We start from the raw sequence: 121,896 nt of genomic DNA on the forward strand, positions 1-121,896 counted from the left end.
AAAGTAGGTAGACCCAAATCCTGAGTTGCATGCAATCAAAGTACTTACACCTACCCAAACTACATAAAGACTTCATAGTAAGTAGGCAAATGTTTCAGTTAAAAAATAAGTGAAAGGGGCTGGGGATTTAGCTCAGCGGCATAAGCGCCTGCCTTGCAAGCAGGCAGTCGTGAGTTTGATCCCTGGTACCGATAAAAAGGAAAAAGAAAAAAGAAGAGAAAAAAATAAGTGAAGGCTGGGGATTTAGCTCAGTGCAAAAGCACCTGCCTGGCAAGCTCGAGGTGATGAGTTCTATCCCTGGTACAAAAAAAAAAAACCGCCTGTAGATTTGTCTAAAAATCATTAAGGTAATAGAAAGTTAATATTTGTTAGAAGCCAGGGATTTAGCTCAGCGGCATAAGCACCTGCCTGGCAAGCTCAAGGTCGTGAGGTCAATCCCTGGTACCAAAAAAAAAGTAAAAGATTTGAATAATCATTACTCCTGAGAAGGTATGACTAATAAGCACATGGAAAAATACAGAGATTCAATCAGGGTTTTTTTTTCTTTTCTTTCTTTTAGTACGGAGTTCTTATATGAATATTGATGATGGTAATGCAAAATGCTAAACCTCTTAGTAATGTCTTAGAGATTTTATGCTTAGCATGTAACCCAGCATTTCCACTTATATGTATTTACTCAGAAAAGTGAGAACTTACGTTCATATAAGACCTATAAACAAAAGTTTATAGTAGTATTACTCTTAAATTACCCCAAATTAAACAATTAAAATGTCCATCATATAGCGAACAAATAAATAAAATGTGTTTTAATCATGTGGTAATCAGAAGATCACGAATTTACTGATGCATAAAACGACAGGACTGAATCTCAGAAATGTGCCAAAGAAAAGGCAGACATAAAAAAAAGATGACAATGTCTAATTTCACTTCTGTGAAAAAACTTGTTCTGGGGTTCTGAGATTTGAAATCAGCCTTGCGAATGCTGATCAGGTGCTTTGATACTGAGCTGCATCTCTAGGTCCAGTTAGGAAATTTGTGAAGTGGGAAAACCAGTAAGACAAAGTAGAGCACAGATTATAAACTGGTACAGAATAGTCCCTGGAGTTGTTACAGAGTATGTGAACTGGACTGTGGTTGGGCAGCTAAATCTGCTGAAAACTGCTCAACTTTCCAGTCACAGTGGGTGGTTTAGACCTAAATAAAGCTCTCTCTCTTTTAATGTTTTTGGTGGTGCTGGAGATGGAACCCAGTTGTTGGCACATGTTAGGCAGTCTACCACTGAGCTGTACCTCCAGCCCTAAGATTGTTTTTAAAAAGAAAATTTGAATTCCAGTACTCACAAGGCCGAGGTAGGAGGATCGCTGCTACTGAAGACCAGCCTGGGCTATAGAGGGAGACCTGTCTCCAGGAAAAAAAAAAACCCTGAAGAATGAATGAATGAATGAATACATAAATAAAACATGCAGATCTGATTGGGGTTATAGCTTAGTGGTATAGAGCACTTCTCTAGCATTGATGAAACTAGGTTTGATTCACAGCACCACTACAGTAAAGAAAAAAAAAAAAGATCAAGTGTATGATTATTGTTTCTCTCTATGTATCTATATCTAGATATATATGTATATGTATATTCCCTTTCTTTTAACCAAGCAAGTATAAAAAATAATACTGCATGAGAGTTAGGAGGTGGTGTGGCAGGACCCACACTCCAGGGGAAAAAAAATACTGGAGCACAAACATAAGTGTACTTGGTGGACTGCAAACTAAGTGAAGTTTGTAAAAACCTGGAAAAAGCAAATCGAAGAAGCAATCCAAAGGCCACACCATGAGCATAAATTTCAGGCTTGACAGTGTCAGATGCCAGGAAGACCTTTGCATTCCTTCCCGCTGTTAGGCAAGAGAGCAGGTTTGCCCAGAGAGAGGAGTGAATGTGGGCACAGAAATGTGCACGAATCTTAGGAAGATGAATATGGATATCGTACACTTAAAAACAAAGTAAACCCAGTAGAATTGATTGAATGGCAGAATAAGTACTGATGGAGATAGGTGTGCTGAAAGAGTTAGTGGATTTCTCCCAAAATGAAGCACGAAAGGATAAATGGCACAGATGGGAAGCAGGAAGAAAAGTTTCGACACGTTGGGGAATTGTAGGATCCGGTATTTTTCTATTTATTTCAGGAGAGAGAATAGGGGGGAAGAACTATTTTTAGAGCAACAGTTTAGCTAAGGAAATTTTTCAGAATTGGAGAAAAATGTGTCCTTAATGGGGCAATTGTGTTTAAATTTAAAAACCCCCACCTAGACACAAAGATAAAGTCCTGGAGGTGTCTAACCTGATAATAGTATGAATTTAATAGGTCTTGTAATTCAGTATCTGGCAGAGTCAGTCCCATGCCACCTTTCAGAAATCTCCCTTCCCTCAAGTAGTACCTTACAGAAAGCACTAACTTTGGTCTGAGGTCTTAATATGGGCATGCCCAGCTTCCTCAGGACCTCAGAGGTAGGCAGCCACAGTATTTTTCACTCCCTTGCATTGTTCTGTTCAAGCAGTTACTTTCCCCACAAAGATCCTTGTCCTGAACCTCACATTTAATTACATGTGAAAGGACAATGTGACACGTAAGAGAGGACAGTGTGAGGGGAAAGAGGTTACCACTTTTCAACAGTGGTTAAGACAGCCCTCGTTGATTTTGACGTTTAAGCAAAGACCTGAAGGAGGTGAGAAAGAAAATTAAGGTGATTGTGAAAATGGACTAACTTGTGTAATAGCCTTGAAAAGAGGAATGCTTGTGTTTGGTTCTGGGAATAAAATGAGGAAGAAAGCACTAGAAGTCAGATGATAGAGGTGTTTCTATCTGTTACAGAAATCTTTGGGGACAGTTGCAGGGTCTTGATTAGATTCAACTAGAGGGATGGCATAATCTGGACTTGGTTATCTTTGTCCACAGTTGTTTATAAGCCGTGGGTACTTGCCAGTAATGCAGTACTTTCAGGAAGTCTTAAGTACTACAATTAAGTAAATTCCAAGTTTCATTTCTCTGAGGCTCTGTTGTGTCTTTTAAAAATTATTTTTAGTTATTGTTTGTTGTCTCTTTCTATACCAGTGTTTCTATTGGTGAGATTTCTTTAGTTGCCAGCAGAAGTCAGACTGGGTAACTTAAGCAAAAATGAAATTGATTGAAAACACATTAAATAACCAACATCCAGAAGTTTGAGAATCTAGGTAGCCCTGAGTTAACAAAAACTGACATTACAGTGTTCTCATATCTACCATTAGGTCATTCATTTGAAAAGCTGTATTTTTGGTAGCTTGTATGTAGTTAGCATCCTTTTCCTTAGCCTTGGGGCCGGGGAAAGGTGCAAAACAATGTTAGAATTTGTGCTGCCATTGTGGAGAATTTACCTGCACTTCTATGAATACTGCCTGTGTGGTGACACGTGGGCAGGGGTTGGGTATAGCAGACTTGTTTACAGTATTTTAATTGAAGTAAGATTTATCTAGATAATGGATACAGAACATTTATATTTATTTAGATTTTCTTTTTGTACTAAGGATCGAGAACTCATGACCTTGGCTTGCATGTGTTTATGCCATTGGCTAAATCCCCGCTATATTTAGATTTTTTATAAATGTATGGATTAGTTACTATTTAAAAGACTGCTGTGCCCTTCCCTTATCCAGTCTTTTTTAAAATATCTTTTTGTATGTGCTTGTTAAATTTTTCTTTTTTCTTTTTTTAAAATTTTTTTCTTTTTTTTTTTTCTCTTTTATACTTCTCTCTATCTCTCTCTATGTATCTCTCTCTTTGTCTCTGGGTTGGTCTATCTGTCTCTGTCTCTCAGCAGAGTCTTGCTATAGTTCAGGCTGACCTTGAACTCAATGTGGCCCAGACACTGTCTTAAATGTACAGTAATGCTCTAGCCTCAGTCTCCCTAATGCTGAAACTACAGGTGTGTGCTACCATCCCCACTTTCTTCTTTTTTTTTAATCAGTACCGGGGATAAAACTCACGACTGCCTGCTTGCGAGGCAAGTGCTTATGCCGCTGAGCTAAATCCCCAGCCCTCCCACTTGTTTTTGTTTTCGAGAGAATCTTACTGTGCAGTTCAGCCTGGCCTCAAGTTTACTGTGATCCTTTTGCCTGAGCCTCCTGAGTGCTGTCATTATAGGTGTGCACCATACACCTGGTTGTGCTTGTTAAATTTTGAGATATAAGTAAGAATTGTTTATTAATAGCTGTTACCACATATCCTTATACTAAGATTAGTTAGCTGACACCAGCATACATTCTATTATAGTACCATATTCTCTGTATATGGGAAGTAACCAGATGCTTAGCAGTGAGTGGTGTGCATCCTGTAATCCCAGCACTGGGAAGGCTGACATGAAAGGATTGCTGTGAGTTTAAGACCAGCTTGTGCTACATGGTTAGTCTAAGGTCACTGTGTGATGAGACTGTTGTCCCAGAAAACCAAAAACCAAGCCAAAACAAAACAAAAGAACTCAAATGCTTAAGTAAAGTGATTGTATCATTCTGCTACAAAACGAGTTCTAAATATTAGGTAATTGGTTTTTTTCTCTCTGTAGCTCAACAGAGCATTCCAAGAGGAGGACTCTCCAGCTACTTTTTATTGCATCAGCATGCAGTGGTTTAGAGAATGGGAGAGTTTTGTGAAGGGTAAAGATGGAGGTAAGTGGTTAACTGAAAAGTGAAGGTCTTTGCAAATTTTTTGTTTATTCATTTGATAAATATTTTTTGAGTATCTCTGTGTACTTAGGATTATACCAGTAAACAAGGAAAAAGATCTCTGATCTAAGATTCTAGTCTACTTTATATTCTTATAGTGTAGTTATATTCTAATATTTTTAATTTTTTGTAAACTGTTTCATAAATTATAGCATATTCGGGGGCTGGGGATTTAGCTCAGCGGCATAAGCATCTGCCTTGCAAGCAGGTGGTCGTGAGTTCGATCCCCGGTACCAATAAAATAGAAAAAGACAAAAAAAAAAATTATAGCATTTTCATAGTGGGAATAAAGGAACTGAATAAAATTAGTCTGTGATGAAACTACTGAAAAATTTAAAATACAAACAGCAGTAGGAGGATGATTAAATTAGGTTTATCCAGTATGATGGAATACTTTGTGGACTTTTAAAATATTTTACATGTTGCAAGCAGGCAGTTGTGAGTTCAATCCCCGGTACTGATTAAAAAAAAAAATCAAAAAAAATATTTTATATGATAATACTTAATATGAAAATTAGATGTACTGATATATAAAAGAAAGTTGCAGTGCCATGTGTATAATTTAAACCTTTGATTTTTAAAAAAGCAAATGTTCTGCAAAAAGAAAACTACTATATAGATATGCACATATCATTCCATAATGGATCACAGATCCTTTGTGCCTGTTTTGAACATTTGACAGGGTGAACAGGCACTGTACTTTTGTATTCAAGGGCAAAACAAAGCCTTTTTAAATTTAATATTTCATAATTCCTCACTTTTTTAAACGTACTTTAATGAAAATCTGAAATTAAAAACTACATAATTTTTTGACTAACAGATTATTCTTTTATAGCATTAAAGGTGCATATTAATTTGTAGTTCCTAAATATATAACTGAGAAAATAAGTTTTATTACATTTGGAATGAGACTCAGGGAGTCTCTAACCTCTGTTCCTGACTCTGTTTTGGGACAGATTATACCCAAAAAGGGAGACATGATGGAGAAGACATTAAGAATACATTAGAGCAGTGATGGCAAACATAGGGCACGAAGGCTGTAGTGGACTGTTTGTTATCACTGAAAGCTCCGGAAGGTTCGCATCCCTGCAGTCTAGGGCTGGGGGTGTAGCTCAGTATTGAGTGCCTGCCTACCATGTACAAGGACATGGGTTTGATCTGTAGCACTGTAAAGAAAAGAAAAGAAGAGGAGAGGAGAGAAGAAAAAAAACAATAGGCTATAATAATTTGGTTGATAACCTGGTTATTTGGTTATAGCTCTCAATTATTTCAGGCCCAAAATTACGTAGTTCTTTGGTACATTTACTTAAACAGTGCATTTTGTTAATTTGGCTTTCTTTTTAAACTCAGATCCTCCAGGTCCTATTGACAACACTAAAATTGCAGTCACTAAATGTGGCAACGTGCTACTCAGGCAAGGTAAGGTTGTCTAATATTAAAACTTCTGCTCACTAGTGATTTCTCACCATTAGGAACATACAACCACCAGCCATCTCAATACTTTCTTATCTAGCTCAAGAGTGTAATTTGGGCTGGGATGTAGCTCAGTAGTAGAGTGTTTGTCTAGCATGTGCAATACCCTAGGTCTGGTCCTCAGCAGTAGGAAAGAAGGAAAGACAGAAAGGAAGGGAGGGAGAAGTTCATGCTCACCTTATGTCAAATAGTGGAACACAGCTAGTGTGTAATTTTTCAGTCTGAGGAAAAGTTTTAAGGTTGTTGATAGGAGCTAGGGAAAAAAAATGTCAGCTTTTTAAGTATGAAGCAGGAGGATCACCGTGGGTTCCAGGCTACCCTGGGCTACACAGGGAGTTCAAGGCCAACCAGGACTACACAGTGATACTTTGTCCCAAAAAATAAAACCAAACTTTTTAAGAAAGACCATTCCTGGGCTGGGGTTTTAGCTGAGTGGCATAAGTGCCTGCCTGGCAAGCACAAGGTCATGAATTCGATCCCCGGTACAAAAAAAAAAAAAAAAAAAAAGACTATTCCTGGCAGCTTATAATGCTACCAACTGGTAATCTACAGTGTTTCAGAAGGTCTCAGCCACCCGTGGAGAACTCATGCTGATAGGTTCATTATGAAGCTTCTGCACTTTGAATATGTAGGCTTATAAACATTGTTTTTTGTACATACGCATAATTTTAGGAGCAGATTCTGGTCAAATTTCTGAAGAAACATGGAATTTCCTACAGTCTATATATGGTGGAGGGCCTGAAGTTATCCTGCGACCTCCGGTTGTTCATGTTGATCCTGATACTCTACAAGGAGAAGAAAAAATTGAAGTAGAAACTCGATCTTTATAATTTTGAGGCTGTAGAGAGTATTAAAGAGAAATCATTTTCACTTCTTTTGACAAATATCCATGCAACAACATTCCTTAAAGCATGTTTATTTTCTTGACTTTTCATCTTTTACCACATTTATTACTTCTTACTGGGCATTATGGAAGAATATGTTAAAATATGTAATATACTAAAAGTTGGTATATTTAATGCTAAATAGCTTATCATAAAGTCTTTTTTGGTGTAATATTTTTTGAAAGAGAAGGGACAGTTGTGATCAATTGGTAAATCAGTAGGTTATCTTTGATCTTTGTACTACATGCAGATCCGTAATATCCTTTGTAGTCTTGTACATACTTTCACTTTCAAAAAACTTTTTCATTACCCTAACATACATAACTAATCAATCTTTTCAGTTCTCCAGAAATCTAATTTAATTGTATAGTTTTGACATGGCTTAGTATAACAAGGAGCCTATTTTAAATTTAGCATAGTAGTTAGAGAATTGTTAATTTCCTAAAGCTCAGGAAATATTAGTGTGTCACTTTTTTTGCACTGCAGCATATAAAATAGCATATTAAAATATACAAAATTTCTTTTGAATGTATCATGGATGTATTTAGATTGAGTGAAATTTGTTAGCAAATATTAGTAACTTATTGCCACTTATATTGTAAAATGTTAAACTTCAATTCCTATACCCCTGAATAGTATTCATTAATGTCAGTAAATAAAAAAGACTTAAAGTTAGTTTTAGGCCACTTTTCATTTTGAAAGCATGAAGTGTGGAATCTGTCAATGAGATTGTTGATAAAGCTGAAGCCACTTGCAAAATGATTTTTTAATGAGAAATGCATAAAGTCTTTTTGAATAATACAGTATGCACCACTATTTGCTTGATTATGTAATGTCAAAAATTTATATTCCAAGTACAAAAACATACTGGATTACATTAAGGATGTTGAATAACATTCTTGATGGCTTTGTTTCAGTTTGGGGCAGCTGCTATCATCTAAAGTGATATTAAAAATAGTTCAATAAAATGGTTTTAAAACGTATAACTTGAATGTTGAATTTATTTGACACCGTGAGGGTGGAAAGCAGTTTGTTAATATTATTATTGTTTCTTGCTAAATATGCAAATAAGTCTTTCATAAAGTTTTGATGTTTAATAAAATAAGTTTTTAATTGGCCCTTAAGATCTAGTTGATGTAGTTTTTAGAGCCAGACATCGTGGCACACACATTCCAGCACTAGGAAGCTGAGGCAGGAGGATTGGTGTGAGTTTGAGAATTGCCTCAGCTTCATAGTGAGTTCAAGGCCAGCCTGAACTATATAGAAAGATCCTGTGTCAAACAAAAAAATCAGTGTTGGGTCAGGAATTTAGCTTAAGTGGCTCAAGCACTTAACTGGTTAAGTGCGAGGTCTTAAGTTTGATTCTTGGTACAAAAAAAAAATTAGCGTTTAGTTTTTTTTTTTTTTTTTAGTTTAACTCTCCTAAAGGATCGAATGATTAATGTTTTAACTGATAAAACAATTATACATATCAATAAGATACTGGGTAATATTCAGTACATGTATACATTGTGTGTAATGTTAAATCAGAGATATTTTTGATCTTTGAATCACCAGAATTTACTGTAATGCTTGCCACTTAATGAAAAAAAACAAAAAAGGTTTTCTTTTTTAAAAATAGCATATAAAGGCCTGGCGTGGTAGCACACTCCTGTAATCCCAGCACTCAGGAGGCTGAGGTAGGAAGATTGTTTGTGATCAGCCTGAGCTACAAAGGAAGCCCAAGGCCAGCCTGAATCACATAGCAAGACGTTGTTTCAAAAAGACAAAAAAAAAAAAAAAGTGCATAGCATTTATTGAATACCTACTCTGTTTTAGTCCCTGTACTGCTGTGTTTTCCTCACATTTAATCTTCATGACAGTCTTGTGACTTCCAGCCCAGAGCAAAGAGCTGGCCACTGTGGGACCCTAGTTTAAATCAGTGAGACTCCATACTCAGGCTCTTACTCAGTGTGATACATTGTTTCCCAGTGAATTCCCTTGAAACTGGTCATGCTAGCCACATGCATTGAGTGACAGGTTAATACACATAATAAGGAATACTAGACCCTGAGAACTTAGGTAACTTGTATAATGATATGAAAATATGCTTACATAAAATATGATTGTTGGCAGGGTAGGATGGTGTATGCCTGTAATCCCAGCACATGGGAGACCAAGGCAGGAGAATTGCCACAAATTCAAGGCAGCCTGGGTACACAGTGAGTTCAAGGCCAGCCTAGACTGCATAGGTAGACACTGTCTAAAAACAAACGAAAAATGTAATTGTCAAAGTACATGTGGTAAGTGGAAGGGTATAGGCCAATAGACCTGTCAGTAAGAGATGACTTGTATGTTTGTTGACACGTTCGTGGGGTAAAGTAAGTGGTTTTTCTAAGAATGCTTTTCTTAAGAGATTTTTAGGCTGAGAAATAGGAAATCTAGTCAAAGGATATGCCAAAGGGTGCTCTGTTTTATGCAGGTATGGTAGAGCATGCCTGTAATGTGAGCTACTTGAGAGGCTGAGGTAGGATGATCAAGGTCAGCCTGGGCAATTTATCAAGACCCTGTCTCAAACCAGACCAAACCAAACCCACCAAGGACATAGCTCAGTAAAAAGCTCTGGATTCCAGTCTTTGGTACTATAGGTGGGGTGGGGGTGGGGAGTAAGGGGAGAAGCACAGTGAATTTTAAATTTTGTGAGTAAATATTTGCAGTACATAATTACTGCATTCACTATAGGGGATATGGGTATATGTACATACCTCAATTGCCTTCTTTAAGGCTCTCTCTACCCCCTTTTATTTTTCTAGCATCAGATTTATTTAGAAGACCTTATAAAGTTGGTTATCATATGGACGATTGAAAGCCAGACTATTCAGCCAAAGAACATATAAAATATGTAGGACAGTTGTACTAATTCAAGATACACTTTTAGGCACCCTGTCTACACTGGATTACAATACCTTTTTTTTCACTTTTTCTTTTTTCCCATTATCTGTCTTTTATTTATTTTATTCATGTGTATATATTTTATTCTTCATGTAAGAGAAACCATGTGATATTTAAGCTTGTGTGTCTGAGTTACTTTTAACATTCAGACTCAAGGTGCATCCATTTTCCTACAGATTACTTATTTAGAACCGAGGATTTAACTCAGCGGCATAAGCACCTGGCAAGTGTGAGGTCGTGAGTTTGATCCCCTGTACCGCAAAAAAAAAAAAAAAAAGTTAAATACAGATTACTTATTTATCCTTGTTTATGGCAGAGGAGTACTCCACTGTGTGTAAATATCACATTTTTAATCCATTCATCTTTTGAAGGCTGTTTACAAGATTTAGCTATTATGAATTACATTGCTTTAAACATGCATATACATTCATCACTGTGCTATGATGTCTAACTTTTTGGGGAAGATACCTAGAGGGTGAATTCTGGGTCAAATGGAATTTCTGCTTTTGGTTTTTTTTAGGAATTTACATTCTGATTTCTATAGTGGTTGTATCAGCTTACACTTCCATCAACAGTGGAGACGTTTCCTTTTCCCCACAGCCTCACCAGTACTTGCTATTGGTTTGTTTTCTCTTTCTTTTCTTTCTCTCTCTCTCGCTCTCTCTCTCTTTCCTTCCTTCCTTCTTTCCTGTTTTTTTGAGATAGGGTTTCACTATGTAGTTCTGGCTGGCTGGCCTTGAGTTCACTTTGTAGTCTAGGCTGGCCTTGAATTCCCAGGGATCCTGCTGTCTCAGCCTCCATAGTGGTGGAATTATAGGCATGTGCCACCACAGCCGGTTTGATTTCTTCTAATTTTTTTTGCTACTGGAAATTGAACTCATGACCTTGCGCTTGCTGGGTAGATGCTGTGCTACTGAGCTAAAGCCCCAGACCCCAGCTTAATTTATGGATGAGTGTGAGAACAGTGTTAATTTGCATTTCTTGAATATTTAGCAGTGTTGAGCATTTTTTTTCCATGTATTTTTTGGCTGTTTGTATTTCTTCAACTGAGAAGTATCTTTATTTCAGATGTCCATTTTTCAATTAAGTCTTGAAATTTGAGATGTCTTTTTTTTTTTTGCTCTTCATATATGCTAGATGTTAGTCTTTTGTCTGAGGAGTAGCTGGCAAAAATATTTTCCCATCCTGTAGGTTACCTCTTTACTGTTACTAGTGTCCTTTGCTGAAAAACACATGGATTTATAATATGCAAGTGATTAGTTTTTGTTTGTTTTTTACTGGGAATCAAACCCAGGCCCTTGCACTCGCCAGGCAGGTGCTGTGCTTCTGAACTATGTCTCTGGCTAAAAGCGATCAATTTTTAAAGTCACTTTTGTCTTAAAATCCTAGTGGTAGCCAGCCATGGTGGCACACATCTGTAACTTCAGCACTCCAGGACAGAGGCAGGAGGATTACTACATAATGAGTTCAAGGCCAGCCTAAGCTACGTAGTGAGACACTCTCAGAATAAAAATGGCCAGGAATTTAGCTCAGTGGCACAAGTGCTTGTCTGGCAAGTGCAAGGTCATGAGTTCAATCCCCGGTACCAAAAAATAGTAATAAAAATAAAAACAAAAGAGCTGTGTCACCTTCCAGCTTTGATTTTGAGCAATATTTGTAATCCTTTCATCTTTAGCTGTCTTTATGTTAAATGAGAATGCGGCAGGTTGGGCTTTCCAGGAAATAGATACTGAGACATTAGAAATGCATTTGATTTGTTGTCATGTAGCAGTGACAGGGAATGCGGTGTCTTACTGGGTAGCTCAGTGTAAAAGCATTCATGCAAGCTTAGCATGCCTGAGGCCCTGGTCCAGTATTTAACACCTGTGAATGAATGAATGAATGAATGAATGAGATTTAAAACTAATGAAAGGAAGATGGAATGAGCAGGAAGGAGTTAGCAGAATGATGACTAGTAGTCTCTGCCTCCCTGCTAGGACATCCAGAGCGAAGAATGCCCAGTGGAATAGTCCTACATTGGCCAAAATGGCCAAGAATCTGTACTGTCACTAAGCCTTGTTTTGCCATTGACTGGAAAGAGAGCCAGCTCAGCTGGACCCTGGAGGAGCTAACAACTAGTTAACAGCCCTCAGCCAGCCACATCCTCAGCTGGAGGCTAGTATGGGGACAGAACTGAAAAACAGTTAAGGGTTTAAAAGATGCATTGTCTCGAGTCCCCCTCAGGATGTTCCCCTTGCTTTGAACATATTTATCCCATTTTTGTTGTGTGTGTGTGTTTGTGTGTTTGCCACTTTTCTTCAGACAGTAGGCTTCCCTTGAACTCGCAGTGATCCGCCTGCCTCAGTCTCCCAAGTGCTGGGATTACAGGTATGCATTGCTATGAGTTTTTGCCACTTTTTGAAGCAGTTATGAAAGTCCTCTTTCATGAGTGTCTTTGGTTTTGTGTTGTGGCTGCCTCACTGTCCTGAATCAATTCAAAATATTTACCTTTCAGTGTCATTTTAATTTTGGAGATGAGCCGGAAGTTACATGGTGCCAGACCCCATGAACAAGGTGGATGAAGACACACTGTCATGTTCTGACAAGGCTGCTTTTCTGCAGGACAGCAGCAGTTACCATCCTTTTGATCACAGCTAGTAAAGATAGAGGACTTCCAGAAAATGGCAACAGAAAATGGCAACAATAATGAGATAGGTGTTTTCAAAGCCAGGGGGAATAAACTAAAGGGAATTAATTGCAATCTTTGTTTTACTGTAACATTTTAAAAAATATGTAAACATTGACTGTAAATTTTGAACTTTCCCGAAGGGACATGTGAATGGCAAAGCTTCAGGTCTGTTACATGCCTTCCTGGAATAATAGTTATTTTTTACATATAATAAAGCTAACATGTTTAGTATTCAGTGGTAATTGTTTTTCTGCTTTTGAAAACATATAACTCCTAAGGACACAATATTATCTATGTAAGAGTCTTGCCAAAAAGTATGAATCAAATCTTTTTTTTTTTTGAGACAGGGTCTCACTATGCAGTTCAGGCTGGCCTTGAGCTCACTTTGTAGCCTGGCTGGTTTCGATTTGCAATAATCTCATGCCTCAGCCTCTGAGTGCTGGGATTACAGGTGTGAGCCACAATGCTTGGTTTGAGTCAAATCTTGGGAAAATCAAGATAATGTTTTTCAAGTACACACTGTAAACACCTGCCCTGAATTCTTAAAAGTGGGCCAGGAATTTAAATGTATCTCAATGACATAAGCGCCTGCCTGGTGAGCGTGAGGTCATGAGTTCGATCCCTAGTACCAAAAAAAAGAAAACTGTTAGGAGCCAAGCATGTAACCCCAGCACTCTGGGAGGCTGCACCAAGATCACTGAAAGTTTGGTGAGACCCCATTTGAAAGAATAAAGGGCTGGGGATGCAGCTCAGTACGGGTATCCCGGATTCATTCCCTAGTGCCAAAGGCTGACGCCCCAGATGAGAACATGACAGCCAAGTGCAGTGGCTGAGCCTTGACTGGGTCTTGCATTGTGAAGAATAATTTATAAGGAACAGCTGGGGGAATCTGAGCTTGGACTATGTATTAGGTAATAGTGTGTCAGGTTTCTTGAATGTGAAAAGCCATACAGGAGAAAGATCTTGTCAAGAAATGGTGAAATAATGATTACATGGTAACTGTAACATTTAGGAGGTAGGAAGACATTTAAAAATTCTTGTGTCCTTACATGGTAATCACTTAATACACAGTCTTTCATTCACTTTAGCACTCAATGCTTCGAGGCACCTTTTGAATTCCTCTGTCAGCTCTCTGGGCTGGCGTATCACACCAGCTCTCACAAGTCACGTGCCCTTTGGGTTCATCAGATGCCTTTGCTCCCCTGTTTTGTTTTCCTCTCCTTACTTCTTAATATTTGACATCTTGTCTTCCTAGATTAAAGGTTTTATTAACGGGGCTGGGGATTTAGCTCAGCGGCATAAGCGCCTGCTTTGCAAGCAGGCAGTCATGAGTTTGATCCTCGGTACTGATAAAAAAGGAAAAAGACCAAAAACAACAAAAAAAGGTTTTATTAACATATAACTGAAAAATTAAAAGGTACCTTTCTCTTTTTCTCATCTTCCCACCCTATTTAGTCATTTTTTTTCATCTGGAGTATCACTGGGCAGATCAGGCTGGCCTTAACCTTACCCTAATCCTCCTGCCTCAGCCTCCCCAGTGTTAAGATTACAGGTATGTGCCACCACGACTGATTTAATTTGGAGCACTTTGATGCCTTGTACTTTCCTGTATATTAAAAAGAAAAATCAGGTGTTCATGCTTCATGCCATAGAGCTAAAACTTTCCCTCCTCACAGTGCCTTCCCCAGCCTTCCACTTCCACTTGCAAAATTCTCCCTTTCCAGGAGGGAGAAAACAAGGAAATGATATTCTCTAAACAGTCTGCCACCCATTTCTTTACTGTATGTGTGGATTTCCAGATCTACCTGCATTTTTTTATTTTTTTAAGGTTTCTTTTGTTTTTTTTTTTTTTTTTTCTTTTTTATTGGTACTGGGGATCGAACTCATGATCACACGCTTGCAAGACAGGCGCTTATGCCGCTGAGCTAAATCCCCAGGCTGCCTACCTGCATTTTTCACTTCATTTTCACTTTAGTGTTCACCCCCTTTTCACATTTACTGTCTCCTATTGTTACATTGCTCAAATTTATTTTTTTCTCCTCACACATGACATTAGCAGTCTCTCTTTTGGTTATTTGAGACAGTGTCTCGCTATGTCCTTCAGGCTGTCCTTAAACTCACTCTGGAGCCCAGGCTGGATTTGAGCCTCCTGAACACTGGGATTACAGGTGTGCATCATCATGCCATGGATCAGCAATCACTGTTTTCATAACAAACTTTAAAAATATTGTGTAGTTACTTGTTATCGAGAAAGAGGCAATTTCCTTGTGTTTTGACATGACTGCTATGCCTCTCAAAGGCAAGTGGTGATTTAGTTTGAAAATACTTGTATTTTGAAGAATAGAAGTGGAGGAGGGGCTGGGGATTTAGCTCAGCGGCATAAGCACCTGCCTTGCAAGCAGGCAGTCGTGAGTTTGATCCCCGGTACCGATAAAAAGAAAAAAAAAGTGTAAAGAAGTGGAGGGGGTAGGTAAGAAACTAGTTCTCTAGGGGAAAAAAGTGGGCTATCATTGGAAACCATTATAACACCACCATAAATACTCTTAACTATTAATGTACCCAAGAACTCCAAAATCTACGATTTTTTTCAGAAGTCACAAGTAGGAAATCTCATAATCTCATGACAGCTTTAGTCTAAAGTTTTCACGAGGCCTACTCCCATGTCTTACTCCAGCTTTTTATTCTGGCTTTCAATGCTAAGTCTGACTTTCTACATTCATGTTAGCATCATTAATAGAGCTCATTCACTACACTGGTTCCAACTAGCTCTTCTTTTAAGATGATTCTCAACTGCTTCACTAGATGTCCTGTCCCTTCCAAATAGAAGTCCAGTTTTCTAACTCTGCTGGATATGTCTGTTCACATGTCAGTCCTGTCACTGAAGATGTGCCTACAGCGAGGTGTGAACAATTAATGCACTCTGCTGCAGTGAGGTTGCTTGTACTTGAATACCAGCACCACTGCGTAAAACTCAACGAGTTGAATAGAAATATGAAGTCATTAGAGTACAGGCTACAGATCCAGCTTATCAGCTACTTTTTGCTAAACTCAGAGATACTATCTTTCTCCTTGCTGAGATGAAAAAATCCAACAGCCTTCAAGGAAAGGTTTGGCTCACAGTTTGTAGAGGTTCCAGTCCATTGGTGGCTTGGCCACAAGGCAGGATGGAACAGTGAAGACACAGTTCTTGGCAGGCAGAAGGTAGCAAGGCAGTTAACAAGCCACAGGTGACAAGAGACAAACCTCTTTCTGGCCCTTATATTTTACCGGGGCTATTTAGGGCAGGTAGCACTTATACCCTTCATTCCCAGCACACTTAACTGAACCATTGCAACATGACTCAATCCCAGAGTTACATACCCTAGATCCGCCACCTCTGAAAGCCCCACCTATGAGCACGTGAGGTTTTAGGGGGACATCTAGACACAAATCTTAACACATGTCCAAGAATGTTAATCTGTTTTCTAAATCCATGGTGTCAGCTAGTCAGGTCTTGGCTGAGCTCAGGTGAGCTCACAGGGCATCTACTGACCCTCTTTGGGCTTCTCTGTCTTGGGTTTGGCTGATCTGGTGTGACTTCTGCTGAGATGGGGGTAGCTCCTCAGCAGCCAAGCCAGGCATGTTTTTTTTTTTTTTGTCCCTGGAAAGGAGTAAATCATTTTCCAGTCAATATGTGTATCACACCTAACATTTCACTGCCAAAGCAAGCCACATGGTTGAACTTAGATTCAAGGGAGGGACAGATTCTGCTTTCAGTAAGTGGAATAGCAAAGCTGTATCCTAAAAGATGTGCTTGCAGACATCACTCACGTAGTCAGCCTACTACAGTGGACTGCTTGAACTTGGACACTAGCTCTGCCACTTAACTCTCTGGGTGGCCTGGATGAGTTCCTTTTCTGCAAAATGGCTATCTACCTGCTTGAGTTGTTGTGAAACTTTGTGTTAGACATGAGGTATAGTATCCTCCGTACTGCGTGATGGGACTAACATGCCCTGCCAGTTGCTTAGTCTTACAGTGCTTTTCCTTAGTTGCTGGTGGCATCAAGTCCATGATTCCCATCTAGGTGCCGATGAGTTCACGTCAGAAGTATGGGGGTCTGGCAGTATGATGGAGGCATCGTACTTTACGATAGCAGCTACTCAGGTACAGATGTATCAGCTAAGACCTTCAAATTCGTTCAGTTCTTCATCTCTCAACCACAAAAGTCCTGCCACTGACTGTTGTGCACAAGTGTGAGGCTGTCCGTGACTATGGCAGCAGAGGTAGTTCTCCAATGGTAAAGTCACGAGACTACTCAGGTTCAAGGATAGCATAGCCCAGCAGAGCGTCTCAAAATTGAGCTGGCATGGTGGCTGCCCTCGCCCTGTAGTGTGCTGCTTTTCCCACTTTTACTTGGCCCAAACTCACTCTGGGTCGTGTTGGCTGGGTGACACATCTGACTGTGCTCAGCTGCAGCAGAGGCAGTGCTGGATGGTGATGAAGGGGACATCTCATGACGGGGCCTTGGTACTGACCATTGGTCAAGGTGCCACATTTACTTTTCCTAAGGCCTGTCTCTCACGATCTGAACTGCTCTATGTGGCTGCTGTCTCTTGAACACAATGGCCTGCCCTTCGGCAGCTGGATTCCAAGCAGGTAAACGCTGTAGCTTTCTAAAGGGTTTGAACCCAGGCCTCGAATATGCTAGGCAAGCATTCTACCACTGAGTCACATTCTTGTTACTTTGAGAGTGTTGTGCTGCACTGCCCACTCTGTCCTTCAATTTGTGAGCTTCCAGCCTCAGCCTCCTGGGTAGCTGGGATTACAGGTGTGTGGGTAGTGCTGTGTCCTACATTCACTAGCCATTACTAGGGTAACATGCATGCCACAATCTAACCAGCCTGGTACAGTGAGGGGTATGGGTGGAAGGCCACACAATATCTGATTGTCTTTTTTTTTTTTTTTAATTTTCCCAGTACTGGGGATTGAACCCAGTATATTCTATCACTGAGGGTACAACCGTATTCCTTTTTTATGAGACTATATTTTCTTACTTTGAGACTTTTTTGAGACTTAAAGTGCCTTTTAAGCATTTCTTTGGTATTCCTATGGTATGTTCTGCAGTTCCAATATGGGCAGTAATGGAACCTGTTTTCTCAACACAAAAATGTATGTAGGATCAACAGCTTTCTGCAGCTCACAGGGTTAAGTGGTCTATCATCCTCGAAAAAAAGCACTGATCTCCACTATTAGATGCTAGGCTTTTCAGACTGGCCTTGAGCTCACTGTGTAGCCCAGGTTGTCCTTGAACTCCCAGTGATCCTCTTGCCTCAGCCTCGGGAGTGCTGGGATTATAGGTGCATGCCACCATACCTAGTGCTAATGCATGTTTTTGAGGCTATTGAGAACTGTTTTGTACCACAGGCAGTCCTGGATATACAGCAATGAGCAAAAGTTACTAAGTTCTCTTTTTTTCAACTATTGTAAATTTTTCTTTTTAAAAAATTATTCTTGAGGATGTAATTCAGCGGTAGAGTGCTAACCCACTATGTCCGAGGCCCTTCTTTCAATCTTAAGCATTGTTAAAAAAAAATTAGTGGTTGAGGGCATCTAGGAATAATGTCTCAACATGGTAACTGTTCTGAAGAAAGCGAGTAAAAGCAGATAACTGTTCTTTTACATAAGTGGTCTGGGAGACGGGATCCGAAATATGTATGGAACATCAAATTACGAGAAATCTGGGGGAAGGTTTCCTACTCTTTCTTTTTTTTCAGAGGTAAGTGCTCCCTTTGTAACCCGGGTTAGCCTCGAAATCGCGGCGATCCTCCTGCCTCTGCTCGTGCGCTAGGATGCTGTGGGTGCGTGCGTGCGTGCGTGGCGGGGCGGGGCCCCGGGGCTCACTGAGCCTCGCGCGCGCCAGCGTGAGGCGGGCGCTGCACCGGCCGCGGCCACCAGCAGGCGGTGCAGTGAGCGCGCCCGCGCGGCGCGGCCCGGCGGGGAAGGAGGGGACCGGAAGCCGCCCCGGTGCTGCGGGAAGTGGCGGGAGCGGGAGGCGGGGACCACCTGGAAGCGCTGCGGCGCCGCTGTGGAGCTTCTTGCGGCGGCGGCCCCCGGAGCGAGTGCCGCGGCGGGGGTAACGGCGACAGCGGCGGCTCCTCCCCGAGCGGGCCGTGGCGTGCGGCCCCGCGAGGAAGGTGAGGGGGCGCTCGGGGCACGTGGCGGGGCCGGACACCCCGCGGGGGAGAAAGCGAGGCCGTGGGGTATGGCCGGCTCCCGACGGGGTTTTGAGCTGCGCGCCAGGAGGGGGTGGCCTGGAGGCGGCGGCGACGGTGCCGGCGACGGCGGCGGCGGAGCCCCCACGTGGGGCGGCGGTGCGCGCGCACGTGCGCGCGGGCGAAGGGGGGGCGGGGAGGGCTCCGGGGGAGGGCAGCGGGCACGCGCTCGCTCCGCCGCGGCCCACGTGACCCACACGCCGGCCAGAGGCTCCCACGTGACCGGCAGGGCTGCTAAGGGAGCTGGAGGGAGGCGCTATGTGTAATGGTTGTGCCTGCTGCAAGTTTTCGGGACATTTGCTGCTGCTGTTCTCCACCCAGAGAAGAGGAGGCGCTCTAGAGGGCATAAAGCACTTCGTATTCTTTTTGAGTTTTACACGTTCTCAACTCCGTTAGGGAAGCACTTTGTAAAGTTCCTAAGTACTGACTTTTCCCTGCCTCCATGTTGCTTCCAGAGGAAGCTCGCGAGAGGCGCTGGGCTTTGTATCGCGAGATTTCCGATTCTCGCGGGACCTCTTTGGCAGAGCAGTTGTCCTGGATGGCGGAGCCTTGGGTTCCGGGCGCCTGGGACCCGCAGCTCTTTGGACCAGGCAAGTTGTTAGGGAGGGGCCGGGGGACGTGCTGTGTCAGCGTCCCCCAATCTCCAAGGGAGTACAGTGACCCCATTGAGGCGACGCGGAATCCCCGCCCTGCGGGCCACCTGACGAAGCGTGTTCTCCCCTCGGCCGGGCGCGCCCCGAGACCGTCCCTCCCCGCCCCGCGCCCCAAGTCCGCCGCGGGCCGGCGCAGCCAAGGGAGCCCGGGACGCTGTTTCTCTGACTTCCAAACATTACTATCAATTCTCGCTGCCTTGGCCATTTTCCAAAGTAGCCCAGACCTGTTAAACGTTTTGTCGCCCCTTCTCCTGCGGTACCTTTCTCCAATCGCCTAGAACGAGACGTGGTCCATCTCTTGCCTCGGGGTAGCGTTTCCTCCCATTATTTGGCCGTTGCTAACGTCCCTGTCATCTGGACTTTGCTTTTACACTAACTCACGGCAGTATTTAGAGGGACCGCTGGTAGCTCCGATCTGACAATACCGGAGGTCAGAATGAATCGTGCTTTTAATCATGTACGTGCCCATGAACTCAGTTATCAGCGGGGTTCTGATGACTGCTGTTACTGAGGTTGCCATCTTTGATGTTTAGGGATGGATGTTCTAGGTTGAATATTGACATTAACAGGGGATCATTTTATGGGAAATTTTAAATTAAAAGTATATCTCAAATTTTGCTATCAAAGTTTAGGATTTTTTTTCATAAATGAATTTGAAGTCAAATTAATTTTTCTCCAGTTTTCGAATATATTCACAAATGAATTTACCATATACCTTCGTGTTTTCATGTCTTTTGTCAGTGTTTGAATTTTATTCTTTGGAATGGGGAGTTACATTGCACAAGTGATAAGATAGCTAGGTACTTCATTCACCGTTTTTAAGTATATAGTAGTATTGTTTACCTTTACACTTACTACAGAGAGATACACAGAGTAAAACATTCCTTGTTACATGCTACATCAAGTTGCTTTCAGTTTTAAATCTCTGCCCGATAGGCAGCCCATTCTTTGCAGATAGTTTACATATTTTAGGTGTTTTGTTTTAGGGACAAAGCGGAGGGTTGTTGTATGTGCGTACCATAGCATGCACAATTGGCAGGTTTTCCACTCAAATTTTTACTTAGTGCTACACTCCTGTTGCCAAAACGCATGAATGCTTCTTGCTTGGATTTGTTTGTACAGATTTTTTTGTGGAATACTTAAATGAAAAATATTTTTAGTGATGGTGCTGTTATTTTTGCAGTGGAAATGATTTAGTGCCTTTGGTAGCTTTGCACAAAAACAAAGTTCATGTAAAACAGATTTAAAGAAATTCATGTTTGGAGCTGGGGATTTAGCTTAGCGGCATAAGCGCCTGCCTTACAAGCAGGCAGTCCTGAGTTCGATCCCTGGTACCAATAAAAACGAAAAAGACAAAAAAAAAAAAAAAAAAAAAGAAATTCATGTTTTATGGCTTGAACTTACTAATTTATTTTTGCAGCACTGAGGCTTGAACCAGGTCCTTGCACTTAGCTACATCCCCACCCCTTATTGAGTCTCTTTGAGTTGTGCAAATGGGACTTGAACTTCTGGTCCTCCGGCCCCAGTCTTCTTAGAGTGCTAGGATTACAGGTGTGCCAGCATGCTAGGCTGAAATTTACAGTATATTGTGGTTTGTATTTGCTTTTATACCTTATATTCTTACAGTCTCTCTCTCTCTCTCTCTTTTTATTTTAAATGCAAGGTCTCACTATGTAGTCCATGCTGATTTAGCTCAGGCCAGCCTTGAGCTCACTGCACTCTTCCTGCCTCAGCCAGAAGGACTTAGAAAAGTGCTGTGATTACAGACATTACCATGCATGGCTTATTACTTACATTCTAAAGTAACTCAGTATGTATCTAGGGAGTTGGAGGCCAGCATAGGCTACATAGTAAATTCAAGGCCAGCCTGGACATTGCTAGGCCCTGTCTCAAGAAAAGCCTGTTTCCAATTATCAGCTCAGTTTAAGTAATAGTTTGATCCTGTAATTTAATGAACTCAACTAGACAAAGGTCATTATACTGGCATTTAATACAAACAGGCATACATCTATTTCAATGAAAAGTTGCTAAGTAGGTATCATTTTTAAAAAATTATAATTGCAAATTTATGACTTTTTTTTCCTTCCGGAAACATACATACATACGTGTGTGTGTGTGTGTGTGTGTGTGTGTGTATATATATATATATATATATATATGAGTTTACTCTTTGGGAACTGTTTATTGTAATAGTGAAGTGTGATAGTCCTCAAGAAAATTGAGAGATGTGATGTGGGAAAGAGGGAAAGAAAACATGGGAACAGGTTGGTGGCTCAATGTAATTGTAGAAACTGCTGAGAAAAGAGGATTGTAGGTAGACAGGCAGGCTTCTAATGGTTGCAGGGAAATTTGGCCAGCATTTGGAAAGACTATCAGGCAAGTTTTTCCTGAAGTAAATTTTTTAGCTAATTCTACAGGCTGTCTCCCAAATTACTTCATAGCACCAGTAATAAACGTCAGAAATTGAAATTTGTATCATTGAAACTGTGAATTATTTATTTAGGTGGGGCCATTCTATTAAATGACATTAAGTACATTTTTAATGGAAAGTGTGAAAATGGCAATGAATTTGAAGGTCATACTTACACCATAGCCTTTGCAAAAGTAGGGTTGCGTAAGGTTAGTATGGTATTTAGGCCTTTGGTCATCCATGGAATAGTGTTCCTTACTCTTTGAGCTTGTGTGTGTGTGTGTGTGTGTGTTTTGAGGGGGGCACACTGGTAATTGAATCCAGAGCCTTTGCACTGAGCCACAGTCCTTTTTAAAATTTTTTGACATAGGATTCATTCAGTAAAGTTCCCTAGGCTGGGCTTGAACCTTTGATACTTTTGCCTCAGCTTCCTAGAGTGTTGGGTTTACAGGTGGGTGCTGTCACTCCCAACTCAAGTTTTTCTTTTAGAAGTATTTTTGGTAGTGTGTCTTGGAAGTTACCAGTCTCACAGACACTAATTTGAGGTTCTGGGTAGAAATATGTTGAGAAAGGAGACAGAGAAAAGTATTTTGTAAGGTCTGAGTTTCCCTGAATAAAACTTAACAAAAAAAAATCGTTTTATTTTTCTCAACTGTCATAGAAGTAATACTGATTTATTCTCACTTGAATTTTCTCCCTAAAAACCTAAAATTATTGCTTACAGAGCTTTTGACTTCGTAAGCTTTGTAGTACCATAACTATGTTCCTTATTAATTACATCAAGAATATAAAATTTATTGGTTACTTTCTGAATCAGTATCCAAAAAGAGTACAGTAAATTACTTGGCTAGAAATATCCATGAAAGTACACTATACAGGCCTTTAATTTTTTTCTTGGGAGGGTGGGGTGTGGTGGCATACATCTCAGGAGGCTGAGGCAGGAGGAGGATCGCTATCAATTCAAGACCAGCCTGAACTACAAGGTGAAAATACCCCAAAATTCAGTTGAAATTGGTTTTTTTTTTGGTACCAGGGATCGCACTCAAGACTGCGCGCTTGCAAGGCAGGGGCTTATGCTGCTGAGCTAAATCCCTAGCCCTTTCAGTTGAAATTGTTGATAAGGAGTAAGTGCTGGAAAACTGGATTCTGTAGTAGTGTTGGGTATGGGTATGCTATGTCCTGGTGGGGAGGGCTGTTTTCTGTAGTTGGTACTCTGAGAAGCACTCCAAACTATAAGTATTTCCTGGAGTCCTCTAAATCTTCTTAATCCTTGGATAAATGGCCTTGGCTCTTCTGTTCCTTTTGTTTGAACCTGCCCTTCTCAGCCGCCTTTTTTTTTTATTTCTTTTCAGATGTTGTGTCTCACTTATGTGGGTAATTTTTGTTTTGTCAGACAAGTGAGTTCAGTAACTTTGGGGGGGTGATATCCCTGCATGATTAATCAAACTGCACCATTGTTACTACTGGTTTTTTTTTTGGAAGTTAAGTCTTAATAAATAAATTGAGTCATCAGTTTATCTGACACTGGGTGAGGTGACACACACTTGTAATCCCAGCACTTGGAAAGCTGAGTGAGGCCCTAGGATCCCCACAAGTTCAGGGCCAGCCTGGGCTACATAGTAAGTTCAAGGGCAGCCTAAATTACAGAGGGAGACCCTGCCTCAAAGGGTCTCTGATCCAAATAGTTACACATCACTGAGTGAGAGGCATGCATTCTGAGAAATGCATTTGTCAGATTTCATTGGGCACTGTGGAGTTGACTTACACAAATGAAGATGGTGTAACATCTGTAGATGATAAAATCTTTAAAAATTTTTCTTGAGAAAGGGTCTTGCTGTATAGGTCAGGCTGGTCTTAAACTCACTATATAGCCTAGGCTGGTCTTGGACTTGTGATGATCCTTCTGCCTTACCCTCCCTAGTGCTGGGATTACATGATATAGCCTTATGGGAGCATCTTTATATTATGTGGTCAGTTGAACAGTGAAAAGTGTTACATATCTGTGGCCTTCACTCATAAACTAGTAATTGAAATTAGATTAATTTCATTAGATGAAAACCATTAATTCCCAGGGAAATCAACAATATCATAATTTTGTGGTAGCTGTAACATAGTGATAGCCTCGATTGTAAGTCAACATTTAGTCTAGGTTTATGTGTTTAAGGAAGAATGAAATTGATGTCTTCCTTTCCTTTTTTTTTTTTTGGTGCCAGGGATTGAACTCTTGATCTCGAGCTTGCTAAGCAAATGCTTGTGCCACTCAGCTAAACCCCTGGCTGGTGTCTTTTGAGATTATAAAGTAGACAATAAGCTTTGTTATTACAGTAAGTTCAATTTTCTGGAAAATTTGACTTACAGAGCTCCTTTATTTGATGATACCAAATAAAAGTGGTGCTACTGTAGATGGAATGTATATTTTACTGCGCGTATCCCTTTAATATTACAAAGGATTACCTCCCATACCAGGGTGTTATATTTTGCTGTCAGTTGTATTTTACCAGTTGCCTAAACAGTAGCACATTTGTTTATGAAGGAATTAGTACAAATTAGTAATTAATTTGAATTAGGAAGTGACTTGTAGTTAATTCTGTGGTTTTGAACCCTGATACTAAGTCTTATATCCTTTCCTTAGATAGATATATCCTTATCTTAGCTAGATTTCTGGAGGTGAGGAATGTTTCAGTTTATATAGTGAGTTTTTTTTGTTGCTTTGCTGGCCTTCTGTTTTGATTTATGTTCCTTTCATGGGTGGCGGGATGAAAGCTGTACTTGACCCAGGCATAAAGTGTTTATCTATTTCAGTGATCTTAAAGGCCAACTTGATGCTTTTAAGTTACAGGGAATTAATACAATCTTTATTAGCGTTTTGATACATTTCTTTTTTCTTTTTTGGGGAGGAATGTACTGGGAATTAAACTCACAACCTTGTGCTGGCCAGGTGGGCTCTGTTTTTCTTCCTTCTCTCTCTCTCTCTCTCTCTCTCTCTCTCTCTCTCTCTCTCTCTCTCTCTCTTGTCCTGGGAATTGACCTTAGGACCTTGTGCCTGCCAGGCATTTCATGCGCCACTGAGTTAATATCCCTGTGACCCAGCATTTTGATAGAATTTCTTCCACTATTTTAAAAAACATTTATTACATACTTACGGGTAAAACATTTAATGTTCTACTTTTTTTTTTTTTTTTTTTTGTCTTTTTCCTTTTTATCAGTACCGGGGATCGAACTCATGACTGCCTGCTTGCAAGGCAGGCGTTTATGCCGCTGAGCTAAATCCCCAGCCCCTAATGTTCTACTTTTTAACAGTGTCAAATAACAATTTCCTATTCTCATGAGGCTTAATAACTGTTATTATATAAATTGGGCATGGTGGCGCACCCCTATGGCTGGAGGATTGCTGAGAGATTGAGGCCAGCCTGCGCTACATAGTGAGTTCAAACCAACTTGAACTGTGGTGAGATACTGTCCTAAATAACCAAAAAGAAAGTGTATGATGTTTCATGCAGATGTATCCTGTTGTTCTGTTGTAGTGTGTGAATAACGGAGAGACCATCCATATAAGTGCCCAATATATGAGCTCCTTCTTTTAATATTGTTAGAAATGATTTAGGTTTATTTTAAAGTCTGTTAAACATATTGCCACGGTATTTGAGTTATGTTTATTCTCCTGTTGGATTTGGTAGTTGCTTTATGTCTTGTCAGTATTGATTAGGAGTTTGAAAACAAAGGACATGTATTTTACTTCTTTAACTGTTGCTAAAGTGAAACATTTTATGCTTAATAGATGTATTTGTGAATTTTTAAAGGCAATTAAAAACCAATGTGATCAAATATTTTTAACATACTTTTGCTGTGCTGATTTAACACTGTCTTTTTCTAAGTTACACTTAGATTTTTTTACCTCATGTGCATTGGTACAAAGGGAGAATCTGAATGTTTTCCTCCAAGTTGGTCATTGTTTCAACGCTATTAATGCTTCATTTTCCCATTGTTTTGTTAATGCTACATTTTTACATGTTAAATGTTTACATTTAATGTTGTTTATTTTTATTCTAAACTTTACAAAAATACTTGATTCTTATGACATGTTTAATACCTATTTGCTTTGGCTTTTTATTGTGATGGATTTTTTTTTTACTGAATTTTAAGAGAGCTTATAAATCAAGGAAATAAAGCTCATTCTTTACAAATCGATGTTTATAATTTCTTTTCTTACAAACCAAACTTAAAATATTCTTGACTGAGGGGTGTGTATGACTTAAGTGTTGGAGTGTGTGTTCAGCATGTGCAAGGCCCTGAGTTCAGTCCTCTGCTACAAAACGAGAAATGTTCTATTCCGGTATGTCAGTATTTAGTAGTGATTTATTCTTTCTTGAATAGGTACAAAAATATAAACCATCTCAGTGTACAGCACTAGAGGCTGCAGTAAGAATGACTTCAGAGGATTTTGGAGAACTAGTATTGAGTCCTAAAATCAGTTTGACATAGGTGTCCAGAAAAACTGTGGTTTAGGAATTGTAGGACTCAGACTCCTAATACTTTTTTCCACTGTGATTTAAGAAGGAGAGTGTAGTCTGGAGTGGCACATACCTGTAGTTGCAGCACTCATGAGATAGAGGCAGAGGTATTGAGGCCGCCTAGGCTATATAGCAAGACCCTGTTTCAACCAAGAAAGTTATGTTGTATTTGAATAATAAATGAGAAATTTTAGGTGAATATTAGAGCATTTATGCTAACAGAGCAGTTTTAATGTTTAAAGTGCTTAATTATGTTTTTTGTTTATGAAATATTGTTTTAAAATAATTGATAAAAAGGGATGCTAACATTATAAAAACTGATGGTTTCAGAGCTATTAGTTTACTAAATAGTGACTAACATTTTCTGCTTTATAAATTGTTGTGATTACATTAATACTAATAAGAAAGGCCAGATTTAAGTAACTGTGAGTGTGAAATAATAACAAATATGGAAAAAACGTGGCCACCTAAAGAGAACTGCAGATGGAAAACTTGATATGATGAAATTTCCTTGTAACTTGGCTTAGGATGATATTTAAAGGAATATTTGAGAACCCAGTTTGTACCTTATATTTCTACTAAAATCCTGCTACCCCATAGGGATAAGTTGCTTGTGAGAAATGTCACCTAAATGGTTCAAGAAATGCAAGTTAGTGCTTTACCCTCATTGCTAGGTATTATTTTTTTAATTGGCCAGAAGTTCAAGGAAGATAGATTCTGGTATTTTTGCATACTTTCCAATTAGAAAGCAGGTTTATGTGTTTCATAAATAACGTGAAAGATTGATTTTAGTTGCCCTGGTTATGTTATAGAGTTACCAAGATTATTTCTCCTGAAAAAAGATGTTGCAAGATTGTATCTGCAGCAGCTCTTGAAGAACTGTGTATGACTTTTCTATGTGGTCTTCACTCTGTCTCCCAAACCTGTAATCTTTAACTTTCCCCATTAAACAAACTTTAATGTTTTTGTGGCAGTTTTTCTTTCGTTGGGGAGAAATTTTCTTGTTTTTCTATCTTGTTCTTTTTTAAAAAATATGATGGAAGTGTAATGTTTACATAAAGTTTTGAAAATTTTACAGCTCAGAGAATTTTCACAATGTTACATACTAGTAGAATAATCATCAGGAAGCAGCTTTATCAAAATTGTAGAATCTATCACTTTCTTCTTTTCCCCCAACCCTGTCTTGAGAAGCACTATTTTGATGTCTAGGACTATAGAATAATTTTACTTGCTTTTGAACCTAGAATCATTTAGAGTACTCCTTTGTGTCCTGTCCTTTTTGCTCAGTATGTTTGCGAGATTTAACTGCTTTTCTTCTGTTTTTTCTCTTGTAACCTGAGAAGTCCTAGAAGTCAGTCTGATTTGTACACAGAGATCTCTACACTTTGATTTAGACATTTTTCGCATGGCATTAATAGTTTTCCAAGGAGAGGATATCAGAGAAAAGCCTTAGTTTGTTTCGGTGATGGCTTATAACCATACTTCAACTGCATATTTTTTCTCACTTAAAATTTTTGTTTCAAAAACTTTAGTGTAATATTCCTGCAAGATTAATGCCTCCTTGGACTTTGATTTTATGACTTGGTAGCTTTTAATTTTTTGAATAGCTTAAGCAACAGTTTCTCTCTTTTTTTTTTAAATAATTTTTATAATATTCAGCAGCAGTCTCATTTATTTTGTAGAATGTTGAGATCTACCCATTTAAGACAAACCCCCGTTTAAGTTTAAGCCAGTCTGCTTTCAAGGCTTATTTATTTATTTATTGACTCTTTTGAGACAGGGTCTCACTGTGTAGTGCAGACTGGCCTTGAAGTTGCTTATATAGCCCAGGCTGGCCTCAAACTCACTGCAGTCCTCTTGCCTCAGTCTCCAGATGGCTGGGACTGCAGGAGTGTGCCACCATACCCAGCAAGGCATTTGTATTTATGCATAGTAACACACTGCACTGTACAGATTTAAAATAGACTGCCACAAAATAGAGAATCACCTAAGAACCTTACCTAATTAGGATCCCTTTCAAGTTGGCTTTTTAAGTATAGTACAACTTCCTTATCAGAAATTCTCATTTTTTAAAATTTTTCTCTTAATTTTATAGTTAAATTGTGAAAGTTTTATTACTGTATTTCTGCGTAGAATTCTTCATGCACATAAATCTTGATTTTTTGTGGTAGCCCCCCCTTCTTCATTTTGAGACTTAGCAAAGGAAAATCACTAAGTTGTCTAGGCTAGTCTCACTGACTGGAACTTCAAGAGTCCCAGGATTGTGTTGAGTCCCACACCCAACTTCTTCACATAATGTTAGGGTTAGTGTGGATGTTGCAGTTAATTTGCTTTATAAGTGGATTTGGATTACTTTCAGTTAGTAGTTGTTAGGGCCAGAATATTGTAAATGGTCTATAGCTATGGAAATTAGTTATTTTGTTCTAGAATAATTTGAGTAATATATATACTTCAGAGTTCTGTAATTCTTTTTTTTTTTTTTTAATCAGTACCGAGGATCAAACTCACGACTCTCTGCTTGCAAGGCGGGTACTTATGCCGCTGAGCTAAATCCCCGGCCCTGAGTCCTGTACTTCTAAACTCAAGTTTTATTCGCTGAGGTTACATGGAAATTAAATGATACCCATAGGTTAGCCTAATAACTTGCTTTTTGTGTAGAGATTTAAAAAGTCTGAATTGGTGGAACATTTTATTTATGGTAATATGATCTCATGAAGGGTGGAGGAGAGAACAATTACCTTTTCAAATGGTTAGAGTTACTTATCAATTTGAATGAATACTATTCATACCTGTTGAACTGGTTAGTGCATTTTTTAGTTTGACCTTTGCCACATACATAGGTTAGAACTTTTCTTTTTGTAGTTAGATGTTGACCAAGGAAATTTTCATTCATTGGTAACTAGCAAGTAGTTGCTCTCAAAGTTTAGTGTGCTTCATAACCACACAGTGGTGGCAAACCTATGGCATGCATGCCATGTATTGTATCTGGGCTGTTTGTTAGCATTGGAAGCTCTGAAAGGTTTGCCATCATTGACTTAGGAAGATTCTTTTAAATATGTACCTGGATTCCTTTTCTGTGGTTTCAGTAGGGTAGAGCCCAGAAACCTGATTTATTTTCTAGGTTAGAAGATTGCACTTTAAGAACTGTTACTTAGGTACAGTTAGGGACCTGTGTGAAAATACAAGCACCACCGTGATTTGGATATGTGTACAGCCTAACAGAACTTTTAAGTATTTTTCTGTACTTGTTTTGGACATAGCAGCATAGTGTCACTTGGGAACTTACTACGCCACAGGCAAGTTCTGAAGATGAAATCCAAATAAAATTTGCTGAAGATTTACCTTGTGCTAGATAAACATACTAAATAGCACTTTTCTTCACTCCAAGCTTGAAACGATATTATTGCCCTTATTCTGCAAATTAGCAAATTGAAGCAGTGGTTAGTGTCTTTCTCAGCAGCATTACACAGGCATGCAGGCTTTGGGATTTGAACCTACATATTAATATTCTGTTTTTGGAGTCTGAGGTGCTGTTTTCAGCACCATGCTATCACAGTTTTCTAATTAGCACATTTCTTGTATCATAATTTACAGTGATGTTTGAATTTTCTTCTAGCTCTTATATTCTCTGGGATCATTAGAACTGGAAGTAGTTGTGCTTTGAATGCCTAGCCCCCCCCCCTCCTCTCTTTTTGGTGTGTGATACTGATATTAAGCCCAGAACCTTACAGATGCTAGGCAAGTACTCTACCTTTGAGTTACAATGGCAGCCCTTTGTGTTTTTGAGACTGGATCTCCTTGAATTTCCCAGTCTATGATTTTAACTTTGGATGCTTCTGTTGCAGTCTCCTGAGTAGCTGGAATTACAGTCATGCCCCACCACACTGGCTAAGACTTAGGTCTTTATTTTTAAATTTTTACTTATTTTTAATTAAAGAATTAATTTATGCTTTTAGACAGCGTCTCACTATGCAGTTCAGGCTGGCCTTAAACTCTTTAGGTAGCTAGGCAGACCTTGAACTCAGTGATCTTCCTACTTAGGTCTTTAAAAATAGAAATCTCTTAAAATTTGTTTTGAGACAGGGTCTAGATCCTTGAACTCACTTTACCACTCAACTGTATCTCAGCCCTTTTTATTTTTTAAGATAGGGTCTTGCTGAGTTTCTTAGGCTGGCTTTGAACTTGTAATTGATCTACTACATCAGCCTGCTGAGTAGTTAGTATTGCAAGTGTGTCTCCTTGTGCCTGACTGAACTTATTTTATTCTATTAATCTAAAAAATTTAGAACTTTTCTTTTTGTAGTTAGATGTTGACCACTTTTTCTGAGTGAGGATGCCTTGATTAATAGCCTCATGGTTCTAGTTGAATAGATTAAATTGCCCTTAAAATATCCTGTGTAAGTTAAGTGGCCTTTGGACTTTTTTTTCCGTGGAGTACTCTGCTCAGATATTTGCGTGGTTTCCTTGCTCACTTCTCAGGTTCCAGTGTTACTTCATATAGGAGAGCTTTTCTAAGGGGTGTTATTTACACTTTCACCTGAGCTGTGCACTAGCTGTGACCTTCCTTAAGCTACCTGAGAGAATGCCTTCCTTCACTTTCCCTGGATTGCTTTTCTTACTGGTACTTACCGGACCAGCTATTTGTTTCCTGTCATTAGAAGATGAGCCCCACAGAGGCTGGGGTTGTTTCCTTCGTCACTGTAGTTCTTTGAGTCTGCATCAGTGCCTGTTGTGTGCTCAGGGATGTCCAGTGAGTGAGTGTCGTATGCATGAGTTCTTATGGTAAAGCCTTTTGGAACAAAGGGTTGAGCACTGGGAGACTACTAGTCCTACTCCTAGAGCTTGTTTAAGTACCCTCCCCCCACCCCCCACCCCGCGCCCTCAACATGTAGCTGTTTATTATGCTGCTTTACTTTTAGGGACATTATTTGTATTGTGGAAATGTATTGTATTGTGCAAATGTAAAATGTCAACAAACAAAATTTCCCCAACAACTTAAAATTGTTTTTTCCTTTGCCCTGCCTTTATTGGCTTAAAATAGACAAATCTTAACAATTTTAAATTTTGTTAATGTGGGCCAGGGATTTGGCTCAGGCAAATGCCTGGCAAATGCAAGGTCCTTGAGCTTGATTTCTGGCACACACCCCCAAATTAATTAATGAAACTTGTGCATATAGCAAGTCACAAATCTTAAACATTTTGGTAGTGTTAAGAAAATCAAATACTCATACATTTCACAAGTCTGAAGTGAGTTTCTAAGAGTCACAAAGCTAAACTGTTAAAATTCCCTTAAACTTTGAACTTAACATGTCAACATTAGTATTATTGGTGATTGTGGGTCTGATATGCTTTGGTTTTTTTTTTTTTTTTTTTTTTTGTCTTTTTTCCTTTTTATCGGTACCAGGGATCAAACTCACGACTGCCTGCTTGCAAGGCAGGCGCTTATGCCGCTGAGCTAAATCCCCAGCCCCTATGCTTTGGTATTTAACACTATCAGATAGTTCTGGGATTGGACCAGACCTAAGGAACAGTTCTATTGAGATCTCCTCTGACAGTGTAGGAACAGCTGGACTTTGGCTTTGGAAGCAGCTTTTGTCCCCATGATTTTTTTCTTCTAAGAAGACAATAGCTTTTGTTTCTTTAGAAATTGAACCCAGGGTCTTGCAGCTCCAACCCTTTGTGTTTGTGTGTTTGCAGTTATTTACTGGGGATTAAAACCAGGGCTTTCATGCTGACATACCTGCTTAGCCCATGTTTTGTTTTGAAACAAGGTCTCACTAAATTGCCCTAGGGGGCTCAAACTTGGGACCCTCCTGATTCAGCAGCCTTGCAAGAGGGTTAGGACTATGTGTGTGTGCCACCATGCCTGCCTAGGGTTCTTTTTTGAGTTCAAGTTTAAGGTCTCTCATAACAATTTTTTTTTTTTTTAAGCTCCATTGCCTCGTCAAGTGCTAAAAGCCTTGTCCAGGTTATTTCACCACTTCCTTAGATTTAAAGAATTAATTTTCTACCTATCTGGCCAGTGTCACGGATTTTGTATTTTAATGACAAGAACTATGAGATATTAGTAACTTTTACTAATCTATGTATGACAAGTTTGGAGACAGAGAAGTCATTTCTATAAGAGAAAAGAATAGTTTTGGAGATCATTTTCTTAGTTACATTCTAAGAAGTGAGGTAGAGAAATACAGTTGAGATCACTAATGTTAAGAACATTATGTTAACAAGTGTACAGTAACTTTTTTTTTTTTTGGTTTTGTTCTTTTTATGCTGCTTGGGATTAGACCCAGGGCTGGGTATATGTGAAGCACCTGCTCTGCCATTGAGCTGTAACCTCATCCCCTCATAACTTTTCCTAAGTAGTGTTAAGAGTCAGTGTCAGACTGTGAGAGAAGTATTTACACAGTTTGTTTTGCTCATTTTAATTTTTCATTAATGGTTTGCTTATGAAATTCTAAACAGCTCAGTTGATAAGGACGAAACAACTTTCAGTGTGCTGGTGGGAACCTGTAGTGTGAATTGCATGAAATGTGACTTTTTTAAAGTATGGAGTTCTGATAGAAAAAGTTATATGAGCCAAATTTTGTTCAATAAGAAATGAAGGAGCTTATAATCAAGTAATGAATGTTGACACATCAAACCATATGATGCTTTTGTAGAAGAAATTAGCATTATAGGAGTACAGGAAAGAACAGTTAATTTTGATGGATTGTTGAACTGAGTTTTGGGGAGTAAGGATTTTCCAGGAATTAAAGAGGAAAAAGTCATTGCTTCTTTTTTCTTTTTTTTTGTCTTTTTGGTTTTTATCGGTACCAGGGATCGAACTCACGACTGCCTGCTTGCAAGGCAGGCGCTTATGCCGCTGAGCTAAATCCCCAGCCCCTAAGTCATTGTTTCCAATTCTGTCTCGTGTGTGTGTGTGTGTGTGTGTGTGTGTGTGTGTGTGTGTAATGTTCCTTTGAAAAAGAAATCAGTCAGGCTTGTGTTCACCAAGACAGATACACTTGAGCAGATGAAGAATATTGTAGAAGGGGCTGGGGATTTAGCTCAGCAGCATAAGCACCTGCCTTGCAAGCAGGTGGTCGTGAGTTCGATCCCTGGTATCGATAAAAATGAAAAAGACAAATGAAAAAGACAAAAAAAAAAAAAAAAAGAATATTGTAGATGGGAATAGGGGACTAATTAGGGCTGTTACACTTGTTTAAATGGGAAGAAAAAGGACTGTTCTTTCCAGAGTCTTTTGGGAGTAAGCAGAATTTTGTTGAATGTATTGTTAGAAAAAGAAAAGAGTTTAAATACCTCTTTTTTTAAGTTTCCAAGTTTGGGTGAGTAGGTATTTGTCACTGAGATTGGTAGAATGGAGATAACTTTGGAAAGAGCAGGACAGAAGGGACTAGAGATTTCTAGCTGTTGAGTACAAGGTAATTTGGGGACAGGTAAGTTAAGAGCTTTGGGGTGAAGATTGGGGCTAGAGTGAGCGTTGGAAAAGAAAATGTGCATTTTAACCCAGAAGTAGAAGAAAGTGGAAGTGGTCAGAGGTGGGAATTTGAAGGCAAGGAAGGAATGATGATGTTAAAGGCTTTGTTCAATAAGAAATGAAGGAGCTCTATGGGAGAGATGAGAAGAGAGAAATTTATATTTTGGAAAAAAAATATCTGGACAGACTTTCAGGAGTTTGATTTTATGTAATCTCAGACACCTAACAGTATGAGTTGCTGAAAAATGTAAAAACATACCGAGCTGCACTAAGGATTCTTGCCCATGATGAGGATATGGTATGGGTTCCCTGTGAGTTAAAACATCCGTGATGTTGGTCTTGCTTCTGGAGGCCACACTTAAAAAAGGAAACTGGATGTGTCCAGAGCACAGTAACTAGAACAAGCAAGTGTGTCTGAAAACCATGGAAGGAACTGAGGGCTCTTGTTGTGGAGAAGGTAGGACTTGGTGGGTAGGCTGCAAGGAGGGGAGGGGCAGCTGTTTTCAGGTAATGAAAAATGTTCTCAGTTATTGTATAGAACGGAAGTTAATCCAAGGATTGCTGGACTGTTTTCCCTAAGAAACAGTGTGTTTCTTAACTACAGTTACCATTCAAAATCAGGAAATAGGAATATGATACTGTTACCTTTACAGTCTATAATTAGATTTTGTCATTTATCCTAATAATTACTTCTACAGCTTTTTAAAATCAAGGACCATGCATTGCTTTTCGCTTAAGGAAGTGGGCTTGCTATGTTGCCAGTGGTGGCATGGAACTCAAGATCCTCCTGCTTCAGCCTTCTTAGAAGCTGGAATTCCAGGCATGTTCCACTATGCCCAGCTCATACATTACATTTAAAATGAACATGTCTCTCTAGTCTTCTTTACTCTGGAACAGCTCCTCACATTTCTGAATCTTGATGTTTCAAATGAGTTTAGCCTGGTCATGTTATTGAATGTCTCATGTTTCTGTGAGGTTATTATATATTGTGAGACTTTAAATTCCAATCACTGCAGTGTATATTCAAATTTTCTACCTTTCTATCTGGTTTTTTTTTGTCCTTAAAAATATCTTAATGTAAACTGTGCTCAAAACATGGAAAGCAGAGTGCCTTATGATTTAAGAAATTTTTCTTAAGTTGGAAAAAGGAAACTAATGTTGAGTACCTATTTATGCTAGATATTTTATAATCACCTCATTTTATTCATATGGTGCTGATTCAAGATTGGTACCCTTGTCTCTTTTTATAGAAAGTAATGTGTCCTCAGAGAGGTTTTTTTAGTTTTTGTAAGCTGATACAGAGGGACAGTGCCCTCTTCATTTCTGTCTTACAGGGCAATTTGAGTGTCTGGAAGCTAGGGAGGGCCACACTCTTGTTGCTTTTACTGTCTCCTGCCACCATGAGCAGTTGCCCTTCTGCCATGCCAACCTGCCTTGGAGCCAGCTGATTATGGGCAGAAACTTCTGCAAACTGTAAGCTAAACAGACCTTTCCTCCTTTAACTTTGGGTGTCAGGTATTTTGTCTCAGTAAGGAGAGTGAAGAAACTAAGACAGCTAGTAAGAAAAACATTTTATGCTTCCACTTATATGAAGTATTTTGAATAGTCAAGATCACAGAGACAGAAAGTAAGAATGGTGGTCGTTAGGGGATAAGAGAAGAGGAGATAAGGTTATTTAATGGGTCCAGAATTTCAGTTTTATAAGATGATAAGAATTCTGCTCAATGATGGCCTTAGTTACCCTGCATTATGAATGTACTGAATTCAGCTAAACTGTACACTTAAAAATGTTTAAGATAGTAGCCATGTGTGGTATACATGTCTGTAATCCCAGCACTCTGAGGCTGATGTGGGAGGATTACAAGTTCAAGCCCAGTCTGGGCATTGTAGTGATTTAGGAGACATTGTCTCAAAAACAAAACATAAAAAGGGTTGGGGATGTAACTCAGTGTGAAGGCTATGGGTTCTTTCCCTATTACCCCCCCCCCAAAAAAAAATAAAAGATAAAGCATTTGGGGCAGGAGAGATGGAATAAGTCATTTTGGCTTCTGTCACTTAAGAAGCATGCCATTTATCTGCTAGAAATTGGCAAGTGTCTGTTAGTCCTGTTGATCTCTTATGATATACCTGTATCTCTACCATAAATTTAGTTTGCTGGCTTCTCATTTATAGAACCATTCATTACGTGACCGTTTATACCACAGAGGATTTTCATAAACTAAAACAAATAAGCAGCAACTAGATGAAGAAAGAGAACACTAGCAGTATCTCCTACCACTCTTTTCTAGCATCCTCAACTCAATCTTTTTGGTGTTTTGTTTGGTACTGGGGATCGAACTCATGACCTCGTGCTTGCCAGGCAGGTGCTTATGCTGCTGAGCTAAATCCCTGGCCCCTCTACTCAGTCTTTGTCTTGGGTACTTTAGTTTTGTTCTCTTTTATTTTGAACTTTGTAAGTGGCATCATATAGTACTAATTTAGGATATATATTAAACTTCCTTTTACTACTTTCATGAAAATACATAATCCTTGAGTTACAGAATCATAATCTTTTCCTTTCGAGAAAAGATTATCTTTGTATTGAATGATTAGATTAAAATGTGAATCTAGTTGGGTGTGATGGTACAAGCCTGTAATCTCAGCCTTTTGTGCCATGGAATCTGGGATCTGCCATCTCTTTAGAGATTCATTGCAAGGAATTGACCAAGACAAGTGAAAGGACCCGCAGTTTTAAAGGTAGGAGAAGAAGTATGCCATATGGAGCCAGTTCTGGGAAGGAGCAAGGGTCATGGCCACAACGTTCCTGGCTGCCATCTTTTGAGCCTCCTATCAAAAACCTCTTGCACCAGCACTGAAGATAGTACTTTCTGATTGGTCTGGGGTGCAGTGCCTGGGGGCTATTTTTTCTGCACATGTCTTGGATCTTTCATTCCCACTTGACCACCTGGCCAAGTACTAATAGCCTGCCTGCCTCCCCCCAAAAAACAAACTAAAAAACGAGTCTGTGTTGTTCTACCAATTGATAGGAATTTTCATGGCTTTTTTTTTTTTTTTTTTTTTTGAGTCAGAGTCTCACTATGCAATTCAGACTGGCATTGAACTCAACAGCAGTCCTGCCTCAGCATCCTAAGTAGCTGGGATTATAGACATGCATCACCATGCCTGATTCTGTAGGTTTTATGCTGTCACCAGGTCGGGTCCTAGGAAGTTCTTATACATACTCTACTGGTAGTATTTTAAGTTTCAAGTTTGCTGACTCCTATTGTGAAAAAGCTTTCAGGGTATCTCAGTAAGAAGCGTAAAAGGATTTACTAAGGCAGAAAGTACACACTGAAACATAGAAAGGGGCTCCTTGGGAGAAGTGTCTTTATGAGCTGGAGCTGGGTATATTTATGGGGATGGAGCTGTCTTCCGATGGCTGATGGATGGAGTAGGATGTGTGTTCCTGATGTCAGGGCGCCTGTACAGAGTCTCCCTCAGAATGAAACCAGTTCCATGTCTTTGAGGCTGAGATCTGCGGCTGCTCAGTGCTGCTTTCCCTGAGGGTGGAGTCTGGGAGGAAGTGCCAGTTGCAGGTAGAAAGCACAGGCCTTGTGCCCCAGGTACAGCTCAGGGTTATATGTTTGCTGGAAGGGGAAAGGGCTTGAATAATTTTTGTGTCAAGAACCTGGTTTTTCTTTAAAGTTCAATTTTAAAATCTTGATTTTTTTCCTTGTCCTCTTTGTATTTTTATTTCTTCAGTCTTAACCTCGTTGTCTTTGATGTACATACTGATAAAAAAGGACACTGCTATAGAAATATACATAAAGCACTTAAGCAGTGGGTTTGATACTAGGCTACACATTGCACTGTGGTCAGTCTGTCTCTCCTTTTTTTTGGGTGAGTATCAGGAATGGAACTCAGGACCTTGTGCTTGCCAGCCCCGGGGCTGTGTTAATAGCATAAAACTTCTACAAGGTATCCAGAAGACAATTAGCAAAGATGTTTTGTTAGTGGAGTTTTTAGGGCAAAGTCCCTGGCTCTGAGACTTCAACAGACTAGGCTTGGATACATTCATTCCAGCTCAGGACTCCAGCAGGCAGGAAAAGAGCTAGGAGCTTCGAGGCCTCACTGAGAGGATGGATAAGAGGCTTGGAGCCATCTTTGAAGGTCTGACAGAAGCATTGAGGTTTTACAGAAAGGGGAACAAAGGCAAGGATTGGGGGTTTGCACGGCCGGTTTGGTCAAACTGTAGATTGCTTATTAGCTCAGGACTGGTTCTGTGAGAGTCCAGGAGAGCCATCACTTATTCTATTTTTTTTTAGTATCAGGGATTGAACTCACTACCTTGCACTTGCCAGGCAGGCGCTTATGCCGCTGAGCTAAATCCCTGGCCCTGAGCCATTACTTCTTGAGGGGACAGTTTACCCCTTGTAGTGAGAAGAGGCTTCTGCGGAAGGTGGCAGTCTTGGCTTTGTTTCTGGGGTTCATGCTGTCACCTGGCGGGTGTTCGTGATAGAAGAGTGAGCCTCCTTATGGAGGTCTGCAGAGCTCTCTGTTTTTCCTGGAATCTGAGGGGCCTTATGGTTTAGGGAAGGTCATTGTAAAAGCTGGCAGTTGGGTGTTCCTGCAAACCCTGAAAAGCACTTCGGTGGCTTTTATCTTGGTGCCCTCTGTCTGGAGGAGAATGAGAGAAGCCAGGCAAATTTAGAGCTGACAAACCTTGTGTAATAGTTCTTAGATGAACGCTTCAACTCCCAAGTTTTAAGGCTACTTATAGCCAGGTGTAAATTGCAAGCCAAGGTGCTAAGCTTGTTCTGCTTTACATTACTCATCAGCATCTACCGGCCCAGTGTCGAGGTCTAAGGTAAATAATTGTTTATACTTTCTTAACTGAGCAATCGAGCCATGCCCGCAAGCAATGGAACAAAGTGGGGTGGTAGGTTTTCCTGCAGGATGAATTAGGTATTTGGCATCTGGCACCTATGTGGTACCTCACTGTCAAGATGCTCTGGTTTTTCAGATAAAATTTTTTTTGCATATAAATTAAGATTCTTCAAAATGAACATTTGTAACTGTCCTGTAGCCTTTAGTATCACTAACAAAATATGTCTTTAGTTTCTGAGCAATATCTTTTTATGATTTCTGCTCCATGGCCTACCATCTCCAGGTGTGAGTTTTTCCCACAGCAAACCATTTTTATTGCCTGTTTAACAGACAAAAAAAGAGACTTGAATTGGTGGGACTGAATTACTAAACAGCATAAATCATGCTGTGCCAGGATACCTGTAATGGTTGATAACATTGTGTTAACTTGAGAAGGTTGGAAGCTTACTAAGTAACTCAGCTATTCTAAGTCCTAGGGAGTAGAGGACATGCCCTAGGGCAGCTGTGTGCTGCCTAGGGTGTTGTAATGGTTGATTCATTGTGTCAGCTTGAAAAGTTAAAGTTCAAGCTTCTGAGCCTTTGCAAGAGTGGGGCACAGAGATGGTGTAAGTGCTATACCCACTCTATAGCAGGTATCCTGCTTAAAATGAAAGGGAGGAAAAGAGGCTTTCCTCCTCCCCTGCTTTGCCCTTGTTTTTGCTGTCTTCAGTTGCATGGACTGCTGCCCCTCTGCCATGCCATCCTGTTTTGGAGCCAGCTGATTATGAACTGAATCCTCCACAAACTGTAAGCTAAGTGAGTCTTTCCTTCTTTAATTTTGGGTGTTGGGTATTTTGTCTCAGCAAGGAGAGAAAAAAGACAGTACCTGAAGATACTTCAAAAGACAGTGTTTCTGGATGTTTCTGCTCCTGTGTTCAGGTATAACCTTTAAGATCTGCAGGAAACCCTCTCTGTCCCCTATATTTCTAGCCATGGAAAGGAAAGCTTTTTCTTTTTCAATCTAAGTATCAGATTGAACATTTTAAATTTAAGAACTAACTAGGTTTACTAGAAAAAATTTCTGGAGAATATGAATTAATTAAATTTAAAATTGGTTTTTATTGGGCTGGGGATTTCGCTCAGTAGTGTTGGCACCAGACTGGCAAGCACTAGAGCATGAGTTCGATCCCCAGTACAAAAAAAAAAAAATTGGTTTTTATTTTTATTATTTTTATTTATTTATTTTTAAAAATATTTTTGATACCAGGGATTGAACTCATGACCTCGTTTTTGCAAGGCAGGCACTTAACACCGCTGAGCTAAATCCCCGGCCTGAAAATTAGTTTTTATTGATAACGTTGAAACACTGAAAGTTGCTTTGATTGTTATAGGAAAATGTATTATAATCTTCCAAAACATGCACAGTGTGTGCAATAGACATCGTTTAGTGAAGTTTTTGCATAATCTTTTAAAAGTAAATTAAAGTTTTTGTTAATAGGTGCTAATTCCCTTTGTGTATTCAGTGCTGACAGTCAAGCCAGGAGCTTTGTGCTTGCTATTAGATGAGCAGATCTACCATTCAGCTGCATCCCCAGGCCTTTTTATTTCATGATTTTGGAATTTTATTTTATTGGTACATTTTAGATATACATAATGGTAACATGCATCATAGGGAATTTGTGCCTGTATGTGATACACTTTGATTTTTTCCCCCTCATTCCCTTCCTCTACCTTCGACCCCAATCCCACTCCTTATTTACTTTTATTTGGCGGGAGGGTACCAGGAATCAAACTCAGGACCTTGAATTTGCCAGGCAGGCGCTGAGGCCCTGTGTGCAATTCCCATGACCTAGAGAAAAAAGGAAAGAGAAAGTCTCAGCTTGCTCTGCATGTAACATGGTGATGAGTGAATGCTATGAGACAAAGTAGGGTAAAGAAGGTAGGGATTGTATGGAGGCCAAGGGTGGTGAGGCAGGCGGATTGTAAGTTTGAGCGCCATTTGGGCAGTTTAGCAAGATCCCACCTTTGGGTTGGAGAAGACTGGTGCTCTGGAAAACTTTCTTGACTATAACAATGCCCAAGCAGTGCGTTTTGGGAAGCAAGGGACCAGCCAGAAAAATCTATGTGCAGATGGGTATGGCATCTTTGTCTCTGGATGCTCTGCTGCTGGGTGTTGCTCTACACTGGAGAATGTTTCAGTGTGGTTTTGCATAGCATGGGTCCCAGGATCGTATCAGCCAAAGCCAGCTATATCAGTGTGTTAATTTTCCTAGACAAGGAAATAGATTTATGTTTGACTGTCTTGTATTTCTTTTTTTCTGGGTAAAATGGTCCAATCTTTTTTGTGTAAAAGATCTTACTGTTGCCTGGTGTAGTGGTGCGTGTTTGTAATTTCAGTACTTGGGAGGTTGAGACAGGAGGATCACTGTGATGAATTCAAGGCCATCCAGGGCTACAGACTGAGATCTGTCTATTCCCCACTCCCCCTGCCAAAAAACCTTATTATTTTCCTTCACAGCTTGTCCCACTCCCTTCTCTTTTTTTCCTCTTTCCTTCCCTAGGGCCTTGGTACTGAGCTTTTTATTTTGAGGCAGGGCCCTTGCCCTCCTTTGGTAGTATCTTAGAGTACTGGGATTACCCAGCCCCTATAACTCTGTAGTGAGAAATTTAGAAACAGAACTAAGAGGTGTGAGCACAGTTGATTGGCATTGTGTTGTGGATTTCATGTTTTGCAAGCTCACATGCTCCCTGTGATTTTATTTGTAACCCCAAATTGGAACTCTGTTGCTTTCAAATCTCCTATTGCCTGATGGGCACATTCCTGCTGAGGTTAAACAAGGTGATGTTCAGGCTTCCTGTTTCAGCTCCCAGTCAAAACAGGTGTCCTCACCCCCTTTCCTGCTCTTTAGCAGTTACTGGGATGCAGCTCAGTGGCAGAGCATGCCCAAGACCTGAGTGAGCCCCCACCCCCAAGAGCAGATCTAGGGGGCTGACTTGCCATCCTAAGTGTTGTGACCAGAGTCCACCCTAGATAAACTCCACAGGTAGGAGTTCAGTGCTGTAGCCAGTATTCATGAGTCAACAGTATCCACTGAGGAAGATGACTTTAGATAGAGACAGAAAACAAGGATGTGTGTCTGTAGATTGAAAATGGTTTGACTTGAGACCTGTGGCAACTTAACCCCTAAGTTCCTTTAGTGTTGTGTGTTGGCCAGCTCAGTGTCTATGGCATCTTTATAGCATAGACCACTGTTAAGTAACCAGAACTGAAAAGAAAAAAAACCAGAATTGAGTATGATTTTTTTTTTATTTTTAAATTTTCTTTAAAGAAAGACTAAACAAAACAGAAAATAGGTAGATATAATACATACGTTCAGAGAAAAAAATAAATAGTAAGAAATCACTAGTTGATGTTTACATATTGTCGTTTTACAAATAGTTGTTCAAGATTAAAAAATGGAACATGTAAAGTGGGAATTCAAACAGCGAGACTGCAAACAGTTCTGTTCAACTGTCCAACAAAAACTTTAGTAACGTGGTTGTCAATCCTATACACTTAAACATAAATGCAGTTATCCATATCTTCATTTATGTTTAAACAAACTAAAGCAGGTTAAAATGATTCTGAACGGGGCTGGGGGTTTAGTTAGCGGCATAAGCACCTGCCTTGCAAGCAGGCAGTCATGAGTTCGATCCCCGGTACCGATAAAAGACCAAAAAAAAAAAAAAAAAAAAAAAATTCATTCTGAACAAAGAATAATAGTATTGCTGGATTTCACATCATGACACTCTGTGATCAGCATTGGGTACTGTAGTGTCTTTTTTTTTACTTTAAAGAAAGACTAAACAGAAAACAGGTAGAAATAATATATAATTTAAAAAAAAAATAAACAGTAAGAAATCAGTAGTTGATGATTCCAGATTGTCTTCTTACAAAGTTATTCAAGATAGCATATAAAGTGAGGATTCAAACAGTGAGATTGCAACCATTTCTCTTCAACTATCCAACAAAAACTTACAAATATGATTATCAGTCCTATACACTTAAACATACATGCCATTATCCATATCTTCAATTATGTTGAGATTGAATAAACCCAAGCAGGCTAATATCACTCTGAAAAAGAATAATACTATTGCTGGTTTCACATTATGACACTCCAGGATCAGCACTGGGTATTTTAGTGTCTCTTTTTCTTTAAAGTATGTGTTCATTTCATCATGTGTCATCATTTCTCATAAACTGTTTGTAGATTCTACACATGCATGAGTCTTAACATGTATTTCTATCCTTTCTATATTAGAGGGAGAAACATAGCAAGACAAAACAAAACATATTCCTATAAACACATGAAATGAAAAAAACATATAAGACTGTTGTATAAAGAGTTCTACCATGGTTCCTGTGTTTCTTGTTATCTCCAATAGAATTGGCTATATCATCAGACATAGTATAATTGAATATATCAGTACATAACAGTATTAATAAAAACACAACTTTGTATATAGTATAGAACTTCAAAAACCAGCAGTTATCGAACCAGAATGTATATCATAGAGTCTTGTCATCTTCAGTGTAGCTGCCTATACTCTCAGACTTGGTACTATCAGTCATAGCAGTTTTGAATAAAATCTTCTCTGCCTCATTTCTTTTATGCTCTTTTTTTGCCATCAGTTGTCTGCTTATCTTTTTCATTCTGTTTTCTGCTCCACTCATTGAGGCCTCTCTGCCACTGTTCCTGGAATCCCAGTACTTTTCTCTCTCTCTCTAGAATGCCCTGCAGTATTCTCTGTAGAGTTGGATTGGTGGTTGCGAATTTCCCAAGTTCCTTTTTATTTTGGAAGCTTCTTGTTCTCCATTAATTTCTAGAGACAGTTTAGCAAGATATATCAATCTGGGTTGAAGGTTCTTTTCTTTCAGGACTTGGAATATTTCACTGCAGGCTGTTCTTGACTTGATGGTTTGTGTCGAGAAGTCTGAGGTTATTCTGATGGGTCTTCTTTATAGGTTATCTGTTTCTTGTCTCTAGCTTTTAATATTCTGTTTTTATATTGAATTTATGGGATCTTGATTATTATATGCTTGGGTATAGCTCTGTTTTGGTTGTAGGTGGCTGGCGTTCTGTATGCCTCATATATCAGCATATCGTTTCCTTTTCCTATGTTTGGGAAGTTTTCCTTAATTATTTCTGTGAATAACCTTTGTAATTCCTGTTTGTACCCCTGCTTCTTCATTCACATTTTTTTATAGATCCTCTTGTCCTCTTCTAGCCTTTGTATTGTTACTGCTTGTTTCCTTGTTATTTTTTAAAAGTTTTCCCTTTCATAATCCCACATTGCAAAATTGTCCTCCAGTTTGGATAATCTATCCTTAGTTTCTTTCAAGCTGATTTGCCATCTTTCCATAGTTTTTAATTTCCTGGTGATCTCTTTGAATCTGCTTCATGTATTCTATATTTTTTTTATATTCCTCATCAAATGGTTATCTCCTTTGAGTTCCTCCCTTCCATCTGTGTCTGCTTGAGGGGTGCTTAGTATCTCTTTTATTAATCATCTTATATCTTGCTTTACTTGACTAAATATTTTACTTTTGAACTCGTCTATGAGGTCCTGAAGATACTTCTTTACATCCACTGGTTCTGTGTCTGATACTGCATGTTTGCTATTCTCATTCTCCTTTGTATTTACCTGTCCCGGGTCAATGTTCTCAGGGTTGGGACCTTGGGACTTTTTGTTGTCCCACTTTTTGTTGTGTCCTCTTCCCGTCTTTTCTGTTTCTTCCAGGAGGCCCCAGTTTCTTTCTTTGTTGGTTATAATTCTGAAGCATGCTGGCTAGATGACTCTTCACACTGCCGTGTGCTAGTGCGTTGCACACAGGGACAGCATGTGCTGGCCCCTTCCCTCCGGATCAGTCAAGCTGCTGTGACCTGCATTGTATTACTTTGCACCGCCTCCCCTCTAGGTCAGTCAAACTTCTGAAGCTTCACTGGGTTAATATGGTTAGTGTGCACCACCACTGTAGGGACTTGATTTCATATAACCTATTGGGTCTTAGCCAGGTCATGTGACCCAGGACTAGCTAGCTCATTCCACCAATCCCTTTTGGGAAGGGAACAACTGACGAAGTCACTGCTGCCCCTTGTTCTTGCCAGTCCTGCCCTGTCCCAGAATGTTGTCCACTGGAGCCCCCCTTTCTATGGAATGGCTCCATTCCCATCACTCACCACAGGTTGATGTAGGCACCTTGCCAACTCAGGTCTCCGTTGGGCTCACTGACGACCTCCTGAACTCAGTGTAACTGGTCCTCCAGTGAGTCGAAGCAGCGGGACCTCGGATGGTCAGCAAGTCGCCCACTGTGGTGAGAACACTAAGCCTTTAGCTGTTCCAATAATAGCACTGGACTGTTTGGTTGTTTCTTCTCACCTTAATTTCTTTTTCGGACGAGAGAATTCATCTCCTTGTTTGGGGCTCCCCACTCTGTATTATGTTGAATTCTAAGTTGACTGTCTCATGGAGCCTCTATAGCCAGTTATTATCTATCTGCCATCTTTGCTCCTTCTTTTTTTTTTTTTTTTTTTTTTGGTACCTGGGACTGAACTGACGACCATGCACTTGCAAGGCAGGCGCTTATGCCGCTAAAGCTAAATCCCCAGCCCCAGAATTGAGTATGATTTATTGTTCTTCAGTTTTTGGGAAACTAGCTCAGGAGTGCCTTTTCCTCTGCAGATTCTTAAAGGTGGTAGAGCCTTTGGTGTAGAGCTGAATTCACATGCTGGTGAATATGTTTTGTACTGTCTTAAGAATGATGGTAAAAATGAAAGGATATAGAGACTGTGCTTGCCTTGAAGGTCTCTGGCTTTTGCTATTCAGACCTCAACCTTGATGGAAAATATTAGATATCAACAGGTATTTCTGGGAGGACACTGTCAAGGGATGGATGGTAAAGTGTCCTCACTCATTTATTATCTCGGTGTCCTCATGATAGTCTTACTACTTTTACAACTTTCCTAGTCCCTGTTGTTCTCATTGGTAATGTTGACAAAAACCACTGAGAATTCTGACAAGACAGATGGAGCAAGACTTTTGGAGGCTTTAAAAGAAACCTGACATTAACATTCTTTAAAAGCCACCACTGAATAAAATTTATGGAAATGTAACCCTTTTAAAAAATGTAAATAATTGACAAATTTATAATCACTGTAAGCACAACATTGTAGAATTTTATAATGATTATAATGGTGAGATTTGTTTTTAATATTTTACAGCAGAGGAAAGTGAGGAAGGGAGGCAAAAAGGAATTGAAATGTTTTATGTGCAGGTACCAACTCCTTACCAGGAATACAAACTATGTAATGCAAGCAGGTACTAACAATAAAAAGATTTTTATTTAATTATTTATTTATTTTTCCACAGTAGCTGTAATTGCTTAGTGGGATAACTAATGGGTTTTTTTCTCTACTTACATATATTCCCACCATATTTTTTTTTTTTTTTTTAACTTTTTATTGGTACCAGGGAGTGAATTCATGACTGCCTGCTTGCAAGGCAGGTGCTTATGCCGCTGAACTAAATCCCCAGCCTCCCCACCTTATGTTTAAAATAAACTATTTTAAAGCAAGCACTTATTCATGATTTTTTGCAAGCCTTTTTGAAATGCTGTGTCCAATTGTATAGCAGCTGTAGTGAGGAGAACTGCAAGTTAATAAAAGTTAAGCATGTATAAAAATTGAAGGTTAGAAAGGATCTTTACCTCAGGCATTTTGCATAGATCCTATTGAATTATTTGTGCTTTACTTGCAGGTATTCCTCAAGATGAAAGAATGTGCAGGGCTGAGATGTTTTTATAAGTATATAGTACATACTATGTGCTCAATTGATGTAGCTAAAATTGATGCAATCTTCAGTCAGATGTGATAGTGAATGGCCGTAGTCCCAGCACTATGGGAGGCTGAGGTAGGAGGAAAGTTTCAGCCCAGCTTAGGTAACTTAGATTTTGTCTCAAAATGAAAAAAATGAATAAAAATAGAGATTGGGCCTAGGGATTTAGTTCAGTGACTCAAGTGCTTGCCTGGTAATGATGAGGTTGTGAGTTTGATCCCCAGTACATAATAAATGATGATGATGATGTCTGGAGATGTATCTCAGTGCAAAGGCCTTGTGTTCAATCCCCAGTACCACCACCACCATTAACACAACAAAAACAGTACCCGAAGAATCATTTTTGTTTTTTCTTTGTGGTACTGGGGATTGAACTCATGACCTCGTGCTTGCTGGGCAGGCACTTACGCCACTGAGCTAAATCCCCAGCCCAAAGAATCATATTTTTATGCTAGTTTTTTGAACAATTTTATTTTGTCTTTTTGAGTCAGGGTCTCACTATGCAGTTCAGGCTGGCCTTGAGCTCACTTTGTAGCCCAGGCTGGTCTTGAACTCACAACGATCCTCCTGCCTCGGCCTTCCCAAGTGCTGGGATTACATGCGTGAGCCACCACGCCCGGCAGAACTTTATGCTAGTTTTTTAACAAGCTTGTTTAGGCATAAAAATTATGCATAGCGCTTTTTCATTTCAGTTCTTCCCTTTAGCTTCTGCGCGTTTGCCCTTGCCCTCAGGCAATCTCACACACCAGGGAAGCTACCTGAGCTATGTCACCAGCCCTCAATTTTTTCTTGTAAATCATCAGGCAACAAAGAGAATGTTTTAAACTTCTGAAACTAAAAAGTCAAGGGTGCTTAATAACTCTACGCAAAGCTGAATCAAAGTGTTTAAAAAATGATGCCCTTTTCGTACTTTGGCTGTTTGTGTTACTTACTCACTGACAGTGTCAGTCTTGTATTTTGTTACTGGAGAATGGTTTGTTTGGTTGCCTGTCTCACTAGCCTCTGTCTCAGTCCATTACTTGTTGTAGCAGAACTGTAGACCAGAATGACTTACAGACAAGAGAAATTGATTTCCCACAGTTCTGGAGGCTGAGAAGTCCAGGATCAAGGTGGTGGCATGAAAGGCTGTCTTCTCATTGTGTCCTCTTGTGGCAAGAGGGGTATAAACTTATGTAACTAAATCCAGACAAGATAAAGGTAATTCTAGAGACAATTTAATTTAATATTGAGTTTTGTTTGATCATGTTATAATAGTGTTAACTGTTTGATTGGCTTGCTTCTCTTTAACTTTCTGGAAAACAGCAGGAAACAAATACAGGATCGGTACTTTCAGTGTCAGGGCACCTTGGGCTGCTTTATATTCAGGCCCTACCCTTCTCCATAGATAGTAATTGTCTTTTCCTGTGAAAAAGATAGGGAATGACTTGCAGGAGACACTGAATGATTTATACAGAAGTATAAAATTATAATCTCTTATTTTCAGTTTAGATGATCTCATTCATTAAACAAGAAACATACCACAGGAAACAGTAGCAGAACTGTCAAAATATCTTTTCTTCTGCTTCTGATTAGCACTGATATTTTCTCACAAATTTCAAAGAAGTTGGATGATGTGGGGAGTTTTTTGTTGTTTTGTTTTTGGATAAAGTTGCTACTGATATTTTCAGGTAAATTTATATTTTAACTTCTGGAAAACTTGAATGTTGACAGTAGTTGGAAGAAAGTCAATATAAATCACATGTCATCTATTTTTTACTTTTCTTCTGCAAAGGGTCTTCCTTGCTTCAGTGTTTATAGAATTATTGCCATAATGTAGAGAGCCCCTGGTCTCTGGGACTGAACTCTGACTTTAGCATTACAGGCTGGCCCTGTTAAGTTCTGGCTGTTGGTTGTGTGGCTGTAAGAGTCTGCTGCCATGTGAAGGAAATGAAGACAGCACGTGCCTGTGTACTTCTGAGATGACTGTGAAGATGGGGGAAGTTCTGTTACTGTGAAGCATAAAATCAGTGGAGTGATTTTTTTTTTTTTATTGGTACCAGGGATCGAAAATCAATGGAGTGATTAAGACTTGCATTCTGCAACTTAACTAGCTATGTAATGTTGGGTAAAACATTTAGCTTTTTGGAGTTTTCTTATTTGTAAAGTGGGGATGATAATAATCTTAAAAATCATCATAGATTTTTGAGTTTTAGAGATAATGTCTACATTGTCTGGCAGTATGACCAGTATCAAGAGGTCAGCAGTCATTATTACATACATTTGCTGGGTGTGTGCTATAAATACTGTGGCTGTTGCTTTATATCACTTGTTTCACTTTAATTCTGATGCCAATTCTGCATGATAAAACTACTTTATAACCAAGAATGTGTGACAAGTTAATTGCTTAAAGTCACACAAGTCAGTGGTTTTATTAAAATTGGAACCCAAAACTTGTGGGATTTTTTTTTTTTTAAAACCAAGATGGTTCTCTAATCTATGCTCTAGGCACATTTATACCATACGGATTGCTTTTTATTCATGATTACAGAATTTTTAAGTCTGATTTTGTACATTTCCATTGTTCTTAAGCATCTTTTATCCCAGTTTTTGTAGATTTCTTTATTTTGCTCAATAGGCTAAAACTCGTAGTGCAGAAATAAACACAATCTGTTGATGTATAATTAAGAACAGCTAATGTTTTGTTTACAGACTGCTAGACTCCTGAAGTTTGGCTGATTTAGCTATTAGAGAATGACTTCAGATTTCACCTTTAGAGAAGGAAAACTACTGATTTTGTAAGGAGCTTAATTCAAAGTGAAGTGCACAACTGTAATGACTTTATAGCCAAGGGCAAAAGGCTGACAGACTCAGGAATGATAAAGTACCTAACCTTAAAAATTTTTGGATAAAACTTTTTTTTTTTAATACTGAGTTTGAGGAAAGAGAAATAGCCAATTCAAAAAAAATTTTTTTTAAATTTTATTTTGAAAGTGGTAAGTACAACAGAACAAGACAGAATAAAGCCAACTAAGATCGTACAGTGAAATTGGTACAGAACTTCATAGCAGGTTACCGGGATAACAGTAATAGGTATCACAGTATATTTCGTTATCTTTGCAATAGCTGTTCTTTCAGTCATGTATATCAAAGTAAAATACACAACATTATAGAACTTATCAAGAGTATTGAATAGAGCAGTACCATTAATCAGAATAGAGCAAAACAGTAATAAAAATATTTGCCTTAGAAAGGATGGTAGAAGAAAATCCCCCTTATTTGCTATGGTCAACCTCCCAGGAGATGCTCAGATTTCTGGTTCCCATTTGCTAACAGGCGGGACAGGAGAAGGGAGGTAGAGAAAGGAGGATGTTTGACTCTAGGCTGTGCACCAGTAGGTTCACTATTGCTTAGCAGGGAGGCAGGCTGGTTGCTTGGTTTTCCAGCTTCGTAAGTTCCAACATGGCAGATCTCAGGAGACACTGGTGGTTCTCCCCCTGCAAGGGCCACAGTCTGCCACACCGCCGCTGCTTACCAGGCAGGGGAGCTGCTTGCTTGATTTCCCAGCATCCTAAGTTCCAACATGGCCCAAAGAAAATTTTGGGAACTATACAGAGGTTCCCCCCGCCATAGCAGTGTATGTATTTTGAATTTGGAAAAATAATGGAGACCTTGAAAATATTTTTATTTGAAAGTAGCTCACGCCAGACTTTTAGCTCAGTGGCATAAGCGCCTGCCTGGCAAGCGCGAGGTTGTAAGTTCAATCCCTGCTTCTAAAAAAAAGGAAAGCTCTGTAGCAGAAATACCCCCCTTTGGACCCCCCCCCCCCCAATACTTCAGTTTCTTGCACGGGTAATGGTTAGTTCCTATTTCAGTTCGGGTAGCTTCTGTCTCTTAGAAATGGCTGGTCACTATGGTGCGCATTGTAAAAATCAGTCCCCAATTTACAAACCATTCTGCCTTTGTACTTCCTGCTTGCTTATCCCATGTAAGCCTCACCAGAGCTCAGGGCCTGATATTCTGGGAGTGATTCCTTTGAGTGCCCATGGACATACATAAATCTGCATCCAAATTCTGGTGTCGTTTCAGTGTTTCTGCTTGCTGTTTCATTCTACCTGATGGTCTTCCACATTTCCCCCATTGCTGTAAAAAACCGGCCACATTCAAATTACATTTGTCACTTGATGGTACATATTTATTTGAAAGTTCACTTTAGAACACAATCTTTGGTTTGCATATTTAGGACCAAAAGATTTCATTGTATTTGTAAATCATAGGGATAGTAAGTTACAATTTATGAACATACAAATACATTTAATAATCTGAATTGTCCCACAACTGATAGAGTTAGATGTTGTTCTTTTGTGAATGATGGAGGATGTTGAAAGAAAAAAAGAAAAATTTGGTAAGCTGGGCATGGTGGCATATACCTATAATCCTAGCACTTGGGTGGTTGAGGCAGGAGGATCATTGTGAGTTTGAGAGCAACCTGAGCTACAAAGTGAGGTCAAGGCCTGCTTGAACTGCGTAGTGAGACCCTGTCTCAAAAAGACAAAAAAAAAAAAAAAAAAAAATGGCCACAAGGTTTGTAATGATGGGCCATACATATTCTTGGGTTCTTGATGTGGATTTTTAAGATGAATTTTGTTAAAAAAAAAAAAAAGAATTTTGTGTATATAACAGCAATTTTTGCTATAGTCTTTTGGGGGGTGTGTGTGTGCGCGCGCGCGCGCGTGCTGTTGGTTGGTTGGTGGATGGAATGTAAGGCCTTGCTCTGCTGGGCAAGGGCTTTACCTCTGAGTTCCATCCCTACTTTATAGAAACAGTTCTTTGTATACTCTTCTGAGTCAGGGTTTTATGTAGTTCATGCTGGCCTTGAACTCATTGTGTAGCTAGGCAAGCTTCAAACTCAGAGCAGTCCTTCTGCTCAGCCTCCTGAGTGCTAGGATTGCAGATGTGTACTGTTCTGAAAGGTTCTTACTTAAGTTAATAACACATAGGTGTCAGTCATTTTGTGTCTTAAAAAATTCACTGGGCCTGTGTTTTAATGTAAAATTTAGAAATAATGTATTATTATCACTTAGGTGTTTCATTTTTGTTGTTTTTACAAGATTCTTGCTATATAGTCCAGGGTCGTTTTGAACTTGGGACAATTATTCTGCCTCAGCCTCCTGAGTGTTGGAATTATAGGTGTGTGTGTGACCACACAGAAGTCATTTCTTGGAGGGGCTGGGGATTTAGCTCAGTGGCATAAGCGCCTGCCTTGCAAGCAGGCAGTCTTGAGTTTGATCCCTGGTACTGATAAAAAAAAAAAAAAAAGTCATTTTTTTTCCCTTTTGTTTTGGGAGGAGGGTACTGGGCATAGAACTTGTGACCTCACACTTGCCAGACAGGCATTTGTGCCACTGAGCTGTATCCCCAGCCCCTGGAAGTCATTTTTTAAAGGCTCAGTTTTCCAGAATATAGCTGCAAACAAGCAGCCAAAATAGATAGCATGGAGTTCATTCTCTCATCTTGTGCCCACCCACCCATTATGGTGTAAGACTTCCTCTGTTCGCATCTCTACTTTAATACCAAGGAACAATGAGACCTTAGACAAGTTGCCTGCATTTCATGTCATTCAAATACAAATGCTAGTAGAGTATATCAAGAGGTAATTTTCCACATCAAGTGAAATAATGCATGTTCTTAGAAAGTGCCTAGCATGGAACGTCACATCCCAAGTGGTAGCTGTTGATTGACATTAGAGGACTGAAAATATTTAGTTCTGGGGGTATAATGGGAAACAGGGGGGCACTGTCTCCTTTCAGAGTTGACTAAGGGAATTGGAGAAGGCCCTCAGGGCAGTGATAAGGGGGGATACCTAATCCTGGAGAAAGCTTCCTAGCAAAGGCAAGGTCCTTTGGTTAAAGGTTTAGGATTCCACCCAGCTCTTGCTTCACTAGCTCTCTGACCCTGGGCAAGTTAATCTCTGTGCATCTCATCAGAGAGCTGGGAATTCTCATAGTAATGTGATGAGTACTAAACGAGATATGAGAGGCTTGTGTAGAGGGCCTTGAAATAGAGCTGCTTAAACTGGGCGTGGTGGGTGGTGGCTCATACTTGTAATCCCAGTACTGGAGAGGTGAGGCAGGAGGATGGCTGGGAGCTTTGGCTAAGTAGTAAGAGCCTGGTCTTACCCCTTCCCCAGGTGAGTGCTTAATGCATGTTAGTGAGAAGCATTATATTAAGAATTACTGTGAAACTGAGAAGTTTACTTAGGTGAATAGGTGCAGTGGGGGGATGGGCACGATAGGTTATTCTTTGTAGAAGAATCTTCGTAAGTAAGCTTTGCACAATGAGAGGGAGTGCAGAAAATGGAAAATTTGGAGAACTGAGGGAAGTTTGAGGTTGGAGGCTTCCTTGGGAGTTGGCAGAGACGTGGGGGCACTGGGGAATTAGCAAGGAGTGCGGTGGGGATGATAGTTTTTGTCTTGGAGCAGACTTGATGGAGAGGAGAAATCGTGAAACTGTTCTACCCCTCTAGTCCAGAGCTCATGGTGGTAGGAGAACTGGAGGAGACACTCAATACCAACCATGCCCAGCAGTGTTGTCTTTACAACGTGTGAAATATTTCTCTAGGAAGCAGAGAGAGATGGAGAAACACCACAGAAGGGGAAGATGACAAGAAAGCCGCGGCAGCCTGAGGGGAATTTTTATCTCCTGAAACCTTTGAGGGAAAGCAACAAGTTAAATTATCTTCACTTTTATACTGTGCTGTAATTAAGTTCTCCTTATCTACCAAAAAGCCAAACCCTAAAATGGTTCCTGCCTCAGTGGAGGGTATGTATGCAGGTTGTGTGACAGAGGGATATCGATTAAAAAGGCTTCTGGGGTTTGGGTCTGGAATATGGGGTACTGTACTTCAAAGTCTCATTCATCTAGACCTGGAGTTGAAATGACCGAGTATTGAGGCTCAAGGGAAGAGGGTCCTTTCAAATTTTGAAAAGTAGATTTGGAGCTACTTACTGAGTGTAGCAAGCAGCTGGACACGTGGCCCTGGAGCTCAAGGAAAATGGGCCATGAGCCTGCAAAGCCTTGGAAGAGGGATGAAAAAGAAGGGGTCGGAAGAAGCCGGGCTGGTAAGAGTAGTAAAAAGCTTCAATTTATTCCCTTATAGCCCCACATCCACTGTATCAGTAAGTTTTGTTGGTTTTACCTTCACAATCTAAATTGAAGTGGATCCTTCTTACCTCTTCCCCCGATGACTTGCCAGTAAGGCCTCCTGCCTCCGGTGGCAGAAAGAGCCTCCCATTCTCCTGAGCCCTCAGTGCGGGAGGGGCTGTAGCAGACAGCACTGTTTCCTAGAGGAGCGGCTGCTTCTGACCTGTGATTGTGAGGACAACATAAATAAATGTTAGGTGAGCAAAAAAAGAAGGGAGAGATGCTTGAGTGGTAACAGCCCTTGACCACATTCATTGACTACTTTGGCATTCTTGAAGATCATGTGCCTCTGATTCGTGATAACTCATCAGGTAATCTATATGTTTATGATCTATGTATTTTGTATTATATATACTATACTGCAGCATGAATTTGAAAGTTATAAAATTTAACAATTAAAAAATACATTACAACTGGACTGAATTCCAGACCTGTGAAGTCAGAAATTCCTGCTTTTTTTCTTGAGTGTCAGATGATTCTGGTTACTTACTTATGATTGAAAACCTTTGTGGAGATTGTGGTTTAAATGTGGTTAGCTGTGAGGGAGGATTTAGAGTAGATTTAGGCAGAGGTGGAAAAGCCAGGTACAGTTTTTATCCCCATTAAAATTGTAGTCATTAATGTAAAGTTCTATTTCTATAAAATTCAAAAACTGGCAAAAACTAGTCTAGTATTGAAAGTCAAGTGTTCATAGATTAAAGAGCAGAAATGGAAGAGGATAGAGGTGAATCAGGGTGACCAGTAAATCAATTATATGATATACTCATTCCTCATGTGTAACAAGTGAGTTTTTAAAGTATATGGTATTTAAAAAGTCAACCCTTTGTTTTTCAGATAAAGAAACTCGGGCCTAGGGAAATTTTTAAGTATTGTACAAGTCATACAAGAGTGCAGTCATTTCCACTGCCTGACTAGCTTTTGTTTGTTTGTTTTCTTCATTGTGAGGTTGATTGGATAGTTATTTATTAATTTATAATTAGTTTTAGGTTTGTTGATTTGTTTCAGAATTTGTAAGAAGCATCTCATCTGAGGAGTATGAAATGAATTTTTTCCATGAAAAATTATGTAGTTAGAAACATTCACATTTTACTGGTCTCATTAGGCATTCTGGTTTTTTGAAACAGAGTCTCTCACTTTATGTCAAGGCTGGCCTTGAACTCGCTATGTAGTTTAGCCTGGCCTCAAACTCAAGGTACTTTTTCTGCCTTAGCCTCCCAAGTGCGGGGATTCCAAGCATATGCCACCACACCTGGCTAACATTAGGTTTTTAACAGGACTAATGCAAACCTTTTAGGGTCATTGGTATCATTTTCAATCTTTTTACAGTCCCCCTGTGTTAACATTTAGAACATGCAAAAGTATATGGCAATGAAGTTGAGATTTTGGGGTTCTGCTCTGCCTGGGAGCTCCCATGAGACTGGCATAGGTCTCCAGCACCAAGATGGTAACATAAGCTGGCTTTGGAGAGTCCCAAGGTGTGAGTGGGTGTTATTTGCTGCTGCTGCAAGAGGATGGGTGATTGGTGCATTTTCTAGTCCTCGGTTGTGACCTGTAGAGACATACACAAGCTGTCTGTTGTGCCTGTGGGAGTGACGTTCCAGGTCAGCACCCACTTTGGTGTCCACAAGTGTCTGACTGCTGTGTGAGATAGAAATGGCTGCGGTCTGACATGAGACCAGCTGGGGTGGGTGGTGGTTTGAGTCTAATGCCCTGTCAGGTGTGGTTTTGGAACTTGTTCACTTCCAGGATGTAAGAGCTTCTTGCTGGTCCACTCCACAAGAGCCACACCAGCAGTGATGCAGGGACTCTGTGACCCAGAAGCTTGATGCTCAGCAGCTGTAATTTTTTTCTGCCCATTTTGCACAGCACCATAAAATAGATTTTAACTTGGCTCCTTAGCAAAGTTTCTTTTCTTGGACTTAACTTTGGGACACATTTATTGAGGAATAACTGACTATTTAAATTGCTTATTTTGGTATTTTAGTATATGTAGCATTTTGTTTTGTTTTGTTTTGTCTTATGATAAAGGTCTTGTTGTGCAGACTAGCCACTAACTGGACATGGCAGGGCACACCTGTAATTCAGCCCCTAGAAGCTGAGGCAGGAGGATTGCAGTGGGTTCAAGACCAGCCTGAATTGCATAGCAAGACAGTGCTTCAATAAAACAGAAAACCAAAACTTCAGAAAAGTAGGCTAGCCATGATGTATGATTCTGAGTAGCTGGGATTGCAGGCCGATGTTTTTGTGTGTATACACTTTGCTACCATCTTTTTTTTTTTTTTTTTGTCTTTTTCATTTTTATCGGTACCAGGAATTGAACTCACGACTGCCTGCTTACAAGGCAGGCGCTTATGCCGCTGAGCTAAATCCCCAGCCCCACTTTGCTACCATCTTTACAGTCTAAATTAGGAACATACCCATCTCCCCACATTTTCCTTCTTTTTCCAGTCTGTCTACTGCTGTTCTCTCCTACATATACCTTGGCAACTACTACACCATTGATCTGTTTTCTGACACAGTAAGTGGGTGTTAATTGTTATGTGAATACTTATTCTGAATTGTATATTTTTTGTTATTTATGTAGTTGTGAATTGTACTGAACCAACTTCATATAAATGTAAACTAGCCTTATAGTTTGGGGAATAAACACCGTTTGGTCATGATGAATTACCACTCTATATGATGCTAGATTTGCTTTGTTAACAATTTGGTTAGAATTTTGCATCTGGGTTTTATTGTCTTGTAATGTCTGTTTTTAGAGTCCATATTACTTGTTGCTGAGACAGTACGCACACCCACAACTTAAAAGTGGGGGACAGATCGCTGTTTGCAGAGATTTCAGTCCACAGGGCTGGTGTTGTGGCAGAGGGACATGGCAGTGCGATGCAGTGAGGGAATGAGGAGGGGGAACAGCCCAGTGACCTGACTCCTCCACCGGGTTTTGCCTCCTCAGGGGTCAAATCGCTAGTGAGTGTCACACTTCCCAGATCCAGGCACCTCTCAAGCATGTGAGGCTTTAGGGGACGTCTGCCTGTAAACGTTAGTCCTGGCTCAAAGATTGAGTTGGAGACTATTCTTTTAGTCTTTTAGAAAACTTTGAATAGGATTAGTGTTTCCTCTTTATGTATACTAAATAGTACAATCAGAACTCACCAGTGAAGTACCTTTTAGCTGGAGTTTATTTATTTGTTGTCTGTTTTTAACTATAAGGTAAGTTTTTGTGCTCTGGTATGCTGGCCCGTACATGTAGGCAAGCGCTTTACCACTGAGCTATTTTTGTTAAGGTATCCATTTCTCAATGGGTGAGTTCTGAGAGGTTGTAGTTTTCCCAGAATTTATCCATTTCAGGTAACTTGGATGTATTGATGTGACTTGCATTATTTGTTCATCTTTTAAAAATGGAGATATATGCGTATCATAAAAATTTACCTTTTTTTGGGTAGCACTGAAAGTTGAACTCAGAACCCAGGTGTTACACATTCTAGGGAATTGCTGTACCACTGAGCTATATCCCCAGCCCTTGTTTTTGTTTTTATTTTGAGACTGGAGTTTCTCTGAGGGCTAAGTTGCTCAGGTTCAAATTTATGATCTCCTACCTCACCTTCCCAGAGTGCTGGGATTACAAGCCTGAGCCACCATGCCTGGCTGGTTAGTTAATTTTGAAAGGTATACGAAAACTAAGAGGAAAATGTGTTCGTTTTTGTGATTATGCTTCAGTCTAATGCTTTCTCAACTAAGCTATTTTGGCAGGTTACTTTCGTATTTATTCTTATAGTTACTATTTTTGATGGTTTTCTTTCTTCCAGATAGACCCAGATTCCTGTTTACTGTAGTATGTTTTCCTTCCATCTGAAGAACTTGCTTTAACATTTCTTACAATGCATTATCTGTTGGTGATGGAGCTTTAAAAAGACTTTAAGCTGGGACTAGCAGTGTAGCTCCATGGTGGAGCACTTGCTTAGCATGAATGAGGTCCTCAGTTTGGTTGCCAACATCACACACAGTCTATATTTTATTTCATCTCATTTTTGAAAGATAGTTTTTCTGGATGTGGAGTTTTGGGTCAACAATGACAGTACCTTGAAGATAGACTTCACCCGTGGTATTTCCTGTGAACTCCTGCTGCTAGCCAAATGCTCTGCTACTGAACTGCATTCTACCCTCTTTAAAATCTTACTTTAAGATAGTGTCTCACTGAGTTGTCCAGGCTGACTTTAAACTTTAGTCCTCCTGTTTTGCCTTCCTGAGTTGTTACTTTTAAGATACTCTTTATTATTGATTTTAAACAATTTCATTATGATGTGGTTCCTTTTTTTTTCATCTTTGTTGTGTGTGCATTATTTATTTTGATCTGTACATTCGTAACTTTAAATTTGGGTAGTTTTGGCCCTTTTGTCTAATACTCCTTTTTTCTGCTTATCTCTCAAGTCTTTTGGGAATTCCCATTTGTCAATGTGTTAAACTTTAAGATGTTCCACAGCTCATTTATGTGTTTTTTAAAAAACTTTTAAAACTATTTCTCATTAGTACATAATGATTACATTCCTCCTGGGAAGTTGTTCTACATCTTAATTGTTTTTACATCGTTTTCCCTTCCCCAGCCTTCCCTCATCTCTTTTCTATTTGCGAAACATTTTTTTCCTTAGTCTTGTTTTCCTCTGTTTCATTTTGTGTGGCTTTTATTGCTGTACTTTCATATTTGTTGACCTTTTCTTTGAAGTACCTAATCTTGGTAATTCCAACCAATGTATGGTTTATCTCAAACACTGCATTTTTTCTAAGAAAATCAGTTTAGGTTTGAAAAAAAATTGTCTTCTGCATCTCTATTTAAGGTGTAATCTTTTCACCCACCTTTTTGAACCTTTTGTAGTTATGAGAGTTTTCTTTTCTTTCAGTCTTTTTTGTTTTTTTGTGTGTTTTTAGATGAGTATGTCTTTGAGTTGCCCAGACTAGCCTTCAACTCAAGATCCTCCTGCCTCAGCCTCTTGAGCTGGAATTATGTGTGTATGCTGTTACTTTTCTTTTTGGATTGTAGTTATAACTGACTTAATATTTGTATCTAATAGCTGAGGTATACAAGTCTATTTCTGCTGATTGCTTTTCTTGTAACAAGTGCTATTTTCATGCTTCTTTGTATTTTTGATAGTTTGTAATTGGGTGTCTGGCATTGTCATTCTTGTTTGGTTGCTGGGTGTTCTTATAGGAATCATACTTTTTACTCTTTTTTGTGGTGGTGCTGGGACTCAAGCCCGGGATAGCACACATATTCTTGAGCTGTGTTGTGGGACATAGTTACATTCCTTTGTAACCACAGATAATCATGTTGTCTTTTGTTTATTTTTGTTTTCATTTTTTTGTGACAGGGTTTCACTGTGTGGTCCATACTGGCCTTCCACCAGCAGTGATCCCTTTGCCTCAGTCTCCCAAGTCCTGGGATTGTCAGTATGTGATCACTTTGTTCTATACCTGGCTTCATGTTGTCCTCTTGAGCCTTGCTTTTATTGTTGTTAGGTAAGGGCAGAGCATTGTGGCTTATGCTCCTGAGACTGCATGCCTCTGGGTGCTGTGCTCCACATTCCATGCATTAGGAGGTTTCCCGCTCTGGCTGGGAGCAGTGTTCTGTCTCTGTGTGAGGTAGTATGCTTGGTGGTATGCAAGAGCTGCCCTGCAGTGGACAGGTGCTAAATGTCAGGATGCTTGTGAGCCTGTTTATACTTACTTTCTTTTTGGTACCGGGGGTTGAACTCACAACCTCACATTTGCCAACCAGGTGCTTATGCTGCTGAGCTGTATCCCTGGCCCTGGTTTTATTAATAAAATTCATTTATATATGCTTATAATTAATTATATGAAAACACAATGTTCAAAACTTTGCCTCCTAATTGCTATTGCATAATACTATTTTTTGTGTGATTGTGGTAATTTACATTTATTGTGTTCTCCTGATATTGTGTTATGTAACATAGGGTGTAGGCCGTTGTGTTCTCTTACCTTTGCATTCAGAGATAGCATGCTGCTAGCTTGATGTGGCCATGGTAGAAGTGTGCATACTGTAGACTTTGCCATTAAATTTTTTTTTCTTTGGTGCTGGGGTTTGAACTCATGATCTTGTGTTTGCCAAGCAGACTCTTACGCTGCTGAGCTAAACTCCTAGCCACACACTATAGACTTTGGAAACTTGGCTGTGGGAAGCTGTACCCTACCAACCCTTCAGTTGTCATACTTTTCAGCATACCTGTCTTTCAGGTGTCTTTCTTTTGGAAACTTATCTATTCTCACAGTTTGGGGAAACCTTTGCAGGTATTCCAAGCTCTTGTTTGCACTGTCTGCTTTAGTGCTGCGTTCTAGGGTCTGGGGCTGCTGCCCAGGCCTTTTCAAATGTCTCCTTTTAGTGTCTGGACTCATGGAAGCTGAGCTTACTTACTGTCACCCTCCATACTCCCCAGCATAAGACTGAACTCTGCAAGAGTGAGTAGGGCAGTTATGGCACTGTCTTATTTATTGTTCCTCTTTGATCACTGTGTTGTATTGTCTAGTTTCGGACATTTTCGTACATTTTGCCTAGGTTTTAGCTGTTTCTCTTTTTTCATCTGTTGCTCTGTCTCAGCCAGAGGTACATGTCCCTTGAAAGAGTTTTAGATAGAAGAGTGATATAGAAAGGTGTGTGTTTTATGTCACTCTGAGGGCTATGCAATTTTAAGGGACAAAATGAATCTGAATTTCTGAGGCAACTGGACCCAGGAATATCTTAGTACCAAAGTTTGATAACAAATGCTCTGAAGTGCCACACAGATGGGATCACTTTGTTCTGAGCTTCACAGTTCCTGAGAGGAACTGGGGAGGTGCCAGGGGCTCCAGTTTTTGGATGAAGAGATAAAGTGAAGGCCAAAGTGACTTGCTCATAGCCAGTTAAATATTGATGATGGAGAATTATATTTCTGTTTCTTCCCACCTGCTATCTTTTTGTTGACTATAAAATACTATTATTTTTAAAATCTGTAGAAGATATACTGAACCTGTGCTTTTGAACAGTTAGGAAGCCAGGAAAATGTGATGTTCTTTGGTCATGCTTTCTACCAAATAAACATTCAGTTCAGCTTTTTAGTAGCAAGTAACTATGAAAGATTGTCTAGGAAAGGTGTTTCTGTCTTTGATCATTAATGCTTTTTATAACTGACTTGAATGTTTCTCAGTTTCTTTTAAAATCAATGCAGTGCAGTTATTTATTTATTTATCTTTTGTCTTTTTCTATTGGTACCGGGGATCGAACTCACGACTGCCTGCTTGCAAGGCAGGTGCTTATGCCTGCTGAGCTAAATCTCCAGCCCCAATTTTTTTTCATTTACTGAAACTGAACAGTCAGATACTAGATGAATCTGTAGTGTATATAACCTTTCTTTTTAATTTTTTCCAAGCTTATATAAAATAAAAAACTACAACAAGCCAGAAGTGGTGGCATATGCCTGTAATCCCAGCTGCTCAGTATGCTGAGACAGGACTATTGCAAGTTCAAGGCCAACTTGGGCCATTTAGCGAGTCCTTGCCTCCAAGTAGATAAAAAGGGCTTGCATAGGTTGAAGCTCTGCTTACTTGTGCACATGGTCTTGGGTTTGGTCTGTAGTATCTCATAATTTAGGATGTGTTTGGATTGGACTTTACAGTTTAAGAGTATACTGTGTGCCTCATAACTTTGCTGTATGACGATGTTTTCTAGTGACATTTTTCTGTGGTCTTTTTGAAGGGATTTAGTGTGTGGTCCGCATCTGAGACTCTAATATAGTCCACCCAGGAGTACCACTGTTGTGCTGCAAATGGTGAGAGGAGTAATTCTTGTCAGTGAAGATGGTTTTTAGATTTGCTGTCGAACGCTTGAATAGTTAACAAATTTTATTAGTATATGAAAATGAGCAAAGCTCTATAGAAAAGAATAAAATAAAAAGGTTTTCCAAATGGGACTTTTCCATTTTTTATTTTTTGGCAGGAGAATACTGGGGATTGAGGCCAGGAACTTCACACTACACACTACACCCCTCCCCGAGTTTTTTGTTTTTAATTTTGAGATAGTATTGTAGACAGCTGAATTAGGTAGAAATATTACAGGCTGTCTGATAGGGCTGGACCCTTGAGAGAGTCAGTGCAGGAAATGAGAACTCATTACAACAGGCTGGAGGCGCATCTGCTGGAGATTACACCTCAAGATAAAGACAGTAACCAGGCTTAAGATAAGTGGTGGTAACACTGGTGTAACAAAGTCTCTATAGACATCAGTTACTTCAGTGTGTGATCAAGACCCTCAGACTCACCCTTCTGAAAGGTTCTTTGTTCTTTACATGTGTACTTGCTATGTGACTTGTTTCTCCATTAAGTCAGTATTACCTAAGCTACTATACTATAATCATAGCTGTGACCCATGTTGTACCCATGAGGATGTGCTCTCTGAAACTTACCCTGAGAATTGGGGTCATCTGCAACCCACTGGGGGTCCTACTGACTCTCAGAAGCTGTTTCTCCCCCTCAATAAATATTTCCTACTCTTAACTTCCATTGTTCCTTAGAATTCAGACTTTGGTTTTGGGGAACATGAACTCGGCATATTGAAAATCTAGCAGGTTGGGAGTTTACAGTATTTCTTCTGTCATTTGGAGGTTCTATTTTTGTCATATATCAGTAGGATCTTGCTGAATTGAGCGGGCTGAGGTCAGCTTCTCAAAATGCTGGGACTAAAGCATGTGCCACCATGCCTGTCTTTTTTTTTTAAAGACAAAAAACAATTTTTTAAAGCTTCAGCTAAGTTACTGTAATAAGTAATTCGAATGAAAAACAAATCATAACTCATTATAATTGGGAGTGGTATGGCTGCCTTGCAAAGCATGTAGCATCTTTGCTGATGTGCTGAAGCTTGATGCACTCAATGAATGACATGTAAAGCACAGTGTATGTGCTGTGAGTGTGAGGTCTAGTTTAATCTTGTTTGTTACCAGAAGAGTCATAACAGTCATTGAATGTAGGCTTGTGTAATTTGTGTTAACATTTTTGTAGTATTAAGATCTTTCTTTTTTAACATTTGAGAATTGTTTGAAGATAGTAGCAGTGTCTGTTAGTCATTGTTAACAAAACTTTTCTCTGAGATTTGAAGATCACCTCTACATACACACACTTGCACATCCTGTTTTATTTTTCTGGTACAGAGATTTGAACCTTGGGTACAAGCATGTTAGCTAGGCACTTTCCTACGTGTTAGCTAGGCTCTCCCACTGAGCTCCAGCTCCAGCTCTTTGTTTTATTCTGGTTTTGAGGAAGGATCTCCTTAAGTTTCCAAGCTGGTCTCAAATTTGCCATCTTAGGGGCTGGGGATTTAGCTCAGCGGCATAAGCACCTGCCTTGCAAGCAGGCGGTCCCTGGTACTGATAAAAATGAAAAAGACAAAAAAAAAAATGATCAAATGTCAAATTTGCCATCTTATTTAGCCTTCTGAGAGCTGACTGCTTTTTTGGTGGTGGTGGAGTACTCAAACTCAAGACCTTGTGCTTGCTAGAAAGGTGCTTGTTCTGCTGAGCTGTATTACCAGCCCTGATTGATACCCTTAACAAATTGTATCCGCAAATTGAATGTAAAGTTGTCGGTATTTTCCAGATAGATTCTTTCTTTTTTGTTATGTAGGAAATTGGTTTGGCATACCATTGTGAATCATTTTAAAATCTACTCATAGGCTTTTTTCTTTGATGACTGAACATTCTAGAAGCCATTTTTTCAACTGATAAACTAGTTAGTGGAAATGACATAAAGGTTGGTTTTTGAGAAGGGATTTCTGTTGCCCAAGGTAGCTTTGAATTTGGGGGGTTCAAATGATCTTCCTGCCTCAGCCTTCTGAGTAGTTGGGACCACCACACCCAGTGACTTAAAATTGTATGTAATGTGTTTCTCAGACTGGACAGCACTTGAGTCCATGTTTTTCAGAAGCCGATTTTTAATGAAGTTTGTGCATCAATATTTTAGTTCGTTTTTATTTTTTTGTGCTGGGGATTGAACCTAAGACTTTGTGCATGTCAAACATATATTCTCCTGCTCAGTTTGCTTTAAATCACATTTATTTGCTGTTTACTTCTAAAATACATTTGGCAAATGAGTTATACAGAGGGCAGAGTCTAAGGTAAAAGGTCATTTTAAAAGATAACAAATACGTGTTTTTGTTTTTCTCTTTTTGGCAGTGCTCGTGTCCCCACGTGCTAGACAAGTGCTCTACCACTGAGCTACCTTGCAGCCCCTGTCAGAAGGGAAAGTCATGAGTTTTTAATAACTTAATTCTTAAGCATTATATATTAATTCCTTTTTATTTCATAAAACACAAAAAGTGCTTTTCTGTTCATGTCTGAGTAATTATAGACTTGGAAAAGAGGTGTATCTTTGTTAGTAGTCAGTAAAGGAATCTAAGACACTCTGACTTGTAGGAATTATAATTTTATTTATTTATTTACTTTTTTTTTTTTTTTTGGTCTTTTTTCGTTTTTATCAGTGCCAGGAATCGAACTCACGACTGCCTGCTTGCAAGGCATGCGCTTATGCCGCTGAGCTAAATCCCCAGCCCCCAGGAATTATAATTTAGAATGAACTTTAGAAAACTTGTTTATGAGTAGTCTGTGGTAGACTCAATCTAATATTTAATTGTTGGAAACAGTTGGTATATTTCAAGCTCTTCTGGTTTATTTTTGTTAGATTTTAAAAGTATATACCAGTTTCTCAACATCTGTGAGGTTATTTCAGAGTTTCCAACCTAGTATCAAAGATGTCACTATGAAGAGATTCTATTGTCTGCTGAGTCTTCTTATCATAGGAGAAATCGATTAGCATAAGTTAATTTCCTTTTTAAAATTTCATTTCAAAAAAGGAATTTAAGAGTTTTTAAACATTTTAAGGATGGCGACATGTCATCTTGCTCAGACAATGATGATGTCTCATGTGAGTTATTGCTTGTGAATTTGCTTGTGCTGAATGGGTATTTAGGAGTGTTACTGTTTTATCCACAGGTCCTGTAAACGGCAGCACTACCATTGTGACTGTATTGTGGTTTTCCTGCACAGATACCAAGTTGTGCTAGTGCAGCCATATAAATAATTAACACGTGAAGTCTCAATGTGACATGGATGTTAACAGCGATGACAGATAAACACAGACACTTGGGAATCAAATACTAGGCGAAACATTTTCTACAAGGTAAGAAAAAAATGTAGTTTTAATGAAGGCCAGTTGGGATCTAGTTAGAAGTAACTGACCAAAGTTTCTTTTTCAGGACTTAAAGAACACATCTGCAAGAACCTGTCTCTTCTTAATACTGGTAGAACTCAACTGTAAGTATTAGTTTTTCTGCGTACCTAACAGCCATAAATGACATTCGGTAGTGAATTCTGATGAAAGAGAGCAGGAATGTGCCCAACTAGAAGAGTGTTAGAAAGGGTGCATCCATGTACTATGCCCAGAGACATATTGTAATTGTGAATTTTCTCTACTCTGATTGACACCACCATCACGCACTGTAGGATGTAATCTTTCACCATGTTTGTGAAAGCCCAAAGAAGAGTTGTCACTTGGAGTCTTTGGTGTAAAAAGTTAATTTTTAAGTCAAGGATTACTTTTTGTGGGATCATGTTCCCACTGTGGTTTGTCTCTTCCTGTTAATGAAAAGCTTTTAAAAAAGTAGTTAACTGGGGCCAGGTTTATAGCCCAATGGCACAGTGGCACAGTGCCTGCTTGGCAAGCACAAGGTTGCAAGTTCAATTTCTGATACCAAACAAAAAGTGTAGTTAAATGATTATTTTTAAACATTGTCCCCCCCCCCCTTTTTTTCCATGAATTTATAAGGCATATTTGGGAGAGGTTGCATCTCTAGGTAGTAGATATTAGTCTGTGTCCCTGTAGAACAGTAATCTGTTTTCACTAAACAGTAACCTTAGTTTAGTTTACAAGGCTGGATAATTTTTATCAGTCTTTCCCTTACCATAAATGGTATCCCTCACCATGAATAGTATCACCTTAGGATATCTAGCCTTATGCTTATAATATAGTGACACTTCACATTATAAATATGTGCTGGTCTTCTTTTCTAATAGTTTTTGTTTGCATATGGGTGCTCATAATAAGCCATTTAACCTGATTATACATTCTCTGAAAAGGATAATATAATGCACTAGAAAAACTATAATTAGACTGTTCTATGAATTGGAACAGTAATTATTTTTTTAAAATTTTATTTAAGGAGAAAAAAAAACAGAAAAAGGGTACAAGTTATATAGAATTTCAGAAAAAACAGTAGGAAATCACTAGTTAATAGATTACATATTGTTATCTTAGAAATAGTTTGGAACAGTAATTAGCTTGATTAAAATACCTGGCTTATAAGAGTTAGCGGGAGGCATTATGGTAACCATTGTTGATCACCTTGTATTATTATTACTATTTTTTTGTGTGTCTTTTTCCTTTTTATCGGTATCGGGGATCGAACTCATGACTGCCTGCTTGCAAGGCAGGTGCTTATGCCGCTGAGCTAAATCCCCAGCCCCTTTGTATTATGTTTTTACATTATCTATTATGTCCACCCTTTTGATTTGACCGACTCTGTTCTATTATGTCACATTTGGTTTTACTCTCTTCCAAAAAAAGTAAAAAGAACTGTGGGAGCAATAAAACCCAAAAATGTGTAATAGTCATTGTACAAAAGAGAGGAAAAGAAAGTGCTCTAAACGATATAACTGCATGTATATTTAAATGTATAAGATAGGCAATGATATTACTGAGTTTTGTTGGATCATTGAACAGAACTGTTTGGTCTCATTGTTTGAATGTCCACTATATAAGCTTTAATTTTGTAACTTGAACAAATATTTCTAAGATGACAATATGTAATCCATTAACTAGTGATTTCCTACTGTTTATTTTTTTTTTTGAAATTCTGTATAACTTGTACCCTTTTTCTGCTTTTTTTTCTTTTTCTCTTCAAATAAAATTTGAAAAAAATAAATAAAATATCTGGCTTAACTAGGTACTAAACCTAGAAAGTCCTTATTATTTTTGTCCTTGTTGAAAATTTATGTGCCAAAAACAGTAGAAATTTCCTTTAATAATTGAGTATTGTAGCTCCTTACTAAGCACATATGCAGTTATAGAAGATTTGGTTGATTCTTGATGTGAATAATCTAAAGGTTTTGTTTAGTCCCCAGTTTGCATACTTGGAGTCCAAAATTTGGGGAATCTTTCAGACTAAGAGTTGGACATTATAAATTCTGTTTTGAGGTAACCTATCAAAAGCAATCTTTAGGGTTACCTCAAAACAATTCTTAGACTGTGGAAAAAACTGCAACATATTTTGACTCAAGCTAGTATTTTAGTTGTTGGAAGAAGTTTGTATACGCAAGCTCTTCTGGTTTGTATTTGTTGGTTTTAAAAAATGTATGCCACTTTCTCAACATCTCTGAGGTTACTACAGCGTTCCCAAGTAGCAACAAAGATGTCACTATGAAGAAATTCTATTTTCTGCTGTGCCTTATCATAGGAGTAAATCTATTAGCATAAGTTAATTTCCTTCTTTAATTCTTTTTTTTATTATTTTATTTTGAAGAAAGGAATTTAAGAGTTTCTAGTATTCTCCATGGCTGAAGCTGAGAGTCTGAAACCCTGATGCTTAAGCTCTATTCTAGACATAGCTTCAACTCCTTCAGGATATAAGGAAAAGAGATAATATTTCCACAATGATAGATCTTTGGTTATACAGGTAAGTTATTTAGTTTTGCAGTAGTGAAGACAATAGTTTGATTTTTTTTTTTCCCCCTAGTGGGGGAAGACTTATTTTTCTGTTGCCTGTGTGTAAAATTGTATGGTCTGGCTGGCTGTTTATAGGAGTGTGGTGCTCCAGGGAATGGCCTGGGAATCTTGGAATGTGAACCTTCGGGTATGGACTAGAGATGAAGTATTTTTCTATTCATTCCCCAAAAAGAGGATGAAATGACTGAGAATGTTGGAATCTCTAGACCATTAAACCTATCTTGACATCCTAGGTACTTCACTTCTCTTGCTCTTCTATTATCTTTTTAAGTGTTGTATATTCAGATCTATCTGTCTGTCTACCTACCTACCTAATTACCTCTCTCGATGAGGAAGGAAGAAGAAATCCTTTTATATCAGACAGTTCATAATAGTTTTTAGACTACAGAGAGGTGACTGTTAAGAACCTTAAGTTGAATTACATGGGTGGTTTCTAGTTTTCACTCTTTTACTATTAATCTTACAGAGTGGTAATTACACAGTTGAAATAATTTTAGAATTGTATGATAAGCATAGCCTGAATATTGTTAAACAGTTTATATTCTAAACAAGAAAAAAAAATAGACATATTGGTGACATTTCCCAGCTGCTCTTTCTTTTTTTTTTTTGTATGAATGCACACTAGTATCATCAGGACCAGTTTCCTGAAAATTGTTCCCTTAACAAAACTAAATATTATGATAGTAAGTATCAACTAGAACATTGGTATTAATGGAGGATTGCCAGGTTCTCAGTTCCCAAAATAAACAACACTTTTGTTGACTGTGGTAGGAGCAAAAGGTTAGAGGCAGTGTTTTTTGAAATAGTTTTTTAAGATTTTTTTTAAGTAGAGATTGCTAGAACAGTATTTTGTTGTGGATCTTTCCCTGTTTAGTATTATTCTTTTTAGTTCTTAATGAACTGATCTGCAGTGTGACCACAGGGGCTGGAAATTCATGATCTGAAGCATAATTGATAATGTTCCAGTTAGATTTGGGTAAAATCTGATTGAAGTTTTTTTTTTTTGTTGCTCTGTTTTTGGATGTGTTTTTGTGTCATTGTGCAGTTCAGGCTGGCCTTGAGCTCGCTTTGTAGCCTAGGCTGGTTTTGAACTCTTAGTGATGCCCCTGCCTCAGCCTCCCGTGTGCTGGGATTATAGACATGTGCCATCATGCCTGGCTGAGTTGATTCAGGTTTTAAGGGAAGTGGATCTGTGTCAGATAAGGAGTGGGATATGGTATAGGATTTGGGGCTTACTAAGAGCAATCAGGCTCAACTTTGGTTAACTACTATTCTCAGTTATGTCTTCCAGTACGATGTAAGGTGGGAAGACCGTCTGTTTAATTCTAGTGATTGATCATGTACTCTTTTCTTTGTAGCCTAGGAAGTGCCATTGTTCGTTAGATGGTGGGTAATGTAGGAAGACTTTAGTCTAATTGCTAGATTGGGTTTTGCTCATATGAATATATTAACTAATGGTTTCCCTCAGTTCTAAAACTAGAATGATTAAATTTCTATTTCCAAATGGGTACAGGGCAAGGTTTTAACCATATGTCTCCTATTTCATTAACTACAGAGGTATTTCCTTTCATAGTTTGTAAATGAGTTTATTTCTATTTCCTTGGCAGCCCAGTATTTGGCAGGAATATAATTTTGTACTCCAAACCTTTTCATTGGGTTTTTCAGTAACTGTATTGGGCTAGAATGAGAGAAGAATAGCTTTTGCCTGTAGTATTTTGCTAATAAGTGGGGCAAGACAGTGTTGACACTTCGGTTGAAGTAGTATAGACATTTGAAGCTCCTTTTTATTATTAAAGTTTGTGCTCAGTTTATCGCTGAGTATAGAAAATATGTTCATTTATATATTCTGATTGAAAATAGAAAAGATCCAAAGAAAAGACTAGTACTGAAGAAAAAGATCAAATGGAAGACTGATAAGTTTTAAGTCTAATCTTCATAATTTTAACTAAGTGTATGTAATATTTTGATTCTAGTCAGGAGAGCTTTGTTTTGATTTGTGTTTTGAGACAGGTCTTGCTATGTAGTACGGACTGGCCTTGAACTCACTATGCAGCTAAGATGGCTTGAACTTACAGTCATCTCCTGCCTCAGCCTCCTGAGTGCTAGGATTACAGGCATGCACCATCATGCCTGGCAAAAGATTTATGTAGTACTTTCTTGGTATTTCCCTAGCCAGAGGGACCATGGCTTTACACTTTTTAAAAAATTATTGTTAAGATCTAGCAAGGCACCTAATTTGGTTTAAAACTTGATGACTATATCATGTTGTGTTAGACTGTATTTTAGAATACTGATTGCAGCGGGCTGAGGCAGCACTTCTCAAACTGCAGCACGTGCAGGAGTCACTGGGGCATTGGATTCTGTGGGAGTCTGGTGTTCTACATTTCTTTTTGGGTGGGTGGGGCTTGAGACAGGGTCTCATTATGTACTTCGGGTTGGCTGTGACTCCGTGTAGTCCAGGCTGGCCTTGAATTTGGCGCGATCCTCCTGGCTCAGCCTCTTAACTGCTGGGACTGCAGACCTGCACTACCACGCCTGGCTCAGCATTTCTTTTTTTTCTTCCTCCCCTCCAGCTCTCTCCTCCTCTTTTGTTCTTTTTTCTCCTCTTCTTTTTTGCTGTTCTGGGAACCAAGTCCATACATCCTCACAAACGCTTTTCCACAGAGCTGCCCCTGCCTTCAAACTGCGTTTCTAACTCGCTTCCTAGAGACGCCTTAGTGGTGGTGGTTTTGAACTACACTTCAAAGTGGAGAGAGTTTAAAGTGCCAAAGGATGCTTATTTTAAGACAGGTTTTATTTCAGTGTGGCTTAACAGACAGCATTCTGTAACCCTAAGACTTGGGCTTCCATTGTAGTTGAATGGAATACACATATTTTTAGGGAACCAAAAAAAGAGAGTCTTTTCTTATATTAGTCTGTGTTTTTGGTTGTTTTATTCACTGAAATGGTGAAGAAATAATTCACCTTATTATACTTGATATTTTATAGTGACTTATATACACCCATGCATATACTTACAAGTAATTCTGCATACTAATAATAGGTTTATTTCATCTGAAATTGTCTCTTTTGGGGTGGTTGTACTATAAAATGGATATTTTGCATCCATTCAGCTTGATGTAAAAAGAAAATAGAGTTAGGAAATCCTGTTGCTAGAATCGCTTGAGATGTTTTATGCCTTTAATTGGCACTGCATTTTTAAAAATGAAGATTAGCAGATTGTGTTTTTATAAAATACTAAAACCAATGTTATTAAAACATAAATTATGAATATAGTTAAGTTCGCATTGAAGGTATTTACATTGGATTTTGTAAATAGTTTATTTGTATAATTAACTTATTTTCTTTTTGTATTTACATAGCTATTAAATATCTAACCTTAAATTTTAAGAGTTCCAGATTTGGGTACAAAAAACAAAATTGCTTTTATTACTTTTCAGGTTATGTTCTGTAAAAACGTCATTTAAGGTTTAAATTCATTGTAAGTAAATGTAAACATTTGTAAGACAGTGTTTGTTATACTGAATAAAAGACTGTAATCTTGACAAGATATTAGCAAAAGAGAATTATATGTCAGAGATCCCTTTAACGAATATCCAAATAGCAACATTTTACTGTAAGAAACCATTTCTAAGTTCTGATTAGTGTCCCAAACTTATTGTTCACATGATTCCAATTAAAATCTCCAGAACAAGTAAGTGTGCTTTAATTTAGGACTGGTTTTATGAGTCTTGTAAACTTTTAATTAAAAGTTTAGTAGTATGTCATACTCTGAAAAAAAAAAAAAAAAACCTCAACTTACCAATTTCTGTCCTTTACAGGGCACTGTCTCATTTAGTTTTTCAGCTGGAGGGGATGGGAGACAATTTCTATTACTGTTTCTTGTTTGTCTGTGCAGCACTTTGCTATGTCTTTTGTAGTTCTGACCTTTACTGTGAAACCTTCTAGTTGAGGCAAAAGAGAGCTTATGTTTGATTTGCAGGGCAAGGGAATGGAATAGCATTTAGGGTTAGACCCAAGGTGGTGGGCGTGTGATAAAAAACAGGAAGGAGGGGTCTGGGAAATTTTGCCTTAGAGCCCCTGTTGGCTTTATTCTCTAACTCCTGTACCCTTTTTGAGATCAGAAAGTGAAACAACAAAGTAACTTAGGAAAGCTAAGCAGAAGAGGAGAAGGGTAACAGAGGCATAAAATGTTAGCAGGAGCTTTATTCTGCTTGGTGGGGGAGACTTTGCAAAGTATCTTTAAATCTCTCAATTTATTAAAGTGGATCACTGTGGGCATTTTCAGTGTCCCTCCCATTTTTTCTCTTAGAAACATGAAACATCTACACCAGAAAACGCTCATCTCCCAAACCAGGCATTAAAATTTGCCCACACTGTACACATGAGTTCAGAGAAGGAAAGGGTAGAATTCTATGTGTAATTTTGATTTCTTAAATTTAGATATTTGCTTTGGAGGCTTCTTTCCATTCTGTTCTTTCTATCCTCTTTAGAGTGTTTCCTTTCACTTGCTGATTATACTTTGTTTCTAAAGACTGGGAAGGTTTTGCTTTGCTGTCTTGTTCTTGGCCAGTAGAAGCTAGGATTATGATTTTTCATCCATCGTTCTACTGCAACCAAAATTTTTGGATGCCAGATAGCTTGTTTCCAAGGGATTTGAACTGAAACTCAGTTCAGTAAGAATGTATTAAGAAGAGCATAGCCTGCCTTTGTCTTCCAGGAATGATTTGAAAGGATAATAGTAGTGATGAGAACAGTTTTGTAAGACAACTGCTGAATAAATTCAAGGTTATTATTTTAGTAACCAAGGTGAAACCTCATTTTTAGGGTATATCTTTTTGGGTACTTTGTGCCTGTCTGAGAGACAGATAATGAGGCAGATTAAGAGGGTGAGCCTTGCCACTTGTAGCTGTGTTTGACCTTGAACCTGATTATTCGAGCTGTGCCTCAATCTCATTTGTAAAAAAATCAATGATAGCAGCCATCTCAAATGAATTAATATATGTTAAACATGTAGAACAGTTCTCAGAATATATTAAGTGGTTTTTAATTGTTAGTTGGAAATGTTAATTTAAAAAAACTGTCCCATAGTTAATTAATATTGGCTATACTTGGATTAAAATTATAGCTTTTTGCTTTTGTTTTAGGTATATTAACTATTACCTTTTTCTCATTATTTTGTTTACATTTTTGAAGGTTTCCCAATGAGTGGATCATGATGACCGTATTGTAGGGACTTGCCATAGTATGGCTGCTTCCCGATCTACTCGTGTTACAAGATCAACAGTGGGGTTAAACGGCTTGGATGAATCTTTTTGTGGTAGAACTTTAAGGAATCGTAGCATTGCTCACCCTGAAGAACTCTCTTCTCATTCTCAAGTGCGATCAAGATCTCCAAAGAAGAGACCAGATCCTGTGCAAATTCAGAAAGGAAATAATAATGGAAAAACCACTGATTTGAAGCAGCAGAGTACACGAGAATCATGGGTAAGCCCTAGGAAAAGAGGACTTTCTTCTTCCGAAAAGGATAACCTAGAAAGGCAGGCTGTAGAAAATTGTGAGAGAAGGCAAACAGAACCTGTATCTCCAGTTTTAAAGAGAATTAAACGTTGTCTTAGATCTGAAGCACCACACAGTTCAGAGGAAGATTCGCCTATCAAGTCAGACAAGGAGTCAGTAGAACAGAGGAGGACAGGAGTGGACAATGATGCAGATTTTCAAGGGACTAAACGTGCTTGTCGATGTCTTATACTGGATGATTGTGAGAAAAGGGAAGTTAAAAAGGTAAATGTCAGTGAGGAAGGGCCACTTAATTCTGCAGTAGTTGAAGAAATCACAGGCTATCTGACTGTCAATGGTGTTGATGACAGTGATTCCACTGGGATAAACTGTGACAACTGTCAGCCTGATGGGAATGCAAAGCAAAGTAGTGCTGGTTCCTATGCATTGCAGGAGAAATCAGTAGCTGAAAATGGGGATTCAGAAACCCAGACTTCAATGTTCCATGATAATAGGAGGGACGACAGTTATATAGACCATAACGTGCCTTGCACAGATTCAGAAGTGCAGGTCAAGTTGGAGGACCACAAAATAGTAACTGCCTGCCTGTCTGTGGAGTGTGTTAATCAGCTGACCACTGAGCCAGCTTCAGGCCCCATTTCTGAAAATCAGTCATCTTTAAGGGATTCTGAGGAGGAAGTAGATGTGGTGGGAGATAGCAGTGCCTCAAAAGAGCAGTGTAATGAAAATAGCAGTCACGTCTTGGACGCAGATCTTGAGAGCATGCCAGTCTCTGGAGAACCAGAACCATCATCTGTTCTAGACTGTGTCTCAGCTCAGATGACATCTCTGTCAGAACCGCAAGAACATCGCTATACCCTGAGAGCTTCACCACGCAGGGCCGCCCCTGCCAGAGCTAGTCCCACTAAAAACAGTTCTCCTTGCAGAGAGAATGGACAATTTGAGGAGAATAATCTTAGCCCCAATGAAACAGATGCAACTGGTAGTGATAATGTAAGTGAATCTCCCACAAATCCTGATGAAATTTCTCAAAATGAAAAAGTTTTATGTTGTGACTCTCAGAAATATGGAAGTGAAGGACTAAGTAAGCCACCCTCAGAGGGAAGACTCAGTATCGGACATATGCCACCTGCCAAAGAGAGTGCCAATCCGCACATTACAGAAGAGGAAGATGATGACCCTGATGTTTATTACTTTGAATCAGATCATGTGGCACTGAAACACAACAAAGAGTATGTGTAAATATGGTAACCATGAATTCTGCTTTGTTTATTATTCCCCACATTTGCAGTATCTATTCATAAATGTCTGGTCATACTATTTCTGTGATAACTAAAATTAATGTTTTAGTTAAAATTCTAGGTTTCACATAACAATTTTTTTGACTCTTAAAAAAATACTCTGATAAAAGAAAGGCTTCAAAACTCAACTTTATTAATCCTCTGAGATACTGTGCTTTTTCTAGTCCGGTGTCCCACATGTCTCAGAAAAGACATGTAGAAACATGGGTGATAGTATTTTTGTTTTTTCATAAATTTTATGAATTAGTATAATAACTTTGGTTTACAGTTATAGAGTTTTATGTAATGTCTCTGCCTTCCAGGTAGCATAGAGCCAGTAATGAACTTGTAGATGTCATCCAGATATGGGAAATTTGACAGGCTAGAAATGTACTTTTATCTTAGTTATTTAACATTTAATTCCCTATTAAAATTTTTTATTTAAAAGATAAGCTTTATGTATCATCTTTACTTTCATAACTTAGAAGAAGTGAATGTTACTGTTAGAACTGTGATAGTTATATGTTGTAATCACCATAATAGCATGAGGTAGTATGTATTCTGTAGTTTACATAAAACGTTTGACACAGCTTTTCATGATACTGAAGATAAAGGATTATTTAACTCGAAATGTCATCACTTCTCACTTTTACTACAAAACTACTCTTGTAGATAAAGAATTACATATCCACATTATTCTTAGTTTTGTTTAGACTTGCTTGAAAGGATCCGGGAAAATAACAAATGAATTGGAGCTAACTGTGTCTCACTAATGCTCAAAGGAACTGTAACAAATGGTGCTTATCATAAATACTGGGATCAGCAGTAATAAAGGCAGACTTACCCACTAAGTTTAGTTCCTCCTAAAAGGAAGGCTTTTGAATTAGTGTTACAGATTGAGTTAACTTTATAAAAAATATCTGGAGAAGCCTTTCTAATATTTTGTTGTCACAGTTGTAAAACTCTGATATGTTCTAAGTGTCAAATCTTGGTTGTGGGACATGATACTCTGTCACATATGATAATTCAGATTTATGTGTGATAATACGTTGGCCTTTTAGCAGAGATCTCCTTTGTGAGAAATTTTGTTTCCTTTTAAAATAGTATTTTAATATTAGAATAGGTAACTTTTTTATCTGGTGTTCTGTTAAGAATCTTACGTATTTACAGTGTTTGAAGTCCAGGTTGAGATAGAGAAACAATTGTATAAATGAAAATTTTCAGTTAAAGTAAGTTATCATTCATACTTTTTCAAAAGTAAGGTTATTTGTAGGTGCAAGAAACAGAACATGTCTTGGGGAAATACTAAAAACTGAAAAAAAAGGGTGTGTGTGTATGAGTTTTCTTCTTTTTTTTTTGTGAGGTGGGTTCTTTCCATATTGCCCAGGCTGATCTCAAATGATCTGCTGTCCCTAGCACCTAGGACTGTAGACATGTGGCATTATCCAGCTTAAAAAATGGCAATTTTACTTTTTTTTTTTTTTTTGGTGCTAGGAATTGAACCCATGGCCTGATGTCATTACTACTGAGCTACGTCTCCAGTCCTACCAAATGATAATTTTTTTGTTTGTTTTGTTTTGTTTTTTGTAGTTGATCTCTTGGTGATGATTCCGAAGGATGATATCCCATGAAACAGTTACCTAAAAACAGTGGCCATAGCATTTAAAGACTGATGGTTCATGCTTATCAAAGATGAGGCAGTAGAGTGTCATGGGCTCCTGAAGGTGCTCAGTCTTTTGGAGTTGGCATGCTAATTTGTTAGGATGACATTTTCAAATTAATGTTTCTTTTTAAGCTGACTGTGGGCAGGAGAAATCACCTATTCTTGATTTTGCTCCAAATCTTAGGAAGGTGTGTCACTTCCTCCTTTTTTTTTGAGACAGGGTCTCATGCAGTTCTGGCTGACCTAAACTCATGGCAGTCCTCTTGCTTTAGCCTCCCGAGTGCTTGGGATTACAGGTGTGCACCACACTCCATTTGACACTTCATTTCCCACCAGTTTTTCTTTTTTTCCCTCTCCTTTTCAAGGAGTCAAATCACTGAGAGGAAACATGATTAGCATCTTGATGAGAGACAATTTAAGGGTCAAGGTGTTTGATCATACCAGATACAATTTCTTTCAGGAGGTCCCTTTTTCTTCTCCAATCCCATGCTTTTTGACTAGAGCTCAAAGATGGTCATATGCAATGTTGACTCTTTACCCAAGTTACCATCCTTAAATAGTGTCATGTTACCTGTCTAATGCTGTTAATTCTCAAGTAAATTGATGGCAGTTAGAAAATGATGCTAAAAGGCATTAAATGCCAAAAAAGGAAAAGATACTTGGATGATTATCTTCTACATACGCATGCTTACCCACCCTGTCAAATTTTTTTTATTATATGTTAGAAAAGTTCCCTAGATAATTGCTTTTTGAAACTGAATTGAATGTTGCCCAGGCTAAACCTGAAGGTCCATTGGAGAGGAATGATAGTGCTTTCTCTTTTTGGGGTGGGGTGTCTTTTTTGAGATAGGGTTTCACTATATGGTTTAGGTTGACTTTGAACTCACTCTGTAGCCCCGGCTGGCCTTACACGTGTGGCAACACTCTTGCCTCAGCCTTCCAAGTGCAGGGATTTCAGGTGTGTGCCACCATATCCACCTCAGCCAGTAGTTCTTTTTTGGTACAGGGATCAAATTCATGACTGTGCGCTTGCAAGGCAGGTGATTATGCTACTAAGCTAAATCCCCAGCCCCGACCCAGTAGTTCTTGATAGCCAATTTTAAAAATAGATTATTATAAAATACTGAGCATGGTGCAGCTCTTTGTCAGCAGCCATGAGACCATAATTCTACTTTATTCTAGCTAAAACTTTATTCTGAGCTAACTGGTCATTTAATCAGTAGCCTTCTGGTGGGTATTCAACTTTTAATTAATTTATTCCTCTTGTTTGCAGGGATATCATATATAAGGTTATCTGATTACTTGTAACTATCTGAAAAAAATACTGTGTGTAGTCCTGATTCTTGTTAAATTAGACCACATAGCAGGGAAATAAGTCTGCAGGTATTCTGGGCATTTACCCCATTGGTCTCTCTAGATGTCCCATAGGTTATTGCTTATCTATTGCTTAGTTCGTTTCCAGGTATGAATCTTAAATATTAGAGTGTGTCTAAAAATTGGGGCTGGGGATTTAGCTCAGCGGCATAAGCACCTGCCTTGCAAATGCATGGTCGTGAATTCGATCCCTGGTACCAATTAAAAAAAAAAAAAAGTAGTTTTGAACTTGGTTCTCTTCAAATAATGATACCAAATAATTTTGATAGGTCCTTCAGTTGCACAATACTTAATAGTCAATGAAACGTAAGGGTATTTTCATCAGTTTCAGAAGCTACATAGAGAAAATTTACATCTGTTCTTTAGATCACTTCTTGAAAATCTAATTTTATTGTTGGTCAAAGTTACTGTTTTCAAAGGGCCAGAAAAGGTTCAGTGCTAAGAATAGAAAATACTATGAGAGTCATCCTTTGTGGATAATTTTACATTTTAATGTGTTTCATAATATACCAAGCAATTTCATTGAGTTTCTTGACACTCATGACAATTTAGAAGTAAATGAGATACAGATAACATTGTGAAATCTTACATTTCCTAACTCATTAACTGTAAATCTTTAGGTTAATTTATAAGTACAAAGGCTGGAGATGAGTTGTGTGCTAGAACTTTTTGCTTAGCATGCCTGAGCCCTTGGGTTTCATCGCTAGTGCCACAAAAACTAATAGAAAAAGCATCATGAATCAGAGGTAGAACTGAGTTCAAACTTGTCAGTCTGAAGTTTACCCAGTAACTTGATCCAGCAAGGATCAAGTCTGAAGTTTACCCAGTAACTTGATCCAGCAAGGACTTACTCCATGGACTTTTGGGTTTATAGGTTGGGAACCCTTACAGAGCAGATCTTGAGTACTCAGTTATCAAGAAGTCTTCATCTGGAGGGTAAGCTTTGTAATTAGAGTCATAATTAAAGTCACGATTGTCTGGTTTTTACCTGTCAGAATGAACACGATAGGTAAGTAATCTGTTTAAATTATTGAATGAAGTGCTTCCCTGTTCACTGTTCTAAAGAACATCTTGGTTGTGTGTTTAAGGAACAAACAGGTTAATTAAGAAAAACTGTAATCATAGTGTTACTTGGGAGAACTCACACTTGATACAGCTTTCATCTCATTGGAGGAAGCTGTAGAATAGCCACCTTGGGTCCAGCTTTTGGCATGAAAACTAATGTGAGGAGGAATGTAGCTGCCTTAAATAGGAAATTTTTTTGTTGTAGGAAGCCATTGAGCAGTCAAAGATTTAGTGAATTCTTTGCTTTTTCTTTTGAATGCCAGTGTCTTTTATTTCCACTAACATAGATGGTTTCTAAAAGTGATTCTCTGCTGTGACCTAAATATATATGTAGGCAAATATAATTGAATCTTCCTGATTTAGTATCTTTTTTGCTGACAGAGATTGTATAGTTACACTTTTCTAACACCACTGCCAAAATAGGTCTATTTTTACCCTATGTTACATGATTTTTGGACCACTATGTTCTCATAACTATCCCTTGTGTTTTTTTCTAAATTCTGTGGCTGCTGCTGCTGCTTTTTTTTTCCTTTTTAAACTTTGATTAATCCCTTATGTATTATGGTGCCTTCCTCTACTACCTCAGCCTCCCTTTCTAATAGAGTGCTGTTCTTTTTTATTTTACTTTATTTTTGTTTTGTTCCTTTTTTTTTGGTCTTTTTCGTTTTTTGTTGGTACCAGGGATCGAACTCACGACTGCCTGCTTGCAAGGCAGGCACTTATGCCGCTGAGCTAAATCCCCAGCCCCTTGTTTCGTTCTTTTTGAGACAGGGTTTTGCTGGCCTTGAATTCATTTTGTAGCCCAGGCTGGCCTTAGACTCACAGTAGTCTTTGTTTCGCCTCCCGAGTGCTGGTATTACAGGTGTGTGCCACCACACCTGGCTCTTTCAATTTAGAAATCAGAATAACTAAGCTGAGAGGTAAATGAGTACATACATTGTAGTGCATGGGAGCAGTGTTTGAATTTTCTATTCTCCCCCTCAGCCTCCTGAGTGGCTGGGCTTACAGCCCAGATAGGCTGTTTTCAGGTTTGTTTGCTTTCTGGTTTAGAGGCAGTGTTTGATGCAAGTTACCATATACATAAAAACTTTTCCCCCCTGTGTATTGGGCAGTACTTTTATTAAATGAGTAATTACTTTTTAAAGAAATGTTGAGATGTAACATACACAAAAAGTATACAAGCATATATATGTTATTATCAATAATAAACACGTAGCCACCATCCAAGTCAAGGAGTGAAACATTGCAGCCAGTATGACGATGACACATACCTGTAATCTCAGCTCTTGAGAGAGACTGGCAAGAAAATTATACAAGTTTGAGTCCACCATACACTACATAATGAGACTCTGTCTCCATCCAAAAAAAAAGTGAAACATTGTAGAGCACAATCTCATCCCTTTCCTTACATGATTATCTGTACATATGTAGTGATTATTGTGACTTATAATTATTTCATCAATGCCATTTCAAAGAACCTGTTACAAATATCACAGGGAGAGAAAACGTGCTTTTTCTTGGTAAGGTGCTAGCCAAGATCTGTTTCCCCAAAGTAATTAGACCTCATGATTTTTTTTCCAATTTCATTTTAATAAATTTTGAATAGAGAAACAAGATATTTCTTTAAAAGACTAATTAGCTATAAAAGCTTATCTACGATTTTGAGACAAATTGGAGTTTCAGTAATATATGATAGAACAGTTTTTCCTTCTATACTCATACAATGTTGAATGCTTCACTTCTGATCCTACATGTATAAAAATCAACTGGTTTTCTCCATACAATATTTTTCTTAAGTTTTTTTTTTAATTAGTACACAGTGATCACAGTCCTTGTGGAAAGTTAGCACATGTATGTAACATATCTGAATATTTTTCATCCTCTTCCCTTCTCCCTCCATTTCTTGATCCCCTTCTCCTTTGAGAAAGAACTGTCTCCCTACTTCCTATTACCTTTTTTTTACTTAGTTCTTTATTTATGTTTTGGTTTTCTCTTGAGTACATGCAGTAAGGTTGCACGGTAGACATAGAGATAATATGTCATTTTGGGTCTTCTGTGGCATTATTTTAGCAGCTGTTTACTTGGGAGTGAGCTTGGTCCTGTGGCCTGGTGTTAGTGGGGACTTGGCGTAAGGAGTCTTTATCCTTGCTACTGGAACCCTAAATGTGTTTGGCATTGTGAGAACCCTGTTCTGTGTGGTTTTCTTTACATAGGTTTTGGTGTCTCAGTAAGTTAAGTGTTCACAGCTTTGAATTCACCCCAAACCAGTGGATTCTGCTTTGTGATTTTCTGTGTTACTGCTTCCTCTTTAGTGCTTTCCCCATGTGTTCTAGCTGCCTCAGCTTCTCCAGACTGTTTTCTGGCTGTTCAGCAGGATGCTTGCTGCCTTGTTCCTGAATACTCACAGTGTTTCTGAGTAGAAAGGTGAGCACAGGCTTTTCCTCCTGGGCTTTGCTTGCAGATCATAGATTGGCCCTGGCTAGCATAAGTGTGCCAGTCATTTTTCTGTGCTTTCTGCAGTTTTCATGTGGCTGTGGCATGTTGTTGTTTAGTGTCCATGATTCTGTCAAGCCGGTAAGCAGATGTCTCTAATTTGATCTTGATGTGCACTCAGTATGCTTCCTTTTTATGGCACCCACCCCACTCCAGCCTGCAGTAGGTTTTAGTTACTGGCTTTCTTCGCTGTTCTGTCCACTGTTATTGCTCACCATGGTCGTGTGAATTTTCATCTCTCTGCAGGTGGCTTTCCACTCCCTAGCTCAGATGTTGCTCACCTTCAGACCATTTACTAGCTCTCTCCATTTCCAAGTTACACAGTAAACTCAGGCAGCGTGTCTGAAATGAACTCCTAGCAGTTCCTGTACACCCACGCCCAGCATTCAAGGCTTTCCCATTCACTTGGCCCTGTCTCCCCACTCTGACTGACTACTCCATTTCTTTGTCAAGTGGAAGTTCCTGAATTCTCTTCTGTGGATTGCTGGAAACCTTGTTTGCTTTCTGGGCTGTTAATTTATGCTTTTTAGGTGAACTCACGCACTTAGCTAAAGTAAACGTGTCAGAATCAGGTCTCTTTGAAATGAATTACTGCCTGACCTAAGGCATCCTCTTTTACTCTCTGCTTGTCTCCATTGCTATTAAGCCTGATTTCCTTGAACTGTTTAATCATGCTCTTTACTGTGGGCCTTGTCAGGTGCCTCACTGCCCAGTTCAGTCTGCCTTCTTCCCAATTCCTGGGTTATTGTCCTCTGCCTACAAGGGAGAGAAGGCCTTCTGGATTTAAACATCACATTCTCTGAGAAATGTTTGGTTTCTTTCCAAGATGAATTCTTTATTTCTTGTATGCTCTATCATAACAAATTATTACTGCTTGTGAATATATGCAGTAGAGTCTAGCTCTTTGGAGGAACCATAATGTATCAGTGGAGAAATTTGAAGCTTTATTCTGCTTCAGAAATGTCAAAAAAAAAAAAAAAAAAAAAAAAGCCAGTCAAAGTGACCCACGCCAATAATTCCAGCAGGAGAGCCTGAGGCAGGAGAATGGCCCCAGAGTTCAAGTTGGGTGAGTGGTATAGTGTGTTCAAAGCAAGCTGAAGTACATAGTGAGACCCTGTCTAAAAACCAAACAAACAGATGTCAAAAAATCTTAGAAAATCTTATTTTCCTCGTTTTGTACTGGGGATTAAACTCAAAACCTTTACAGTGAGCTGTAATGCACCTCTGTTTGTTATCGTCGTCATCATTGTCATCATTTGGGTTTGGACACAGAGCCCTTCTGTGTTGCCCAGGCTAGCCTCAAATTTGCAGCCCTCCTACCTTAGCCTCCCAGAGTGCTGGGATTACTGATGTGGTGCTGTCAGGTTTGGCAAAACCAGATTATGAATTTTCCTGTAGTGTTTGTGATATTCTTACTGTTATTTGAAATAATACCACAGATTTTAAATTTTTAAAAGAAAGGGTAAATACATTATGTAATCATTCACATAGTTCATTAAATGTTGGTATGAAGAAAGTTTGAGGCTAGTTTCATGTTTAAAATACAGAGTCTGGTTATATTCTGAATTACAGTATGAATTCTCTGAATGCATTATCAAGTGGTAAAATAATATTTTTTTAATATTGCAGTAGGAAAAATACAGATTCAGTTGTTAATACTAGACTCCAAAGGAAGTCACTGAATTGTAAAATGTCACAACAAATATTTATATGATTTTAAATAGTTTTATAGTTCTACCAGTAGCCTTTAGTAACCCTTCAGAATGCTGAGAATTTGATTTAGGATGCCATTATTCATTTCAAGATTTGAAGGAATAAACGTGTCAGTTCTAGAGAATGTTACTCAGGTTTCTTTGTAAACTCGTAGTTTTATGTAAACGTTGAGAATAATTTAAATGGCAGAGTTAAAGAATTATACTAAGCCTGGTGGTATTACTTGGGAAGCTGAGATAGGAGGATTGCTTCAAATTTGAGGAAGCCTGTGCTACAAATTGAGTTCAAGGCCAGCCTGAACTACATAGTGAAATTCTGTCCAAAAAAAAAAAAAAAGACGTGGCCTGTCTCCTTGAATGTGCTACGATGAAACGACAGCTTATGTAAGCCTCCCAGATGGGCAGAGGAGCTGTCTTTGAGCTATCATTCCCTGACACAGTATCAGTTTGTGGCTGACGGTACTAGCTTGCCTCTATTACTTGACACATACTGGATGTGACAGTGGTGGTTTCATAGATGAGATGACCTTGGACTCCTGAGTGGAGGGAAGTGTATAAATCATGATCTGCCTGGTGCTCGGACTTTCTTATGATCCTGAAATTTAGCAGGACCCTCATTCAGTGGCTTTTGGCTTCCTGTTTTAAGAGTCCTTAGTTCTGTTACTCAGATTTAAAAGACCAAGCACCGGGCATAGATTGAATTTTCCTTTTTTAAAGTTCTATTTCTATAAAGTCTCAGTCTTAAGGAAGAGAGAATGCTATAAAAATGTAATTCAAAAAATACTGGCAAGTTTTTATAAAATTCCCTGTAAAAGAAACTCAAGTTTAGGCCCACTGTAGATCTAGGTCGTGTGGTCTTTGAGTCATATTATGTCCTCTCTCAGATGGGACTGGCCCCTTAGTCCATTGCTGGTGGGCATGGGAAATGGGATGCCCTGTGGGAAGCAGCTTGGTGACTCCCTTGGTGAGTTCATTGTGCCTCGTTGCCCAGCAGTCCCACCTGCAGGTACCTATCCCAAAGAATTAAAAATTGGCAGCCAGACAGTTAGTACATAGCTAAATGTCCATTTTCTGATGAGTGGATGTAAAGGAGTTGCATTGGTACAGTGGAGTATTGTTCAGCTGGGTGTGGTGGTGCAAGCTGATAATCTCTGCTGGGAAAAGAGGCAGAAGAGCCGTGAGTTAGAAGCGAGTCTGGGTTACATAGGGAGATCACTAGACTGCCTAGTGAGACCTGATCTAAAGACAGTGAAACAAAGCTGGCTGTGGTGCCACACACTTATAATACCAGCATTTAAGAGGCTGAGGCAGGAGGATTGCTGTGAGTCCAAGGCCAGCCCGGGCTACGTAGTGAGTTCAAGGCCAGCGTGAACTACATAGCAAGACCTTGTCTTGAAAAAACAAGAAAAAACTCCCACCAACAATGAGTTACCAATATAGAATACATGATGACTGAATTTTGAAAGCCATGTGCTAATAAGCCAGACACAGTAAGTTACATAGTATGATTCAATTCATATGAAATACCCAGAGTAGGTGAATGTATTAGGGCAGCAGATTAATGTTTGCTAGGGGCTGAGAGGAGGGAGATGATACGGTTTTGAGATTAAAGGTTTTTGTTTCTACTAATTACAGTGTTCTGATACTAGATGGCTCACTAAATGGTGTGGAATTGTGTACTTTAAGGTGGTTATAAGTTTTATATTGTGTATATTTATTGCAAAATCAAATTGTGGGGTTATTATGAGCACACTAGGATATGTTTGGATAATCTGCTGGGAGATGAGCGGAAAATGTTTATATTTGTTCCATTAAAGATTTCTGGGGTTTCTTTATCTATACTACTTTATAATGTATATAAGTAAGGTGCTCAGTTTATATTAGGCATCCCTCATGGATTTTATTTTGTTATTTTACTAGCAGAGAATTAGAGCAAAAGATATGGAAACCATTGATTTTTTTCTGTTTGTTTTGTTTTATTTTGAGAGGATCTGACCATGTAGTTGAGGCTGGCCTCCAACCCTTGGCAATCCTTCTGCCCCACCTCCCTCTTGTCTCATCCTGGGATTACGGGTGTATGCCACGGGAAACCATTGTTTTTAGCAAAGAAAAGGGGATGAATAAATGGTTTGTTTTAGTATTTAGGGGAAATTGTTAAAGATAATACCAGATTCTGTCAAAGCAAACAGTTGATAGAGTCAGTGTAATTTAAAGAAATGACAGGCTGTGTAGGCATTCACTTAACTGTCTTGAAACAATTTGGGTTTCCTTTAGCCAAATCGTGTGATGTATAATGGGGCTGACGTTTTAACCATTTGGCAGTTTACTAGGCCTGGCTGAATATGGCTGTTCCTATGAAGTGGTTTGGCCTAATGTTGCACATTTGAATCTCAGCACTCAGGAGGCTTAGGCAGGAGGACCGCTTTGAGTTTGAGGCAGCCTGAGCCATGTAGTGAGTTCAAGACCAGCCTGAACTGCAAATAAACACACAAGCAGACACATAACAACAAAAGAGCACAAAGTGGTCTTGGGGATTAGAGACTTTTAAATATTCTTTACACTAGGAAGTGTTCAGCCTGCTGATAAACATAATAAATATGAACACTAAATACTTAAGGAATTCAGTGTTTCAGGATGGGATGGGGAAAGAATACTGATTTCTGAAGTACAGAGGGAGGAAGTGTGACTAAGGAAAAAAGACACTTAGGTGAAAGTAGGCTTTTTAAAGCACAGTTTTAGATTTACTAAAAAATAACAAAACTACCAGAGTTGCTATATATACAGTTTCCAGTTTTCTGTTAGCATTTTATATTAGTGTGGTATTTTTAACAGTTAATGAACTGATACAATATTGTTAGCAAATTCATTGCTTAAAGTTCCTCAGGGTTGGAGATGTAGCCAGTGGTGTAAGTGCCTGCTTGGCAAACAAGGTCATAAGTTCAATCTCTGGTACCAAAAAAACAAAGTTCCTTAATTTTTAACTTAAATAACTTTAATGACTTTTGAGAGAATTTAAGGAAAGTTTGATTATTTTCTAAAGCCAAGGTTGTTTTGCATAATTCCCTCATTATAAATCTGTTCAACACTCTTTCAAAATTGAAGTTTTCATAATAATAGTGGATACTTACCACTAGAATATGAAATTTAGCCAGTAATCTCTCCCCTATATTTTGAGTTACCAGTGTGTAAAGACCTATTAAAATTTATTTTCAATAGATTAAAACAGTGATAATTTTATTTTATGGTGTTGGAAGTATGGGGACTTTGTCATGTTTCACATTTCTGTATTGAGTTTGTGTTACGTGAATGGAACATGTTTTGATAATTAAACTCAGAAAAATAATAAGAGGTTTAAAAAAAGGACTTAACAGCTGTAGTTTTCTTGTGTTAAGGATGAAAGCGCTAAGTTGTTCAATGAGATGACACTGGTCTGCGTCTTAGCCTTCAGTTGGGCTGTCATACACAAGCTGTTTACCTGCTTTAGCTTCAGGCCCTCCGTTGTGGGGAAGATGTGGTGCTTAGGACTTCTGACAGCGCTGGGAATAAACTCAGGGCCTTGTGAGTGCTAGGCAAGTGCTTTACCACTGAGCCCAGTGTTATCCCGTAAGTGGTGATTTCTAGCTCTAACTTTCCAGGATTAGGTGGTACCGCTACTTACTATTTTGTTAACCTTGCTTACTGTTGTACTCTGTAGCTTAGACTGCAGCTGCCTTTTCGATATTGAGTATGGCCTGACAAGCTACTGGCAGTTACATAGAGCAGCTAAATAATCAGCATTCTTGTTAGTCCTTGATAGCAATTACATATTTTTGAAAAGCACATTCATTTGTTTTCTGTTTTTTTATTAGTGTCATGTCATTAGTCAATGTATGTATTACTGGAACATCATTGTGGTGACGTGCATTTAGAAACTAATTTTGCTGCCGAGTTTAGAGCACATGCTTGTAATCCCTGCTGTTTTTGAGGTTGAATGGGAGAGTTGAAGGTTGCAGGCCTTGCTGGACAGCTGACTGTCACCTGTCTCAAAACAACATAAGAACAGAGTTGGGGTATGATGCAGCATTTGCCTAGAATGCACGAAGCTCTGGGTTCAAGATCTCTCTATAGCCAAATACACCGATTTTTATTTATTGCTTATAACTACTTTCGGTAGGGCTTGCTATGAAAGGTGGCACTGCAGATCTTTAGCCATTTGTTCTGTAGCGCTGAGTTACTACAGCATTCTGAGGACCTGTTGAAAATTTTGGCATGTTAAAATGGTTTATAGAGAACACTGAAAGGAATCGCCAGTTTGAGAATGCGGCAAGTTTGCAGACTAGCCGAAGAACACTCAGTACATGTAATGTGTTGCCTTCGTGTGGGAGGTAGGAGTGGCCCTCCTGAGGAGGTGCTGCAGGTAATGCAGGGGCAGGAGAGAAGAGGACAGTCCTTGGCTGATGTCTGCATTGGATTCTAATAAATAAATGATTTTCTGTCATCTCTCTTTACTGCTCTCTTCCTCACTCTGCATAGCCTCGTTAGAGATGAACTATTTTGGTTCCTCAATCTCTTGCCACTTAGGCACAGACTATAAAAACCTTTAGTTGTACTTACCTGAGAAGCGGTACTATATGGGACTTTTTTTTTTTTTTCCAGAAGTAGAGTAGCAGTTGAGAATAAGGAGTTTTGTTTCATCATTCAAGACATGATCTTCACAAGTTTTATTCTGTGATTATGATTTAAGAGTATAACTTGGGTACATACAAGTGAAAACAAGTTTCTCTTTCTGAGAACTCTCAATTGTGATTACAGTTTGGAAGAGTTATTCCTGTATTCTATTTTATAAGGGTTTTTAGTACTGAAGACTCATAGTCTGTGAAGAAGTTTCCAGCAGTAGGATGATGTCTTAGTGATTCACTGAAAGGCTTGTTAATTATAACTCAAAGAATTGAAAAAAAACAATGATCATCACTTTAAATAGCTTACACATACAGGCATACTTGGAAAATACTTTTTTGCTATAATTTTATTTTAGGTCTAAAGAATAACAGCGTTCTAATTTTAAAATTTAGCTTTTAACTGAAAAAATTATATATATTTATGGTTTATTACATGATATTAAAATGTGTATATAGTGTAGAATGACTAAATTAATAATGACTAAATTATGTATTACCTCAGTGAGAATGCTTAAAATCTGCTGTGTAATTTTTAGGTACATGCTATTGCTAACTACAGTCAGCAAGTTGCCAAGTACATCTCCTGATTTTTCTCTTGTTATGTAACTAAAATCCCATGTCCCTTGGTCAGCATCTTGCTTACCTTTCCTCTTGTGACCGCCATGCTGCTCTCTGCTTCTTTATAGAGCTGTTTTGGATTCTGCCAAAAGGTGGAGTCTCTTTATCTGAATTGCTTAGGACCAAAAGTATTTTAGAGGGTGGGTTTTGGAATATTTACATCTACATACTGAGGTATCTTGGGGATGGAGCCTGAGTGAGCACCGCTTGGTTTGTGTTGCAGATGCCCCTCCTGGGGTAATTCTGTATAGTATGCTCAGTGGACCTGAGTTTTAAATATGACTTGTCGTGTGTGGTCAGGTGTGGAATACTCTGCTTGTGATGTCATAGTGGTGATCAAAACATCCCTGGTTTTTGCAGCATTTCAGATGATGAATTTCTTGATTAGAGATGTGTGACCTGTGTAAGGAAGGCCCCATAGTGTGTTTTATTTAATGCAGTGTCTTCAGGATTCATCCCTGTTGTTACAGATGACAAGACTTTCTTTTAAAGAGTGACTGACAGTAGAACACAGCTTATTCACCTGTGATGGACACTTGGATTCCGTGTCTTGGCTACTGTGAGTAATGGTATGGTGAGAGATGTAGATATCCTCGACATACTCATCTGATTTCCTGTGGATATACCTTGTATACCAGAAGTGGAATTGCTGAATTGGTAGTTCTATTTTTATTTACTTTTTTGCCTTTTGGTTTCTGAGACAGGGTCTCACTATGTAGTTCAGGCTGGCCTTGAACTCACTATGTTAGTCCAAGCTAGTCTCAGACTCACAGCAAGCCTCCTGCCTTTGCCTCTGGAGTGTTGGGACTACCGACATGTGCCACCATGCCTGGTCATGTAAGGTTTTTGATTACAAATATTTTCTTCCATTTGCAGATTGTTTCTTTACTCAATGGTTGCTTCCTTTGCTGTGCAGAAACTTTTTAATTTGATGTAATCCCATTTGTCTGTTTTCATTTTTATTTCTTGTAGCATATCCAAAAAAATCATTGCCCAGAACAATGTTATAGAAGTGTTATCTACTCCTGTTTCCTTCTAGTAGTTTTGCAGGTTCAGGTCTTACGTTTATGTCTTTAGTCTGAGTTGATTTTTGTACTTGGTGTACAGGTCCGACTTCATTTTTTTCTGTACACGTATATTTAGTTTCTCATCATCCTTTCTTACAGATACTAGTCTTCTTTGAACTTTTATGAAAGATTGACTGACCATACTTACGTGGATTTGTTTTTTCTGTAGACATTCTCTTCTATTTCATCAGCTTGTGTTTCTGTCTATTCTTATGTCACTGCTGTGCTGTTTCGATTACAGTAACTTGGTTGTTTAATGTCAGTGTGATGCCTTTAACTTTTTTTCTTTTGCTAAAGATTGGGTCTTTTGTGGTTCTATGTAAATTATAGTTTTTTTCCCTGTTTCTGTAAAGTATGACATTGAACTTCCGATAAGAATTGTACTGCAGGGCCGGGGAACTAGCTCAGAGGCACAAGTGTCTGCCTGGCAAGCATAAGGTCCTGCCTGAGTTTGATTCCTGGGACCAAAAAATAAAAAAGAATTGTACTGAACTGGAGGCGTGGTGGCACAAGCCTGTAATCCGAGCTCTTGGAAGGCTGAGGCAAGAGGATTGCTGCCGGTTGGAAGCTAACCTGGGATCCATAGCGAGTTCAAGGCCAGCCTGAACTACATAGTGAGACCTTGCCTGAAAAGAAAAAAAAGCAGTTTCCAAGAATTTAAACAATTTAATTCATTTTTGGAATAAATTTATGTCATTTGATATTTGTGATAAGTTTAGGAAATATCTGTTGAGTGTTTCCTTCATGTTAGTAGAATGCTGGTTTATATGAGGAAATGGTATCTACTATAAACAAAATGTGTATCTTATGAATTATTACATGATCATCTAGTTTTATAAGATTTTTAGATTTCCTGAAAGTTTCTCTTTATAGAAACAAAAATAGTAATATAAAGCATTAAGTAGATGTTACCATTATATGAAGGTCAGTGTGGAGTGACACTTATTGACATAAATTATGTCACTAAGGGAAGTAGTGTTTGTCAAGATCATGAAGATTTCCCCATTTTTTACCCAGATAGAAATAAAATGAAAACTTTGTATAAATCAGCATTTTGATTCAGTTCATCCAGACTAACAGTTTGAGGGGGGAAAAATGGCAAAATTGAGTATTATATTGGTTGTCAAATTTTCATTAGTGTCAAAAACAATATTTTCAAAATTTTTGTAAATTTTAACATTCTGACTTTATAATGTGAAACTATAAGAGACTAAAAATGTAAATAATTCGTTCTCTCAGAATCTTAGTTTGTATTTTATTTAGCTCTTTATAAGTTTATTTCATTTAGCTGGTATGTTTCATAAGGCTCTATATAATTTCATAAATATTCATATTATATAGAGGATTGTACTGCTGTTCAATAATTTTGTTTTTAGAAGTATTTTGTCATCAAAAATATGATACTAGAAATACCATTTTAGGTTGGAGATACTTTACTTTTTGGAGGTCCTGTGGCTTGAACTCAGCACTTTTGCCCCTGAGATGTATCCCTGAATGCCTACTCACTCACTCGCTCCTTCACTCACTCGTTCATTCGTATTCCGAGGCAGGCTTCTAGTTGCTGTGCTTGAACTGGGCTTGAATTTGGCATTCTGCTTCCACAGTGCTGGAATTCCAGGCGTGGGACACCATACCTGGCTGGAGAATCTGTTTGCAACAATAGTGCATAGATTTTAGTTGGTAAAATTTACATTAACCTGTTAAAAATGTAGTGGGCCTTCCTCAGGTTGATTTGGAAGATTTGGGATACGGCATAGGTGCCTGGATTTTTAACTTTGCATCTTGGGGTATGTGTCCAGGTAGACCTTAGAACACTTTGAGGAACTGCCCTTAGAAACTTTTTCTTTAGCTTTTGAGAAATTCTCATGACCTCACATTTTGTGGAAGAGAAATAACATTTTTATTTAGCTTGCAGAGCGATGTTACTGAGGAGAGAGCACAGCAGAGATAAGTCCTTTCAGCTTTCTGCGGAACTGCACACAGTAAAAGTGTATATGAATTTCTACACATTTTGTAATGATTAATTTGAAAGTAGCCATTGTTTTTATAAATACAATTTTTATAGTGTCTTAATAGCTTACCAGAAACTTGAGTTGTTGAGGTCTTGAAATAAGAGGAAGCTCTGATGTTAATGTTACTATTTTTTCATTGTTTCATCTAATAATTTTTATGCTCAGGAGTCCTAGGTGTGACTGATTTCAAACTGCCTCTTAAGATAGTGAAAAACTTGTAGTACCCTATGAATCATGGTTACAGATGATGTAATGGTATTCTTCAGAACTGTATCCACTTTGACTTATGGAGTGTTCTTAAGTACAAGTCCTCAGGTGTGGTGACATTCGTTTGTGTCCCTGGCCACTGCAAAGAACAGAGACTGAAGCGGCAGGGCTCTGGAGCCCAGGAACCCAAGACCAGCCAGCATAACAGTGGGCTCCTGCTTAGGCCACCAGCAGCGTTAGTTAAGCTTCCACGTAGTTCAGTACTAGAGTATCTTTGGTTAAAGCTAGTACTTTAGTACTATACTCTTTAATCATTCAACAAATACTGCATTGTATGATACTGTTGCTTTTCTCTAAATAGATGGAACAACTGATTGCTGATAAAAAAGAACATACACAGTTCTTTATTTCCCTAACAGCTCTGCCTTTTCCTGTTTTTGCTGTTACCTGACCTTGCTTCTTTTACTTACTTGGCTTAGATTCCTGATTTTCAAGTACATAGCTTTTTTTTTTTTTTTTTTAATTTTATTTTAAAGAGGATAAAATTAGAACAAAACAATCGTATGGAAACAGTGTAAGAGACACAGATTTCAAAGCACGACAACTGGAGATCTTCATTATCTATCACACTGAGTCTTGTTTTCTTCTAAATAGCCGTCCGTATCTTCGCATACAATGAATTCATACAAAACAAAATAGTATAAAATTGATCAGAACAGGATGATGAAGATATTTTAGGTCTTCAAGACCAGACAATAGGGAAGTCAACAATGGCCGTACTATGTCTCGTTCTCTTCAAAACAGCTGTCCATACCTTCATGTATGATGAAATTAAACAAAACTAAACAGGCTAAAATCACTGAACAAAGAATAATACATGGACTTCACATCATGACGCAACGGAATCAATACTGGGTACCTTAGTGTCTCTTTTTCTAAAGTAGCTGTTCATTTAATTGTGCATTGTAATTCTCATAAACTTTAGAAGTTCTAGGCACGCATGAGTCTCAAATGTATACCTGTTCTTTCTGTATTAGAAGAAAAAACAAAACAAGATAAAATAAATTTCTAGAAAAACGTGAAACAATAGCAAAGAGCCCAGAACACCGACAATGTAGGTCTTCAAAACAAGGTGGTATGAGCGTAACTAGGGTTGTTATTTTACATAATGATCTTCAAGAGTTCCTCAGATCACCAGACAATAATATAGAGTTGGTAACACAATCATCTTAGCTATCCTGAGTGTTTATATAATTTTAGGTATTTTTTCATTTTCCTTGAGATATTTTTCTTCTTTAAGCAGATTTTTGTCCTTTCACTGTGTTTACATAGCTTTCTTACCAGCGTTTTCTCTCCCCTCCCCCACTGCCTTAGCCTTTTGTTCTGTTGAAGAAAGGTCGCAGCCTCCTGCATATTTGTACCACTGTAAACAGAGTTTTCAGTTACTGTTGGTGGCCTCTTGTTCCCTTCATGTTCCCTAGTTAGCTTTGTCGTCTTGTCTGTGTAAAATCTTTTAACTCTGATTGAGCCATCAGCTTCTCACTCTGCAGCTGAGCCAGCTTTCTACTTCATAGAGAAAATTAAAGGCAGTAGAGCTGAACTTCCCCAACCAATATCCTGCATAAAACCTGCCTGCATTATTTACTTGCATGGGTACCCACCATTTGTAAGAGTACATAATACTCTGTAGATTGTGAGTCTGGGAGTCAGAGAGGCTTAGTTGGCTTCCATCCTGAACTTGAAACGTTAGTTTTGTCTCATCTTTATTTTTGTTTATTTATTTATTTGGATTTATTTATTTATTTACTGAAACAGTTTCACTGTGCAGTGTAGGCTGGCCTTGAACTCACTATGCATCCTAGCCTGACCTCAAACTCTGAGGCAGTTCTGCCTCAGCATCCTTAGTACTAGGATTACATGTGCCACCATGCCCAACATTTCCTCGTCTTTAAAAAGGGAATAATAATTATAGAACTGCAGGTGGCTGTGAAGGGCTTATCAAAATATGTTAAAGAGCACTAAACTTGGCCTGAAAAATGAAAATGATAACCCCTTTAAACAGGTCTCTTCCTACTGGGGGCCAGGCATCTATCATAAATTGGCTCTTACGCTTCTTTTAGGTCCTTAGCTGATTTGTATTTAGCCTTTCTAGTGGCTCCTTTCCTGTTGGCCGTTAAACATACTAGAATCTTTCCTGATCTAAACCTCATTTCATACACCATATACTTTTGCAATGACTGTTGTACTTACTTTCTCCTCCTCACAGCTAAGTTTCTTGAATAGATCGATCCTGCTTTGTATTACCGCCCTGTTCATCTTTCACTTACTCCTACACCAGTAAAATCTAGCTTCAACCCCTGTCACTGCACAGAAGCCACTTACTGACAGCTTTTTTGCATGATGTCTTGAGGCTGCATCTCACTGCTTTGTCTTAGGCTCTTCACTGACATTTGATTCTGGAGGTTGCCCCCTTCTTCTGGGCCCCTTTTCAGTTTCTGGGATACTCTTGTTTCATCACCAGACCTGCAGGGTGGATATCATAAATCTCAGATTCATCCTCTTGCCTCTTGCCAGCTTGGGCCACTCCCCTAATACATAGCGCATCTTACCCTCTTCTATTACAGTGGCTCATTAATTGGTCTTCTAGTCTTACTGTAGTCTAATCCATCTGCCTGTTATGACATGAATGATATTTGTAAAATATAAAAAAGTTGTTTTCCAATTTAAAACTTCTGTAAATCAGCTCCAGTGTTGTCTTCCTTAGTCTGTGCAGTTGATCTCTGTTTTCCTCTGGAGCCTTAGTCTGTCTCCACGCCCACTCATGCCAGGTGTTTTCCTGGCCTTAAGTGCAGAGCTTCATGTGGAAGCCTTGTGCATCTTGTCCCTTCTCTTTGGAACACCCTGGAACTCTCTTCCTTTTCCGGGCTTATTCTTCATCTTCTGTCTGATCTCTGGTGAGCTTCCTTTAGGAGACTTTCTGACTCTTGAAGATACTACTTGTTTGTGCCTTCCTATATTAAGTGGTTCTCTCTACAGAATTGAACAACCTTATAATTGTCTGTCTCCTTTGATTGATACCTTTGTTAAGAGAAGGCCCTTGTCTGTGATGCAACAGAGTGTTCCCGATGTTTAATTGTACCTCACTAGCCTAATAGGTATATTATTAATGGATACAAAAGTGAAATCTTGGTAGTTTCTCCATTTGGAAATAAGAGAAATGATATCAAAATCGTACTTTGGCATCAGAACATAGAAATAAACATGTAGCTTATTTAAGCCTAAACCAGACCAAGTAGCTAATTTTTCTTGATCATTTAAGTGAAATAAAAGAGATAAAGCAAGAAAAATACAGCTAAAGTATCATACTTGAATTTAGAGTCTTTCAGGGACATATTGTGGACTCCAATATATAGCTTGTGCAAACCAGCTTCTTACTGCTGTGATACTAAGGTAGGTTCAGAAAAACCTAGTAATTTTTATAATAAAAGATATTGGAAGTGTAGCTGTACTTTCAGGACTAATGATGAAACCAGTAACAACAAAAACAAGCCCCATAAACCCCTTTGAAACACATTGTAAATCTACTTTCAGTGTACTATTATATTTCCTGCTGTTCTTTTTTGTTTTTGTATCCTCTTGTTGGATTGACATACGTGTTTGTAGGTAAACCAGACCAAGAAGGATTAATAATGACTGTGGGGTGTGTACATGTGCGTGTGCACGCATGTGTGTGCACAGGATCAAATCCAGCCCTTACATATGATAGCCAAGTGCTCTACCATTGTGCTATGCTGCTAGCCCTAAAAAGGCTAATTTTATTCCTGTCTTTGTTGTGTTTAAAAGGCAGGAAATTAGGATTTTATGTTTGTATTGTTTCCGAGGTTTAGGTATAAACTAACTGTCCCATTAGATATGATCTAAGTTTAGTATTAAACATAAATTGAAATGTGCATATATATACTGGATTATTGGAAGAGTGCTATATGGGAATATTCTACCAGTATTTAAATTTCCAAGTTTTGGTTATATCATTTATAAAGAGGTTGTATGCTTCAAAAGGTTTTTGATAAAATATGATTACATATATAAACATATATACTTAAGTATTTGTGAAATGGTAGAAATCAGATATAACTGCACAAGGGCAAAATTATGGAACGAGATAGATAACAAGAGTTTTGTTTTTATTTTGCTTTGTGATTTAAAGATTTTAGATAAATCTAGTCCTTACCATGTATTTGTGTGCCTATGTTCTACTTTTGCTGTTCCTTTAATGTTTTAAGATGAGTGCAGTTATAAGGCTGAGGCAGGAACAAAAAAGATACAAAGATTTTAAAAACCACTGTGCTACAAATGCATCTGAAGGGTGTGAGAACTACCACAGTCCATCCTTCCTGTCTCCCCGGCCTTCGCTTTGGAGCACATTGGGGCTCACGGTGGCTGTGGTAGGTGAATGGTACCTTAATGGCAGTGCTGCTCTGACGCACAGGAGTTGAAAGAGTAGACGTGTGCTACTTAATAGCTTACGTTTTATAACTGTCCTCAGTCTAGAGATTAAACTTATTTGGCAAAGGTTGTCTCTTAAGCAGAACTCAGATGGTATCTAAAAGTGTATTTTGAATAAATGTCCATATTAAGCGTAGACTGCAGCTGAGAATTATTTATAAGGAGTGCGTTTTAGAGCCATTAGAATGATTGCTGTGTGGTAACATTTACACAGAAGTAAGTGGTTGTAAATTTAGTGACATACAATTTTAATTTAACTTATTAGATGCACTCTTTTTTTTTGGTCTTTTTGAGACAGGGTCTCACTGTGCAGTTCAGGTTGACCTTGAGCTCACTTTGTAGCCTAGCCTGGTTGCGAATTCACAACAATCCTCCTGCCTCAGCCTCCCGAGTGCTGGGATTACAGGCGTGAGCCACCACGCCCAGCTACTAGATGGACTCTTAAATTGTTATTTCAACTGATGGAATCTCACATATAAACCTCAGCTAAACACTTTTCTCGTACTATTGCAAGGTAAAGCAATAGTAACTACAAAGAAGTTTGAAAAATTTGTATTTACCTATTTTAAAAACTTTTAAACAACAGTTTCAGATTTACAAAAGAGTATAGAACATATTGTAGAGACTTCCCATATATATTCTATGCAGTTTCCCATTAGTATCTTATATTAGTACAGTACCTCTTCTTTTTTTTTTTTTTTTTTTTGTCTTTTTCCTTTTTATCGGTACCGGGGATCGAACTCACGACTGCCTGCTTTACAAGGCAGGCACTTATGCCACTGAGCTAAATCCCCAGCCCCAGTACAGTACCTCTTTTATGATTAATAAACCAGTCAGTATTACAACATTATTGTCGGGGCTGGGGATTTAGCTTTCCACTCTAGCGGCCAACCTGGCTGGCCAATTCCCATGTGTCTTATGCAGACAGCAGCATCAGAACTGCTAACCCCTGTATCTCTATGCGAAACACCACGTGAACTAGAATGCAGTATGTACGTGCAGGTCCTCTTACCTTTAGTTTTATGAATGCCATGCATTTCCAAAATTACATAGATCCTGTCCTCCTACCCCTACCTCATTATTGAGACTGATATATTTGTGGCTTAGATTCTTTTGTTCCAGAATTCTGTGAACTACCAAATGACTTTTCAAAAAATTATAAAATGCTGTTGTGGTGCATCCCTGTAATCCCAACATTTGAGAAGCTGTGAGTTCAAGGCCAGCCTGGGCTACAAAGTGAGTTTAAAACCTGTCTCCAAAAACCCCAAAATAAATACATAAATGAATGTGTAAATATTCATTAAGGTACATTCTTTATGATTAACAGGGTTTATGGTTTTGACAAATGCAGATTGTTGTATATCTATTATAATGTCATAGTATAATTTCTCTCATCTAAAAAGTTTCCTTTGCTTCATGTATTAAACTCTTCACTTTTCCTACTGAAAAATTTGCTGTTTACCTTTTATTGTCTTTGTAGTTTTGCCTCTTACTAATTGTCATATAAGTAGAATCTTACAGTGTGTCTAGCATTTAGACTGAAGAAATTTGTTTTTAAAATATTATCCTCTAGTATCTTTAGAAACTGTCCTAGAATAACTTTGCTGGAAACAGACTTCCTTTTAATACACAAATTCTGTATAGTATCCATTGGGCATCATTCTGAATCTATTTGACTGTCAAATCCTGGAGAGCTCACTGATTTATGAAATGGATTATGCCATTATACATTTTAATTTAACAGTAAGTCTTTGTTGTTGAGTCTCAGGTTTTTCCTTAGAACTTGTGCTCAGGAATGAGCATTTGACTTTGGGATGGCATGAAATAGATCTATTCCCCTTTCTATATGACAGGCTTTCAGATCTTGAAGAGAGGCTTTTTTACCAACTAAGCTCCTTTAAATTTTCTGCTTTTCAGAACCCTACCTAGTAACAACTTCAGGACTAAATAGGGTGCTCAGAATGTAATCTGATCTAACTTCAGCTACATAGGTTTTTATTTTTTTGGTACCGGGGATCAAACTCAATGACTGCATGCTTGTAAGGCAGGCGCTTATGCCGCTGAACTAAATCCCCAGCCCTGCATAGGTTTTTATGTGGTTTCCAATGCCATTTTCATGCCTCTCAAGCATTATTAACTGCACAAATGCACATGTATGCTTGGATCATTATCGTTCAAAACTTGTATTTGTTTCTCTTTCTATTAGAATGCTACTTGATCTAGGAAGTGCTTCAGAGTAATCTGTGCAGTTTGTTAAAAACATGAATGCAGTTGGGTGGGGTGGCACATACCTGTAATCCTACCACTCTGAGGCTGAGGTAGGATCATTTGAGAGTGCAAGGCCAGCTTGAAATGCATAGCAAAACCCTGTCTCAAAAAGACCCCCTGCCCCTCAGAAAAAGCCAGTCAGGTGCAGTGGCCCATGTGTGTGTTAAAAAAAAAAAAAAAAAGTATGAATGCCATTTTTTTTGTTGTTGTTTCTCTGCATTGGAAAGAAATAGAGACTCAGGCAGTATTTTGTAGAAGACAGAGCTTGTGAAGTTAATTGCTTTGATTGTGACCACATCTTGTCAGAACAGGGCTGGAATGCAGTATCTTTGATCTCATCATGTTTATAGCTTGCCACTTTTCATTCCATATTTTGATTTTGTAGCCTTAGCTTGCCCTTGAACTGTATTTTCTCTGTATTCCCTTCTCAACCTGTACTACACTTAACTGCCATTCCTTTCTGTTTTGACCCACTCTGTTTCACCTGTAGTATCTTAGCCTCATTTTACCTTTGCTGTCAAAAATCCCACATATTTTTCTGGATTCATCGTCAATCTCCTTCTTCACTTATGAATCTTGGGTCTTTTAAAACACCTCCTTTTCTGAGGGTAGTTAAGTAAGTGGGTGTACTTTTAGCTTTGAAAAGAGCTGTTATTAATCCTAGGCCTGAGGTATGGTTCTGCTTGCAGAGAACAAAGACTAACTGCTGTTTCTGTGCATGTGATATAAATTGGAATTTACTTAAACTCAGGAAGAATGTATGATAATGAGTGACCAGATTGGAGTACATTGTAATCCTAGAATGTTTCCCTTAGAAAAAAAGGTTTTGCAGGGGCTGGGGATTTAGCTCAGCGGCATAAGCGCCTGCCTTGTAAAGCAGGCAGTCGTGAGTTCGATCCCTGGTACCGATAAAAAGGAAAAAGACAAAAAAAAAAAAAAAAAAAAAAAAGGGTTTTGTGATCACAGATCAGCTTCATTCTTCTCATTTTATTTTTTGATTTTTTTTTTTTCATTCTCATTTTAAAGTTGAAAAACCTGAGGTCTAATATTTAATGTCTTTAATAAGGTTCTACTGTTAGATGCTTATTGAGCTGGGATTTAAACTAGAATTCTTAAAGCAATTTTAAGTGTTTTAAAAGTATTAAAATGATCTCTTTCTTCCTAGAAAATGTTTTGTCCTTTTCAAAAAAGTTTGTGCAGTATCATAGAGTGACTAATTATTTACATATTGTTAGAGTAATTACAAAATTAAATAACTGTAACTACTTAACCACTAACCAGGATAAGAAATAAACTTGACACTATTCCAGAAACTCCCTATAAATAGTTTCGCAGTTAAATCTCAGCCTTTTTCTTTTGAAAAAATCATTCTTTTCCTGTTTTGAAATGTTAAACACCTATATGGCTGTCTCAAACAATAAAGCTTAGTTTTTCGTACTTTTGGACCCTATTCCTTGTACTCTTTTATGATCCACTATGTTTGTGATTTTCATCTGTATCGGCATGAGTATAATTTATCAGTTTAGCCATTTGCATTAGATGGATGTTGGGTTATTCTTGTTCTGGGGTTATTGTGAATAAAGCTGCTCCAAACAGATGACGCCTATGGCCTGTTTGCAAGGGTCTCTTGATGTCTGGGGTGGCTGGGTCTAGGATATGCACATCTTCAGCTGCCATCATTTCAGACAGAGAGATTCTAGTCGATGCTGAGCTATTTATTTCCTGGTCGCCTTTGCCTCTACGCTACCGCTACCCGTAGGAGCCATTGAGGATCTCAGCCCAGCGCAGGGTCTCTGCCCCTTTGAGGCTCTGGCTCCCAAGGGTGACCTTGTGTTGTCAGAAGCACCACTTAGCCTCTCTGTCGCCTCTTCTGGATAATAGTCCTAGAAAATAAGTTGCTCAAGGGCAAAAGTACCCCAAAATGTGATGTCTTATTGTCTCTTGCATCTTGGGCTTGCAGTACCTTCCAATTTTCTTAGCTCTTTGATGCCTTTAAGAGTTTTTAAAATACTTTTTTCTTGCTTTTTAGTGTTTATCTTCAGTGAAGAGTTTGTCCTGAATTTTCCTAGTCTGTTTTCTGGAAGTAGAAATGTACCCTTGCTAACTTTTTATTATATTGTTAACTTTTTTATTTGCTTCTTTTTGAAAGCTACATGCTTAGTTTTTGTAGTTTCCTATAGCCTGCAGATATTTTCCTGCTCATATTTTATTGTGTCTTGCTTTCTTATGTACAGAATTTTTAAATATGAGATGTTTGTTTTCTTTTGAAAATTTGAGGTGTCTTTGAGGCCTAGGGTGAAGATGCATTCCTTTGGGAAGAGCTATATTTGTACCCATGGTTACTTTGGTGAAGTTTAAGGTTGGAGGGGCTGTGTACCAGCCATACACTGTGGTCATGCTTCAGGTTTTTGGGACCACCTAGGTAATATGATTCTGCACTTCCCATAAAAATTTCTGTATTTGATGGACCGTATAGGAAGTGTGTCATCATATAGCTCAAAAGACAAAAGGATTATATTATATAGCCTCTATTTCACCAAACAGATAATTTCTTAAATTGTGTTCTGCTTACATGAAAATAATTCATGAACTCATGTGTGTACCCCATGAGCTCAGCATTTTGTTGAGATATCACATACTTCCTTGAATTTATTTAAATGGAGGTACTCCCTGAACCTCAAATGTTTTAAAATGGTAAACTGCTAGATTGGCTAGAATTGGATATTTTAAAACTTTATTATTAAGAACTACTTTAGGTAGTTTTGTCTGTGGAAAATGAAATCCAGCTTACGTACAGTGCTTTCTGCTCATCTGTGTGTACACACAGAAAACATTAGTTAAGTATCTAATCATTTTTCTATACCCCTTTCTTGCTTTTTTTCTTTCTTTACTTTTTTGGTACCGGGGATCAAACTCATGATCTCACACTTGCCAGGAAGCCACTTATGACACTGAATTAAATCCCCGGCTTTTCTATACCCCTTTCTTACAACATAAACAAATGCATTTGATTCTTGTCTCCTTACTTGTTTGGATGTTTTCATTGTGTTTAATCAAACTGAATATTCATAGCATAATCAGGCTATTCTTTTCTACTAGCAAAGTATAATGAAACATTTCTTCATTCCTGAGTTTTTATGTGGGAAAGTATAAAAATTCAGAGAAGTTAAAAAAAAGTAAGGTAAATGTCTGTGTATCTTGCAGCTGAGCTCATCATCTTAACATTCGTCCTCTTTTTTTCCCTATCCTCCTTTTCATCTGTTACGTTACACTTTTAAAAAAAATTGCTGAGCCATTTAGAAGTAGATTGTAGGGGCTGGGAATGTAGCCCAGTGGTAAAGTTCTTGCCTTGCAGGGCACAAGACTGAGTAGGGACAGACCCACCCTTCCCCCCAAAATAAAAAAGAGGTTGTACTAGGGATCCATCCCAGGGCCTTGTGCTTCTGAGGCAAGTGTTCTGCCAGTGAGCTACTTCCCCAGCCTTTCACCCTCATCACGCTTAGACTTCAGTGTGTAAAAACAAGAACATTGCCTTGTGCAGCCTTAGATACCAGTATCACACCCCCACAACTTAATGTTCATACAATAGAACAGTTTCCACAGCCTCTATTTTTAAAGTTTATCCTGAGAAGTGTCTTTATAACTGTTTCCTTCCCACCTGAGGGATCTCATTCAAATTATACATGCCTGTTATGTCTATCTGTGTTCTTTATACAGACTCTAGAGCAAGGCTTGGTGAACTTGTTATAAAAGGTAAATGTTTTAGGCTGCATAGTAAATATTGCATCTACTCTACTGTTATGTAAACAAATGAGTGTAGCTATGTTCCTGTAAAACTGCTTATAAAAGCCATAGATTGTAGACTCCTAGAATAAAGCCCCCCCTTCAGGTCTTTAATGATACTATTTAATGACTATTTTGAGAAATTAGTTCAAACTTTGTGGCAGAGTGTCTCCAATCTAAATTTTGAAAACTGTTTCTTCATGAGTTTTTTAAGATTGCAAGTGCCTCTGTGAGGTTTTGTGTATGTGTATGTGTGATGCTGGGAGATCAAACCTTGGGTCTTCTGCATGCTAGGCAAGCACTTACTATTGAGCTCTACCCCAGTGATAGGTAATCTTAATTATTTCCTCAGTAAAGAGGGAAATCTGGTCTTCTGAAAAAGATTATGGTTTTCTTGAAAATAAAATTTTTCTTTCCTTGCTCCTTTCCTTCTGTATTGATTACTGTGTATGTAACGTTACTACCTAGAAATTGGACAGTAGAGTTAATTTCCAGATTGCTAATTCCTTGATATTCTCTTTCAGACATCAAGACTTTTACCTATATACTCTTTTATATAAATATTTTTAAATTCACAGATGTGAATAAAGAATTCAAGAGGACTTGGATACTGAAAGGTAGTGAAAATAACTTAGATACAGATTTGAAGACATTTGTATTTTATTTTAGCAAAATACAATTCTATAGTATAAAAACTAGCATTATCTTTTTTTATTTTGAAGACCTAAAACAAAAGCAAAATTAATTTTTTGCCTACAGATAAGCTCACTATTCTTAGCATTATGTAAGATTCAGCTTTAGAAAGAAACCAGTTTTATAGATTTAATTCAAAGCTGTCCTTACAGTGCTGCTGTAAGTATGCTTGGATCCTTGCAAAAAACATGTGTAATTTTAAAATTTCTGTTCCTTTATTTGGTTCAATGAGGGGCAAAAGTGACAGTGTAGCATGTTTTAATGGCATTAAAAACTAGGATTTTTAATGTTTTAAAATTCCTTTTAAATTCTGGATGAACATCTGTGGTGATTTGGTACTGTCTTATTTGCCATTTGTTGGTTTTGACTGAGATAAGATTTTCTTAGTTTTGAACCTTTATCAGTTTGATACTTCATACCCTATAAAATAAGTTTTTTTTCATTTGTTTTGCTAAATATTATAAATGTCATTTAATGATTCCTTTGAACCATCACAGCTCTACTCTATAATCTTGGCAAGTTAATTTATCTGCTTTTTGATTTCCTTATCTTTAGAATGTACTCAGCGAATGTTAGACACTGTTACTAGTTCTTATTACACAGTTATCTTGTCCGCTCGTTAACGATTTTCTTTTTGTGAAAGTTGAGCTAAATTCATAGGCAGGTGTGATCTGACCACAAATGGTCATTGCCCCTATTAGTTTCGACTAAAGTTAAAAGTTTTTAAAAAATTAATTCTGCACATACAGAAAAGTAGATGGTCTAGTACGACGGCCCCCCATCCGCAAGGCAGTGAGGTGGCCGCCTCTGCTCTTCTTGGCTGATGCCACATCTCAGCTCCATGACTGTTTTGTCTTGATAATGATGAAAGATTTTAGGATAGTGCCTTGTTTTCTTAGCAAATAACCATTGAATTAATGAACAACTGAATCCTATGGATTCTTGCCTGGATTGGCATCTGTAGTTTGCTTCTGAAAGTGGATTGGGTGGGCGGCCAGGGCTAAAAATTGATTTTCTATCGTGTTTTGTTTTGTTTTGTTTTTTTTTTTAAGAAGACCTTCCAGTTTTTTGTAATTCATTCCTTATGTGCACAGGGTTGTCTATGGTAATCTTAAACTGGTAAAATCTCTTGAGTATTCTGGGAAATAATTCAGATTACCTGAGCGAGAAGAGTTGAGTTTAATATTTTCCTGCAGTCTTCATTATTCCAGGCTTTCCTAGGGTTTATCCTTGCCCCTCCAGTCTGATAGTCATTTTGTCTGAACTTTTAAAATGGAGTTGGAGCTGAAGAGTCACACTTTCTTTGTCATCTTTGATGCAGTTACTTGTTAAAGTCAGATTTATAATAATTATCTGAACAGAAAAATTGCTAGTTTATTAGCCTCAGGTACAGTACAGGCTTCCCTTCCCAGTGTCTGCTCTGAACACGCAGAGGACCACTGCCTTTATAACTGACCATAGCACTTTAAACCTCAGCTCATTTTGTTTTATATTGCTCTTCTTTGCTTCACTGATTGTTAATGGCCTGCAGAAGTTTGAGGAAACTTAACACATCCAGATTATTTTAAGTGATGCTGAAGAGTAGCTCCTCCCTAAACACTGTGGCAGGTTTGCTTCTGCACAGCTTGAGTAGGTGTGGAAGTGACAGCAGTTGGCGTGGTACAGGGCTCACAGTGTCCTCAGGTCAGCGAGGGAGGCAGGCAGTGGAGTGTACAGTCGGTCTGATTGCCCTGTCTGGTCGTCTTCCTACCCTTCGAGGCAGAGGAGGTCAGTGAAGGGAAGTGTAAACTGTGATTTGGCTAGCAGGGATGTTGGGTGGCTCTGCCTTCCTCACAGAATCCCAGCTTGTACAAGAAGTCTGTTTTGAGAGGAGTCCTGCCTTTCATTTTTGGCGGTTTTGCCTTATTAGTGACTTTCATGGAGCTTAGCTAGCACAGGCTTGAGTGCAAGATGTTTAAAGCTGGGGAATGAGGAGAGCACCGACTGCCACTGACTGCAGAGCTGAGCCTCAGGTTGCATTGCTTGACTTGTTGTTTCTGCCGGATTCAGTATATTTTTGACTATGTGAAATGGGAAACCCAAGTCCTTTAATTTGTTCATCAAAAGCGTCAAGCATCCGTAGGCTGGGACTTGCACTTCCCACCAGCTGAGTGAAACAGTAGACAGAACAGATGTGCTGGGCTTGTGGGGTCCCGGGCTAGTAGCACACAGCCTATTTGAAGGTGTTCTGGAAACTGCTTCCACTGTGCCTTCAGGACTTGACCATTTGTTTTAAGGGGAACTTGGGTGACTTTTTCTTGACTGTTTTTGCAAAATGCAAACAAGCATTCAGGGCTCTTGGAATACAGCGTTTCTATATGTCTGCTCACCTGTGAAATTAGACATTTGCCACAGGGCAGTGTGAAGGGGGTGGCATGAGGGAAGATGAGTCAGTCAGCAGGTACTGTTGGTGCCGTGAGATTACAGGGTAGTGACCGGTAATCTACTTGTGAGGTTAAAACTACGTTAGCTGGACTAAAATGGGCCCTTTCGGGAAAGGAAGCAAAAGTATCTTTATAGCTTCTGTAAATGCTTCAGAATTGAGGATCTGTTTTTACCTTAAATGCTAAGGGAAAAGAGCAGGCTTGATAGAGAAGTGAATCTTTTACATAGGAGGTGTATAGCAGAGCAGATGGGAACCCTGCGACCTAAGGTCTCCTCTGACTTGTGCCTGCAGATGTAGGTAGGAAAAGTGCCTAAAGTCCCTTACTCCAGCAAAGTGTAACATCATCTGGATTGGATGACCCCTCCTAGATAAAATTTTGTGATTTTTGTTTTTTTAATTTTAATAATTTCTTTAATGACTTTGTTGGGAAAGCCAAATGCTTTCCTATTTTCCTATATTTCCTATACTTATTCAAGGTTCAAGAACTAAAAATTTAAGATGGGGGAAGAAGGCTTTGCTTTCTCTAACTGATATTTTCTAACTAGGTACTTCGTAACTCAGGAAGACCTCATTTATTCCCAGTAATATGTTTTACTAAACTCTTTCAGGTAACTTTAAAAAGACTGTGTGACTTAATAGTAGATCATGGCTTGAGCTCAGTTTTTGTTTGCTGTTGTTGCTGGGAGAGTATAGTGAGATCTTTCTTGTCTCTGTAGTTATCAGAGACTGCTGCAGACGATTGCTGTCCTTGAGGCTCAGCGCTCCCAAGCCGTCCAGGACCTTGAAAGCTTGGGCAAACACCAGAGAGAAGCACTAAAAAACCCCATCGGATTTGTGGAGAAACTCCAGAAGAAGGTAGGATCTGTCCTTCCTAAGTGCTAAGGTATTTTGGTAATAACTTAAGAGAATTTATTCTTTTATCTGAATTAGTATTTTGAAAAGCACTCCCTCCTAATTTGCCGTACTACTGAAGGCAAGCTCTCCTTCCCTTCCCTGATCTGACTCCCAATGAAACTGCCCCAATTAAACTTATCTCCAGCTGAGAAAATTTTTCCCCTTTGCTTAGAAATAAAAGTAGACACACTTCAAGACTTACTACTTTTGTTTTGGGTTATTTTTCCACATGAACAAAAGAAGAAAAAAGTGATACAAACAAAAACAGTCTATTTTGGGGCTGGGGATTTAGCTCAGCGGCATAAGTGCCTGCCTTGCAAGCAGACAGTCGTGAGTTCGATCCCTGGTACCGATAAAAATGAAAAAGACAAAAAAAAAAAAAAAAAAAGTCTATTTTAAGGGTCTTTAAGGTTATGATAACCAAGTCCATGAGGACAGAGTATACATTTTATTTAATTGTAAAGGGCCTGATTTTAGTGTGAAAATGCCTCTTAATTTCTCTTTTCCTTAAAGCTTTCATGTTTAACAGTTAATTGATACAATTTTGATAATTTTCTTAATGTATAAGTATGGAGATAATTAGATATGTATCTGAGCTATAATAAGTGTCTTGAATTAGGGAGCCACTAATTGCTGCTGTTGTGTTTTGTTTTGGTACCAGGGATCAAACTGCTAACCTCACGCTTGTCATGTAGGCGCTTGTACCTCTGAGCTAGGTCCCCACGAAAATTTTGTTTTGTTTTGTTTTGTTTTGTTTTTGGCATAGTGGAGTTTTGGCATAGTGGAGATTAAAATAGGGCCTTCAGTATACTAGGCAGGTCCATCAGGCTATATATACCCTCTTCTCTGTAGACTGGAGAAATACATTATTACACAACATTGTGTGAAAAGGTTAAAATTGAGAAACTATGAGAAAGAATCTTACTATTAAAACTTCTCACTCGGGAGGTCGAGGCAGGAGGATCATTGCATGTTCAAGGTCAGCCTGGACTACAGAATGAGTTCAAGGCCAGTGTGAACTGCACAGTGAGACGCTGTCTCAAATATGACAACTTTAGTGTGACCTTTTTCTACTGAGCTAGAAAAGTGTGGTATTCCAGATATTGGAGGCAATTCGATATGTTGACTTAGTTGAATTTTTCTAATATTATTTACTGGCAAATATCCTTTTCACACTTAAAGAAAACATTGTATTTTCTAATAGATTTGTATGCAGTTGGTTATTTACTGGTTCTTTATTTCTAGGTTTAGTTTATAAGTGAATTTTTCTTTACTTCCATTCAGAAGTAGTTTGTACAAAAACACTAGAAGTATATTAAATCCAGCTACTTTAATACCCAACCTAAGTTCTTTTGAAAAAAAATTTTAACTAAAAACATTTTATTAGCCCATGTGTGCAGTACAAGATGATTCATCTCAGGGAATTGATACATGTATACTAGCATCTCTTTAATTTCTTTGATTTCCCCTTTCCCCTGACAATCTTTTTCTACTAGATGTGATATAGACATTTGATTCTTTCATCTCTTTGTGTTTACTCATGCATACTTTAGATAATCCCATATTGTTGTTGATATGTGGTCATTTGTCATTACACATCTAAAAATTCCCAATATGAAATTACCAAAACATGTGATGTACAGAATGAGAGCATTTATAGCTTGTTAAGGTTTTTGAGAAAAGGTCTTGTTGAATCTTTTAAGTTGCCCAGCCTGACCTCAAACATAGAATCCTCCACTCTTATTATCCGAGAGACTTGTTTCATTTGATATTTCCATCATTATTTTAAAAGATCACATCTGTTTTTTTTTTTTTCCTCCGGTCTTTTTGAGACAGGGTCTTTCTATGCAGTTCAGGCTGGCTTTGCACTCACTTTGTAGCCCAGGTGGTCTTGAACTCATAGTGATCCTCTTGCCTCAGTCTGCTGAGTGCATGTACCATCATGCCTGGCTCCTCTAATTTTTTTTTTTGGTCTTTTTCCTTTTCATTGGTACCAGGGATCGAACTCACGACTGCCTGCTTGCAAGGCAGGCGCTTATGCCGCTGAGCTAAATCCCCAGCCCCTTCCTCTAATTTTTTAAAAGTTGAATTTTAGAATAATATGTAATATTATGATAATGGTAATACAGTATGCTGCAAGCAAAATAAAAATTAAGAATTCTGCCATAGGATTTTACTTGCTGGTTTTATAATTTCTAATCTAATCTCCCCCCACTTTTTATGGAGAATTTTGAATATACAGAAAAAATTGTAAATGTTGTGAAATTAACATACTTACACCATTACATATACCATTATTAAACTTATACCATTATTAAATTCTGTATTTCCTATTTTTGATATTTGCTTTATCATATATCTGTCATCCTGTCCATTTTGTCTTATTTCAAAACGAATAGAAGAAAAAAAAAAAACCACCCAAAACGAATAGAAGGCATTTGTTTATTTCAGATACACGGCACTAAAATGTATCAGTGTGCATCTAAGTTAGCATTCTTTTTGATACTTCTCTTCCCCTGCTTTCCCTCCCGCCTTCTCTTCCATAAGGCCAGGGGATTTTATCACTAGCTCTGGAAAAAACAAAAAGGAAAAAAAGATGAAAAGATGTCATAATTTTTATAAATGTGGTTAGGGCTTATAAATATAAAAATACTTCATTGTTTTACAAATAAGTCATACACATGGGGTATATTTTAAAAGAATTTTGTGTGTCAGTATAATCAGTTACAATTGAAACACTTCATATGCTGTTCCCAGAGAGAATACATTTTTCACTTGACATTATATTTGAAGTGTGTTACTGATGCAGTACTATATGTCCAAATCCAAAGCACTATTTCTAAACGGTACTTCTATTTTACCAAATTCATTTTTCCTTAAGTAAACAGAAAAATGTCTTCTGCATTTAATGTGTAGACTTAATGTCTCAGCTAACTTTACTGTCTATCAGATTCAGTTAGTGATTAGAAAGACTCAATTGATGATTGTTTGAATTTGACATCTGAAAATTTGAGCACAGTTGATTATCTCTTGACTTAAGTTGTTTTGTTTTGCTGTGTCTTTCCAGGCTGATATAGGACTGCCATATCCACAGAGAGTTGTTCAGTTGCCTGAGATTGTATGGGACCAATATACCAATAGCCTTGGGAACTTTGAAAGAGAGTTTAAAAATCGTAAAAGACATACTAGGAGAGTTAAGTTAGTTTTTGATAAAGGTAAGAAATCATGTGATAAAATTTAATTAGTGAAATATCTAGCAGTATCTTGCTTTAATAATTCTGTGGTTTTGCCTTTAGTAGGTTTACCTGCTAGACCAAAAAGTCCCGTGGACCCTAAGAAGGACGGAGAATCTCTTTCGTACTCTGTGTTGCCTCTAAGTGATGGTCCGGAGGGCTCCCACAGCCGGCCGCAGGTGAGCAGGCTGGCATGTTGGAGTATGATGGTTAGAGTTTTAGGAAAAAAATGGAGTAACATTTTGCTGTTTTGTGTTCTGAAAGCTCTCCATGTTATAGTTCACTTTTGCATAGAAATGCAACTAATATTGTGTTATATTGTAGGGTTATTGTGAGGCTTAAAATTTGGGTGTTACATGCAGTATCCTTCCTGGTCTCTGGCACATGGCAGACTTTTTTTGGGGGGGAGGACAGGACTGGGGATTGAACCCAAAGAGCCTTCTCATTGAGCTACATTCCCAGCCCCTTTTTCATTTTGAGACCACTTGTGGCTTGACACATAGCTTTTTATTATAAAAATAGCTGGATGTGGTGGTGCATACTTGTAATCTCAATATTTGGGAGGCTGAGGCAGGAGGATCACTGCTACTGCAGGGCCAGTTTGGACTGCACAGTGAGTTCAGGGTCAGCTTGAACTACACAGCAAGACCCTGTCTCAAAAAATGAAAAAAAAAAATAGCATTTAAGCTGGGTGTGGTAGTGTGTGCATGTAATCTCAGCCCTCAGGAGACTGAGGCTAGAAAATCTTGAGTTCAAGGCCAGCCAGGGCTACAGGGCTAGACAGTAAGTTCAGGGTCAGCCTTAGCTCATAGTAAAACCTGTCTCACACCCCTTCCCCAGACTGTGTAGTGGGATGTGACTAAGGTTTCTGTCCTGGCTTTGCCCTGTTGGTTAGACCTGTTGCTTCTTTTCCATTTTAACCTACATTTCATTTTACGTATTTATTTATTTTCTCTTGTTAAAAATCATCTATATTGGGGGTTGGGGATTTAGCTCAGCGACATATAAGCACCTGCCTTGCAAGCAGGCTGTCGTGAGTTCGATCCCTGGTACCGGAAAAAAGGAAAGAAAAAAAAATCATCTATATCATGAGGTTATTAGGAGTGTACATAAAAAACTAAATGTAAGATTGTGAATATAAAATTGTGTATACATTAAAAAAACAGTTTACCAAAGTATCTTGAAAGGATCCATGGTTGGTGTGCTATTCAGCTATCACAGAGTAGCCTTTGTTATTTTCTCTGTGGAAAAACAAGGCTTGTTTTATGCGCAGATGATAAGAGGCCGCCTGTGTGACGACACCAAACCCGAAACGTTTAACCAGCTGTGGACCGTCGAAGAGCAGGTAAGCACACTTGAACAGTGCAGCTTGCGAGGGAAGTTGTGGCTAATGTTCGAAGCCATATTACAGATCACACATTTGTTGCTGTATGTGGGAGTTTAAAAATATTTACACTTAGTTTTTAACCTTTTTGCACATTTAAAGAATGTTGGCTTTTGAGGCTGTGTGAACTCCTGTTGAGAAGGAGCTGGGGCTTTGAGTGGGGAACAGACATGGCTGGAATAAAATGGATGTTTTTGTAGTACAGCTTTGGGTGAGACAAAAACCAGGAAGCCAAGAAACCAAGCCTCAGAGTACAGTTTTACCTACTCCTGTGGGAGGGAGCTGATAGAGGCAGCCCAGAACATTATGTTACGTTTTCACTACGGCTAGAGCTGTTTGTGGTGAAGTTGGAGACGCAGCCCTGTGGTACTAACACTGCAGCTCTAGTAGGTTTAGTAGTTTATTAAAAGCTTTCAGAAACCTTTCTTTCAAACATGTAGATTATTGTGTATCTTGCAGTCTGTGTAAGACTTTAGAAGATAGGAGAACCACACAAAGGAAGGAGAAGCTCTATTAATATCCTGGATCCAAAGAATTCACACGTGTGCTTTTGCCAAAACTGTAGGAGAGAACCTGACACATTCTAGCAGAAGATGGTCAGTGGAGATCATTCCAGGCTATCAGATATGACAGGATTTATTTACTTACCAGTTTCCTTATGCATTTTCTGCTTTCTTGTGCCTCTTACTGAAGTTGATAGAAAGCTTTCAGATCTTTCATAGCTGTATTCTCTAATCTCATTTTCTCTGTAAAATCTTAAGTTCCTAAGTGGAAGTTTTTGTTACCATGAAGATTCCTAGTTACATAAGCCCCAAGGGTGAGAAAGGAGTATTATACTTTGAAATAAAATATGAATGTGTTTTTGTAGAAACTTTTGTGTTTTAAATTGAACACTTTTTTTACTTAAATTTGATCTTATGTTTGGCTTAGAAAAAACTTGAACAGTTACTCCTGAAATACCCTCCTGAGGAGGTAGAATCCCGACGCTGGCAGAAGATCGCGGATGAACTGGGCAACAGGACAGCAAAACAGGTGATGAGGGGCCCGGGCCCGGGCCAGGGCCAGGACTGGGCTGTGGGTTTTATACGAGGAAGAATGGTCTCTAGTGTCCTTTCTAGCTGTGGGACACAAGAGTGGTGTTTTTAAAAAAATACTAGCATTCTGTACTTTTATGTTGCTTTCAGAAAACAAAAACTTGAGTTAGTCTTATTTTGGATCATTGCAAAATACTAACAAAAATATAGTGGACTTAACATCTCTTAAATGTTTAATAATTATGTATTTACTTTCTAATTAGACTGGGCTATGAAAGTTGTGACACTGCTTCAGGATTCCCTGATTGTCTTTCTGAAACAGTATTTACAAATTGAAAATATATATTTAGCTTTGGAATCAAATGAATTTGAATGTACTTAAATTATTTTTCATCTAGGCTTAAAATTATGTTTGTTGACAGCTTAAATTTTTTACACTTATGATGAATTTTAAGTTATTATATTAAATTATTGCATTAATTAGTTACACATGTATGGTTTAATTTTTTTAAACTACTCGAATATTGTGTGTCATCTCATTATGTTAAAACGATTGTTATATTTCCCTAGGTTGCTAGCCGAGTACAGAAGTATTTCATAAAGCTAACTAAGGCTGGCATCCCAGTTCCAGGCAGAACGCCCAACCTATATATATACTCCAAAAAGGTAAAAGCAACCCTTGGGTTAAATTCATTAAAGCCAGAATTTTTATGTAGAAATGTACATGTTTGTCAGTATACAGTTGTTTGGTTTTTGAAATTCTGTTCATGGCAAGCATTTTATTATGTTGGGCCTAAATGCAGTATAGGATTCCACTATTGCTACTTGGAAGAGCTAATTGAACTTTTAATGATTCTGCCCTATTTCCTTGGGAGTAATATGAATGAGCGCTGCTTGAATGATTTTATATTGGGTTTATTAATAGGGCTTTGTGAGGTTAAATCTTTTAAGATGTTTGATTCTTTAAAAAGTGCAATAAGTTTCTGTTTTGTACTATGCTACATAATTCAAAGCCAGAAATGTATAAGTTATTTAATGGTCTTCCTTGCAAGGGTAGCAGTATATGTGTCACCTCTACTATACTAACAGCAAGACTCATAGGTAGCTGTAATTCTCACTGTTGAGTGCTTGGATCAGATACTGTTCCCTAACCTTTGTACAGAAAGGGAAACTGGATTTAAAGTACATTGATTCAACTGTCAAGTTGCATGTCTAGTAAGCCTGAGAACCACTGATTTTTCTGTCTGTCCACGCCCCTCCACCCCTCCATATTTTGAGAGAGAGCCTTGCTATGCAGTTCAGGCTGGCCTTGAACTCACTTTGTAGCCCAGGCTGGCTTTGAACTCACAATGATCCTCCTGCCTCAGCCTCCTGAGTGCTGGGATTATAGGTATGTGCCCACCCCTGGCCTTGTTTTCGGATGCTGATACAAAGCATTTTCGCTGGTTTCTTTCTACAGTGAAAAGGCTGCTGTTGCCGTTGATTTTTAAATAGAACACTGCATTAAACTATAAAAATTTTTTTTATTGTCATAGTTGGAGGAAAATATACAAACACCTGATTCACTTTTTTTTTTTTTTTTTTTTTTTTTTTGGTCTTTTTCCTTTTTTTATCGGTACCAGGGATCGAACTCACAACTGCCTATTTGCAAGGCAGGCGCTTATGCCGCTGAGCTAAATCCCCAGCCCCTGGTTCACTTTCTTTAATAAATCATGCTGATACATCCTCTCCCACATTACTGTTTCACATAAAGCTAATGTGGTACATGCAATATTGTTACTTTTCCTAATAGAAGTAATAGTATGTAATTTTACATTAAGAAGTTCTCTATATAATTTGATAGTTTACAAGTTAACTTGTTTCACCAAGCTTTTGAAATGTCTTTCAATTTGCTTGTTTTAAATATTTTGGATTTCCCCTTTTATCCAATACGTCTTTTACCTATGTGAGATATATGGAGTTTGTCCTGTGGCTTTGGAGTATTGGAGTCTTGGTTTTTAAGATGATTTTATAGATGTGTTGTGTTGTTTTCACAGTTAAGATTGGATAATGAAGCCAGGCGTGGTGAGGCATGTCTGTAATTCCAACCCTTGGGAGGCTGAGGCAGGGGGATCATTTTGAGTTCCAGACCAGCTTGGGCTACAAAGTGAGCTCCAGGCCATCCTGAGCTGCACAGCAAGACTCTGTCTCAAAAAGACCAAAAAAAAAACCAAAAAGATGATGATAACAGAAAGGATACTGGAGAAACCTAGACATTTTCTTTCCCCTGAGTGTACTGTTTTAAGTTCATAGACATTTTGGGTATGAAGATTTAGCATACTCCTAGTCCCAGTGACTGTTTGCTGTAGTCAAAGCTTAAATTTTGAGTGTGGCATAGAGGCTCACGCCTATAATCCCAGCACTTGGGAGACTGAGACAGGAGAATCACCACAAGTGCAAGGCTAACCTGGGTTACATAGTGAGTTCAAGGCCAGCCTGAACTACAAAGTGAGACCCTGTCCAGAAACACAAAGACAGTTTTGAAATAGATGGAATGATGGTTTTCCACCATGTACGAAGCTGAGGTTGCTTTGCACTTCTGTGCTGTTCATTATCCTACAGAGTGGTGGAGAGTGAGGGCTTTGTATCACGTAAGCATACTTTATAATGCTGCTTCTGCCACTGCCTGCAGCACACTGAACAAGAAATTTACTGACCATTTCTTCACCTTTAAATTAGAGGTGTTGGGCCTGGAGATTGAGCTCAGTGGCATAAGCACCTGCCTTGCAAGCAGGTAGTCATGAGTTCAATCCCCGGTACTGATAAAAACGAAAAAGACCAAAAAAAAAAAAAAAAAAAAATTAGAGGCGTTAACTGCTTTACACAAATGTTATGAGAATTAAGTGACATTGGCTAAGGTAATTATTTTCAGGTGTTCATTATATTATGGAAGCTTTCCTTTTAAGTCCGGAGAAATGAGGGTTAGATAATTATTTTCAGGCCAGTTATGGGAACTTGCCCTTCACTCTGTTACACATCTGGCTCTCTCTGATCCTCAATAAGAGGACTCCAGGAGCAGTCAATGTAGCCAGCATTTGAACGCAAATCTTAGCAATGCTGGGACACAGAGACAAGCTGGAGGCCCAGCTGTGGCACATTGTGCGCTCTTCAGGTGTTTTCCTGTTTCTGTTATGTCAGGGGTTTGTTTTGTTTTTTAAAGGTTAAAAGTCCAGAAAGTATAGAAAAAGTAATGCTGTACTGAAGGAAAAAGTGAAAATCAAACCCATTTTGCTAGACTTTTTTCTGTGTACTGGCGATTAAACCTCATAACTGTGCATTTGCAAGGCAGGCGCTTATGCTGCTGAGCGGCCCACTTTTGCTAGACTTGCTGAAAGTAACATTTATATTTTCATAGTTTTATACCCTATAATGATTTCCTTTTAATGTCACAATTTACAAATTTGTTTTTTCACTTAGTCTTCAACAAGCAGACGACAGCATCCCCTTAATAAGCATCTCTTTAAACCTTCCACTTTCATGACTTCACACGAACCACCAGTGTACATGGACGAGGAGGACGACCGCTCCTGCTTTCAGAGCCACATGAGCACCGCAGCAGGAGAGGCATCAGTGAGTTTTGTTTTGCGTTTTGCTTATTGTACAGATCAGGGTATAGCATTAGCCTGTGTTCTCTCTTCATTCCTGTTCTTAGAACATACTGATTTCTTCTCACTAGTCAAATTTAAAGTTTGGCTGGGCATGGTGCCACACACCTATAATCCCAGTACCTAGGAAGCTGAGGCAGGAGGATCATTGCGAGTATGAGATCAGTTTGGGCTACAAATGTGAGCTCTAGGCCAGCCTGAACTGCATACTGAAAACCTGTCTGTCTCAGAAAGACAAAGAAAAAATAGCTCGTTTTGTTTTGTTTGTTTGTTTTATTAAAAAAATTAAAAGAAAGAAGGAGATTAAGATAAAAGAGGACATAACAACATAATAACACAGGTCAGAACAGAACAATTTAGGCAACATAGTGTTTCACCACAAGATAACCCGACATAATAGTAGCTACCATAGTGTTTCTTTCTTTGAAATATTTGAATATAACTTCATATATTATAGCATCAAACACAACATGACAGTGTAAAACCATTCAAGAGAATGAAAGTATTATAGGGTATTTAGAACCAACTAACAGAAAACGAACAGTGATTTCTATATTTATCGCCTTGTGTATAAAAAATTTTGTTTATACTATCACATATAATAAAATCCAATAAGACACAACATGATAAACCAATGAAGACAGAAGAACAAAAGCTTCATGGGACTTCAAAACAAGATGATACTAAATCAGCACTAGCTATTATAATTGTTTTCTTCAAAATAACTTCATACCATCATAGACAGTAAAATCAAACAGCCCAGAATAAAACCATTCCAATTAATGAATGAAAACATTATAAGGATTCAAAGCAATATAATGGAGAATCATGTTTACCATATACTTTTATGTATTCTTGCCATTTCTTAAACTAGGGAGATTATTGTGTGTTTATATGTGTGAGAATAGTTTGTTTTTTAAAATGTGCTTTAAAAGGTTTCCATAAAGAAAATCTCAGACATTTACATAAGTTGGGAGAAGAATAAACCAACATGCCCTCATCACTCAACCTTAGTAGCTACTAAGTGTCAGTCTAGTTTTCCTTTCTCTCTACCCTGGATTATTTGGGAGCAAGTCTCAGATATTATGCAACTGTGTTTATAAAAAGTACACCTTTATAAAGTTAAAAATATGGTCAGTGTTCATATCTTCCCAAACATCTCAAGATTTTTTTTCTATTGTTTGTTTCTGGAGCCACATAAAGCCAATAAGTCGCAGTTTGTTTTCTCTCTTGTTTTTTCTTTTTTATGAATGAGGGGTGAATGAATGAAATGGATTATTTGTCCTGTAGAGTCTACCACTGTGACTTTTGTTGATTGCTTGTCTCTTCTGTCACTGACATGTTCCGTGTCCTGAATTTCCAGTACATTCGCCACAGGTCTGCAGGATTAATCAGGATTGATCAGGCAATGGCTTAGGCAGGCAGGACCACTTCATGTGCATGCGCATTAATCTGGATGTCACTCTTTGACTTAGCAGCCACTGATCTATTAATTCAATTAGTGTGACAAGTAGTAATACTCTTTCATTCCCAGATCCACTAATTCATTAATGTGATAAAATAGTGATACTTTTATGTTTTGTCATTTGTTTTTTGGAATATTCTATAAAGTAAATCCCATCATGGACAACTTTTAAAGAGCCTCAAAGGAAAAATAGTTGCTGTCATTGTTATTAAGAACTACCAGGAAGCTGAGTTAAGGTAATAGATGTAGAAAAGGCAGGATGCCTGCCTGATTCTGCCTTTATTTTCTTGTTTTTAAGATGATGAGTTTATTTTCTTGTGTCCGCCAAAGCTAATAAATTTTTAAAAATTTTTATTCTGAACTATTGGATTTAAGTACATTTAATGTGTTTTGGCCCATGGGTGTTAATTTCCTTGCTTCTTTTGTCTGTTGTAGTCGGTCCATTTGGCTTCCGTTCTTAGCTTAAGACATGCAGGGCTCCAGATCAGCATGGATGTTTTCCGCCTCTGACCTGCAGTCAGTCAGTCCTGGTTTCTTTTGCTAGGAAGTGGTGTCTGCGACCACGTCCTGCTTCTAGAAATCTTGCTTGCTGCTGGATTGACTATTGTCTCTGGCATGTTGAATGGACAGAGCAAGCAGAATGTGTTGTAGTTTTATCTAATGTGGTACCTTCTTCAGAAAGAGCAAAATGGAGTGCTTTGATCCTTGAGAGTACAGAGTAGAAAGTAAGAGCAGGTTTGCTTGTTCTTAAAGAAATGTCCTGTGTTCAGAGCAAGCGTAAACATGTGTAAGCAGGGGGAAGAGGAGTGGCCAGCAGGCCATGGGGCTGGATTGAAAGGAGTCTAAAGTAGCCACGATGCACAGAAACAGGGCTGGGTGTGCCTTGGTCTGTGAGGTAGAGTTGTGCGCTCTCCCTTGCACCTACATTGTGAAGCTATCCAGCACAACTCAACATTGCTGCTGCTCTAAAAAGTTACTCACAGTTATTAGTGTAAAATATTGCTAAGAGTGGCACTAATTTTCCATGAGTCTACAAGGTGAGGCATTTTGTTAAGTGAAAAATACTTGTCAGTGGAAATGTAATCTGTGCTAGTGTTTCTTGCACTTTGCTAATTTAATTGCTGAACCAACATTTTTGTGCTGTGTTGTTTTCTTTTCAACAGGATGAAGAAAGTATTCCAATCATGTATAGGAATTTACCTGAATATAAAGAACTATTACAATTTAAAAAGTTAAAGAAGCAGAAACTTCAGCAAATGCAAGCTGAAAGTGGATTTGTTCAGCATGTGGGCTTCAAGGTACATACTACTTAAAAAAAAAACCACAATGTGTAGTTTCTGAAGGTGATACAAGATACATTAAATGGTATCTGGATTGATAAATGCTAAAGCCGAAGGGTACAAGCAAAATGATTTCTTGCTTGCTCCATTTATACAGAATACTAGCCTGTGCTTCCTGATGTGGAGAGGTTTATGATTCAGGACAGAGCAGGTGACATACAGGTGTCTAATCTAGGATAAAATATGGGACAAGAAGGGCCGGGGACTTAGCTCAGCGGCATAAGCTCCTGCTTGGCAAGCGCACAGTACCAAAAATATATATGTATATGTATAGGACAAGAAGTTTTTGTCTAGTTGTTTCTCTTGGTGGAATAGAAGACTCCCTTCTCCACCCCTCCCCACTTAGACTGAGTCCTCTTAGCTGTTTTTCCGAGAGCCTAACAGAGTAAAATTTTGTTTCCAGTTCACTTGAACAGTCACAGCATACAGCAATTCTTTTGCATAAACTACCAACAAAAACTGTAACACCATGTTTGTGGTCTCATAATAATATCCTCCAACCCAAACAAGACAGACAGTTCTAATGTCCAACTTTTTCTCAACCATCCTTCTCCACCATCACATTTGGCCATAAACTGAGCCGTGGGTGGATCTCCTGGTCCTTCCCATCATCTGGTCAGCCCCCAGAGCCCACCTGTGAGCACTGAGGCTTCAGGGGGACATTCGGTATGATCTGTGATAGTGGGTTTGGGGCTGATTAGCTCCCAAGAACTGACTATGGGTAATTTTGTAAAATAATAAGCATTTGTGTAATGTTATGTAATACACACACACACACACACACACACACACACACACACACACACAGGGAGGCCCCCTCCCTGCCCAAAACAAAAATAGAAGCAGGCAAGAGCAGAGGAAAGAGGCAAGAGTCTTACAGTAATTTAGACAAAAGATGAGGGTATCTGAATGTGTCTGGTGGCTATGGACCTAACAGATAGGTGGACCATTGAGAAAAAGTTGGACATTAGAACTGTCTGTCTTGTTTGGGTTAGACGATATTATAATGAGACCACAAACATGGTGTTACAGTTTTTGTTGGTAGTTTATGCAAAAGTATTGCTGTATGCTGTGACTGTTCAAGTGAATTGGAAACAAAATTTTACCTCTCCTCCTGATTCTTCACCATTAGATGATTTTACCTCCTGATTTTCAGCATCCTTACCAGTTCTAGGCTTTGGGAGGAAATTTGTTCCTCCACATAATTCTGTTCTTGAACCCAAACGTGATTTGTTAGCCAGTTCATCAGTCACTCTAGTTGGCTTGATGCTGAAGAATCTAGACATGGGACTTACGTTGATTTCCAGGATTCTACAGAGCCTACAGAATGCTGTCACAGTGCCATCATATGGAGAAGAGCTGGATCTCCCTTTTCAGATGTGCTGTGGTTATTAGTTGAAAAGTGATTCAGTAAAATAGAAGTTGTCAGAGGATGTTGTAGTTACCCAGTTTTGTATTAGTGATTCCTTAGAACACTGCTGTGCACATTTGGATAGCTTTAAGTATGAAATGAAGTCATTGACGACAATTGTCATATAATGTCTGAGATGCTTTTCAAGCAAACAGTTACTAATAATGAAATGGTCAAGTTTGAGATGATTTACTTAAAACTTCTTAAATAAATTAGAGGGCATTGATGATTCTTCCTTGTAATAACGTTCTTCCCCCATCTGAATCTTGATTTTGAGGAATGACCCTTTACCTGGAACTTGGCTAGAACTTGTACCCAGTTTACAGCACTATTTGTGTTGCAAAACTGTTGATATGAGGGGAAACTATCTGTGTGCACATCATATTTTTCTAGCAGACAGTAAAAGAGACACAGTGTAACACTGTCCCTCTGGAATCTGTTGCAGTGTGATAACTGTGGCGTAGAACCTATCCAGGGTGTTCGGTGGCACTGTCAGGATTGTCCTCCAGAGATGTCTTTGGATTTCTGTGACTCTTGCTCAGACTGGTAAGTGTTCTCTGCATTTGTGGTCTTCAAATTTGATAAAAACGGAGCTTCTCAGACCATGAATTTGATCTCCAAACTTCTAAAAAGTAGTTCTACTTTGGGAATTTAATTATGTCCTAGGTGAGTAAAGTTTTTTGTTTTATGCCGTATCTTGAGTAGTGTTCTGTGAAAGATTTGGATGGGTAAAGCTTTAAACAGGTTTAGCTTGAGAAAGTTTTGTCATGTGCAGACTAGATGCATTCAGTGCCATGTAATGATGCATTTGTGTGCTTTGTTTTTTTTCTCTGCAGCCTACATGAAACAGATATTCACAAGGAAGATCACCAACTAGAGCCTATTTATAGGTCAGAGACATTCTTAGACAGAGACTACTGTGTGTCCCAGGGCACCAGTTATAATTACCTTGACCCAAACTACTTTCCAGCCAACAGATGACATGGCAGAGCGCATCCTCACTAGTCCTCTTCGACACATAGCAATGGTATCATTGTTGATGATGTGCAGTTTGGAAAGGGCCTCTGCTTTTCCTGAATGACACTCACAGCATGAGCGCTTCCCGAGTGTTCTCGTCCAGCCCAACTCTGCCCCACGTGGCTCTCCAACCCTGTTCAGCAGCCGAGCGAGCGTCTGGTGAGCAGAGGGTTCCCTGGTGAAGCTCCCGCCGCCTGAGCCTGGAAACGGCGGTCTAGGTGGGCTAGACGGAAGCGAGAGCACACATTCATGTGAGAGCAAATCCCAAAGGTTTCAGAGAACTTGGTCATAACTATGGAAACAAGACAAAGTATTTATATTCAAACACTTTAGTAGCTTTCAGTTTTGTGAAAATAGTTTTCAGCACAGAAACTGACTTCTTTAGACAAAGTTTTAACCAATGATGGTGTTTGCTTCTAGGATCTATACTCTAAAAGAACTCACTGTCCAGTGGTCATTGACGGCCTTTAGTAAATTGGAGCTGCTTAACCATATCGATACCTAATTTCTTTTAACCACAATGAACTGTCCTTGTTGTCAACAGCAAAGCACTACAGGAGGCAACTGTGGCATTGCTTCTTAACCAGCTCATGGTGTGTGAATGTTATAAAATCGTCACTCAGATATATTTTTTAAATGTAATGTTATATAAGATGATCATGTGATGTGTACAAACTATGGTGAAAAGTGCCAGTGGTAGTAACTGTGTAAAGTCTCTAATTCACAACATTATTAATTCCTTTAAAATACACAGACTTCTGCCTCTGTATTTGGAGTTGTCCGTGCAACTCATCAAAGAAAACTGCCTAATATAAAAATCATATATATGGTAATAATTTCCCTCTTTTGTAGTCTGAACAAGATCCATAAAAGATTGTATTTTTATTACTATTTAAACAAGTGATTAAATTTAGTCTGCACAGTGAGCAAGAGTTCACATGCATTCTTTTATACTGCTGGATTTTGTTGTGCATCATTTAAAACATTTTGTATGTTTCTTCTTATCTGTGTATACAGTATGTTCTTGAATAATGTTCCTTTGTCAGGAGAACTGTGAGAAATAAACTATGTGGATACTGTCTGTTTATATTATAGATGCTTGTTGTGACTTCCTTTGATTAGATTTGGATTTTTCTTAGTAGTGTTAATACCAGAAATTGTCTACGGTTTTGCTTTACGTATATGAGGATTTTCTTCATGTCCTTTATAAAGAGTAAAGAATATATTATGGGAAAGAGAGTGAACTTGAGAAGATCTGTGAGCCATGGTAGTTAGTGTTCTCCACAGCATGCCCTGGAACACTAAATCAGGCTGGCTTACAGAGGAGAGGCCGAGGCCTGGTTAAAGGAAACAGTGAGTCATTAATGCCTGCATGTGAAAGCCTCGGTTGGAGATTTTTATTCTGGTTGG

At 38.6% G+C, this 121,896-nt stretch overlaps 2 protein-coding genes across 12 annotated transcripts in view; both read left to right on the top strand.

Moving 5' to 3' along the window:
• Positions 1-8,090, top strand: part of Usp33 (ubiquitin specific peptidase 33) — a 60,240-nt gene extending 52,150 nt beyond the window's left edge. For all 3 annotated transcript variants that reach the window (XM_063257994.1, XM_063257996.1, XM_063258003.1), the window contains 3 exons: positions 4,588-4,690; positions 6,098-6,166; positions 6,893-8,090. In XM_063257994.1, coding sequence (XP_063114064.1) covers positions 4,588-4,690; positions 6,098-6,166; positions 6,893-7,050 — 330 coding nt within the window. In that variant the 3' untranslated portion in view covers positions 7,051-8,090. The remainder of the gene's footprint in view (positions 1-4,587; positions 4,691-6,097; positions 6,167-6,892) is intronic.
• Positions 8,091-18,736: 10,646 nt separating this feature from the next.
• Zzz3 (zinc finger ZZ-type containing 3) lies at positions 18,737-121,580 on the top strand. 9 transcript variants are annotated; one of them, XM_063258035.1, is made up of 16 exons: positions 18,742-18,877; positions 35,341-35,479; positions 64,933-65,119; positions 65,196-65,253; positions 67,518-67,670; positions 72,917-74,472; positions 105,781-105,919; positions 109,026-109,173; positions 109,255-109,370; positions 110,465-110,536; positions 111,506-111,607; positions 112,180-112,275; positions 115,066-115,218; positions 117,882-118,016; positions 119,915-120,015; positions 120,306-121,580. In XM_063258035.1, exons 6-16 carry the CDS (start codon positions 72,968-72,970, stop codon positions 120,448-120,450), a joined length of 2,712 nt encoding a protein of 903 aa, XP_063114105.1. In that variant the 5' UTR covers positions 18,742-18,877; positions 35,341-35,479; positions 64,933-65,119; positions 65,196-65,253; positions 67,518-67,670; positions 72,917-72,967; the 3' UTR covers positions 120,451-121,580. The 9 variants fall into 9 exon arrangements, 7 of the variants coding, with proteins under 7 accessions (XP_063114093.1, XP_063114115.1, XP_063114126.1 ...); XM_063258023.1 differs by lacking the exon at positions 35,341-35,479 and having other exon boundaries at positions 18,737-18,877; XM_063258045.1 differs by lacking the exon at positions 35,341-35,479 and having other exon boundaries at positions 18,737-18,877; positions 109,258-109,370.
• Positions 121,581-121,896: the final 316 nt, after the last annotated feature.

This window comes from Cavia porcellus, unplaced genomic scaffold (assembly GCF_034190915.1).
Source record: "Cavia porcellus strain 051 isolate PalLab524CR breed Dunkin Hartley unplaced genomic scaffold, mCavPor4.1 scaffold_1, whole genome shotgun sequence".
NCBI lineage: Eukaryota > Metazoa > Chordata > Mammalia > Rodentia > Caviidae > Cavia > Cavia porcellus.

Bases quoted from the DNA above. Each gene is read 5' to 3' on its own strand.
- Zzz3 (XM_063258023.1), top strand. From the start codon at position 72,968: ATGGCTGCTTCCCGATCTACTCGTGTTACAAGATCAACAGTGGGGTTA. The intron at 118,017-119,914 runs GTACATACTACT...AATCTGTTGCAG, and splicing joins TTCAGCATGTGGGCTTCAAG to TGTGATAACTGTGGCGTAGA. The intron at 120,016-120,305 runs GTAAGTGTTCTC...TTTTCTCTGCAG, and splicing joins TGTGACTCTTGCTCAGACTG to CCTACATGAAACAGATATTC.